A 143,533-nucleotide genomic window follows, 5' to 3' on the forward strand; every position below is an offset into this window, starting at 1 on the left:
GTACACACGTAAAACGGTTTTGGGGCCAAGATTGTCCTAATACAGGCATAATGTATCGGCACTCAAACATATGGATTTTTGTGCTTTCCTACTTTCTAGAGCATAGTGTATGATCAATAAGTAGTATGTATGTATATATTTGAAATATATTTAATAAGTTATATCTAAGCACAGTAGACAGATAACATATGACAACAGGCATAAAACATATGTTTCTATTAAAAGAGTAATAGTGCAAAAATGTATTATGAATATAACATAAAATAAGTCATCACATATATTCAGGTCAATTTCACCACAGTTTTAACTTGTAAGTTTTGTGTTACTTACTAGATATTTCCCTGTATTTGTTCTAGGCCAGCTTTCATAAAGAAATTCATTTACCTTCCAGGTAGTACCACATTAATCCACTGGGTGGCCTGCATAGTGTGGGTTGATGACGTCACACCAAACACTTTCCAATTCTGTGCAATGATGAAACATCAACTTCCACTGCATTGACTCACCTAGCAGAAATAATCAATATTTCAACATATGAAGTAATGTGAATGTGTTGTTTATTTGAAATACTTGTATTCTTTGGACAGTACTGGTGGTTAAGATTGGGGTTATGGGTTTTATTTAGTTTAAACATTGTGGTCGGCTACCTGTATTATACCTTCAAGAGGTTTTTTCATTTACAGGTAACTATTCAGGAGACAACCGGACTACGTACTGCAGGGTAGGGGGAGAGGAAACGCACTTGTTGATTATCCGTTACACAAAACATGGCGGCGAAATTCAATGTATGTAGGGCCGCTTTTTATGTAGATAGAAATAGTTTATTCTAAGGTAATAAAAACATAACGGTTCATTGCGTAAGGTCTTTATACACCTATGAAGACATCGTTTTCCATATTGTATTGCATTTCTGTCAATAGATCATCAAAAAATCCCATACTGCTACTTTAAATTGTGATACGAGTATCAAGTCCACGCTATAGCTGTCCATCAGTTGCACGCGAGTGGCTACAATGCTCAACGCTGCAATTAGAAACCAGCTCTTCAGAAAGAGCTTTAACACAATAAGCACAGGACCGTTTAAAAGCAGCTTCGTATCAGCTGAGGTGTCAATCTCTGATTGAGATTTTAGATTTCAAGTAGTATCCTGCTGCACAACCGCAGTTTGACTCTAGTGCTTTATACCGACTGTATATCAGCACCAGCAAGTTCAGGAACTTTCCACCTAGTACCACATTCACATTGATGACATCATACCAGCTGCTTTCTAATTCCGTGCAATGAGGCGTCAACTCAAACTGAACTGACTAACCTAAAAGAAAACCTTTTTATTACTAAGAACAGTGTTTCATTGTTTGCATGAAAGAAGAAGTCTCACGATCTTCTTTGTTCACAAAATTGTTATTTCAACCTTGTTATTTATCATAAAGATTTTAAATGATATTTATTGTGACAGTGAATTAAACTAAGGATAACATCTAATTTGTAATCTATTTTTTAATTAATCAGACATTGCCTTTTATGAAAACATAAGAAAGTTTATAAACTTTCCATGTAGTACCACATTTCTCCACCGTGAGGCATCAACTTTGAACTGACTCACCAAGCAGAAAGAGAAACGTTTTAATTTTTCTTGTAAGACACAATCTTTTTGCTATTAAAACTAGCAAATTTTTTAAATAAAAAACTTGCTATTTATCACTCATCCTATTTGTGATCCTGGGTCCAGGGTCACCCACCAGATGACCACTTCGAACGTGCTGAAGTGTTTCCAGAAAGACCGGCAACAGTTTCTAGCCAATTGGACATCCCCACCCAGGACCATCTCAATCATGTGACAGGGCCTAGGAGTTAGAAGTTATTTTTGAATTTCCTGACCTCTTTATTCCCCAAACTTTGCATGTTGTTCCTTTTTACCTACAGATATGTGCTGTGGAGGTACATTATTGTTATCATTATCTTCCACGTGTCCACGTAAATCTTATGCTGGTGCAGTGAGGGCCCTCCCGGTGCATGATAATACCCGAGCTTATGTGCCCAGAGTCTCTATGCTGTTTCTGGATGATGAAGGCATTGATGACATTGACTGGCCCCTCACGTTCCCCAGACCTAAATCCCCTTGAGAACCTCTGGGATCTCATGTATACAAAGCCATTAAAGCACCTTAGACTGCCCAGGAGCTCACTTATGCTCTGATCCAGGTCTGACCATGTGCCATCTCATCAGGAGTACGCCCAGACATTTCGGGGAGTTCATACGGGCACGTAGGGCCATGCACATTACTGACTAACATTATGAGTTACTGTGGTAAAACTTTAAAAGTTGAATGAGCCAATATTTTCTTTTAGTGATTATACTGTAATTCCTGCCCTGAATGAGTTTATATTTTTGGCTTTCATTGACCGTTGTCACATTATTTTGTTTTCAAGTTCTGCAAAGTATGTAAGTGAAGAGAATTAACCTGGATATTTTGTTCATTGAGAAATACAACTCAAGTCAATGCCCTCTATTAATGACCTGCAGTTCATATATTTTGTCACTAGATGACAGAATTGTGCTTCATGATAGAATACGAGTTCTGTCCAATGACAAATACATGAGCTTTAATAGCTAATTTTGGTTAGATAGTATATATTGCTATCTAAATATATATTGAAAAGATTGTCTGTGTTTTTTTTGTTCTTTTAAGATAGCACATGTGCCATTTTTACCTGACGCGTCCTTGCCTGGATTTTGGGGGCATGGTCCGGTGGTCGCATTTGTCCACAGCATACCGTTAAATTCTGATATTTTTATATCATATAGGCAGTGGTTGAATTGTAGAAAAAATCAAGGGGGATGGTGTGGTAAAATACATATACAATTTATGTCTACATATGTGGATGTAAATAATCTTATGTTTTTATTTACCATGAACCACATGCTTAGTTAATGAAATGGGGCCAAATGCTTACACAAGTACACGGTGGCACATTTATGCTCTATGTGGAATATGACATTTTTCAAGAAAAACATTTGTCCGGAATGAATTAGATTGGGAATATTAATGTTAACATAATCTGTCAAAATTCAGACAATCATGAACACAATGCCTAAAATGACCATAAATAAAATTGGACAGGTGAAGCTTTTACAATAAAACCAGTAAAGTCAATGGAATAAATCTGATTTCGTATTGACTTTAGATATGGATCCTTCAAATAAATATTCAGATTAAAAAGATGATGTGTATTATGTGTATAGGTGCAGCATGACACTACCAAGTACCAATGCCAAAGGTCATGAGTTCAATCCCAGTCAGGTCACACGAACTGATCAAATGTAGTTTCAATACAATGCCTGGCAAATGCATGATTGTAAATGTAATAGTTCAGCACAGCAACATTTTCCCACAAACCAACTTTTTCTGAGAATACCAAAAATCCATTTCCCTGAAAATAGTCCAAACCCCACAGCTCAGGATCTGACAGATCAGTGGCGGCCCTCCTAACACCCTTAATTATTCCAATATGTAGCCGATGGAAAACGCCTGTGCTGGACAGAAAAACTAGCTACATGCATACTTTATTCATTCATCATAGTGTAGGCTGACACCGGATTGCATAACAATCCACTTTTCTGCCATGAGACAGTCTCAATCCTTAGTGCCGTTTTTTTCCTTTTCTTTTATTGTGAAGGCAGGTCTCTTGATACAAGTCTGGAATTGTGTAACAGTAAAACAATTGAAACCAGACATCAAGCTTTTTGTCCAATACAGTCTCTTTAAAGTAGATTTGAAGAGGAATATTTATCGTTTGTAAACACGGTTATTGATTTGCATCTATTTGCATTAAAACTGTGATACACTGTATGTTTTTGCTTCTGGGTACGGAATGTACGGTGGAAAATTGGACCCAGGTGGCAACCAAACAAAGCACTAACTATTAAATTCTTACAATCAAACACAGTTTTTTATTTACATTACAATAAACTGCATTTATTAACCCATCAAATATATTATTCAAAATTCTATGAATGCAGGTGTGTGACTGCAGACACTGTAGATGAAGCTTTACTAACCTCAATGCCATGGGGAATTCTTTTGACATCTGATCTTCTGCATCAGCTATCATATGGTCGAGAAGAGAGCCAGCGCTGGCCCACAATGACGGATGAGGTTCAGAGTATTCAACCCAGAAAGAAATACATTGTGGATCTTTAGTAAGTCGCTTTGGATAAAAACGTCTGCTAAACGACTAACTGTAAATGTTTAGTGACTACATTAAAAAACATTCGAAGATGCAGCAGGCATTTATTGCAACTTTCCGACGTCCTAGTGACCTTTGTTGACAAAAGTGATTCTATATTTGAAGCGTAAGCATCACAAATCTCCTTCCGATTTCAATCTTTTACAAACATCTCAGTTCCTTTTTAGGCAGGATAATACAATTAGCCATTAGACATTTATATATTTTGCTATGGCATTAATCCCACAGATCAAATGTTTTTCCATGGTCTGTGAGTTGAGAAGGGAAAAGCTGATCTCAGGTAAGGAGTGAAGGGGATTAATGAAAGCCCCTATTTCCATGTCCTGCAACAAGGTAAATCCTCCCCCACCCACCCTCTTATCAGAAGCTATAGCGCAGGATTACAAGGTTTAATCCCAGTGGTACACACAATTATGCTGTTTAGAATAATAGAAATTGGACAAGATCGGGCCAGGATGTTGCTGAACTGCCGCTAAATAGATGTACATTGAAGGGAAAATCTGAGCCATATCTAGAGCTCAAAGTATTACAAAAAGTCAAGGCTTTTGAGGGCTCTTCTGACTGAGCACATAGGTACTGTAACTGCAGAAAAAAATAAGAGACCATTTCAAATGTATTTTCAGTTTTTCTGAATGTACTATTTATAGGTGTGTTTAGGTAAACTGATCATTCTGTGTACTAACAGTCTTTCACATTGCTGTTGGATGACTTTGTCACTCTTAAGGTTTGATTTTGTTGAAATTTAGCAGACATTGGACTGGAATGACCACAATACATCTAGAAATGCTGATGTGAATTGAAAATCTGGAATGGTTTCTTCCAGCGGCTGTACAACCACTTAGTGACACGATATAGACATCACTATTTGGCAAACCAACTGCCAGCAAAGCCTAAAAAACCATCCAGAACAGCCACCAAATATCTAGAAATATTATGGAAAGAATCACCCAAACCGTAGGCCCTAAAACTGTACGTTTATAGCAATACCCTAGTAACTATACCTTCCAAGCTTAAGCGTACAAACTGCTTAAAGTGTGTATATGTTCACTAAAAGAAAAAGAAGTCCAACTATTGGATGAACTGATGGGGATGAGTTTGATGAAAACAAGGGTACTTCTCAAATATAAAGATATGGTAATCCATCATCTGTTGATAGCAAAGTCTGTGTTGTTTGTACAATTGCTGTTCATGATTATTTTAGACTTATAAATAACATATACAAAATATTTTTTTAATTCTGGCTTTAAATATTAATGTGCACAACTACGGTAAAAACATGCTTCACTTTGCCTGAACTGTACATGTGATGTGTGTGTGTCGCCCGTGAGGGGGCTGCCGGCTGTCTATTTAAGTTTTTATGTATGAATTAAAAGTTGTTTTATGTTCACCGGTTCCCGCCTCCTTCCTTCCTCTCATTGAATTGTGTTACATCACATATTAGAATTTTGAGGATAAATGATTTTCAGAGACTTTAAGCAGTTAAGCCCGGCAGATAGGATGTGGAGAGATATTTAGTGAGCATTATCTCTGCCGTGCTGATTTTGGACACAAAAAAGCTCTCTGGAACATTGGACGGGAGATGATCCAAGACCATTATCTCACTGTGTGTGCGTTTGTGAATCATTTGTCATCCAAAATCAGGACATGCACTGTCGGATGCCCGCAGTTCTCCAAGATTGAGGCAATAAAAACTTCAGCGAGGTGGAAACCATAAAGTGAGGACAGGAAGGGAGTGTTTCAAAATCATATGAGGACGAAAGGAGTATTGTGATGATCACCTGGAAACCACACTTCCTGATACATGTTCAACATCCCTTCTTCTGAAAAGTCTGAGATGTTTTAACTATCCTGCTGGTCAAGCTGAGCATAACTAAACTGCTGACCTCCAGTACCTACACATGTCCAGTGTTTTTGCATTCGTCATTTTTTCCGATCTTCTCCTGAACCCTTGTATGCCCGGCAAAAACAATAGCCGCCTGCCACAGCTGTGTTTACAACTCTGGCCCCGTTTCCACCTTTCAAGGCGGACAGCTTTTAACAAGCCTTTTCAAAAACAGACAGAGCCCAAACACACACAGAGACATTCACCAGGGAAGCTAATAGACTTTTATCAGCACAAACGACTAATAATGAAGTGCTGCATTCCCATAACAAAGCCATTAGCATTGCATTATGCTACTTTCCAGCAGCAGACACAGTGCTGACGCTGAATAAGCGAAAAGGAAACTCGGTCGTTCTCCACCATGTGAGGTCATCTGATGTTTTTCTTCTGTAGGCCATGTCGTGAGATTGTTTGTTTTGCTGGTCACTTGGCTGGCAGGAGCGATAGACACCATTCTGGTTTCTGAGGCCCACATGAGGTTACCAGACTGTTTGTGTTGATGAGAGGACGAGATTTCAGCTAAAGTGCTCACTGTTGAAATGAAAGTGATGAAATAAAAAGCATTTCAATTTATTTGCATATAAATGGAAAGGTATAGTGAAAATTGTTTTGTGCAGAACACAAAAGAAGCTATTATGAATAACATTGGTCACCAAAAAACACTGGCCCCATTGACTTCCATTGTATGAACACAAAACCACTTAGACTTTCCCCAAAATAGATTATTTTGTGACTCATATATGTACTTTTTTTAAACGAACCAAACACAGTCTAGTTTCTTACGTCTTTTGTTTGTTTTTGAAGCGGTGTATGACCCAGACAGTTCTAGACAGAGATTGTCCCAAACAGATGTTATTCACTGGAAATGTTCCTAAACTTTGTTCCACAATACAGAGAAATACCCTAGAGAGTAATTTTAGGACATTTTGGGAGTGAGTAAACTTGTTTAGGCTACGGTATACACATATAACTTGACTGTAAACAAACTCTCAAAACAGAAGCGTCCCGGTGGTGTGTTCATTGTGACATGGTGTGATGCTTATTTTCTACGAGCTGTTGTGGACTTTCTTTTTATCACTTTGGATTTGGAAAGAAAGGCAGAGAAAGATATATATACACACACACACACACACACACACAGAGAGAGAGAGGGAGAGAAAAACTGTGGGAATGAGGTTCTCTCTGGTTGAGGTTCTTCCTGAAAGTCCCGCCCTCTCCTCTCCTCCCCTGTTGTTTTTCCTGGCCAGCTGTACTTTCTGTTCCCAGCGTGTGTGTGTGCATATGTATGTGAGTTTGAAAAGTTGCACCCCATCCACTCCCTTTCCCTCAAGCTCGCACACACACACACACACACACACACACACACACACACACATGCTCATAATGAAAATATCTGTCTGCGTGGCTGCACACTGTTGGAATGTAACTACACACTATGAGTTCTCTAAAGTGGTAAACAAATTTGGATTATGATGGGAATGAAAGTCCACATCAGCAATGAAATGAAGGTCGCTGCCATGTTGGAGCCCATCCTGTTTGCATCATTTGTATCTTCCCCTCCAAGGACTCAACCTAGCACCTGCAATATGAGTCTGAAAATAGATTTTATGTTGATGTTGTCTGTAGATGTGGACTTAGCTCTTTCTTCCCTGCGGAACACAAAAAAATCTCTGTGCAGTAGCATCGTGCCAGATATTATGGTAACACTTGTCTATTCATGTTAGCTCCTTGTGCATTAACCCATGTTTACAGATACAACTTTTGATTTAAAATGTATTGGTAAATGGTGAAATTAATATGAACTACGATTAATGAATAAATTAAAAAACTATTAAAGGGATAGATCACACAAAAATAAAGATTCTGTCATAATTTACTCACCCTCTTGTCATTTCAAACCCATGTGACTTTCTTTCTGTAAACAGAATACAAAAGAAGATATTTTGAAGAAACTGGCCCCTATTCACTTGCATTGGTTTTGTGTACAATAGAAGTGGGGCCCAGTGCTGTTCGGTTACCAACTTTCTTCAAAATATTACTGAAGAAAGTCGTGAAGATTTGAAATGAAGAGGGTAAGTAAATGATGACAGAATTGTCATTTTTGGGTGAACTGTCACTTGAAATAATTGTTAACAAATACAACCTTATTGTAAAGGGCTGCCAATGGTTCTTTTACTTATTAAATAGAAAAATTACAGATTACAGATTTTTACAATTTCTTAATACTGTTCAATGTCAGTTGTTTCTACCCTCTCTTCCTACAGAGACAGATTTTAAGACATGTGGACACCATAGTTACGTTTTAAGTTCAAATGTTTTGGGATTTTTTTAAACTGTTTTAGCATTTGACAACACAACCAAAGTTGATCAAATAAATGTGAAGACTTACATTTAAAAACATTTAAAAAGTCTGTTTTTAAACAAAGTGACATACGTCGCACATGATTTTCACTGATACTGGATGGTGTCCTATTAGTCATCATTCTTGCACCTCATTCATTATTTATTATTTCACACTTCACAATCCAAGATTTTTACTGGAAACTACCAAAATATAGGGACGGTTTCAGAATTGTGCTCATTGGAAAAGTCTTTCAGTGATCCAGACATGAATAGCTCACCTTCATGAGTGTGTGCATGTGACACTGAGGGTCTTAGCACTTCCCGCTGTGACGTCCCTGTGGATAAAGGGGCAGCTAGAGGGGTTACGGAAGTATTCAATCGCACATAGAGGGCACCGTGTTTGAAGGTCAATGCACCAGGGGGCTGAATCACATTCTTACTGGAAAGCAATGACTCACTCCCAACCCCCTTTTTTATGCTTACCATTGTCGATCCAACAGATGTTACTGCACTCTTCCTTAATGGCCAGGTTTCATTCTCATTGTCACATGGAATTTCCCTTCGGTGAATGTTTAGCATTTTTTGCTTATTGTTGTGATTGTGTGATAGCTAGCGTATTTTTACAGTGAATAGGCCTACAACATATTCTAAAATTATTGAATAATTCTTGCAGAATATTGTGTGTGTGATTTATGTGTTAAAATAGATTTGGAGCCACTGTAGCATTCAGCCAAATGAAGCCGCAAAAAATATTTTACAAAAGTCACTGCGGTCGCATGTCTTACAGAAAGAAAACTGCAAAAGGAAACTTTCTAATGAAGTGTGTGCTGACGTAGAATCAGTTATGTAACTACAGTACTTTCGCAGTTCGCCAGAGATATAAAGATTGGAGTTCCCAAAGGGTTCTGATCTGTTGGTTGAGCTTCTGTGGGTGTGAGCCGAAGTTATGTGTTTGTGATAATGCCGCTCTTCTGTGGCACTCAATCATTAAAGGAGCCACGGGGTTTAAAGCTTTGGCACCGTGGGTGGAATCCAACACAGGTTTAAACACTATTACCGAGCTCAAGTCAAACCGGAAGCCCTCAGCATCCAGGTGCCTCATTGATGTGGGCGAAGCACGTTGTTCAATAAAGGCCTTGCAGAGGTGAACTTTTCTTAGAGAAGCTGTGTTGTTGAGTGGAGCTGGAGAGGTTTGGGCTCGAAATAAAATCCACCTACGGACTAATTGAGACATGCCTCCCTCTGCATTGATGTAATTCAACATTTATATAACACAAACTCCCACTTAAGAATACTTATATCAACCACACCAACGTTCACATTAAAAGCATGCTGTTTTAGAAAGAGTGGGAAGTGTTTTCTACCATGGGAATACTGCAAAGTCCAGCTATAAATGTAAATTCTTTCATTATTTTCTTTTCTGTGAAACAGGAAAGTATAATGTTTGCATTATGCGTTTACATGTTTATTCAAAGTGACTTGCAGTGCATTTGTTGTTTTGATGTCATTCATGCGTTTTCTTACCAATGCCTTTGCATCACCAGTGCCATGCTGTCCAGGAACTGTCCATCTGTATTTTAAAATAATATCTTTCTGTGTATAAACATGCTATCATATCTTTAGAAGCAAATACTTAGGGTGTTTGCAGACCGTCCTGGCAAACGTGCATGTTGAAAATAAACAACCCACTCTTGACACCCACTTATGTTAGTGTCGTTTGTGCTCGTCCAGCACTTGATGGACATCGATCTGCCCAATAAGATCGCTCGGAAATTTCAATTTGTTGCTTCCTGTATCTGATTGGTCAAACCCGTCCGTGTGGGCGAAACCGCATTTTCCGGTTTTCCTTCTTTGATGCTTTTAGTGTTGGACGGAGTGGAAATCAGCATCTGTTATTTACGACCCGGATTACAACACAAACAATGGATGGTATCAATCTTTACAAAGTATCAGTTCATGCCACGCTCAATAGAAATTGAGTTTTTATCACGCGCGCAATAGAAAACCACAGACAAGAAGACTCGCGGCGTTCTTTCATTGTAAAAAGGCAACTTGATCTGGGGTGTGCACGCGCTGGCTGGGTTGAAGGCTTTTGTTGGACTTCCTTGGATGTTTATTTCTAACTTTCTCTTAATTTTGTGGTAAGTTTACACGATTCGGTCTTTCAAATAACTTTTTTAATGGCCGTGTCATATTGCCATTGATGCGTAAATCTCACCTATAACGTTACTTAATACGTAGCTGTCATTGCTTTAAGCCTGAAAACGATGAGTGCGCTTTAATAGCGTAACCTTACAATGTTTTTCCACATTTATTTCTCTTCAATGATCGTACAGGTGGAGAGGATTTTTCGTCTTCTTACGGGCACAGATTGACTGTATAAACGTGTTTGCGTTTCACTTGTGCGGCTCATACATGTGTAAGAGTGATATCACATAGTTGATCTGTGATTTTCGGTCTTATGAGTCAGTGATAGTTACTGGTGGTTAGTGAAGGGCAGGACGGGACTGGCTGCACCTAATGCCTACTAAGATCTTTTCCTCCTGTTTCGATCTGCTTGTTTTTCCCAGTTGCACAATGAGTCTTTCATTTGTGATGCAAACGCCTAAATTGTTTCCTTTCTTAATATCTCCGGGAAGTTCGCAGTTTAGTTGTTAGCTCAGGTTTTAGGGAAGTCTCACCTTTAGTGATTGATGAATAAAGAACGAGGACACCGCGAGACTTCGTTCGCACGTAACGTTAAATCAGCGCTCGTCGTGGTTGTCATGGACACCGTTGCCAGTCAAATGATGTTGTTTTTGGAACGTTTGGAATCTTTTTAAACAGTTTGTTCTTAGAAAATGTTTTGCTGGAACAGAATTTAGCATTTATGTCAGTGGTGCCAATTTCAGTCTCCATTAACGAAGAAAAGTGTTTTTTTAATAATTAGTAAACATTTGAAGGTTAATAAATGATTTATAAGCATTGTTTTTTGTTTACTCGTCTACAATTCAATATCAACAAATTCGACTAATGTAGTGTTTTACTGAACACTTTATCTTATTAATAAAGAAATTGAGTAGTAAAAAGGCCTTTCATACATGATGTTGTACATTTTGAACTCTGTAAAGGAGATCAGTGGTTCGAGAAATAACCAGCTTGACCACAGGACATTACCTTAATCCTTTAACATTGTTAGAGATGAGAGTATAGTATGCAGGAGCTGTCTGTATGCTATGCAACTTTCCTTACGGATGTTTTTGTCCACAGAACCAACATGCCACAGACAACGCCATATTCAGGCAAATTCAGCCCTAGTTCTTACGACAGCGGTCATAATCATCGACAGCCGGTGGAGGAAAACTATGGAGGTTTACACTACCGGGATAATAAGCTTGTGTCAGGGTCTCTAGAAGCCCTGGTCCAATTGCTCGTCCCTACTGTGGACTATAGTCCTGATGTAAGTATTCAACCTATATGCTTCCTATAATGCCATACATGCATAAAACTGGATAGTGTCTTATAAACCCGTGGTTGCCATTGACAGCAAATGCCTTATGTTGACTGACGTTTCAAACTTCGTCATTTTCCAGAGATCTTACATCTTCACCTTCCTGCTAAGTTCACGCCTCTTCCTTCATCCGTTCGAACTCATGTCGCGTGTTTGCTACCTTTGTGTGGACCATTACAGAGTGGGAGACCCACAGACAGATAAGGTGCATGTTGTATTGGTAGAGTGAGCACTATGACATTGTGGTATATGTGTGCATTCTTATTAAAAAATATAGCTATTTGTCTTTATAAACTCCTGTTATTATTACACTGCTGTATTTAAAAAATGACAAAAGTTATACAGTTAAGTAAATATTTTTTTTCCATATAAACATGAATTAGTTTTGTATTCATTGATTTGGAAACCAAAACAAATGCATGCAAATACAGCCGCCTCACATTCTATAAAACATATCGAGACTCTTAACAGTGATATACATTATAAATTAGGTTTATTAATATATAGAGCCAGATTTCAAGCCATTGTGTTTAAACTAGAATACACGTGATGCAAATCAGTCAGTTTGTTATCAAAATGTAAATGTCATCATTTACTCACCCTCTTGTCATTTCGAACCTGTATGACACATAAGAAAATATTTTGAAGAATGTTCTTTACTGGGGACCAGTGCTGTTCGGTTACAAAAACAACTTAATAAGAAATATGATTAAGTGCAAATAAATTTCAGACTTCACTAAGTGTAACTGATTCATAAGGATGGGCCTTTTTGCTGAATTATCCATGTCTACTTAACAGAAACGAATACGGGAAATAGCGCCAAAAATCGTGCAGCTGCTCACGGAATGGACGGAGACCTTTCCGTACGACTTCAGGGACGAGCGAATGATGCGCAGCCTGAAAGAGATGACCCACCGTCTTGCCTTTGGAGATGAGGTCAGCAGCCTTTGAAATCAGATGGACCTGGTGATGTCATCCGTACAGTACTGATGATGCAATACAAACATCATGAGTACTGTGCATGATGCATCACATGTCTGCGTCATAGAACATAGGCATAAAGAATAAGCATGACTGCATTGTAAACAGCCTTTGTATGAATAATTTTATAATCTGACCACGTGTTGTTACAGTATGTCAATGTGTTGGACAATAACACGTCAAGCAGCCAAATGGGTTAGTGCGTCATAACTGATTTGCACGTTTGCCCTGTTGGCTGCAAGCCCTCAGTGATGCCTTTCCTTTTAAAATGAGCTGTAATATCAACAGGATTGCTTACAGTCAATATTTAGTTGCCAAATGTTTTGATTGGCTATATACGCAAATGGCAATGTTCTAATGTTCTGTTTTTGTCTAGCTGTCACGGAGGGCCATGCAGAGACTCATTCAGCGGCTCTTACGCAAACTGACCTCCCTCGGGCAGTACGAAGAGTCGCTGGCAACAATAAGCGCAGCCGCCGCTATGGACAGACCCGTTGCCTTGAAGTCCAAGCAGCAGTTGGTACGCAGAGATGACTGCGTTTTGAATCTCTGTGACGACCCTTTCGTCTTCGCCCAGCAACTTACACACATTGAGATGGTGAGTGATGACACGCCTCTGTGTGTTTGGGAATTTTTTTAAAGGGACAGATCAATCGCATTTGACATTATTGACTTTTTTGGAAATTTTTGCAAAATCTGTATGCACCACCGTTGTTCGGAAAGCATAAAAACTGAAATGATAATAAAGTTCTGTGGAAATTCAAAAAAGTTAAGAATGGAATAACATGAATGTGAGCAAATAATCAATGAATTTGAGTAAATGCTGTAAACGGGTTCACTGTTCTGTGCCTTAAAGCCATTTTTTTATCACTGTTTATTTTAACAAATGTACTGTTTTCTAGGAGAGGCTCAGTTATATTGGCCCTGAAGAATTTGTGGGATCGTTTGTTCAGAAGAGACCCTCAGACAACCATAAGGTAAGCAGGCCAAACATCTGTGTCTAAAGTTTATGTATAACACCGTGAAACACTATTTTGGGTTTCAAATCGTTTTTAATTATATCACACAATATCTGGCAGAGATTTGTGAATTAGTATCCATATACTCCGCTTCAATGGATTAACCAAGAGCACTTTTGTTTTAGAGCTTCTTCAGCAAAAGAAAGTCAAGTAACTTGGAGGCTTACGTTGAATGGTTCAACAGAATAAGCTACCTTGTAGCCACAGAAATTTGCATGGTAAGAAATAACTATTTTAGGAACAAGTCCTTTCAGCCCTAGCATTTATGTATGTTATGTAAATCTATTGAAAATAGCTTTAATAGGCAACAAGTGTCCTCTCTAAGAAGTCGTATTTGTTTTGCTATTATTGACATTATACTGCCCTCTGCTGGTGTTTAGCCTGTGAAGAAGAAACACAGAGCCAGAGTTTTAGAGTTCTTCATCGATGTGGCACAGGAATGCTTCAACATTGGTAACTTCAACTCCCTGATGGCCATTATAAGTGAGTACATGTTAATCAGAGTTATTAGGCATTCTTTCTCAAAAAAAGGTCATGTTAATAAATACTATTTTTACAAGGACTTTGTCAACCTATGGTTAATGCTGTACAATTTAGGCTTTAAAGTGCTGTGAGAGTTTCGGTCATTTTGGCAGCTTCTGGTTCATAGCTTCCTAAATCCTTTAACGGCACACTCTGCCCCCAAAATCATGAAACCAGACCTGAAATGATTGACAGGGAATCTTGAGATTCTGAATTGGTGATTCTCACGAAATCTTGGTGCAAAGATGTCAAACATGATTTTCAAAAAAAAATTAAAAACGTGCATCAACACAACAATGAATGACGTGTTTAATGTCATTCATTTAAAAACTTTTACTGACAGTTAAACACAATTTTTTATTTATTTGGCAAGATATACAGTGGTATGCAAAAGTTTGGGCACCCATTAGGAAAATCACTGATTCAGTTTGTCACTTGCTGAGCTTTTGAAGCCGCAACTTCATTTTAACATATGTTATACCTTATGGAAACTGAAATTATTTTTATTGGTCCAACAGAAACGTTTCTATGTGCATTTAAACAAAAATAAGCATGTGCATAAATTTAGGCACCCCAAAGAAATAATTCTATTAATATTTAGTAGAGCCTCCTTTTGCTGCAATAACAGGCTGTAGACGCCTCCTATAGCCACAGTCAAGTCCCTGAAGACTGGCAGGTGGTATTTTTCGCCCATTACTCCATACAAAACGCCTCCAGTTCAGTCAGGTTTCTTGGCTTCTGTGCATAGACAGCCTGCTTCCATTCAATCGTACATTTTCAATTAAGTAAGTTCTGGGGACTGGGATGGCCATTCCAGAACATTGTACTTGTTCTTCTGCATGAATTCCTTGGTGGATTTTGAACAGTGCTTAGGATCATTGTCCTGCTGAAAAATCCAACCCCGACGTAGCTTCGATTTCGTGACCGAATCTTGAAAATTCTTGTCAAGAATCTGCTGATACTGAGAGGAATTCATGTGGCCCTCAACTTTCCAGAACCTGTGCTAGCCATGCAGCCCAATAACATGATGGACCCTCCACCAGATTTCACAGTAGGCAAGAAGTTCTTCTCATGGAATTCAGTGTGTCTGTAGTCATCTGACCACAGTATCTTTTTCCAAAATGGTTCTGACTTGTCCAGATGTGCTTTTGTCGAATGGCTTTTTGCGCATCACCCTTCCAATGAGCTTCTCCTGGTGCAAAGTACGCTGGATTGTGGAACAATGAACAACTACACCATCAGCAGCCAGATGTTCTTGTGGTTCTTTGGAGGTGGTCTGTGGCTTGTCCATTCTAACCATCCTTCCCCTGTGCCTTTCCTATATTTTTTTCGGCCTACCACATCTTTCCTTCACAAGGACTGTTCTTGTGGCCTTCCATTTCTGCACTACATTTCTGACTGTGGAGACGGACAGTCCAAATCTTCCCGATAATGTCTTGTACCCTTCTCCTAATTCATAATAATGAATGATCTTAGCTTTTAGGTCAGTGGAGATTTGTTTAGAGGCCCCCATGTTGCCACACGCTAAGAAAGAACCGAGGACAAGCACAGCCACCAATTACCTGTTAAACAGCCTTTTTCATGATTGTTCCTCCTGTCTTTGTAATTGTCTCACGAGCTTATCAAAGCAATTTGCTGTGATCTTCTCTCATAAATGTAGAGTAAATAATCATGAAATGCCCAAACTTTTGCATACCACTGTAAATTTGAATAGTAAATCATACATGTAACTTTTTTTAAAACAGAAATCCTGTATCGGTAATTAGAGTGAAATTGACGTGTATACAGCGTAACAAGAGAGTTAGCTTCAAGCTTTTAAATTAAGCTTTAAAAAATAAAATGTATAAAGTAACCGGTTTAAAAAATACTGGCAGATGTGTTTCTTCAAATAAAACCCAACTTAATGTGTATACAGTCCTTTAAAAATGTTGAGGATGAGAATATTGTTCATGGACACTTTTTTCTCCACTGTTTCTTCAATTCTTTTATACATGAATATTTTTGACCTTTTTTGCCATTTGAGAACATCTAGAAGATCGCCCAATTCTTTTTTTCAAAATGTTTAAAATTCGTTACGGTAATGAGAATTTCAGCAGAAAAAGCAGTTCATACATAATGAATTCCCATGTTAAAATGATGGTTTGTGCAAGGTAGAGAACACAATTATCTTTTATGAAATGAATACTGTCATGATGTTTTAGTGGTTTCATGAGAATGACCCGGCTATGTTTTCTAGAGCCACTCCCCAGGATACTCTTTTTCTTTTATCTAACTATTATTTCAGGTATTTCAGAAATACCTATAAACCGTAAAGACAACCAGAATGATAAGATCTGGACTGTATGCCAAAATCATTAACAAATATATTTTGTACTTTGCAGCGGGGATGAACATGAACCCTGTGTCCCGGCTAAAGAAGACCTGGAACAAAGTCAACACAGACAAATTTGACATCCTTGTGGTAAGCCATGCAAGCTCTATTGGAGTACGTGTTTACAATACAAAACTCCATGCTTGTACACATTACATTTTATTGTTTTGGTACCATAGCACCAAATGGACCCATCCAGCAACTTCTACAGCTACCGCACTGCACTACGTGGAGCGACTCAGAGATCAAGCACAGCACACACAAGCCAGGAAATGGTAATATAATGCTACAGTTTTTAAATATAATTTTTTTTACAAAATGTGAACATATTTTTTACCTTCTTTCTGTCTTTCCATCAGATTGTTATCCCATTCTTCAGCTTATTCATCAAAGACATCTACTTCCTGAATGAAGGATGTGTCAATAGATTACCTAATGGCCGCATCAATTTTGAGGTATGTTTTTTCTTTCATTGGTTATCACATTAATTATATAGCTGTAGCGGTTTTAGCTGCATGTTAAAATAATGATGAGATTAGTTCTCCACCAGATCTAGAAAGATCAAATCCATGAACTGAGTGATTTAAAACATCAGTTCCAGTTAAGGAATTAGTTTAGCTCAGAGTAAAATACGGATAATAACCGTGATTAAATATACATATTTACAGTCTCTGATTAGTAATGTACAGTATAACAATATTGGTATTCATTCGTCCAATGAATGCATCAATGATTAATACACTTTACGTTATCTCATGGCCATAAGTAACGTGAGTTTACCAAACAGAATTTAGAGCAAAGGCAGCAAAAATCTAACATGGTTTAAAGGACTTTGCATTGTGAGCATTGAGCCAAAAAATCCCATCACAAATTAATACATGGTTGTTTATTAAACTACTCTACATGGTACACATTACGATCGCAACACACAGACATTACGCAACATGAAACACAAAACAAAACATAGAAAGAGGTAGAGAGAAAGAGATGGATTGTGAGAAAGCATTAAAGCGATTCCTGAACACCAATAAAATAATCTTTAACAAAGAGGCACTAACTTAAAGGCAGCTATTCTATAAATATGAACGGGTACTTGCGAGCTCTGTGCTAGAACCGTATGCACTTGGAGAGATGGAAAGGCTCAATTGGTTTCAGGATACAGTCTTGCTGGAAAGGTTCCGGCCGCAGTCCATTGTTCCTTATTTCCCCCCCAGTGGGGGTAAAGGCGGTCTTGGAAGAGACGCCACAAACTGGTTTCTGCTCGAGGCAGGTATGTAGAAATGGTCGGAGAGGAAGAGTGAGGAAGAGAAGAGAAGCAAGAGACTGTGGTCTCTTAAGCTGTAAAGATGTCACATGTCACGCCCTAAAGATGTGACTCCCTCCAAAGGTGCCATTGTCCGATTGGGTCAAAGGAAAGCTGATTGGATGTTCAGAAAGAAAACTTCTAAGAGTTTAATAAATCTAATATGAAAAGAGTTACCAAACACAACTAACATTAAGGAAATCACAAATGCAGCTCATAGACCCCAAACATGATCTACATATCATCTTGGTTAAATTAGTTACTGCATATCTAATAACTCCTGTAGTTATACACATTCATTCAAACAACCTCGGGTTAATGTTTAAGACCGACATATTAACAAGAACATCAATACATGGATCTATGTACATTACTATATAAATGTATATAGGACGGTATGTTTGTCCCCAAAGTGAATAAAGAGAGCACATCTCCCTACTTTTCATTGAGTCGTAAAATAGTCTTATCTTGATGGTTTGGTGTGAGTTGCTATGGTCACCAGAGATCTGGTTCTGCTGTTTTAGTTGCAGAGGGGGTAGATCACCTGGTCACTAGCTTGCTGGCGTGAGGGGTGAAGTTGTTATAATTCAGAAATCAAACTAGTTATTGCATGTCTGACCTGCCTCAGACACTACATAGCATATTTTTCCATAGTGTGTGACAATGCTTTTTCAGATTTTACGAGTAAGGTACAGTTGTATGACTAAATTACAATTTTCTTTCCTACTCTTACAGAAATTTTGGGAGTTGGCCAAGCAGGTGAGCGAGTTCCTGTCGTGGAGGCAGGTGATATGTCCCTTCGAGAGAGACAGGAAGTTGCTACAGTATCTCATCAGCGTGCCAGTATTTAGCGAGGATGGTGAGTTCTCTCTCCTGTTCTTCTTGCTAACGTGAACCACAGACCCCGACACAAAAACTCACCCATGATTCTGCATGTATTTATGTCCCAGAGCTCCAGCTCGCTTCATATGAAAGCGAAGGTCCAGAAAACAACTTGGAGAGGGATACTCGGCGTTCGCTCAGGTCTGAACCCTGAAGTTCTATTTTGAAACTGCTTTAATCTGGCACTGCTGAATAGACATGTTCAATGCAGTATTTGTCTTTTATTTCTTGTAGGTCATCTCTTAGCAGAATGTAAACAGCAGCTGTGGGATTGTGTCCTGACAAAGGACTGTTGCCACTAAAGACTCTGAAGGACGTAATCAAGGAGTTTGTTTGTTAGCGTTTATAATTGAATTTGAGGCTGGATTCTCATTACGACAGTAAAACTATGCTTAAAAAATATATTCATCTCATGCACCTCAAGCACCGTAATGAAATGCTATAAAATCTGGGTGAATAAAGAGCATGTCGCTGGCTGACCTGTTCTTTTACACGTTTTTGCGATTATTTTTGCTCTTGGTAAAAGGTATTACGTTTTTGCGTACTGAACATATTTGTTACAATATGAAAATATATTTTTGTGTATAGTAGTTGTATGTTGTATCAGTGTACATGTTTCCCTGTAAAGAAATCTCTGAATGAAGTTGACTTTGAGTGTTTGTGGTTTGCATGTATACGAAGGAGAAATTCTGAACTGTGTATTATTATTATAGTAGTACTACCCTTTAAGTTAAATATGCTTATTTGTCATGACAAGGCGCAATTTTTGTAGGCAAACCCGGAAGTAAGCGCAGCGATGGTTCCATCGACCGAAAGCCTATACTTTTGTGCCATAGACTTTTGGACGATCGCAAAAAATCAAATCTGTGATTAAAGGTCTGTGATGTTTACACGTTTTGTCGGTCAAGATAATCTTTACAAATTTACACCACATTTGTTACTTTCGACGCTGAAATACAATTGCATAAAGTTAACACGATGCTGTAAACAGACTACACTTAAAGTCGCTCAATATCAATGTCGTCATGACCACCAAACCTCCGACAACTCTTTCAAACTTTATTGATAATTTGTTTTCCGATAGCCCTGTGGTAGTGCCAGTGCACTTGCGGCCCGACCCAAGTTCGATTACTATATATATAAAAAGACGTGTTCCCTGGTGAGTAATTACTCAGTTGATTAGTCCGCATACGTTTTAAGAGATTTGTGCCCATGTTGCATTATTTGTCAGCATCGTATACGCGATGATGTCTAATGTCCCCGCCAAAGAAAGTAGTCGCTTTCAGAACTTGTTAGCAACCGCTGTTTTACGACACAATAATAAGGCTTTAAAAAAATCACAAGCGGGTTATAATTGGTGTCTTATGTCATTGAGTAAACATGAAAATATTTAGAGGTTTTGTTTACCACAGACCTTATTTTTTCGGGCGATTTACCAAAAACAATAAAAGAAACACCATAGGCTTCAGAGCGATGGAACCGGAAGACCTAAAATGCTAACTCGCTTCAGGTGTTTGCATACAAAAATCACAATCTCTGAGGTTCCCTGTTCTTATCCCCGGCAAAAGCATTTGTTCTTTTAACAGAAGCTATAGTCTTTATTGTAATTAAGGTTTAATAGAAATTTGGTTTTCTTAAACTGTTTCCTTATTTGTCACCTTTACCAGTTAATAAGGGCTCATTCTTTGAACAGCAGCTGTGTTTAATACAAGTGGCTTAATAGAAATTGTGGTTTCCCTGGTTATTGTTTAGGTATGTTAAACCTTGCTAAGCACTTACAATACTTGCATTTTCGCCCTTCAACTTTTGCTACACAATAAAACAAATTTGAGCGATTTGAACAACCATAAACAACCCCAAAAAACATAGGCATTATAATATATGAGTCTGTGACAGTAAATTCCTCTGCAGAAAGGGACTGACTGCTCTCCGGCGCGCAGTGATGATGTGACGTCTCATGCAAGCAACCTATTCTCAGGGGCGGGGCTCTCGTGAGGCACTTACTAAAATGTGATCTAAAGTTACGCTTGGGAAACAAAAGTTATGGTACAGTTCATGTCGGGTTTAATTATTGATTGGAAATATTGAATTGGGATTTTTGCCAAAATAAATATCCGCCTTACCCCATTCAAGTAGGTTGGACTGTAGTCATGTTATGGCTGAATTAGCTGCACAGAGCCATTGCATGCTTGAACGACGACTCATGCAAACGGACGTGACATTTAGCGAAAATTACTTTCAGTAACTTCTATTCTGTGCTGTTTAAACCCGTCAAAAGACAGTTTGGAATAATTAAAAGCTTCACGAATCACGTGACTAGCTGGCGGCGAGATTAAAGTGTGTCGCAACTCTGCTCTGCAAAAATTTTGTAGCAAGAAAATATACGTTTCCAAACGGAAAGTGCACGCCACTCCAGTTAAAGAGAAGATGAGTTTTCCCTCTAGACATTACACATCAAGAGCTTTACTCTTCGAAGGGAGTAGGGCATAGGGAAGATTGCTTTGGAATGGAACGCAGGGACAGATCGAGGACAGGAAGCGATTTTGTACACAAACTCAATTATGCCCATGTTTTGCGCAGTTTATGGATGCTCGAACCGTTCAAACCGAGAAGCCACAAGGAGCTTTTATCGTGTACCAAAAGTTGTTGTTCACAGAGGGGAAAAAAGCAAGCAATTGACTGAAAAACGCAGGAGAAAGTGGCTTGAAAACCTGCGTCTGCTGTCGAAAGGAGCCGAGTCTAACAACGCTTGTGTGTGCAGCGACCACTTTGTTAACGGTAAATTAATACAAACATCTGCCATGTTTATGTAACGTCAACTGTTTTTGTTTGTGTTTGTACCTCTTTAACTGGTCAAAACACGAAGCGACTACAAAGTTTTTCCAGGGTGCAGATTTATTGCCACAGTGTTGTTCTCTTTAGGCCGCCCCAGTGATGTAAATGATTCTGAGTCTGTAGACTGGGCTCCTACGGTTCACCTCGGTTATCAGAAAGGCAAGCCAGTGTCAGAAGTACCTCGTAAACGAGAGAAGATGATGATGGCCATGGACGACCAGCACCAGGATGGTGCGCGAGCCTTGTTGGATCACCACTGGACAAATAAGAACATAAAGCAAGACGACACGGATATGCTACATGGTCGACAAGGTAATATTTGTATTAATAAGTGTTATTTGTAATCAGATTCTCTATTGATTCATTCACATGAGACGTGTAGTGTATAGTAAGAATGTTGACTACTAAGAAGTTATTTGAAGTAGCGAGTGATGATGATGATGATGATGATGATGTCCACAGACGATTAGCACCCTGATGGTGCACGAGCCTTGTTGGATCTCCACTGGTCAAATGAGAACATAAAGCAAGAGGGCGACACGGATATGTTACATGGTCGACAAGGTAAAATTTGTATGAAAAAGTGTTGCCAGTATTATAGCTCGGGATTCTGACAACAAATAAATCATGGAAACTTCTAATTGGACCTAGACAATATATAGTCATGTTCTCTATTGATTGATTCACCTTAAACGTGAAATCCCTCTCCCTGCTGTTATACATTGTTTGCAGATGCAGGATGCAAGACGGACCTAACCATGGATGACATAGAGAGGATGAAAGATGCTCTGCTGCAAACCACAGGAGGGCTGGCTCAACTCGGGACTAAAGCAGTGGACACACAGTTTGGCCAAGAGGCTTGTCAGAAGAACGAAGAGTTTTACATTGGACTTCCTGTCGTTTTAGTAATAAAGCAGGAAATTTGAACAGTTCATTTGACTTTTGATGAGGTTGAGACTAAAACTTCCTTTGAAAGGTTTGGCATTCAAGTTCAACGTCTCTTACTCCGTTGTTAAGTTTTGCTCGAGTTAGTTTTCAAACCACAAAGCCAATGGCATTGAGGAAAGCATTTGGATGTAGAGTTGTTGTGATCCAAGAATGTTTTGAAGTATTTACTGAAACACCTTATTCCCTGAGTGACTGCAAGAAGTGCTCTGGAATTATTATTTTTAAAGGAAGACTTGTTGTCTGAGTTTGCATGAGGTTGTTGAACAATCTTGACGTCACAAGGTTGCGTGGAAACACTTTTCCCATAAGCCTCTAGTTGCAAATCCTGGCTGTCTGGGTCTGCTGTTTGGTTCCCATGGCATTGTGTCAGACCATACTGAGAATTTCTGGCCCTAAGATTGTGAATGTTTATTCACTCCATTAATACAAAACCTTTTCAGTAATACCTTTTCATCTCCATCAGTGTAAAAAGGAAAAAGTTCCCCGCCATCAGTCTCATCTTTTTCTCTTATAAGTGAGCGTCTTCTTTTGGTGCTTACTGTTTTTGTACCTGCTGGTTTTTCATGCGATTCTCCAGCTCTCTTGCAGAATTGTGTAAGGTTTGTTTTTCAGACCGTGAGCTTCTGTGTTAGTGAGTTGCTTTCTGTTGCAGAGGCTTGTAGGTTTCTCTGCGGAGAGCAATCTCTTAATTTGCCAGCAGAGGGAATACAAAAGGAACAACCAAAACCTGAAACACAAAACAGAATAATTTTCTTTCTTACTAAACATTTTATAATCAACATGTGTATTCAAATAGTATGTGTAAAGCAGAAAATACATTTCTCATTTTCTTTTTATAAAAGATGTGATTTAATTACCATTTCTGGTTTCTAGATCATTTTGTACATTTAGCCTACTTTTGTGTAATTTCATAGTTTTGCTTCCAAATTAGAAAAAATCATTTTGTGTAATTAATATATTTATATTTTGTAACTGTAAATAAATCATGCATAAAAATATAAAGGATAAGTACTAGTGCTCTCAAGACCTATTTTTATAAACACGTGTCGTGCCTGAACTGAACATTTAATGCACACATTTTTATGAAATTAAATTCTGAACCAAGATATGTAATACATTTTAAATACAGACATGTTACATTTTAGTTTTTTCAACAAAATTTTAACAAAGTTTCCCATGCATTGTGACCACAAGCCTCTATGGGGTATATAGTCAAAGTACTTGAAACAAATATGTCTATCAAAAATCTTGATTCAACCTGAACCCTCCAAGAAAACAATACAAATAAAATCAATTCCTAAAGAAAAATGGTTTCCTAAATCCCTGCAGAAGTATTTCCAGTCTTTGTTTATTCTGTGTTCAGATCTGAGCGCAAGCCCTTCTAGGCCCGGGTCGCGCATGCGCGTTGTATGATTAGTTCATGCGCAATGTAAACCATCGCTCCGATCACAAACTTTCACGGAATGAAATGACTGTCAAGTGGAAGAGATTATTCTTTCGGAAAAGCAAGAAGTGCACTTCTAAGCCACTGTAGCGGGAGTGAACGGATTTATTTGGGGTTAGATGGTGCGCGCGTTGTCATGCGGGAATAAAACACGGTGCGCTCCGTACACGCGCGTCCTCCGGATTACTTGTACGAATTTCATGCGTTTCTATGATAAAGAAGCGAATAAATGACAGGAATGAGAGGAGGCAGCGGTCATGCGGTCAGAACGAGATGGACAACTCTTCAACTTTTCTGCATTATTGCTTCTCTGACTTTATTTGGGAATGGAGAAGATTGCCACGGCGCCTTTGATTTATATTTTGTTTTGGATCGGTGAGTTTGACAGTATGTAAAGGAGTTATATACATCTGTGTTTTATAGGGTATATCAATTATATGAAATGCTCACGCGCATTCTCCCGTTATCTCTATGCTCCGTTTCTATTCGTCTGTATATTATATTTATAATAATATAAAAAATAACTCCACATAAATGAGACCAAATACATTATCATCTCTGGTATTTTAGATGCCTTTTCCCCCTAGGCGTCTTACAGCTCACAAGATCCCTTATATGGCACTGTTTATCTTCTAAAAACTCCAAACCTTCATCATCATTCTAGGTCAGGCAGTGTGTCTGACAACTGGCTGGAGATATATGGATTTGTGGAACAACTGACCAATCGCTTTGTAAGGTAAGACACGTTAAATTGTCCTTTCTATAAAGAACCAAGACAAATTATGTTATTGAATGGGTTATAGAGCTTCCGCACCACCACAACCATATCCTCCTTCTTCCTATAAACCACTTGCTTGAATTCCAACCCCTTGAACATGTGCTGAACTAAATTTACACTTAATTGTAGATGACTATGTTTAACTTCAGCCTGTGTGTGATGTGTGTTTGGATTAGTGCGTGTTATGGTGACCTAGTTCATGCAGGTTTGGACATGATGGCAAAATATTGAACCACAAATTGTATTACAGTAGTAATTTTCACCAAATACTGCCCTACTAAATCAAATCGTTTCAGCGTATACACTATTAGAAACATGTCATTTTGCTTACCAACGCGGAGGGTAAATTTGATATCACTGTGCTGTTGTTCTTCTCTTAATGCATTGGTTTTTCTGTTTGCTTAGCCCCAAGATGAGAGTATCGTTCATAGTCTTTTCTTCAAATGCAGAAGTAATCCTGCCCCTCACTGGAGTAAGGTGTGATTTCATTTTGTCTATTGTAAATATGTTATAATATGTTATAACATGTTTACTGTGCCACAGACACAATGCATAGCACTTAAAAATGACTGCTCTGGCTTGTTTAGGGCAGCTATAGATAATGGTCTTCAAAGGTTGAGCAAGATCAGACCTGCTGGTGACACCTACATGCACGAGGGTTTGAAAAAGGTAAATGTAATGCCGACAACTTTTGTATTTTCAGTATTGCAGTGCTGGTATTGTGCTTTTTAAAATGGTCCATGATCACATCTCACCCCACTAATGCTTCTGTGTCTAAATGGAAGCAAATCAACCCATGTGCCATCTAATGGAAAGCCATCCCAGAAGAGCGGATGATGTTGTAGCTACAAAGCGAGGACCAGCTCCCTATGCCCTGATTTCGAAATAAAATACTCAACAACCATAAAATCCCCCGATTTAAAACTGCTGACTGCATTACGTAGCCTATTTATCACTTTATTTACTTTATTTGATAAAAAACCCTACTACGCACATTGAAAAAACAAGTGCATTTTATAACTTCTAAGGGCGTTGTGGGGCGACTGCTTCTTTGGGGCTTATTGCTTTAGTAAATGAAGTTGAACTCTGTTTTAGGCATCGGAACAAATGACCTCTCAGCGCACAAGATCGTCCAGCATCATTATTGCACTGACTGATGGGAAGCTGGAAATTTATCCTCATGATCTCGCTGTGCAAGAGGTAAAATAACCTATCATCATTGTCGGGTGGAAACGTCATCTCCACAAATCATTACTGTAGCCATTTATGTTTAGTCAATACAGTTTATATAAAATAAAAAAATGCTTTTTTGTTTGATGAAATTATGTTCTTTCCGACATCAACCATATGTTTCAGTCGTGGGACACTTCACATAGCACATGGAGATGTTTTATTTTTCACAAGCAAAACCATCCTCTCAGCCATCCTCTTCTTGTAGTTTCCTTACATAGTATATGCAAATTATTAGCCCGGTTTCATAGACAAGGCCAGGACTATGCCTTAGTTACTATAGGCTATTTAAGTCACTTTAATTAAAATGCCTTAGAAAAAAAACATTACTGAAGTGCATCTTGAGACAAAACAATGGCACTGACAGAAGGCTCAAAATTCATTTTAGTCTGGGACTAGTCTTAAACCTTGTCTGTGAAACCGGGGCGTTAAGTATTTAATATATTCATTTCCTTTGCTCACTCAGGCTGATCAGGTCAGACATTATGGTGGACGGGTGTACTGTGTCGGCGTGAAGGACTTTGATGCAAACCAGGTAAGATTTTTCTAGATCTTGTTTACACTGTAGACGGTTTCATCGGACGCACATGCCGGGCCGAAGTTAACTTCTGGTCTGTGTTTTATATATAAATGATTTTATTGTAAATGAATTGTATGAATTTAAATTAAAACTTCTCAATAGTTATAGATTCTAAGCTGAGGTCTACCGTAAGGCCACATAACGTTGGGTTATGTCTAGCCGCTGAAAGTAGTGTTTATTAAGGCAAGCATTACTGCTAGTATCTATTTTACATTAGGGATTTGAACAAAACCTCCTGTAAATATAAGTCGTTATAGACGACAGTGATATCTCATGAGCTTTTACTTTATCTCCTAGAAACAATAAAATATCATATACACTATATTAAAGTAGGAACTCAAGCCATAAATATGTTGAGACCAGTAGCAACCCTCTAACAATCTCCCAGCAATGCCAGAGCAACCCACCCCAGCACCCTAGCAACCACATAGCAACACAGTAAAAGACACTTGGAAAATCTTGACAGGCTGTTAATGTGTAGTTTATTATGGCTGTCATGGGAATATTGTTTTCATGATGATGTTTCTCTGCATTAGTAACAGTGAAACAGAGATGTCTTTATATTGGCTTGTCTGAGCGGGATGATGAAGTAATTGGATTTTGCAGAGCTCACATCCTGTTCATGTTACATTAGCATGAGATCAATTCTGGCCTTGGAAATGTTAGTGAGGTTGCTAAACATTAATGGCTACAAACGCTGTTCGAAATAACATGATAGCTGATCATAAGTTGTTGCAAGAACATCAGCAATCCTCATACCAGCTGTAGTATATTTGCTATTCTATGAATATTAATAATTATGAATTTTGTTTCTCTGTAAATGTTACATATGTTTACGATCAGCTCATAGATATTGCAGACAGCAAAGATCAAGTGTTCCCAGTTGTGGATGGATTCCAAGCACTCAAAACCATCGTAAATTCGGTGAGGCTGGGCATAAGTAAACAAAAATGACATTTATAGCATGCAGAATACTGGTTTGCTGTCTTTAACTGACTTGAATTTATGTTAACAGATTCTACAGAAATCATGTATAGAGATTTTTAACCTTGAGCCCTCCAGCATTTGTGCGAATGGTAAACCATAAACATGTTAGATTCATGTCATTCTTTTAAAACCGTGTTTATGTCTCACTTACTCTGTGTCTAAAAATTGTGTTTTAGAAACGTTCAACATTGTCCTGAGAGGAAGGGGCTTCACACAGGGCAGAACCTCGGAGGGCGTGGTCTGTACGATATCTGCCAATCAACAGGAGCCCTATAGTAAGACATTCCATACATTGCATTTAAATCCTGTAGCACACATGGTGACAATATGAATAAATGAGACACCAGATCAAGACAGATGGACTCCAAAACAAGACATGTGATTGACCGTTGTCAGTTTGGCAATGCAGGCACATTCTTAAAGGCACAGTTCTCACAAAGGTGTGTCCGAAACAAAGACAAAATGAGTTGCACAGATTACATAAATGTCACATTATAAGAACCAACTGATGTTACGTGTCTCGTCACCAAAACATCATTGGCATCCATGGCGACATATGACATTTAAGACTTATTTTCAGATAAAAATCTACCAAAAGCTATCATATATCTTCACATGACTTGGTAGTATGTAGAACAGGTTGAATGTGTTACTTTGATTAAGCTTTATAGGCCTTTTTCATAAGTCCCCATTCACTTTCATTACATGGAAAAGAGCAGCCAGTACATTCTTAAAAATATCTCACAATCTTCAACAAAAGAAAGTCATTTTGGTTGGGAACATCACAAAGGTCAGTAAGTGATGGCGGAATGCGTTTTTGTCTGCATTTGGTATTTTACAACAGTCTCACACCGCTCTCTCTTCCTTCTAGATGAGAGGCCGAGTATAGTGAGGGATGATTATTTGCTGTGTCCAGCTCCAGTATTGACCGATGTCGGCCAGTAAGTGGCATTCCTCCAGCTTGTTTCTGAGAACAGTAGCTCTCCATTCACGGAGCCACAGCTGTTATAAGCCGGCATGCAAAGAGAATGAGAGTTCGCCATCTTTTTCCCGGGGGTTTCTATCTGGGTTTCTGTTTATAGCTCAGTTAATAGTCAACTAGATAAGGGGTAGTCACAGGGGAGGGCAGTGTGGTAGAAACAAGGAACACTTTTGTTTCCCATAGTGCACAGTCTTTCAATACAACCCAAGGTTTTTTCATTTGCTTTTTCTTTGTTGCCAAGCCTTTGGACAACCAGATACAATTAAAACGCTGTTTATCTTGTTCTACATCTTCTCTCTCTCAACAGTTCACTCGACGTGCTCATCAGTCTGAATAATGGACAGTCTTTCATTTCAAGTCCAATCACGATATATGCCACCACATGTGTAAGTATACAATAATAACTTTTGAGCCAACAGGGTGTTTATTTAGGCTTTTAAGTAAACCCCCCACTTAATATTCTGTTTACCGGTATTCTTTTTTTATACACGCACATCATAGAAATAAAGCAAAAATTGAAGGTTATGGTTTGTAATATTCACAGTCTGATGGGCTGGTGGTGGCCATTGTTATTCTGGTACTGCTGGTGCTGTTGGGTCTAGTTATGCTCTGGTGGTTCTGGCCTCTCTGTTGTACTGTGGTGAGTGCTGGAAATACACACATGTGGATGAACGGTGTTTTCATAATATAGTAATATTTATGTTTTGTTTCACCTATGACAGGTGATCAGGGATCGGCCCCCATCACGCCCTCCACCCCCACGGCCAATACCTGTAGGTGTTTTACACCATATATTACATATACATCAGATATGCTTATGCGTTCTTGAAACACTTGGTATGTTTGTTTTAAAGGAACCTGAGGTGGATCCGATGCCAAAGAAGAAATGGCCTACAGTAGATGCATCTTATTATGGTGGCAGAGGCCCCGGTGGTATTACACGCATGGAGGTACATCTGAGAATATGTACAACGTTAACGCGTCAACACGTAATTAAATATATATGTTTAATGTGAGGTTGTTTAAAAACAGCTAACACATTAAATTATTAAATGCATCATGGCATAAGTGCATAATATCTCAAGTTTGTACATTCGTACGGAACTGTATGCTTTTTGTTATGTGAATATTTATTTGTTTCAAAATCTAAAAACATCAACGCACTTTTTTTTACTTAACTACACAATGGTTGATGGTGGAATTGTTCCGTGAGTTACCTGATGTCAAAAGATATTATTCTGTATGCTGAAGCTTGAAATCTCCATAGGTTCGGTGGGGTGATAAGGGCTCTACAGAAGAAGGGTCACGGTTAGAGAAAGCAAAAAACGCTGTGGTCAAAATGCCAGAGGAGGAATTTGAGGAGGCCGTAATAAGAACACCCGGACCACCTCCAATATACCAACCCCAAGCCCCGGACAAGTGGTACACTCCTATTAAAGTATGCGTTTTTTAACACATCGTCTTTATTCTGTTGGCTGACTCTGAGTGTTTAATGTTATAATGTGATCATTTACATTTGTGAAATGTTGTTGTTTATTTAGGGCCGGTTTGATGCTGTATTAGCATTGCTGCGTCGACAATATCACAGAGTTGCTATAATGAGACCTACAGCAAATGATAAGGTATGGCTGTCCTGTTAAACATATGGATAGATATTATGAAAGACATTTTAACCGAACAGCGGCGGCACCCATTTTCTAAATATCGTCTTTTGTGTCATACGGAAGAAAGTCATACAGGTTTGAAATGAAAAGAGGGTGAATAAATGATGACAGAATCTTTATTTTTGGGTGAACTGTCACTTTAAACACACGCAAAAAGAGTAGTTTTCTGTCATCGATGTGACCTGACACTTCACTACAGAGAGTGACCTCTTACTGGTATCAATGTCACAATAGTTTAAGTTTAACTGGATGTTTTTCTAGGGTACAATGTTCTTACTGTTGCAGTGCTTGACTGTGGACAGTAGTTAGATATCTGCTTAAATGGCCTTCCTTGTCAAATACATTTATTTAATGATAGTGAGATTCCTCAATGACTTCATCATTTCTCTTCTCAGTATCCTTTCACTTTTTTACTTTAGATATAATTCGTCCTGCACCGTTTTGCGCAGGTCAAATCGCTTGGCTTGTTACGGAGAGACGGGAACTGTTCTAAACAATAATAAATACAGCTTTTACTATTTGGGTTTAAAAAAAAAAATCTTAGATTGTAATCTAAAGATATAGATCCAACTCGGTCAGGTCAACCACATCTCTCACAAACTTCAAAAAACTACTTAAAACCCATCTGTTCTGTGAATACATGACAGACAAATGAGGAAAGATATATATAATTCACTAACCCTCTTTCTCTCAACAGGTAGTGGTCTATCTTTTGTTGAAACTAGTAACTTTGTTTTAGCACCTAATGTACTATTGCTCTTATATGACATATCGCTTGTTGCTCCATGAAGTCTCTTTGGATAAAAGCGTCTGCTAAATGACTAAATGTAAATGTGTCCTTATGTGGCATTATGTTTTTGCTCCAGGCAAGCACAGCTCAGATATTCAGAGGAAAACGTCAAAAATCTAGTTTTAAAACTTTATTAAGATTTAACATTCTGACTCGGTGTAAATAGGCCAGTCCTTGGGCACAGGTCTCTTTTATGTACTCATCGTGTGTTTTCTGTGTTTTAGGGGCGCTGCATCAAATTCACCCGGGTTCAAAGCACCTGATTGACCGATCCAATGTGTCACACTTCAGGAGGTTCTGACCAGTTTTTAATATCCAATTGCGGTTGGACTTGGGTGGACTTTCAGATATGTGTGCACTACTAATACATGGCTGTATTGTTATGTTGGTGGATTGGGGAATATAGACACACCCTATTCAATTTATGGCCACGGTACAAAAGCTGTCATTTTAATGTCAACATCATTTGTTTTCAAAATAAGAGTTTACACTTTTATTTGTTACATGTATACATGTATCCTGCTGAACTTTGTCTGCATGCTCTTAAAAACACAGATTTTACAACAGAGAAACAAATCAAAACTGTGCCTTATGAAAATAATATATGAAAATATTATGAAAATAATGAGACAGTGAAGTACATTCAAGTCAATTTGATAGATATGTTCTTTTCTCTTCCGGTAACTAGTTGAGGTTTCTATTCAAAGCTTTTTGTGTATTTATGAAACTTGTATTAATCAATAGATTAAATGTGTACGTTAATTGTAAACGACAGAACTGTAAATAAAAAGCGCTGAAATACATTAAACTGTATTATAATATAAGTGTGATTTATGATGTAGTTAATAACTGTTAACCAATAAAACACACATCTTTTTTGTAATGCTGTCTATCACTCTTCAGATTTTCCAACATCAGGATTTAATGAACATTACGTTTCTCGGCAATTCATGTAAACATATAAAAGATTATTATTATGTAAATGCGCCCATACAGACGGAAGGAATTAAAAAAATTGTTAAAACAAAACTAAATTTAGTAAAAACATCTATTGTAATGTATATTTATTTACATATGCAATATATCTTATCATCGACTCTTTTGTATTTAATTTAAATAAATAAATAAAGACAGGCGTCATTAAAACAGGACTGATCAGCGCTCGCGTGCTCTGTCGCAGGATTTCCTGTCTCTCATTCATTCAGCTGCTTTAGCTTTTAGCCGAACGGCTAACCGCTAGCCGTCAACGCGAGACCCGTATTTTGTTGTTAACCTGTACATCTGAATGGACAACACGACTGATCTTGACCTTCAGGTGAGATGATCGATGTATTTACAGATAGTGATCATGGATTTAAACGCTGATCTGGTGACTGCAGTAAAGCGCAGATGTGCAGACAGACTGCAGCAGGCGAGCTCCCCCACAACAACAACAACAACAGTGGCGTAGTAGAAACATTTGCATGAACAGTGTGTGTTCTCTAAACGTCAATGTGACTCAGATTTATTCATAAAAACATTTGAGTAAATGATCCTCTAAAAAAGTTCACTTCTCCAGACCCAGTGAGTCTTAAACAGATTACTGACTGTTATCAGGGACACAAACTGACTTCAAAACACTTTCTTTCACGTTTCTGCAGCCAGTTAAACCAAGATGCCTCAGAGTATTCTCAAAAGCACTCATTACATTGAGTTGGGCAGCTATCAGTACTGGCCCGTGCTTGTGCCAAGAGGGATCAGACTGTACACCTATGAGCAGATCCCAGTGTTTCTGAAGGATAATCCGTACATCACAGATGGATACCGAGCGCACCTGCCGTCAAAGCTGTGCCTTAAAAGGTGAGTAGATCTTGGATGTTTTGTGTGTTTGTGCAGGTTTGTAGCCAGTACACTGACAGTTTTTGCACAGCATATTCGTGTTGTCCAATGAGACCGTGAACATCTGGAGTCATCTGATCGGGTTCCTCCTGTTCTTCTTGCTGGGCGTGAACGACATGGCAACGGTTCTTCCGTCCGCAGGGGCGTCACGAGAGGACTATGTGATTTATTCAATAGGACTCTTTTGCTTTCAGGTAATATACACAAAGAAAGTGAAGGACATGAGTCAAAATGTATACCTGACACTTTGGGTAAAAGTGTCTAGAATGTATTACAATTGTGTTGTTATAAAATGAAACAATCTGTCAATTTGATGACATTTTATGTTTTGTAACTAGGTGTGCATGTTGTGCTCCGTGGGCTACCACTTGTTTTGTTGCCACCGCTCGGAGAAAACGTGTCGCCGCTGGCTTGCGCTGGATTATGCTGGAATATCTGTGGGGATTTTGGGATGTTATGTGCCTGGAGTCTTCTATGCCTTCTACTGCAACAGTGTATGATTTGTCTCCATTAAGTGGGATTTAGTGGATGGGGGGGTTCTGTTTTAAAATAAGTTCACCCAAAAATAAAAATTTCAATTATTCACACTCATTTCACAGGTGAAATAATACCCCAAAAACAGCATAAAATAGCAGATTATAAAGAATAATTTTAATAGAAATCTTTTATCTATTACCCACAAAATAAAATGTCAAGTCCCCATTCACAAACACGTCACGGTTATACAATAATTGTATTTTATTTTTTAATGTATGTCTACGTGAGCCTCGCTTATAAACTTACAGGACTGAGACAAAAGTTTATGTGAATAACTGCATATGCTGATCGAAGATTATTAATACAAATATTGTTTTGTTCCATTTAATTTAATCTTTTAACATTTCCATTGTCATTTTTACATTTAGTCATGTCAGTTATTCATACAATATGTAGAGCCTAGGTACCCTACATTTACACTAACACGTAAAATGTTTTATTGATGTGAATTGATTTTATACATGAAACCTTACAAATGTATTGGACAAAAAGACTGCTTTCCCACCCTGTGACCACGAGATGGCGCTAGTGTGCACCGTTTTCAAAAGCTTCGATTGAGGGGAATGCCTTCATTTCACCATCACTACAGAATAGTCATATAAAGGTTTTGAATGACATGAGGGTGAATAAAAGGATGATAGAATTTTTATTTTTAGGCGAACTATCTTTAAACGCATTTCCATCTAATAAAGATCTCAAAGAAAGAAACCCAACTTCTATTTTGATTGAACTTGGAACTAAAATTTGATTTAAGAATTTCATGTGAAATGCCTTGAATATTCCATGTTTTCACAACTAGCACGAATTTGAATTTCATTTGTCTTAGTTTTGGAGGCAGGTGTATTTGCTGACAGTGCTGGCTCTGATCCTGGCTGTGTTTGCTGCTCAAATTCATCCGCACTACCTCACGCAGAAGTGGAAGAAACTGCGATCTGCTATGTTCTGCTCGGTGGCCGGCTACGGGATAATCCCGTCCTGCCATTGGGTCTGGCTCAATGGAGGATTTAACGCAGAGATCGTACAGGTGATGTTTTTTATCGTTGTCTCATGTAATGTATTAATGCATAGTTCTACCAGTGAATATACTTGAACATGCTGTTTTGTTATCTGTACAGGTCACGTTCACGTGTCTTTCTCTGTGTTTGCAGGTGTTTTTTCCTCGAGTCCTGATCATGTATCTGATTGCTGCCTCGGCGTTCCTGTTCTACGTCAGTAAAATCCCAGAACGCTACTTTCCAGGTGTTGTTCTATTTACAAATTATACAATCGATATACTATACAATACATTCTAAATTCTATACATATTTATAGTCTATTGTGCACTTTATATCCATTTATTGTTTTTCCAACACATCTGAAATATGTTACTCATCAAGAACATTCACAACATTGATTATAGAATTGAATCATTCCTTATTATTGCTGTATTTCACATCCAAAATGCAGTTGTTGGATTGTATGTTTTAGTGTAAAGTTATCTGTTTTTTATTTTTGTGAATCACACCAAAATAACCAATGAGAATAATCTTTAAGATTGTATGATGCATTACATAATTTAGTAAAGACCTGGTTTAATTTAGCAGAAAAAAATGGACATATTTATTTGTTCTCCATCCTTACAGGCCAGCTGAACTATCTTGGTGCCAGTCATCAGTTCTGGCACGTGCTGGTGGTGGTCATGTTCTACTGGTGGCACCAGACTGCCATCTACATCATGAACTACAGACACAATCACCCCTGCACAGACTTCACCAGAACCGGTTAACATACAAGTCACATAAGCATGATTACGGTCTTGCACATATCATGCTTACATCATCCGAGCCTTGTGTTTGCATTTGCTTTTGGTGGGCATTTTTTTACATTGTGGGTACGCTTGAGTCGCACACTGAAACTTTACCTCTCATTTGCCTTGGAACACCATTCCGCAAGGTCAAGTGCAATCTATTTTATTTGTTAATCCTCTGCCTGAACAAGCATTAGTTATCTCTGCTGGACATACGGTGCCCTTATCTGTTACTTTATGTACTTTTTGTAATAAGCCTTTTACATGTGGTGTTATTGGGGGTCTGAAACTGTACTGTATATGCTGTTACATCACCTCACCTCAATTTCCTGGAATGTTTCTTATTTAAATGATTTTCACTATCATTGTTTTGTGGTTGATGCAATTTAATTTTTTCATTTTTTTATAAAATTAAAAAAAGGTTTGTTTTGACTACATTGATTTTAAGTAAAATCAATGTAGTTTTAAGATTCATATAATGTGAAAGCAAGCAACGCTGACTGTCAATACTGGGACACATGAACTTAGTATTCAGACCTCTAGAAACTTATATAAACTTATTAAAATATGAATGATGGAATCAAATTTTTTATGGGGTTTTTATACAACAACAGGAAACTTTGATCAACAATTGAGATGTCATTTAGGACCAGCAGTGTTTCAATCTTGTTCATTTTAAGTTTTTGTGATGCTTAGATCCAAATTCTTGACATTTTTATACTGATCCCTAGAACAATGGAGACCATTGTAACACTTTTCGTCATAAAAAACGTTTACAGGATATTAAACAAATATAAAAATTCACTTTTTTCAAAATAACCCAGATTCAAATTCGTTTCAACCCTTAAATTTTAGTCCACTGCCACCTGCTGGATCAATAGTATACTACACAGTGGAGACAAAGTATTTTACACATGATAGATATCAAGATCGGTGTTTATTATTGAGTTACTGTAATCTATTAATTTTCACAATGTAAACACATACAACTGTTTATTTCTGACAAAGCAAAATGCTTTATCGTCCTACAAATATGATTAAAGGGTAAAGGTTATAAAAACCCAGTTATATAAACTATGATTGTACAAAAATCCTGTTAGATTAAGAATAAAGTTTGTAAGGGTCTTCTGATATATTTATTTGCATAGATTTAAACATTCACCGACACCTTCACATAGTTGGAATAGTTTTGAATATGTATGTTTGGCTCAGGCTTTGCCATCTTCACCGCAGATCCTCAGCAGTGTTTGGCGATAATCTCCTGATGTTTCAGACTAAATCAAGAGACACACACAAAATTATAGAAGATTAATATGAATTCTGACATGAAGACAGACAAAGGGAAAACAAAACAAAACGGGTCTATGTTTAATACAGCAGATTTGTTCCTAAAATGGTATTTGTCACAGTGTGTTTGATGGTCTTACAGAGGGTGTAATGCACAAAAACACACTAGCAGGTAAAATCTTGTAGAATAAACCTCATCATGGTCACACATGGGTGAGCAACGATGTTATACACTTACTAACATTTACTCCAATATGTCTCCTGTTGAATTCTGACCAAGATGCTTTAGCCATGTGCTCTCATACGACTTTAGGTAAGAATATAATTATAATTATTTTATATTCGCTACATTTGAAAAGAAATGATGAGTCATGGAGCAGCATTAACAGCATTATAACTCTTCACGTTTATTGATTCTCACCTCAATGGTAGAGTATAAAGAGCAGCCGAACAGTTTCTTATATTCTGCCTTGATGTCCTGCATGTCGATTTCCGATCGGCTCACTATGATCCTAGTTAGGGTGGATTCAGTGGTACCAGCACCCTGAAAAAAACACAAGTAAATCAGTCAAAATGTCCGCTTAATTCTTGTGGAGTGTTTATTATACTGTTATACTTAATTTAGTCATTTCCTTAAATTCTTAAAACGTGCCAAAAAATAGAGAGAAATAAGAAAAAGATCCAACCTTCATGCTTTTATAGAGCCGCTCTGCAAGGTATGCTGGGACACTTTTCACACACTTAACTATAGAATAGAAAAGTATTAAATTGAATAAATCCAATGTACTAAATACATAGGATTTGTTCAAATGTCTAACCCTGAGCAGTAATAGTGATACTTTCTGAAAATGTTGTGTTACTTCGTATGTTACCTATAGCCACAAGAATATCCTCCAGTCTTCCAGTCATCTCCCTCTCAATGCTTTCCTGAAGGGTCTTTCCACTCAACGCTTTATATTCAACCATAGCTAACATACAGCACAAAATAATAAGAACTGATTTTTTAAATATCATGCACTCATTTGATCACATTCTTACATTATTTACAGATAATAATGTGTATTATGAGGAAAACACCTAATGTAGCTGGTCATACTTTGTCTGAGCTGAGGAACGCTCCTGCGGCCGAGGATGTCGATGAACTTGCTCTCGTCGGTGCCCCACTTCTTCTCCCCCGCTTCATATAAGATCTGTAGAATATTAAAAGGAGCGTTTGAGTGAGAATTTGGTCAGTTACTCGTTTTTGTGTCTTTGTTTTTCATCTGTGAAACACAAAAATGAGAAATGTGCAGCAGACTGTCCACGCTGCTCTTTCCATACGAAAAAAACGAATAGTGACCACAGATGTCCAAGCAAGATTTACAGTAAATAACAACTTTTGAGTTGACAAATAAAGCTTAGTATAGCGTTTAATAATGCTTAATGCTTTTATGGGATGTGATAAGGTAAGATAATCATTTTTGTTTCTACAATGTTAAACTAACATCAAAAGAAATGTTGCTCCCAAAATTTCAAATACGAATGTTGTTTCTATGCGCATTTCTTTGCAGAAAATGAAAAGTGGAGAAACATACTGCAGAAAACTGCTCTGTATTTTTTCAGACCTCAAATACTGCAAAGAAAATAAGTTTATATTCACTTGTAAGCAATACAACAGGAATACTCAGGAACAGGAAGTTTTATGCGATAACGGCGATTTTTATTAGAGTTTTGTCATGCTGTCAGTCTTTCAACATTGCTGTCGTATGACTTTATGTAACTCCTGAGTTTTGTCTAGTTGAAATTCTGGACTTTTTCTGCGGCTATAAATACAAGATGAACTCATTTAGCTGAGATACAGGGACGGGGGTCTTGACCTCACCTTGGCATCTTCTTTAGCTTTTGCTGCATCCACATTCGTACTCTCGTCTCTCTTTCCCTGTTGGTCGGACAGGAAAACAAATAGTAAGGCAGTGCACCTTATTTGAATGAATGTAAATATGATGCAGGACTGTTGATCTGACTGAACCTCAGCGAGCAGCACCAGCGTGGTTTCAAAGTCCCCCGACACTTCAGATTGAAGGTCATGAATTACGGATCTTCCCGTTTCTGTAAAACAGATCAAAAGTAACATTATACGTTTACACAACCTTTTCTTCTGCGTTCTTGATCAAATAAGTGAAGTTAAAACACCCTGATGAAATACAAACCTGCCAAATATGCGTCAGACAAAGCCTTGATCTGATGGTTGGAGCGGGATGCAAACAGTTCTATCAAAACGCTTTCGTTTGTACCAGCTCCCTATGTTGACAGCACAGTATATCAGTGTCCTGTATATATTGCATCATTGTGATTAAAGCTACCTAAAGATTTATTTTGTAACTAAAGAAATTAGATTACTTTTATCGCCCGTATATATTCTTGGCAGTCGAATTTAGCAGGTGGAATTAAAAGAGCCACCAAAATATCTTCAAACAATCCATGAGTGTCCCCTTCCAAGTCATCACTTAGAGTCTAAAATACAAAAACATGAGAGTTTTATTCAAAAGGCAAACAATCTATACTGTATGCGTCAGATTACATTGAGCCTTTACCCTTCCTGTAGCCTCTTGGTACGCTTTACAGATCAGCTGACGCTGGGCGTTGCTTCTTTGAGTTAGAATGTCAATAATAGTCTTCTCTGTGGTCCCTGAAGAATTACAAACACAAACACACAGTTACAGAACAACGATCAGACGCGCCTGTGTACACAGTTATATCTTCAGGAGTATAAAACCGCACCTTTGAGTGTTAACTTAATGACTTACCAATCCCCTCAATAGCTTTCCTTAAAGCTGCAGCATCCTCGCTTGGGTTAAAGCCAGGCTTTTCTTTGATGGAGCCACGTGCTGTCGACTACATGGGTGAAACTGACAATTACATTTTCATGATCCAATACATCAGGAAGATATCGGCACGTTTGACTTAAAATCACGTATTCAGCCTGGTGTTGTTTGAAACTTTGATTACGAATTGTTTCTTCAGCAGAACACAAAAGAAGAGATATCCAGAAACGTCTCGGTGGTTTTGTGTCCATACAATAGAAGTCAATGGGGTGTTTTTTTATTTGGTTATCAACGTTTCTCAAAATACGTTTGTTTGTGATCCGCAGAAGAAAAGCAGGTTTGGAATGCAGGAATAAATGATGAAAGAATTGTATTTTTGGAGAACCATGGTTATAAAAAGAGGAAGCAGATTGGCAACCTTACAGTGACAGTTAGAGAGGAGGGGGAGTCCAGGAGGAGGTCCAAATCATCCTACAAATACACACTCGGATTAAAAACGTATATTAATTTTATTCAAATAATACATCATATTTCCCAAATAGACTACATAACCAATACACGTCATCTTATTAGACATGAGATTGATAAAGAAATAAAAGTGGCTGTATTACCCATACAGACGACATTGCAGATGTTTGCGGGGTTTATTCCTGTAATACAATAAACATATTCTTGCTATCGTTTACACGTTTAAAGAAAAACATTAAAGTATTCTCCCTGAGGAAAACGTTACCCCGATGACACTCGCATACCAGAGATGTTTATACAATGTTACAAGTTCAAAACATGATCCGCTACACATTTCATCGTAGGATGTGACGCAACAAAACGTTTCCCGTCTTGTTTACAAACGCATATTTGGCACACATTATCAAAACCAATTCTATAACGTTGACAGCTATACACGACTGCGAGAAATAATCGTTTGAATTCGCCACAAAGCGCACGGTTTACCTTCACAACTCGTTTCTCCGTCCAGCGCAAGCCACTTTCCCAACTCTCCGTGCGCCGTGACTACGCCCAAACTCATTCAGAGGACATGAGATCAAAGTGAGATCTGGACTCTTGCCCAGAACAGGACTTTTACTTTATACACGAGTAACATCTTGCTTCCTAAAGTCAAATATACAGATTGGAAAGTCGCAAGTAATATCTTTCAGAAATGTAAATAAGGAAAATAGACCTTGTAGTTATACAAAAATGCATTTGTACAAAAACAGTACATACACCCCCCACCAGATTGACGTAATAAACGCCCCCTCCAAATAACGTGTGCTTCACATTGCAAATGTTAAAATACACTGCTCAAAAAAATAAAAGGGAACACCTAAATCAAACTACATTAGATCTCAATGAACTTACATACTTTGCATAACTTGCAAGAACAATGTGACAATGGTCAACGAAAGCCAATACTATAAACACTTTCAATGCAGGAATTACAGTAAAATCACTGTAAAAAAATTAATATTGGCTCATTCAAAATTTTACTACAGTAACTCATAATGTTAGTCAGTAATGTGCATGGCCCTGTGTGCCCGTATGAACCCGCAATGTCTGGGCGTACTCCTGATGAGATGGCACATGGTCAGACCTGGATCAGAGCATAAGTGAGCTCCTGGGCAGTCTAAGGTGCTTTAATGGCTTTGTATACATGAGATCCCAGAGGTTCTCAAGGGGATTTAGGTCTGGGGAACGTGAGGGGCCAGTCAATGTCATCAATGCCTTCATCATCCAGAAACAGCCTAGAGACTCTGGGCACATAAGCTCGGGTATTATCATGCACCGGGTGGGCTCTGCACTGCACCAGCATAAGATTTAGAGTTGAGGATTTCATCCCAGTACTTCATAGCACGTGGAGGTATGTAAGACCCTCTGAGAATGGTCCTCCCCAGACCACCCTCTCCAGTGAACCTGTTCTCACTTTAATTTGCACCAAAACAAGTGGAAATGGTTCACAATCACTTATGCTTACTCGCCGGGTTGATTGATAGTCCTGAGGGTTAACTGACTTGGTGTTGACTTGTGATGATCAGGTGTTCCCTTTATTTTTTTGAGCAGCGTATATATGACAATAAATAAAATACGTTAAACAAAACCAAATATTCAAACTACATTTACAGAAAGTTTTTCTGACAAAATCAAACGATCATTTCAAAACCTTTTTATCTGTGCTCAAAATCAAAGTTTTCATATCATATACACAGCTAATATAAACACTAAAGAACATTCATTAGAGACTATCAAAAGATGGAGAACACACAGACACACACGCTTGTTAGATCTGTTAGATACGCACACACACACACACCCAGGGCGCAATCCATACCCAGACCTGACAAATGCTGGGATGATAGAGCTGGACGAAGGATGTGGCGACTCCTCAAAATTTCAGCCGCAATTAGATTATTGATGATAATCTTAAATCTAACTCTTTTTTTTTGCCTTGTTGTGCTGCACAGCTTGTGCAGAGGCTGCAGCTTTTGCCAGAGGGGAACTGGAATCCCCTGGTTAGGCCTGGTTTCCCTCTGAGGTTTTATTTCTCCTCCAATGGAGTTTTGCATACTGTTTTGCATTGTTTGCCTGGCCGGGGGGGCTGCTAGAATTTTGTTTTTTTTGTTATACACTCACACACACACACACAGACACACACACAGGTTAGATTTGTTATACACTCACACACATGCTTGTTAGATTTGTTAGACACACACACACACACACACACACAGACACAGACACAGACACAGGTTAGATTTGTTATACAGTCACACACATGCTTGTTATATTTGTTATACACACACACACACACACAGACACACACACACAGGTTAGATTTGTTATACAGTCACACACATGCTTGTTAGATTTGTTACACACACACACACACACACACACACACACACACACACACACACACACACACACACACACACACACACACACACACACACACACACACACACACACACACAGGTTAGATTTGTTATACACTCTCACACATGCTTGTTAGATTTGTTAGACACACACACACAGGTTAGATTTGTTATACACTCACACACATGCTTGTTAGATTTGTTAGACACACACACACAGGTTAGATTTGTTATACACTCACACACATGCTTGTTAGATTTGTTAGACACACACACACACACACACACACTAACAGAGCTGGACCCTCTGCCTAGCATCCCTAAAATTCAAACCATGGTTGACAACATGATCAACCAAAGTGGCCCGGATCTCATTTGTAATTGTTCTACTCTGTCCTCTCTGTCCTGAGTTTTTCGCCCACATCGGCCGGGAGTGCTGCTTGTGGTTTGGTCTGTCGACTGGGAGCTGTGCGTTTATGCATAAGTGTCTGAATTCGTATTTATAATACGTTCGTCTGAACGGCCAAAGCTTTACCAAACGTTAGCGGCCCACCGGTACGCCAGATGGCCAGCCCGCCCCTGCCACTTGCCTTCGTTGTGCTTCTCTTCCTCTTTGTACTCTTCCTTGTCCCCCTCTTCCTTTATCTCTCTCGCCACAATTGCCCTCCATTGTTGTCCAACCAAGAAAGGCATCCTAAAGCCTATATACTGTATAGTGCTGAAGCGCTAATTTCTAAGTGTTTTCACATGTAAGAACTTGATCAGTACATAAGTGAGTAATTTTGAATGGCAGTGTTTCCCACTGCCAAAAAATGTTTCAAATATAAGAAACTGTGTTTAGAGTTTAGAAACAATGTAGTTTTACAATAGCAAACTGAGTTTAAAGCACGTGATGTCCTTGTAGTTTTGCTGACTTTGTCTAAAGATTTGTCTAAAGTGGGCCTGAAAAACTGTGATACAATTTCAAGTGTTTTATAAATGTTAAAGAAACACAACATTTTAATCTGTGCAATTTTAAAATAGGTTTTTGTATGATTGTTTATCATAGGACGATTATAATTAATATGCGTAACATAGGAAGAGCAATAACACACGTTACTGTAAGAACAGACTACTAGCCTACTCGTGTGATATAATTCAGACTCAAAACTCTTCTAAAACAGTAATAGTAAATAATATAGAACAATAATGGAAATCAAATCAAAAAGTTAATCAAAAGTAAAAAAATAAATAAAAAGTTACCAGTGAAATATTTGTCACAATGACAAATAGGTGCAGACTGTTTGTTTGGGATCCTTTCAGTTGTCTCCCTCTGCTGGTCATTTGAGCAAATTACAAAATTGGTTTCATTTTCAAAAGCCCCAATCATGAAGAAGATTTATAAGATCAAGGAGTGAAAAAAGTATGAGAACCAGAGAGCTTGATGAAAGTCTAGTTTCTTTGATTCAGCTCTCATTTTTCAAGGGCTGTTGAGGAATACAACCTCACCAAATCACCCGTTCTCTACACAACTGGTGCTGATACATTAATATTTCAATTTCATGAGCACCCAGCAGAGTGTGTGTAAAACACTAGTCCTCTTTATCTATATTCTAATATGCAATGCAGCACCCTTGAGGAAATTGTTAGTTGAAAGACAGCAGAGGCCGATCCTGGCCGGAACAACGTTTTGAGTGCAGATTGTGCCAGAACTGTGGTACAGTCCTTCCCATGAGATCATGTGCTCGGAGAAAATTGCAAAGCTGCTACATACATGTCTAGTTAAATCCAGATTTTTGAGTCAATTACTTACATATATGAAATGTAATATTGAAATCCTCCCCATGGATGAATGAGAACAATGGAACATTTGGGATAAAAGATAAATCTGGTACAGAACATTAAACATCATTACTCACATCAGTTAGAATTACGTTTTTCAATGGTTTGTCCTTTTTTCATTGTATTGCTTTTTTATCGATACGAAGGAAAGACACTATAGGGAAATTCCTTCTTTTAGATATTGGGTTAATTTCTTTATAACATTACAAAGATGTTTACAAAAGATGCTTATATGTTTGTGTGAAAAAGCATAACAGATTTGCTTCTTCGCTCAGCTGTGTTATGAAGGAAATGACATAGGCTAGTTTCAGATTTATTTCACAATTTAGGTCAACTTGCCAAAAGTTGTATTCTCATAAATGACTTCCAACAATATGTCTGTAATAAATGAAAGCCTAAAGGAAGTTTTGGCTCTCTGGATATTACTTTGCATTGTGACTTGAAAGCTGTGGCATACATGTTTCAAGATCCAACTCCTTTATTGTCATTTGTACCTGCATTTCGTTCTTCTCAAAGATAGAACAGCAAAAGATACAATAAATTACAAACACAGCAGCGACAATGCACGTCAACAGACAATTCAAGTCAGTAGTATTGATGGGGACAAACAACACGTAATAACAACAGAAAAGTCTCACAAAAACAGAGTAATAATGTAATTGACATATTGGGAAAAGTGAATAATTATTGTTCTTTCTGTTGCCACACGATGGCGTCCCATCCAGTCCTCGAATTGAATCAAAGTCTTATGGGGGGTCCCCACCATAACTTTTTTTGTGGTGGTGGGGGTTCGTGTCGAAAATATAAAATGTATACAAAATACACAATATATTTGATCATAATATGCATAACTATATTTATTCAATACAGGCTTTTACTGTATTTTTGATCAAATCATTACAGGCTTGGTGAACAGAAATGACATTTAATGGTTGTTTGGCGTTTCAAATTTAAAGTGACATTACAACTAGCCCATAAACAAACTTAATATAAATTATTGTACATAATTCACAAAATGTATCAAATCCTTTGCATGAACTTAATCACATTTGTCAATATCATTATAATTTTTACTTATAAAAATATCTGAGGGACCCCCTAAGTCTATGGGGATGCCTAATGGGGGTCCCGGAACGCCCCAGCCCCCTTCAATTCGAGCCCTGGTCCCATCTAAATGGCATGGCTGGTAAAAAGCTCGTTTCCAAAACACACATATAATAACGAAGCTTTTTTTGCAGCCATAAAGCATAAACTAGACTAAACCACAGCTAAACCAGACGATGCGAGATCGATTTGTGATTTGTGACTTTAACCATCCAGGGACCACAGGAGTAACAGCCAAACTAAAAATTTCCATTGGTCTTTATTTTGGCATCACGCGTGAGAGGTAAACAAGGATTATGTTCAGGTCTCGGTGTGAAACACAAAGCACATGCTCCCCACACATGCATTCTTCTGTTCTTTCCTCAATTTCCTGCATATGACCAGTAAGAAAAATGAGATGCAGTGAGACCATTCGTTTAGAAAATGGTGCCAAAGCCTCAAGCGACATGAAGTTCTCCTCTCACTCAAAACGTCCCGTTACCTCCTGATCAACAGACCCAATGTCCGTCCTCCGCCTCCAACGACGGTTAAACCCATCAAACGCTACACGCGGTCCCCGACACCGGGCCGTATCATTACGCAGCGCACGTGGAAAAGGATTTGAATCATCGTGCAATTAATATTCCTCGAGGCATCAGGAACCAATTATTCAATAACAAGACCACACAACCCCCAATTCTTTAACGTAACCGAGGGGACATATATATGTGCTGTGCTGGCGCGCTCTGGTCAACGGCAGGTTCGGTCCGGTATCGTTTGGTTGCGCGCAATCCTCGAGCGTTGCGCGGCGGTAATTGAGATCAGATGCGAGAGGGTCCCGCGCGGAGGGTAACCTGGAAGCATTTATTTTATGGAAAAGATGTTTAGTTAAGTGCAGCGCTGTGGTCTAATGAGGCTGGACTGGGTTCTGTGATGAATATGATCGGTGAAAGCTCTGAAGGCTGGTTCCTGACTCTTTCCTTCCTTTCGCATCGGGTTACAGATTAGTAGACTTCCTGTCCATTCGGTGCATTTACCCTCTACAAGACAATCCGTTTTAATGAAGGTTATCGTGTATTAGGCTGGGGTGCAGTCGTTCTCTCTCTTTATGACCTCATGTTTGACAAGAGGAGCTCTGTAACGTATCACGGCGAGCCGCAATGATGTTCGTCGGATGACATTGAACTCTGGGGGGATGTTTGACTCATTAGCATATATGCTACACATTTTGCACAATTGACTGACAAGTGTACTTGGCTGTGTTCTTAAAACACCTGTGGACGAATAGTTACACTTTTTGCAATAAGGTTAGGGTTGGATTTGTTAACTAATGTTATTAGCTAACATAAAACGTTAACTTGAATAATTATAAATGTTTATTATTCTTTGTAAGTCGCTTTGGATAAAAGCGTCTGCTAAATGACTAGATGTAAATGTATATGCATTCATGTTAACAAATAGCCTTCACTGTAGTAATGCAGTTGCCAGTAACTATAGATTCATATTTATCTAATTTATTGGCAACAGTTTTTTCAAAGACAAATTAATATTAAACATTAACAAGTCTTTATCTTCACAGGAGAAAACGATAAAATCACAGCCTCGTGCAAAGCATTCTGGGAACCAGACATGGGCCTAAACCTTTTTCAGAATGCTTTGCACGAGGCTTTTATTGTATGTTTTTTTTTCTGTAAGGATAAATACTTGTTATTGTTTAACACGTCTTATGATCATTAATAGCACATTAGTGATGCTGATGCATAAAACCGTGGAAGGTAAACATGCAACAGGTTTTTTATGGTATATCCTATATGCATTTGGTCTAATTATTATTTCAGACAAAGTGTGTTAGCTGTCCTTGCGGTAGTCATGTGCATCTACTTTTGAGACTAAGTATTTTGACTTCCCAAAAGTTCCCAATCTTTAATTCTGGTCATAACTAGAGTACACGTTCATTCCATTTGCCAATTTAGAGGCTGGTGTCAGTTTTGATCGTGGACTTAATAGACCACTCTCACCCTAGTCGTGTGTCCTTCTTAGTAACCTGCATGGCAGGTGCCTCCTTTCAAATAGCTGAGTAAAATCGTCTTAATAACGTGCGCATAAATGCAGTGACCCCCACCCGCTCAGCCGATGCTCGTGGCGCGTATATCCGCGTCCGCGCTTTGAGTCGCTGATTACGGTCTTCCCGAGGGGATATCGCTGAGATGGGGATATCTGACGCTCCAGTCACTTAGGATCAAGACAGGAGCAGGAAATCGCCACGGACTTAAAGCTAAATATATAATTCCTCCCGTGCCGGTAATCACAAGGTCCAGACGATTTGAAATGACAGTTTAACCACTTCAAACTCAAAGACGTTCTGTTCAATAGGACTCATCTAATGAGCGCACCCTGCGCGCGCCTGGAATTGCGCATACATCGCAGGTTTGGGTCGTTCAGGTTGGATGGAGGGCAACCGGAAGGAAACGATTTCCACAGCATAAATTCCCTACAAATGAAGTTTTAATTTAGCATAAAAACTCGCATTTCCAAAATGAAACCGGCAGCAAAAACAGGCGCAAAGACACAATTAAATCAAAATGAGAATTTTGGGGCATCAATGTCTGTTAAATGCTACATAGGCTAGCCAACACAAAGTAAAAAATGACACAGATATAAACTTAAAAAAAGGTAACAGTATTACACAAAATATTCTCAAGTACGTAGTAAAGCATTTTAAAAGTAATATTCCACGAATAAATCAAGTCAAATTTCCTAAATTATTTAAGCACATATGTCATATGATAAACTTTTAAAAATCAAGAAGAAACACTAATTTAAGCATTGGAGTTAACTTCTTGATCTCTTTTAACTTTAGTTTAGCATGTGTCATTGTTTACAACATATATGATGTACAAGTAAGAAGAGAGCCTTCTCAGTACTCTCCCATAAGCTAAGCAACACTCTTGCGAACGATGGTAACCACGCAAATCAAAAATATAATCAGAATCTCTTTTAAATCCTAAAGAAAACCGAACGATAGACACTATCAAGACTTTCATTTTATTCTAAAGCACACAAAACAGCACTTTTTAGTCAAAATGACTCTCCTAATGCTGTCGCATTGGAACTCTAAATTCACTGCTTAGTTACACAAAATAATGAAGTAAAGATGCTTTATACAAGTTTATGTGCGTTGCACATGATACAATAAAGTCGAATTCACTCAATAATTCGTGCATTTAGAATTCCGAGATATTTCTATATTTACAATAATTTTAACTTACATTTTGGTTAAGAAAACTAAAGCACGATTGTATTAAGTAAAGTTTACTCAATTAAATTAATGAAATCTACCACGGCACATACTCAGTTTTTACAGTGCATTCCCAACATATACTGTAGGCCAAGTGTACTACTAAAAGTTGACAAAAGTAGCATAAACGCTTTATACTCTATGGGTCTCCAACCTTTTTGTAAGCGAGGGGTACCAAAATATCAAAAATCCTCTAGAGGGCTACTTGTTGATAACATACTTTCAAGACACGTGATGCCTTATTTTTACGCTCACAGAACCAAATTCAGTTTTCTTATATTAAAGAATAGATTAAAGCTTATAACACTTGCTTATAATAAACTTTCATGACGATGTAGCACTTGGCTGATCGGTATAGTCACAGATTTATAATCGATGAGCCCTGTGTTTAGCGGGCACCTTACAGAGTTCGTGCGGGCTAGCAGGTGCCCACGGGCACCACGTTGGAGACCCCTGCTCTATAAACTCATGTTGAGCCCATAGGTAAAATGAACTATAGTAGCTAATTTAATTCTAGTAGGCTAAGTGTAGTAATGTTTTTGCCACATCGATTACTATTGTTTACTATTGATTACTTTGCTGCGCAATGCCACCTGTTGAGCTCCAGAAAACGCATAGTTGAATCACAGTTAATCCCCCCCACCCCCAAAAAATAAAAGTTTGTCATTTTGATGCTAAATAGAACACGCTCGATGTCCAATTCAATTCGTTACATAAGCATGCGGTGGTAAAACCCAACCGGGCCATTCACGAAGGCTATCATCATGTCCACATTTCCAAACCGCGCCGCGCATTAAATTGCGTAATTCTTTAAAAATCGCACAGATTGACCTCGGATCAAGAATGAATAATGCATTCGCGACACATGCATTCGTTCTGAGCTCCCCTGATGTATGCATGACTATCAGGCCAGAGAATCCGCGCTAATTTCCCTGCCACTTTGCATATGCAGCGATCGCGCCCTTACGCCACCGACATCCCGACGGAAAATCTCTTTTCATCTCCGCCGAAGTGCTTCTCGCGCTTAAACTGATTGGATTCTTGATGAGGCGGTCGGGGTGGCTCGCGCACTTCTGGCGAGGACGCGTCGAGCGCGCGAGAGCCAATTCGGTGCCACTGAAGTGATTAAACGCGCTCTCGAGGCCGCGGTAACGATCTGCGCGTACGGATGCGTGCACGGACCGTAATCAGCGCACGAGGACGGGGAAAGTATAATAGCACTGCTCCGCTCTCTCGCCGGAGACCCCGCGTTGTCTGTAAAGTGCTTATATATTCCCACCTAACCAGCATATCAGTGTTCTGGCATTGTAACAGGACTAAGAGGATGAATAATGCAGTTCAGATCATTTGCATGTAAACTAGGAAAGGAACGGGTTCGAATTTCATTGCAAGACTTGAATCATATTGGCTGCGTTGTTGTGATCTGGGCATCTGACACGGGTTAAAAGGTTAAGGTGCATATGCAGCATATATGTTCCTGTAAGGCACGTTTACCAAGTGAAGAGTTTACGGAGCCAATTTACATGTATATGTTTTCAGCAACACAGAAGGAAACACATTGGGCCTCCCCGCCGCCGTTGCAATCCTCTCCATCATTAGTGATAAACAGAGAAACACACGGTAATCCACTTGATAAATGTCAAGTGAAATGAAGCTATCAGCTGAAAGCAATTTTCAGGGGCCGTGCGCCGAGCCAGCGACTCTGGATTTTCACCCCTCCATCGATCATGCGCCTCTCTCTCAGGCCAAGGTACACAATGCCCCCAAATTGCTGACATATGGACCGGGGTAACCTGCCCATTTCCTGTGCCTGCGAACTACCTCCTTTAAACTTTTGTTTATTTAGTGACCCCGTGTTTTTCTCTATTAGAGACAATGCTTTTCAGAGCCGGCAGCAGAATCTGAATATATAACAACGGACCAATTAGTTGTTGAAAATTAATGCACATCTTGAGGTGGTAATGTGCAATCCATTTTGGAAATGCAACGGTCTTTGTTTTCTCTTTTGTTTACAACTACAAGCCAGTAGTACTAGTTCAGTATATTTTTTCTGTGGCAAGACTTTATGGCTCTTTGAAGTGAGTTTTCAGTGCTTTAGTCATTTAGGAGGAAGGTAGGGGAACACATTTAAAACTTCAATGCAGTCGACATGGAATTACTTCATAGCTGTGCAGTTAGTGGAAAAAGTATCAACACATATATCAACCAATCAGAATCAAGAAAACCCCAATGTATCCTAAACTTTAAAAGGGAAATTCCATGCAAATGTCAACCTAACCATAAAAAATGTGCTTTTATTAAAGGTTTTCACCATGCTGATAGCACCGATGTCAACATTAAGTGGTTTTAATACCCATGTGAGCGCTCAACATTTTTTACTTTTAAAGCATGCTTTTCCACAGTCAGATAAGTGCTTCTTTCAGAATTGTCACATCCATGACGGTACATATTCCTCATTAATGGACAGATATTTTATTAAGAGCCATTCCTTCTCCATTTGTTGGGAATTTTTGCTATCATCTCTTTTTTTGTCACATCGATAACACGTTTATTTCCCGTTTTTTTTAAAACAGAAGACTCATGCACAGATTTTTTTCCTGATGTTTAGACCCTATCAACAGGCAGATGGTAAATACATTCTGAGATTTGATGTCATGTCCATAACGCTGGAATCGCCCCGAACCTTCACTTGGTGGAATTATTTTATAGAAGATTTGCAAAGTAATACGTTTATTTAAAAAGCTCTTACAACCCTGAACTGAAGAGTTTCTATGGCAACATATACAATATCATAATGGTCATCAATATGTGCATGTTTGTTTATGATGAAAGTAAATACACATTAATTGAATCACCTTCATCCATGATGGGACTTTTCTTCACTAGAACAGTAAAAATAATGGTATAATGCGCAAAATGACGTATACTTGGTGGCAAAATCTCACATGGACTTAATCTGTGGTAATGTAACGCTATGGACTCTTGTAAACCCCCTGAGGATATGGATTACAGTAAAGGCTGTGGTAAATCATGTTCTGTTTCTTGCACAAATCCCATCATTTTGCTTCATAAGACTTCGAGATATCTGCAGGACCCACGTGTATTCATTTTGTGTTGCCTGTTTGCTTTTTGCCTTTCAGGGTATGGGTACTGTACCTGTGGACTTGCATTTTATGAATCTCAAAGCTCAGCTTCAGCCAAAATCTTCCTTAAACTACGACTAAGGGAAAAGGATACCCACATCGTAGATGGCCTGAGGATGAGTGATTTTTATCATCAGTATGAACTGTACCTTTAAGAACAAGCCACACCAAGTAACACCTACTATAATAAAATGGCCGATGATCAAAAACTGTAAAGTTGGAGCTTTATTAAAATGTAGAGATTCCAACATTTGTATGAGCTTGAACTAGTATTGTGATAATTCCAACATAAGATTTTTTTACATAACCACTATTACGAAATTTTCATAAAAAATACACATAGACAACTGTGTGAGCTATGGCGCCAATTCACCACTGGTGCGTTTTATTTAAAGCAAATACAAAAGAAATGTTGTTGTGTGCACTCTATCCCCACCCTGTGACTTTCACCATCCTTTAAAGACCACAGTTTACATTCAGTGCAGTGAGTTTTACATAAACACCGTGTTTGTGGCATCACTTTGATTAGAAGGAGTTACCCAAATCACATTAAAACTTCATTTGTCCTCCGTTTGTTTGTTTGAAGATGTGAACGCAAGAACTGGTGTATACCCCTGCCGTGCCACGATAACATTAGTTTACGCACGAGAAAAACACACAAACATCACTTCAGCACTTGTGCTTCCATCGCTGCCGTCATTAAGTGTTCCTTTTTTGTTTGTGATTCCAGAGCTTTTGTTTCAATCAGAATATAATAGGTGACGTCCTTTTTGTTGTCAGCCAAGTAACTCCTTGGTTTTAGTTGCAAGCTGTTTGTCGATGTCTGTCACGTAACTATCTGCCATTTGTTGAACCTGAGAGAAGACATAAAGCAGGACGTGATGTATATAAATATTGGACACACACTTGAACATAATGAAGTGAAAAGGAGCAAAAGCTAAAGAACAATACACTATTTTGGGTGACCTATTCTTTTAAATCTGTTTAAAAAAGTGACATATGACTATATTTAGCGTAAAGATAGACCTGGACCAAAAGCTTTAAAACCGGATTCACTTCAAATATATCACCTGTTTTTCTATCAAGCGAATAGTGTCTTCGGAGACGCCCTCTTTGGACTTCTTCACATGATTGACAGCATTGGAGCGTACTCTCCTCAGCGAGTCCTTGGCCTTGTTGCTGAACTGCTTTGCCAGTTTCGCCAGATTCTCCCGGTGTTCTCGAGTCACCCTGAGAGTCAAATATACGGTTTGACTAGCTTATTACATGACTCATTTCAGTTCATAATAACTACTAAAAACAGACTTTTGACTTTAGAGTACATGTCCAGACTACATAATTGAAATGAAAATTCTGTCATCATTTACTCACCCTCAGGTTGTGTCAAACCTGTATACATTTCTTTGTTCTGATGAACACAAGGAAATATATTTGCAAGAATGTCAGTAACCACACTGATCTCATCCCCCTCTTATAGTAGGAAAATAAATACTATGGGAGTCAATAGGGGTTGAGATCTGTTTGGTTACTGACATTCTTCCAAATATCTTCCATCCTGTTAAGCGGAACAAAAAATGAATTTGGGGTGAGAAAATAATGACAGAACTTTCATTTTTGGGTGAACTATCCCTTTAAACGTCTATACTATGAAGCTGACGGATCTGTTTATGACCCGGCCATAAACAGCTCTGAGCTCGAAAAAACGAATCGGAAAGTTTGACAATCAACAAACGGTTGTTCTCTTTTAATTTCCGAAAGGTGTAGAAGTTTCCCCGTCTTATACTTGTCATTTTGCTGCGAGCCGTTCGCAAACAGTCCAAGAGTAGTATCTGTTTACTACAAACAATGTTCATAATTACTGATTCGGAGCCAATCAAGCCTCCTGCTCTTTTTAGAAATGCAAATGCATGCGAGGAGGCCGCGCTGATTACGGGCGAGACGTTCGGCCTCTCTGCTCGAGCTGCCAGACAAGCACCTGCTGCTGGAGCTGTCGTGCAGATTCATAATCAAAGAGGTTTGTGATTCGCAGAATGAAGGCTGCGCGGCAAGACTATTTGGCTTGGCAGGAGAAGAGAGCGGCGGTCAGATTTTCAAAACCACTGTGGAATGAGAGTAAACCGAGTGTAGAATGGATTGCGCAAAACTGCGATACGAAGCTTTAACATATCCGACAACAGTCCAGCTGTGAAAGAACAGGACAAAGAAAAGACGGACAGAATTTTCATGGAAAGCAACTTAAGGGGTAGTTTTGAAGGGGTAGCTCACTCAAAAATAAAAATTCTATCATCATTTATTCACTCTCATGTCATTAGAAAACCTGTATATGACCCTTTTTCTCTGTTTAAGACATGAGAAGATATTTTGAGAAATGTCTCAGTAGTTTTGTGTCTGTAGAACGGAAGTCAACGAGGGCTGATGTTAACAACATTCTTCAAAATATCTTCTTTTGTGTTTTGCAGAAGAAAGTAAGTCAGACAGGTTTGGACTTTTGGATTTATTTCAAATATCTTTTATATTTTCTAATTAGATATTTTTTATTACTAAGTCAAAGAAGTCTACATGTTTCAATCATATTCTGGTCCCTTCTGTAGTTGAAATGTATAGGGATTTTCAATTGTCCAGTAACTTATAAAACAATATTCCTTTCTTCAACAACCTACATGTTTTAATATATCACATGTCTGAAATGTCTGGGAATTATGAATGTACTTTAAAACTTTGGTTTAGGGTTTCTGAACTCCCTAATTTGAAGTTCTAGCATAAGTTATATTGATGCTTGTCTCGGTACACATTCACAACACAGACATTTAACAGACATCAGCACTGCGCAGACAAACAGGAAGGGAAACAGCCAGGCATGGTGTGAGCTGGAAAGACAGGAACCCTGGAGAAAATAAACAGAGCCGTGTAGAAAGTGACGTTAAAAGGAAAGGTGAGAGTGGTCATGAGGACTCAGGCCCTGGGCGGTAAAACACTCACTTGGGAATAGGCACCCTGATGATGGTGCCCTCAACCTCCGGATTGAGTCCCATGCTGCTCTCTTGTATAGCGCGGGTGACGGCTGCCGTGGCCTGAGGACACACACACACACACACACACACACATAAAATAATGATAGCCAGCTGGGCTTGCGGTACCTGCCGCAACCCCTCGAACACCCTTTGCATCTCCACAACCCTCATATCTCACCAGACCACCCCCTCCCGGATCAGTGGAGTACCCCGTCACCAAACCCTTTGATCCAGAAGGAGCTGGCCAGTATCTCCCAATGATGGAGCTCCAGAGAGAAAGGCGGCGAGGTGGGTGAAGTGCGTGGTGTAGGAAGCGCCGCGGGCCACTGTCAGCACCGGGTCCCTGGGGATGGAGCAGAGAGGTTGCAGTGTGGGGCGTTGACCCACCATGACCCTGCGTCGGGGGTTTCTGCCTGTTCACCTCATAACCGATTACAACTCCTGTGGCCATATTAGCCTTAGAATACACTCTGAACTTGTGTGCGGGCACTGTAGTGTGTATACATCATGGAGGTTTAGGTTTCAGCGATAAAGATGTTGTTGGGAATGGAACACTAGTGCACCAATTATACTGCCTATTATTTATATTCTTTTGTAGTGTGCTTTATTTGTACTTTAAACAGGGTGCTACATTAAATTGCATGTATAATACAGCATGTGACATCATGTCGTAAACATTTAGCGTTTTTAAATTGCGTGAATATGTGCAAACTGATCAGAAAAATATGTTCGCTGTCGATATGACTTACGGTTTCTTCGTCATACTGGAAATGGAACATCAATGTGCATTGCTTTGTGGGATTTTAGATCTTTTCCAAGCGGATGTAGGAAAATAATCTGCAATATTTGTTTGTCGCATTTACGTTCATACATGCAGTAGTATGACTGGGGGTCTATGGTTGGAGACATAAATGCAGAAATCTGACAATAAATAAAAGTTAAATAGTGTTTGAAAGCCTAAATGGAAAATCTTTGCATTGTGAAGTGGAACTCCGTCCCGCCTTGAAATTCACTCTCTGGCCATTTCAACTCATTTTATGGCATGAAGAATTTGTTGTCACAGGAAAAAAGCTCAAAGATGAGTTTTAAGTTATAAATTGTCAACTGCAGTGGGACTTTAACACCACTTTTAAAAAATAAAGGTCCTTCACAGCGATGCAATAGAACCATTTTTGGTTCCACAAAGAACCATTTAGTCAAAGGTTCTTTAAATCTTAAAAAGGTAAGAGATGGTTCTTTAAAGAACCTTTGACTAAATGGTTTTTGTGGAAGCAAAAAAAAATTTCTGTGGCATTGCTGTGAAGAACCGTTTTAGCGCCTTTATTTTTAAGAGTGTAGATGGTTTGCTAAGATGTTTAAGACAAGCATAAAAACACTCAACATAGTAATATTTTTATCTCCAAATGTATGTGATACTAAAAAAAAGGTAAACAAAAACAATGGTGTGAACTGAACCACTGGTGTGACCATTTTCTGATAATTTGACAAAACTTTGGGAAGAAAAAGAACACCCAAGAATACAAATTCTGCCCCTTTTTTATTTTCATGTCATTCCTGTACGTGTCTCTTTCTGTGAAAGATATTTTGGAAGTCAATTGGGGCCAATATACATTCCTAAAGACATCTTTTGTCTTCTGCAGAAGAAAGTCATACAGGTTAGAAATGACATGAGGATGAATAAACAATGAAAGATTTTTCATAAAATATCCTTTTAAAATGTCTTGAGATGCAAGCATCATTTATGCTGTGAACCAACGGTGCATTCATTTGCCCTTGTGGCACAAACACAATGCTCTAGCATCTGAACTACAAGAACACTGGAAAATGTATATTTATAAACTCCTTTAAACATTCTTAAATGCATCTCCGGGAGGTCCGTGCTCCATTTCCTCAAGCAGCTCAAGTCAGTAACTCACGCACCCATTGCTTTACATTTACATTTATGCATTTGGCAGATGCTTTTATCCAAAGCGACTTACATTGTACTATAAATTATGTTTCTGACTATGTGCGATTTCTTGGTCTCGAACCCATGACCTTGGCGTTGCTAGCATCGTGTGCTAACCACTGAGCCTTACTGGTGGTTCAGTTTTACGGTCAAACTCTGCTCTGCCCTAATATGTTTATCAAAAAACGCGCTTGTGATTAGAACGCTAAGGTTCAAAGTCGGCTTAAAAAAACACTTTTATAATGACGGCGGATCCCACACAGGCACACGGGGAGGGAGAGCTAATGACTGCTGTCTGCGCCCAACACACAACAGCCACTGGGGTTTCTCAAGCAACCTGGACCTTCTCTGGCCCTTTAATAAATGACTGAAAAACAACGGCCTCTTCCCTAAAAGCGTGTAATGGATTAGAATAATCACCAAGCTGTTTGCTTTCCAGCCGGGCCGGTCACCTCTGTGTTGTGTTTTGCGGGCCTGTTAGGTAATGGCCGGTTTTTCCTGACACCCCGAACAGACGTGTTTGGCATTCTGGTCATCAGAGTATGAAAACCGACCCTTTAATACAGTAAAAGGTCTTGTTTTGATATGAAGTTAATAAAGAGGTGATGAATTGAGAGGAAAACCCATTTGTAATTGGGTAATTGTTATATCAATAATCTAAAGTCAATACCTCACCTCAACCGCTATTAACCAGTATTAGGGTTAAATTAAAGAAACAGTTTGCACAAAAATGCGAAGATATGACACTATGTTTCAACTTTTCCACAGTAAAAAAGCATTTGGGTTTGAAATGGCGTGAGGGTGAATAAATGATGACTTGATGACGCTGGATGTAGGTGCTCAAAGGATGGATGAAGAAAATAGATATCCTCGAGGAAACCAGAGCCTTCGGGTTTAAGTAGATATAGGCCAGGAGGACAGTGCATTAATCTCATTAGGTTTATCTGACCATATATCGGAGTGTGAGCGTGGTGAAGGGAGAGGTACGAGAGGAAAAACAGAAAGACATAAAGTAAGAGAGAGAGATATCACACATTAACCCAGGTCTGAGTTCCAGGGGGCACTCCGCGGTCATTTCCTGGCCTCTGACAGCTAACCACAGACTCTTGGCCTACATTTCAATCGTTCTCCAAGAACAAAGGGCTTCCCCCTACAATCAATCAATTTCTCTGAAATTCTCAGGCTGGAAAGAGTCCATCACACTCGGGTTTCAGCAGCAGAAAGTGTTTTTGCTGTGTGTGCGCTTGACTTTGCGTGCAACGGTATCAATAGAGATGGTTCGGTGTCGGTACCTCTGGGAAGCCGGTCACGTTGACCACAAGGAGCTGTGGAGACTTCATGGATATCTGACCCAGCTGGTTGAGGGGAAACTTGCCATCCTTCGTGGTGACTGTAATGTGGTCCAGTGCACCTGAACACATAGGAACACAATCCTTTGTTAATACCACAGAGGTTACGGCAAAATTAATTTTTGGGTCTGAAACACTATAGTTCAAGAAATGAATAAAAAATGTATATTAAAGACTTAACAACTTATGAAAAACGTTGTTTTTAATTAAACCGCATTGTTGTTGCGGTATAATATCTCTGAGTATAACCTTCAAACAGAAAGAACTCATTACATTGATCACTACATGTCAGTGAGACGGTTCTTTGGGTTTAAGTGGGCGGATCTTGGCTAGTTTCAGCAACACCAGACTTTTAGCTGCAGGTCTGGGTACATGAGACTACATTAACACAACCACTTCTGTCAATATATCATCCGTCGTCATTTATCAACTTTGTTTTTCTGGGTAAAATGTTACTCTAGCCGCATCTGGTACTACACGCAGTGTGTCTAACAGACCACACAAGAGTAAGCAGCACCGAATGAGCAAGAAGCCAGTCACATGGCATACATTTTCTTTGCAAATTATGTGATGTGGACGCCAAAAGAGTTTATTCATATTTAGAGAGTTCATTTGCAGAAACAGATAACTCTATTTTAAATAAAATTCACTAATAAAGTTTCTTTTTATTTTGCATTCCAAGTAATATCAATCAAAATCAAGCGTATAGCGTTAGTTCTGGCCGGTCACTTGAGTCAAGCTTGCATCAGCTGATCCTCCTCTACCTATAGAAGCAAATGACCAACGTCCATCAACCAATGGATGTGTAGGGAGTTTTGCCCAGAACAGAACCACACCACCAATCTAAACTGTATGCTGATTGTCAATCAATTTTGAATGTAGTGAACCTGGCAGAACTGCAATTGGGTTGTTTTGATTAAGCGATACAACTAACACAAACAAGACATGACAACATAATAAAAAACGTTATTTTGCCATTAAACTATTTATATTGAGCTTTAGTTTTCATGTTAATTTTAGTTTAAAAAAATGAATTTTGTTGCGTGCTTATGTCTTTTTTTATTATTTATTTGTAAATTTTGTATATTTCTGTATAAGATTATTTTCTATTTCAGTTTCTATTTATGTATTTTCAGTTCATAATTTTTGTGTCTCTACTTTTGCTTATTTCAATTTATTGCTGAGGCAATATTTAGTCTTTTGTTTAGTTTATCAAGTTTGAAAAAACTTTCTATTTTACGTAACAGAAATGTTTTAAGAGTTTTAGTAAACCATAATAACTAGAGATGCACCGAAGGAAAATTGCTCCACCAATACTCGATTATTCAGATTAATATCTGCCGATACCGATTCTGAAGATTAAAGTAATATTTCTTGGATTTTTTTATGTTATTAATTCATATAATGACTTATAATGTTGAACATCAAACTGGTGATGTTTCTTTACATTTTGTATATACAAGGCACAAATTCATTGCATTTTCCCCATACTCCTAATTGACAAGATATATCGGTCCTCATCATCGGCTGTTTTTAAAATATCAACCGATACCGTTTAATGGCCGATATATCGGTACATCTCTAATAATAACCTTGTGCCAAAGTTTGAAACGTTGCATATGGACGCAGACCAACAATATAATCAATACCACAACAAAAGTTGACCAACAACAACAACAACAACAAGATTGTAGAACAGAATAAAACAAAGGAATCGGTTAGTGGGAAAATTCAGCCAAACACATATCATAATTTATTCACCCTCATGTCATTCAAACCTGACTCTTTCTTCTGTTGAACACAAAGGAGATACTTTGAGAAATGTCTCAGTGGTTTCTTGTCCACACAATGAAAAACAAAATACAGAAGTCCTCTCTGACTCATTTGCATGCAATCTGTATTTTCCCAACCCATCTCTAAACATGATATGTTGCAAAGGAAGAAGCAGCTGCCTTTACCTGCTCTCCTTAAAGAATAAAAGCAGCTCACCTCCTCTGTCCCTACACAAAGAGATTCATAAGGTATCGCCAGCATGTCTCTTTCCTTCATCTGCCTCATTTAGCAATGTTCCTGTCTCCTTGGCATCCTCTGTTCTGTCCTTCCTTACATTACAGCACACATATGAAAGAGTGAAGAGCAGCTAAAACGCACCGAATGCCACTATCTGTTTTTCTGCACTTTGATCTTTCGAGATACGAGAACCTTCATGTGCCTTTTGTTTAGAAAAACACTCAACAGTATAAAATTCTTCACATATGGTGGCACCAACATGTATTTGGACACTTGAATACGGTTACTATAGATAACAAAATATCAAAGCAAGCAAGGAAAACAGACACTTTCAAGCAAAACGTTTGACAAAAAGATAATATTGCATATTCAGAGGCAGAATCGACTCTCCAAAATAGAAGATGGTGGTTTTGCATCCATTTGAAATCACAATTCACGTGTATTAACCAAGTTACGCATTCAAAGAATCTGACTTGGTGCTTTGTTCCAATAAACATGCCAAACCAAGTTTTCAAGATGTAAAATTTCAACACAACATACAATTTCTAACTGAACCATTATGTCATAAGGAAAAGTTTAGTGTTCGGCAGGAATATGAAAAGCTTTGGCCCTGGAATCCATTTCAGCTGGTTTCCGTGCACGCCCGTGTGTTACCTGGAAGCGGTCACATCTGCTAACGCTTCAATGAAACATATTGCTGTTTCCTCCACTAACAAAACCTTCAACAGGGAAGCTATTAGCCAAATGGGCTCTTCCTGGTCATGGTACTACCTGTTGCCCTCTCCAATTCAAGTACCCAAAGGGTTATTCACTATTCAGATGTAAAACCATCCTAAAGCTTAAATCATCTTCATGCAGAAGAACAGTCTGATGACGGCGGTTTGAAATCTGTTGGAAACACATTTGAGGAATTATCCAAGAAAAGCCAAAGCCTCATCCTAAAATGAGATGTTTTCAAAAATACAAACGGGCCCGTGAAGAGATGTTCTCTGATGGCAGATTCATCTGCAACAGGAGAAAGTATGTTTGCCGAGATCCAAGTAAAAATATGTTATCCCGCAGCTGATAGACGGACAGGTTTAATCCCTGTGCGGTGTGCCCAGACACCGGGTCACCACATTAATCCCTTTCTGCATAACCTCTTTCCCTTGGCCAAGGTGAATATCCCGTCCTTTATAATAACCGTTTAATGAAACCCAGATGATTTAATCAATTGCGTCATTTCATTTCCGCCATCTTACTGACCTGGGTTGTTTTATGGACCGAGTCGTGTCCAAACAAGACCCTCTGTTTATAATACCTGGGAAAAGCCATCCATTTGCTTTTCTAATCATATAAACAACACAGTTTGTTTTTCTGGCGAAAGATCCCATGGATTTAGATTGGGACCATCTATGGAAAAAGAATGGTTTTGGATTCAGATGGTGTATTGCATCTATCGGTATAGGGTGTAATAAAGCCGTCCTGACCTCTGACTATTATCAGACGTTCTCGAGGTCCTTGTGTAGACCCAAACGGTCTACCGACGTTGTCTTCAGAGACTGAGTTGCAGTAAGCAGAGTTAACCTGGATGTACTTGAGGAAGCAGGATCACAAACAGGGTGACCCCACCTTGTGGAACAATGGTCATGTGCAGAACATGTGCAAAGGTGGATCCCTGTCCGTTAATCCTCATGGGAGGATGAGAAAATGCTTCACAATACTCCTGAAGACTCACATAGTATCAGTGACATTCACAATATAGCTCCGCTTAAACAACTACAAATAACCTGGTACGTGTTAAATCTTGTTTGACGTTTCGTAACATGTCAAGTTTGAATAAACAAAAAAGCAAACACACATGGCACATGAAAACTGTGATAAAAATCCAGGTTATCACATAAAGAAATGCATTTCTGAACTTTTGTACAAATATTACTGTTGTATTGCATAGAAGTGAATATTAACTTGTTCACTTTGCAGTATTCGAGGTCTAAGAAAATACAGAGCATCTTTTCTGTTATTTGACCTATTTCTCCAGTTTTTATTTTCTGCAAAGAAATGCAAATAAAAACAATATTTGAAATTTGGGAGAAATATCGTTAGTAGTTCACAGAATGGAACAAAAATGATCATTTGACCTAAACACATACCTAAATATAGTCAATTCAGAAAAACTGAAAATATTTTGAATTGGTCTTTTAATTGTATCCGTGTCTGTGTATTCAACAGTTCATTGGCTAATATAATATTAAACCCATAAAGATGTTTTGATAGTATCTGATTTAAACATTAGCACCAGAAATGACATTGAGGTTGGAAAGTTGTTAAATGTATTGGAAAATATTCTTGAAAACTTGGAAAATCTTTAATTATACTTTTACTGTATTTTATTCTTGCACTAAACAATTTGGACACGATTGGTAACAACTCCTGTCAAAATCAGGGTTTCTTTGTTGTAAAAATATCAAATCTAGGTATTTTTGTTTTTAAAAATGATATTAAATTATTAAATATTAAATGCTATTAATTGAATTAATGAAAGAATATGATTTTTATTAACATAATATTATTAAATATAATGAAAAGGCTGAACAATAATAAGATGAGAAAAGCAACAAGGTAAGATTTAAAACAATACAAGGGTGGGTAAAGGATGACAAATTTGAATTTCTGTTTAAAGGGAACTACTCCTTTAAAGGGATTGTTCACCCAAAACTCATCATTTATGTCCTCATTTACCCTAAAGTTGTTGAACACCCGTATAAATGTCATTGTTCTGCTGAACACACAAAAATGTGTCCAAGACATCTGTAAGATATCTATAGTTTTGTAATCAAACAGTTCTGGGGCAAAAAGTCTACTATTGTGGTCAATGGTGCCCCAGAACTGTGTTGTTTCCCACATTCTTTAAAATATCTTCTTTTGTGTTAAACAGATCAAAGAAATTTTAACAGGTTTGAAACAACTTGAGGCTGAGTAAATGATGATAGAATTTTCATTTTCGGCTTTTTCTTTAAGTCACAGAGCTGCTGGTATATCTGTCAAAAGTTCCTGACCTGGTGAGGTGCGGATGCTGAGATTACGGCTGAACTCGTCTTTCAGGGTCGCCAAGACGGTGGCCATGTCTTCCTTCACCTCATCCAGACTGATAATGTCCTCCACCAACGCCGCATTGATGTTCACTTTGGCTGTCTGTGCTTTTGCCTTCGCTAACATCAAAAAAGTAACAAGAAAGAAGAAACATTAATGTCTTCATCGCATCAAAAGGAAAGGGATGCAGATGGAAATGAAAGACTGTGACCAGCATGCTGGCTGATTGTTTTAGCAATTACAAATGAAAGCAGGATTTGGAGGTAAGACGGGAATTTCTTTCCCTTTATATGGGCTCAGAGCTCACTTGAGCGATCCTAAACAAGCACTGCTATAGAAAACAGATACAATATCTACTCCCACCCCTATGATAAAAGTTCTTTGTTGTGGCTCTGTGAGAGATAAGTAGCTGTTGCGCTTGCCTTTACTCTTCTTTGTGGCATAATGGCGAACATAATTCAGCCGAACCACGGCACAGCTCACAGGGGGCGGTGAGGGGACTCCTGAGGTACCCACCAGCGGGGTTCTCGTGGCGGTGGGCAGAAGTCTGCACAACACGGGACGAAGAATTCTTAGATAACTTAATGCCATGTTTGTGTAGCTTTCTGAAAAATAGAGAAAAAACAATTTAACAAGTTTAGAAAAAACAATGAATGAGTGGAAGAATCAAAGAAAATAACCACAGACAAAGTACGGAAAAGTGAACCTGCTGTTGCTCAATGTTACCACTAGGGGGTGACTAAAATCTAAAATAAAGCAATGAGATTAAATGGATAAAAAAAAATTGAAAAAGAGACTTCATAGTTTTCATATTTTTCTCCTTTAGTGTTATAAAAGTATGATATCTCTTGACAATGTAAAACTGTGCTCAGATATGCCAAGACACTAAAGTCTGAAATTCATTGTCAAAGATTAAGATATGAACTGATTTCTTATCAAATTGCATTTAATTAAAGTTATAAAAGAGCAAACTCTCGAATACAACATGGAAGAGCACCAATTATACCAATACAGTCCAAATGACTGCACAATTATATATATTCTTATATATATAGTCTGGAGTGTGTCATTGCCTACTAACACCTGAAATGGGATGTCCATTTAGTACATCCATTCATCTTAATATGAACAAAAACAAAATTACGTCTGATTGCTTAGAGAAGTATCACAACACCATATCTAAGAAAAGGGTTTTTTATTGTGTCCAATTGGCTGCAAACATGTAACCTGTCTTGCATTTCTTTATATTGTTTTTTTAGTTGTGTTCTATCTTTCAAAACTTTGAGTTGGCAAACAGACTTGTAACATCAAATTAATTTTATAAATAATATTAATGTTTTAGAAATAAATCTGTTATTTGAAATTGGCTCTTTTACAGACGCAGTGTGTGAAAGCGCGGCTTAAAGTCCCCGTGAACTGAAAGTTGCGATCGTTTTACTTTCCGAGTGAAATGGAATTTTGAATGAGAAACAGTGGGCGTGGCTTTTGTCTTTCTCTGCGATTTGATTGGATGTATAAAAACGGCTGTTGCATTTTGAAATGGAACTCGCAGCAGACTTACAGTTGAAGGGGAGGAGTTAACGGATGCTGCTCCGCCCAAGCCATCTAACATCATCTAAGATAGATAGTCATTCCAGTACGAAAGTGCATTTTCAGATTATTAAAAGAGAATGAACCACATTGATAAACTATTTACAATAAACGCTGCAATATTTCATGAAAAATAGGCATTGTCATTTTCTATTTCACAGGGACTTTTGTCATTTCTTTTGTACATAATATCATCCTTCATCGTAAAGAACATTATGTAAATATAACATTGATACTGTTAATATTGACTGAGTAAAGCAATGTCAAAAATTTAAATAATCAAATTAAACTGATAATTATTATCTAAGAATTAAGATTTTGCCCAGAAAAATGGGCAGGAAAAAGGACATCTATAGCTCAAGAGCAATAGTTAAAGGTGATGCTTGCATTGAATAAATAAGCATGAAGTTGTCGGCAGGTGCTATCAGACACCCTACAGTAGCTCACAGGCTTTTCGCTCCCCTGTCATTGCTTCTTTGTTACGTCTAGGTGTGAGGTATCCCTCTAGTCAAAATACAGACTTGTTTTTTGTTCCCCAGACGACAGCCTATGAAACAAGTTTGGCCTTTATGTTTTTACAGTTGCTGTTCTCTGCCTTGATAGAGATAACCATACGGCACGGGTCTGCTAGCAGCCTCTGCAGATTTTCCCCAAACACGCACAAGCTGCGATTTTTATCTCTCGATGATGCGTGCTGCAGGTTCAACGGAGGCTGCAGCCGCTACGGTTAAAAGCAGATAAAACATTAAGCTTGACTCTTCTTGATGTTCTTGGGAGACGTCAGTTGTCTGACGCAGGCATTTTTGTCCACGGGTGTGGATGGAGGGGAGGTGAAGGCAGGTTTTTGTGGAGAAGTCAAGCAGAAAAACTGTTGCACAGGTGGTCTGCGGTTTGATTTATACGGTTAGGAATGAGAGTGGTTGGCATACCCTCAATGAGTCAGCTCATCTCTTGAATGATATGTTTACAGTGAAATTCAAAAGTCCTTACTGTAAAAACTGACAAGAGTGTTGCACATCTGCACTGTTTGCAGTATAATGTAAACCAACCTGTGGTTTGACTTTATGATGCATAGGGCACTGCAACGTTTGAAAAAAACACAAACGTTTTCTTTTTGCCATTTACCTAATAAATACATTTCTCTAATATAATGTCAGTCTTTTCCTGTGTATAACTCCAATAACTCCACAGTTATACATGACACTTATATTCTGAGACTGTCAGGTGAGAGAGAGAGAGAGAGAGAGAGAGAGAGAGAGAGAGAGAGAGAGAGAGACTGAAAGAGAGAGAGAGAGAGAGAGAGAGAGAGAGAGAGAGAGAGAGAGAGAGAGAGAAAGAGAGACAGAAAGAGAGAGAGAGACTGAAAGAGAGAGAGACAGAGAGAGACTGAAAGAGAGAGAGAGACTGAAAGAGAGAGAGAGACTGAAAGAGAGAGAGAGACTGAAAGAGAGAGAGACAGAGAGAGACTGAAGGAGAGAGAGAGAGAGAGAGAGAGAGAGAGAGAGAGAGAGAGAGAGAGAGAGAGTGAAAGACTGAAAGAGAGAGAGAGACTGAAAGAGAGAGAGACAGAGAGAGACTGAAGGAGAGAGAGAGAGAGCGAGAGAGAGAGAGAGAGACAGGGAGCGAGAGAGACAGACAGAGACAGGGAGCGAGAGAGACAGAGAGAGAGAGACAGGGAGCGAGAGAGAGACAGAGAGAGACAGGGAGCGAGAGAGACTGAAGGAGAGAGAGAGAGAGAGAGAGAGACAGGGAGCGAGAGAGAGAGAGAGACAGGGAGCGAGAGAGACAGAGAGAGACAGGGAGCGAGAGAGACAGAGAGAGACAGGGAGCGAGAGAGACAGAGAGAGACAGGGAGTGAGAGAGACAGAGAGAGACAGGGAGCGAGAGAGACAGAGAGAGACAGGGAGCGAGAGAGACAGAGACAGGGAGCGAGAGAGACAGAGAGCGAGAGAGACAGGGAGCGAGCGAGAGAGAGAGACAGGGAGCGAGAGAGACAGAGAGAGACAGGGAGCGAGAGAGACAGAGAGAGACAGGGAGCGAGAGAGACAGAGAGAGACAGGGAGTGAGAGAGACAGAGAGAGACAGGGAGCGAGAGAGACAGAGAGAGACAGGGAGCGAGAGAGACAGAGACAGGGAGCGAGAGAGACAGAGAGCGAGAGAGACAGGGAGCGAGCGAGAGAGAGAGACAGGGAGCGAGAGAGAGAGAGAGACAGGGAGTGAGAGAGACATAGAGAGACAGGGAGCGAGAGAGACAGAGAGAGACAGGGAGCGAGAGAGACAGAGAGAGAGACAGGGAGCGAGAGAGACAGAGAGAGAGACAGGGAGCGAGAGAGACAGAGAGAGACAGGGAGCGAGAGAGAGACAGGGAGTGAGAGAGAGAGAGACAGGGAGCGAGAGAGACAGAGACAGGGAGCGAGAGAGACAGAGACAGACAGGGAGCGAGAGAGAGAGACAGGGAGCGAGAGAGACAGAGAGAGACAGGGAGCGAGAGAGACAGAGAGCGAGAGAGACAGGGAGCGAGCGAGAGAGAGAGACAGGGAGCGAGAGAGAGAGAGAGAGAGACAGGGAGCGAGAGAGAGAGAGAGAGAGACAGGGAGCGAGAGAGACAGAGAGCGAGAGAGACAGGGAGCGAGCGAGAGAGAGAGACAGGGAGCGAGAGAGAGAGAGAGACAGGGAGTGAGAGAGACATAGAGAGACAGGGAGCGAGAGAGACAGAGAGAGACAGGGAGCGAGAGAGACAGAGAGAGAGACAGGGAGCGAGAGAGACAGAGAGAGAGACAGGGAGCGAGAGAGACAGAGAGAGACAGGGAGCGAGAGAGAGACAGGGAGTGAGAGAGAGAGAGACAGGGAGCGAGAGAGACAGAGACAGGGAGCGAGAGAGACAGAGACAGACAGGGAGCGAGAGAGAGAGACAGGGAGCGAGAGAGACAGAGAGAGACAGGGAGCGAGAGAGACAGAGAGCGAGAGAGACAGGGAGCGAGAGAGACAGGGAGCGAGAGAGACAGAGACAGAGAGAGAGACAGGGAGCGAGAGAGACAGAGACAGACAGGGAGCGAGAGAGAGAGACAGGGAGTGAGAGAGACAGAGAGAGACAGGGAGCGAGAGAGACAGAGAGAGACAGAGAGCGAGAGAGATAGGAGCGAGAGAGACAGGGAGCGAGAGAGACAGAGATAGAGAGACAGACAGGGAATTTGCACAGTACTTCTGTCCAATGCTTCTGCTAAGCTAAACATGACATAGGCTAAGCTTGAAACCCGCCAACACAATAACCACGCACTGACAATACAGTAAACACAAATTCATGAATAAAACCCTCTAATACAACAGAGTACACATGTACAACCACAAACTTACTTTAGTCATGTAGAGAATGAGTTGTTGCATGTGTTGCAGTGCAGTTCCATTGACAAACCCGCAGCCCAAGGGCACATGTCATCACAATGTTGCGTGTTGCGTCATCAGAACAGACTGTGAACGTCACTCGACGGCGACTTTGTTGATATTATGAATGCTAAGCTAGCTACATGTGAGTTTCGTCTGTGAGGTTCATTCGTGTGGCAAATATAAGAGATGAAGTTTAAATTCTGAGACATTGCCGATTATCTCGTTTTGTGTGTCGCGTGTTGGGTTTCGAGAACAAAGGAAAGGATTACGAAAGAAGGGTGAGTGTTCTGAGACTGAAATGACTGTGTTAGCATCGCTTGCTAACAGCAAATGGTATGACAATTATGATCTCGGCTCATATTTTCTGTTATTTAGTACAGTCAGTAGACTAGAAAGTTGAAGTCAAATATTTTCAAAATCATATACACGTTATCTTTGTGTGCTAATGTTAACATTTCATTGTAATGATTTAATTTCCTTATTTCTGTACTGTTTAATCAAAGTTCACTACTGTAAAAAAATATTTTCGCCAAACCTGCTTTGCAACCACGCAGAACTGTGAAAAGCAATATAGGAATAAAACCGAATTAAATATTCATGTTTTTCCATCACTAGCATTTGTTATGAATTCACCAATATGGTTTGTTTATTTCTCTCAGGAGCCTCATGCAGTCGGCTGCAGAGACTGTAGAAAACGCCTCCATCCTCTCTGATGGATCGGCACAGGACGGTCATCGACTCTGGATTGGCAACATTGACCCCAAAATCACAGAGTGAGTGTTTTCCTCTAGAAATCCTGGGCTGGGCTCTAACTGCACTGCCTTCCAGGCAGACCTGTGGACCTGCCCGAATGATGGATTAGCTGTATGTGTCTTCGTGCTGGAGAATGAGCAGATGACGACAAGGCGTGTTAAAGAGAGCCACTCGGCCATGGAGACCTGTTTTGCTGAAGGGCTGCCATCATTCCTCATTCACCTGGCGTGTTTACTCTGTGAACCTGTAGCGGCTGCTCAAGGTGGAGAGGGGGGCGGGTGGGTGACAGAGAAGGGTAGCTAGAGAGAAACAGCACACGTTGCGAGAGCACCCCTGGAAAATGTACGGCTTGCCTGGGCTGGCGTCTAGACAGGCGTTTCCTTCCCACTCGCTCCTCTGTTTTTCTTTAAATAACCTGCTTGAATGAAAACAGCCGCGATGCCCATAGGCTGTTGATTGGGAAGATTAATTAGTTCAAATGCTGGGAGTATTTGTAGTAGCGAGTTCCACTTCAGGGTACTGCAGATCTTGCGCACACAGTCCTGCTCCGTGAGGTCAAAGTCACCCAAAGGCAGTTTTTTTCTTAGGGTTTTTTTAGTAAGTGTATAATTGAGATTAGTAAATAAGTTTGGGGGGCTCCAGGGTTTGCACTGTTGATGTGTGGTGATCATCAAGGATTTATAAAGTTTTAGAACGGATAAAGTAGAGGGTTTGAGTATTGTAAACTTGATTACAATTAGTCACATGGTCTACATAACTGACACTTGAGATCTCAGGAGCTTCTCCATGTTTTTACATGCTCATCGTTCGCTGAATTGAATCCTTAGTTAAGTCTGTGTGCATGCTAAAAGTAGAATCCGCATTTTCTAATACACATTATTTTGCCGCTCTTTGTTTCATTAGAGATGCATTATTATGTGTCAGTTTATTAATTTTGTGTTTTTATATTTGATCAATTCCTAATTAAAGCATGTTAAAAAATGTTAAAGCATTTTTTGAACAATAATTCATGATTTTTGCAAAGATAATTCGCTTGATTACAAAAAGCCATATGCAATGTGAATGTTTTTATTACTTTATAATACATAAATACATTTTTTTATTATAAAGCAGTGTAGATAAATATGATATCACTTTCCGTTTAAAAATACGCCATTTTAAACGAGGCTGAGAATGCAAGTGGCTAGCAGTCATGATAATAAAAAATATATAAATGTAACAAAATCGAATGGTTTTGAAATGAGGCTTTTTAGGCAGAATATTGTTTTTTTAAAGAAAAAGTGTGAGCAGTCTGCTATGAATGACCAGGATTTTGAATCCGGTCACTGGAGAGGAAGAGCCGCAGTTCTTAAAGACGCAATTTGAATTTCTTACCCAAACAAAGATATTGTTCCTCTTAAGAAGGGGCGCAGTACAGCAAGCAAGTTGTACGGACTTCTTTCTCATACTTATGTTTTAAGATGAGAGGGGACAGGAAGCGAAGTGGATTATAGAAAAGTGGGGTCGGGAAACTACCACGAGCTGGGATTCAAACTCAGCTCGCCCGGAGCACAACCCTACTCTTTCTCATACTTTTATTGTGCTTTTGTATTCCTTGAAGGAATATTAAGCGGTGAGGATGTAAATTGCAACCTATACGGCTCACTGCACCCCTCCCGTTTGAAGCTCTACAGAACTAATAACCCATTTACGAAACACGCTCTGTAGAGTAGTTTAGGGCTGCTGTAGTAACAAATAATGAAGTAAATAATGACAAGATCTTAGAGGATTGGTGTTTCACTATTACATTTTTGCAGAAAGTCAGACTTACTAACATTATTTCTTGCATTAAACACTCTCTCTTTGTAGTAATCATTTATCCAACTTAATGACTGTAGTCTCAGCATCACCATAATCACATTTATCACATGCTGCTAGCCCGATCCAAAAACAAATCTTGACACATTTGTGCAGTCATCTAAATTACGTGTACTTTGAGAGCTGGTGGAAATGTGGGCCACTGACTTGTGCTGGTCAGTGCTTGGGCACCATGACAAGTCACGTTTCTGAAATTGCACAAACCTTTCCACCTGACTAGTGATTCATTCCTGCCCTGTCACTTCAAAATAACCAATTGCTGCTACAGTCAGCTGTGCTTTGTCAAAAAATGACAAAAACGTTTTGACTTGATTTACGCTGAAAGGGTTTACATTGTGATGGTGATGATGATTTTTGTTTTATTGAAGTGGCCCTATACCTGAAATGGTTTGAGGACATGCACGTCCTGCTGTTTGCCAGGTGTTAAAGAGAGACCTGATGTCTGATAAGAATATCTGTTGATATTTAAAGTAAGACAAAAGCTCCTCCTGGCATGATGCACGATTCCTTTGACACAAACACGCAACTCTTTTCAGGGCTGGTTTCCCACAGTAAACGTGGCCAGACTGGACTGTTCGCACAAAGTAAGGGCTGCTGTCGTAATAACATGACATATTGACCTGTCCGTGGTCCGCTGGGGCCCATTTAGGGCCGGTGATGGATCTACCATGTGCCGCAGGTTGTTTGTGATTTCTGCTGTTGGAGCTCTGCTTCGTATTGTCTGTAATGCGGTGGGCAGTGACAACAGAGAGCTGCATCCTACTGGACGGCCAAGGTGGAAAAAGAGCCACATGCTCTGAAATAGACACGTGTCTGTTGGAATTTCTCGGTGACCTCCAAATCCCTGCTCAAAGTCTGCGATTGAACTTTATCCAGCAGCAGTATAGAAATAATAGATTTAGGTAGGCGGGAGGTAGACCAGATAAATAGATACAGCTAAAAATGCATGTAGATAATATTTGTATATCGCTGCTGTCCTTCGGAAACCTTGTATTTTTGAAAACTTTATTTGCCATTAGTCATTAGTTATTAGACGGCTCATTTGAATGCTTGATTCTCGCGACATTCCAAGGGTTGTTATTTTCAAATAACATCCGCTCAAAACTAATAACACCTTGTAACCCGGATGCTGCAAATCATTTTGAGAGGCGCAGCTTAATATTACACAAAATTAATTATGAATATTACTTTTAATAACATATATGATATTATATTTACAAGTGATTAAACCAATCTGCCTGTTCGTGACGTTTGAACGTCGTTTCTTACTTTAAAACCGAAACTAAATGTCTTTTCCTCGTGGAAGGTCTGCATTTGGTAAAAATGAGCTAATAAAACATTTCAAATTCACATTTTATGTGTAATTTTTTCTCTCATGTGGCAAGTAGCCATGTAATAAGCGGGATAATGTACAAGCAGCTGGCTGTTATATAAAATATGTAAAAGTATTTCATAATTTAAAAAGTACAGTGGTTAGAAGGACAGCGACAATATTCATTTGATACTTTATTAGTCCACAGACTAAATAGAACTAAATAGACCCCAGTAGGTTTTCTCTTTGGATCTTAGGACCCCTGGTTACAACCCCTGGCTTTTTTTAAACACTCCAGAAATCAAACCTGAAAAGTTGAATTCAGTAAAACTGTGTTCTTTTTATGGTAGTGCACATTAATCGTTTCATTTTAGTTTCTTCATAGGTTTTGATATGGAGAATAATCTTGGCCAAATCAGCTGTCATGACATGTTTGGGTCACGACTACGCTTTTGCAGTATATTCCTAGCCAAAGACTTTGCTCGCTCCCTGGAAGGACCCTTTTTTCCTCCCCACGGCCCATTTTATGGCCCTCTGGGACATTGCATTGTGGTCTGAAAAAATCTACAGGTTGTCCATTCGAATCAGGCCACTATCGATTCCTTAATCTGCAGCAAGCCAGGAAGATGCCGAGGCTCGAGTCTGAGAGGGTGGAGCCTGGGAAAGTGCGAAATTCTGCTAGGAGCAAAGCTCTTGGGAGAGGAGGGGAAAACATTAGCCAGGACCCCAGTTCTGTTCGTGCTCCTACCTTTCCAAGTTTTAAAAATAACCAACAGCTCAAACAATATAGAAACTCAGTTCATCTCCCAGCATGCTCTGCATATAAAACAATAATACAAAAAACGCACCGCAAGTGTGATGTTGTTTGTTTAACTTGTGATGTCATCATCAGGTATTGACACTTTTTTAGTTTTCAGTCCATTTCCCAGATAAAGGAAATGCAAGCTTGGATACCTTCCTGACAAGGAGGTATACAATACCTATAGGAAGTTTACCATAGCATTCCCATGGTAAAGAACGCCTTTGAACGTGTGCTTTGAAACCTAGACATTTTTGCCATTTGAGCCAATACTCTAGAGACAGGTAATGATATGACGTGATTGGATAATGGCGCCACAAGAACAGTCCAATGCCCTTCATAAGCGACTATCCTTCTTTAGGTCGTTTTCAGCAAGAGTGCTGAACAACAGAAAGATTAATGCAACTTTGTTCAGAGAGCTTTTGCAGTCATGCTGAGTCGAGTCACATGAAATGACTTGGATGATGTACTGGTGAACATGCAGAAGCAGGGATATTTGGCGTATCGAGAGAACGCTCTCACTTACGTGTACAGACTGTATGCTAGACTGCCTTCGAATACGGTGGACACGGATGTTTGAAGAATCCTGTTTTTACAGCTCTTTGGACTCTTTGGTTGTCTGGACAGATTCCAAGTGAGCGGGAGGTGCTCCTGTTCTCTGGAAAAGCAAATCGTCGCTGTCCTTCCAAAACCTTGGATGTCCAAATTTGTCCAAAACACTGTACTTGTTAAATGATTGAATACTTTATCAAAATCGATAAGCACCTTTTAACACTTTATTTTTGTTAGATATTTGCAAAACCCAGTGACAAACATAAATGGTGACTAGTAATAATGAATTTATGGCAAAAAATCTGGAGATACGAGGTCAAACGGTGGCCTGCTAGCTGAATTTCTCCATTATTGTGCAGAGAGTGTCTACATTTTATGATGCAATCAATTCCAGTTGGATAAAATAATTATGTTTTACATTCTGAAATACATCACATTATGACAATTCAGTTGAAAGAAGAGTGAATTTTTGAATATGCTGAAGGTGGTCCACAGTGCATTCCCGGTCTCCTATTGGCTAGCAGGGCATTCGGTAGTAATTGTTTGTCTTAAATTAAACTCTTGTGGGACTTCATGCTTCCGCTGTTTAATATCCTGATTGTCCCCCTGCTGTATCCTTTGTATTGTGTTAATAAAAGATTTACAACAGCTAAAAAGGTGTAAAGAGGCCTGTCATTCTGATCAAGCCCTGTTTGCAAAGAATTATGATAACATGTCACGCATTAATCCCTTGTGACTTTAATAACGGTTGTTAATCATTCTTGCTCCGCTTGCTAAGGGAAGAATTGCTATTGCTTAGGATTAGAGATTTGAACAAGCCACTCTCCTTTGTGAGTGATAACATGCTTCATAGAAATTAGATTTGCAATGTTCACCTGTCGGGAACACACTAAAAGAAGTTAAAGAAATTCCATAACAATACATTAAGGACACCTGAGCCAAACATTTTCAGCTATTATAACATGTCTATCTATCTTCCTGCAGGTACCACTTAGTAAAGCTCATAGAGAAGTTTGGTAAAGTGAAGCAGTTTGACTTTCTGTTCCACAAGTCGGGTCCTCTGGAAGGTCAGCCAAGAGGATACTGCTTCGTCAATTTCCAGACAAAAGAGGTTCGGTGCTTTCTTCTCATCAACATCAACTAAGAATTCACACTCCAAAACAGACAAATCAATGAGTATTTTAAGTTTACCCAAATGATGATATGCAGGTCCATAAAACAGCTGATTGAGAGGCAGTACCAATGAGAAAATGTATGCTTTTACAGATGTCAATCATATGCAATATGAGCACTTGGAAAGCTAGTGGGCATCGTTGGCTATTATTGTCATCTATCATTGTGCCTTACTACCAGTAAAATACTAAAGCACTAAGTAAAAACATATTCAAACAGGTAAATAGTGTGTTTAAAATGCTACAGATTAATTCAAGTGAAGAAAAGTCTATTATGTTTTTGATATTGCAATGATACTTATCACATTAGTGTTTGTTTGCATGTGCTGTTGGTGTCGTTTGGGTTTATCCTGAAATACTGGGAACGGTTCAGTGAATATGCTTTTAGTGTCCAATTCTCTGGGAGAAAGTATAGTGAGAAATGCATATAGACTTATGTAACATTGTAAGTTCCTAAAGTCTAATTTTGATGTTGGCAATGAGTGTTGTTTATTGTCCATCACAGGAGGCTGAACGGGCCATTCAGTGTCTGAATGGGAAGCTGGCGCTTTCTAAGAAGCTAGTGGTACGCTGGGCTCATGCACAGGTAAAGGTGGGTATCGCATAATATCTGCCTGTTTTATGTCCTTAATGCTTTGGTTGAAGCTTCATGGGATATTTGAGTTTGGGTGCAACCTCGCAGTCAGGGACTTTCACATAGACAGTTATGTTGGATAATGGGAGCGATTTAGCTTTGATGTGTCCAGTGTATCAACAGCGTGACTGGAGGTTTTTTAAGGTCGCCAAGCAAAGGTGCAACTTGCCACATGTATGTGTGATCGAACAAATTTTGCACTGATAGGCATTATGTAAACATGACACTTTTGTATCGGTGCCAGACATTTACAATAAGGTTGTATTAGTTAACCTTAGCAAACAGATTAGCTAACATGAACGGACAGTATAGTTTAGCATTTATTATTAGTTGTTAATGTTAGTAAATGCCAATACACCTGTTCCTGTTAGTTCACGATGAATTAACTAATGTTAACCGAACCAACTTTTGGCTTTAAATGCTGAAATGAATATGAACTAAGATGCGTAAATGCAGAAGAAATATTGTTAAATCATGTTAGCAAATGCAGTAAACTAAATCAGTATTATTAATGAATAATCACAGATTTTTTTGAGTTGAATCCATTGAATAGATTTACATGAAGTCATTATAATAGTTGACAGATAGTTGAAAAATAGATTTAACATTGTTATAATGTTTACATTTATTTAATGTTGTATACATTTATAATATTGTTAAATAAATCAAATATTTAGGAAAGGAATCAATGATCACAATACACCATTAAATACGTACCAGTGATAATGGCTCAGTATCGCAGTTGGTGCGACTGGACCGTTCACGCAGCCCTGGTGTTTAATAATAGGCAGCTGCCGCTGAGAGTGAGGAAATCCTGTTTGGTTGAGAATCACGCCCCTCCTGTGCACCCTCCGCCCCTCCCCATATGAAGGGAAAGGGACATCAGGCAGGGGTCAAGGTCAACAGTGCAGACTTGTTGACAACAAGTAGCAGCACACAGGTTTGGTTCCAGGTCCCCTTGACCACCCTCCACCCAACATTGTGCACAATTGTGTGTGAGGTTGGTGAGAATGTGATCGTCTCCTTGACAACAGCCTGCAGATACACTTTGGGTATCAGTGTATTCTTCAGTGATATGTTAATGTCAGTCATTTGCTTTGTATTTAAAAAATGGTTTGCACTTTGTGCATTACCGTATAGTTGTCTGGGTGGAGTGTAGCAATGTAAAGGAAAATAAACACAAGGAAAATGTTGAACTCAGTGTAGCCTAATGTAATGTAGAAGATGAGTGACGGGTTGTTGGAATGGTTTTCTGTATTCGAAGGAAGAAAACAACAGATACGGTTTCACAAGCGAGTCTAAAGTTGACAAAATCTAAATCCAATTTTCTTCTCTCGGAAATGTTTTTTTTGTAATTGTGTTTGAGTCATTGGTGCCTGTGATTTTAAAGAAATGTGTTTTTCATACTTTACATCAAAATGTAATAACTTTCTTTCCCTGGAAGAAAATAATGCTTATGTTCCCATAATATTAACCAACAATGTCATAGCCAAGGGTTTACATTATTTAGTATTCCTTTTAAAATGGCTGTTAAACTGATGAAAAGTTTGAAATTTAAATATGTTATATTAATATAAATGTAATAAGTAATGCCTCATGCGTTTGTATTTAAACGTAATTAAATGTAATTCAGGCTTATAGATGGAACGTAAACACAAAATAAATAATTCACAAAATCTGATCTAGCGCCTTTTTTGGGGAAAAAATAAATGAATGAATCTGCAGTACAGCTGTTTCATTTTTTTCATATTCCCCTCTTTGTCATTACAATTTAATTCCTATTCTTTCTGTGGGACGTTCCAATTATTGAATTGAAAGGGGGCGTGTCCTTAAATTATAATGTTTCCTAACCCATGTTTATCGCCCAAATCCTTATAAATAGATACACTCTTTGACTTATTTCCGGTTCCGAGTAACAATATAAGTTCCAGATTTCGTTTATTTATTGTTCATTTACCTTTTCAACTATTTTAAGTACTAAGTATGTGCATTCATTTCAAAGCATTTTATAATCATTCTTTGTTTTTATTTCCCACAGAATCTCACAAAACACTTGGCTGTCACTGTGCTGAAGGTCGTAAGGATTGTTTGGTTGGCACTTTTGAGTAGAATGAATGTGCATGCCATTGCTGTGCAATCCAGCTTTTCCCACAATGCTCTAGGGCGAGCATGTGAGCAGAAGCGGTGGAAGAAACGTTGTTTCACTTATGCATTGCGATCGTTCCTTAATCGGTTCTCCAATGACCCACAAAACCTCAATCAGAATTTTACTTAGATCTTTTCATTAGTAAGTTTATTTTGTAGCCTGCGCACTACAAAAGGTGATTTTTATTGTTGGTGTGTGAACTAGCAAAGTCTTCCTTGAAGTTAAACACCAAAAGACAAAAAGGCAGAGCTTAAACCAATCCATTTAAGCAGTCAACCGGTGTTCTTGTGATCATGAGCTCTATATTTTATGAGAGAACACAATTTTGCTGTTGTATTATCTGCACAACAGATGTTTTTTTGCAGCACTGTTAAACAGAACAAAGATTTCAGATTTTCAGCTTTGTGAGAGGAAAATGACAGCTCATTATCCGTAAACAATTCATTTTTTTTGCATGTGACCTCTCAAAAAACCTGTGTTGTGTTGACGAAGCCTATCATATTGCTACTTGCTAGACTTTCCGTTCTAGGAAGGGGGACGTTCTCATTCTAAAAGCATTTGATCAGACAAAAAAATGTGTAGTGCAAAAAAAAGCCACAAAATTCTTGATAAATGTGTATCTCACTTGTATTTCTTTTTGTCTATTTTGGTCTGCTTGTTTGCTCTCTTTCAGAGGTTTGAACCCTTTAAAGGAGACAAGAATCTGCCTGCCAGTTTAGAGCCTTCATCGAGTGAAGCAGAGGATCTGCCAACCACACTGAGGTTTGGGACATTACAGCTCTGAGCTACAACACATCAACTTGATTTTCTTTCATTGTTTCAGTTTTTCCCCCTTCCCTCTCTTCTTTTCGGTCTACTAATACAAGGCTCATTTTCACAGTTGCCATTTGTTTTCCCACAAGGAATGCTAATGTCAATTTTTGCTTTTTGTTATCAAATGTATTGTTAAAAAAGAATATTACTTTGATTTATTTAATCATGCAAAATTACATTTGTCTCGAGGTTATGTGAAAGCACAATCAGTTTATAATTTAAAGAGTTGCAAAAAAAAAACACTGGCCCCCATTGACTTCCCTTGTTTTGACACCAAACCACAGTGACATTTCTCAAAATATCTTCTTTTGCGTTCCACATAATAAAGTCATGCATGTTAGAGATGCACAGTGCAACACATTAACAAACAGACGCATTATTTTTCTATTAGTGTTTATTTAGTGACAGTAACATGCCATTATTTATAAACCTTATAAAATAGTTAATGATTCTCATGAACAAAAGTAGGTGGTTAATACTTTATTCTTTTCTCTCTGTTGTCTTTGCACTATTCGAAGTGTTAACGCAAAGATACGCGCCATTGAAGCCAAGCTGCAGATGATGGAAGATAACCCAGAAGATCATTCAGGACCCTCAGCATATCTCTACAACAAACCCCCTGAAAAGAGAGACAAGAGGTCTCAACCGTACTACAAACAGCACCGCAAATTCAGGAGATGATCTCTCCAAAAGAGACCGGTTGTCCTCGCACTGAATGGACGAACACTGGTGTGCACATTGTGGACAGAGTTGTATGGAGATGAGCTGTTCCAATCTCTCGCCCAGTGTTAGACTGTAATGTATTATGAAAAAGTGTAACACCGTTTGTAGTGTTGTGCTGTTTCCAGGCCAGTGGAATGGTACTGTTACCGTGACCGACATTTGACTCGTGTAAGTAGGATCTAGCAACAAACATTCTGATGACATTTTATCTTTTATAAATATTGATGTTAGTCATTTCAGTTCTTCATGGGGTGATAACTTCAAACCTTTGGATCTTTTTGGATTTTCCAACACGTTTCACACACTTCTCTTGATATTCTCCAGAACGCAGCTCCTGTTGTTTGTGTTGATTGTTTTTGTATTCAACTGCCCCATGTGGTTTCATGCTGTGCTGCTTGTGGAAATGTTGTTGTGTGTAGTGTGCGAGTAAAACAAACTTCTAATTAAATTTCATCATTCTACGCGAAGACGTTTACCTTTGTTACCCTGAGTTATAAAAATATATAAGGGAAGCACACGATTCCGCTCAATACAATACATTTAGCTGTACTGTTCTTTGGCTATTAATATCTTACCTTAATTTGCCTTTTTATTTCTAAATGAAAAGGGCTTGTCGGGTCTGCACAAGGCGACACAAAAGTTTGAAAGAAGTGTAAATATTCAGGTATTTTGATAGATTTTGTTCATGCCATGCTATGAAATAAATCATATAAGGTGTTCAAACTGCATCTTGTCTTGAATTTAAAACAGTCTGCAGTTTTATGTGCATGGATTGAACGGAGTATAAACGCACAGATGAGCTTTAATAGTGGATCCACCCTGAGTTTATCATTTTCATATAAATTGTATTTTCATACTGTGAATTTTAGTACGTTTTGGGCTGCATTTTTATATTCCAGTATGCGTTGAAGCTTTAACTAACGTAACATATAAGACTCTCTATATTTCTATTTTAAATTCGGATATTTGAGTTTTCCCTGCTCAACGAACCCGCCTGTCTTGTAACATGTCCTTAAAATGCTTTCATTCATTTTTACGCGTTATTATTCCTATTAATATGAGCATAACGGTTTGATTATGGAACTAATCCTATATCATGACGAGAGAAATAAAGAAAATCCTGCTTGTCAATAGGATTGATATGCTAACAGACCGTCAATTTCAAACCACTTTCATGTGATTTTTAATAAAACACCGGAATTTCAAATAGAAAAAAAAGAATAGTAGTTACATGATATAAATGTTCTTCCTATCAGAACATTTCCTGTATAATCTTCTCCTTTACACCACACGTCATTTTATTCTATTCTTAGACTAATATATGCACGCATTAATATAAAGGCCTACCGTCACACACTAGTAAATATATTTATAACCAACTTTACGCAACAGTATCACAGGCATATAACATAAAGTCTCTTACTTTACCTGAATATTTAAGGTAGCCTAACCTTCTCTTCCTCAACGTTTCTCCATATAGCATTCTGCACTCAGATTTGCTGAAGAATTGTCGGTCGAAGAGCATCGTTTGTTACCGAATTAAATTGTCTTTACAAATCTTTACAAATAAATCATAAAAATGAACATTTACATTTTGCATTACGGAGTAAAAAGCAAATTGCGTCTCGCAAGAGACATGATCCCGTCGATGAATCATATACATTTTTCATATATAATAAATGTATAATAAACAACGCAAACCGAGGTCGTTCTTATCCTTTCTGAATCATGTAGCCGTAATATAAAACGTAACAATTCACAAACAAACGTATTATCCAAGAGGCGATCGTGAATGTGCGGGAGAAATAAACTAATAGCCCATGACCTTTCAACTTGGAGATAATGTTTGTTACATATTTTATCTTTCAGTATTGCGCGTGTCATATCTCTATATGTTTAAATAAGTTATGAAATACAATACTTTGAAACGCATTACGTTTGCACTATTACGCTCCTTTAGTGACTTGAATTGAATAGTAATTCATAAACCTAAAATTTATTTTAGCTTTGGTCCAAATTAAAAAGCATGATGAAGTTGAATGATGCAAGATCACAATTTCGATACACACACAGACCATTCTCACAAACTCCCCTATGCAGATCTCTTCCCTCCCCTCTGATCTGCAAACTTTCAGAAGGTTGGCTGCGCTCTGACTGCCTATGAGGAGAGCAGGAGCAAAACCTGCCAGCCCCTTAATTTTCTCCACTTCCTGTACTCAAACAACTGCATCCCAAAAGAGGGGAAAAGTCGTAGGAAATATCCGGCAAACAGTTCTAAATAAGGCGTCCCGACGAGCTGCTTGCGCTCGACCGCTTCTGATCCGCTTTGCTCATTTTACGAATGTGAAGGCTTTTTTAAAATTCACAGAGATTTCTAATAAGCACTGACGTTATTGATTTTATCGACTAGTTGAAAAGAAACGGCGAACGTGGTCGATATTAGACCGAAATTGACCGCGCATCAGGGGCCAGGGCGCATGGGATAAAAAGACAGCTTGGTTGCAGCCTGAGGATACGTGAAGAGAAGTTCACCTTTTAAAAGTGACTTTGTTTTGGGACTTTTTCATGTATTGGAAAAATGAGACTTTGGCCCCTCTATCAGAGGGAAATCAATTTCTATCCGAAGGAATTCCCACAAAACAGGTAAGACTTTTTTGTTTCAAATGTGCATTGCATGTTTGGTGCGTTTATTTCGATGAAAAGAAATCAAACTGGTTACAGAAATGAAAGGATTTTCCTCCAATGGCTTTGTGACAATGCCAACATGTTGCTCAGTGTGAAATCTCGTTGCCAACGTCCTCTCTTTATCATCTCCCAGAGCCTGCAACATCTTCACCTTAAAGTGATGTCATGAGAATCAGGATCTATTATGAATAGTGCGATTTGCGGTCCATCCTCTTCACGCGCCAAGTCTGCAGAGGAAAAATTAGATTTTAATTACTGCCATTAAAAATCAAATTTGCAATTCTTTGGGTGGCCCGTTGCTTTCTCTGATTGGCAGTTGAAATTGACACTCTGGGGTCCTCTTATCGCGAGCATTTCAAGCTATTTGTAATTGCAGGTAGTTTATTTTTTTCAGCTCCCTGGATTGCGTGGAAATACGATTATGGAAAGAGGCACGGGTTAAGTGTGAGGAAAAATCAATCCAAATTGAAATCGCTTCATTAAAACAGGGTGTTTTTGTTGCAAGGCTCTCAATGCACAGTTAAAAGCGCTTTTTATTGTTTTTGGGCACATATATAGAGCAGGCGGCGACGTCTCGGAGAGATGAGATGCCAGAGATGGAGACCCGTGGGTTGACTGTGACTTCTGTTTTGTAGGTGATCTCGCCAGATTCACAGAGCACACCGGGAGCATCACGCTGCGTGGACAACCAACACGGACACGCTATGGTGAGTGTGTGAAGCTTCATTTGTGCGTCTCTACTATTTAGCTTTACCAAAATATGCCTTAAACACGCAGCATTCGTTTTTACTAAGGCTGTATGATGCATTATAATATGTTCCATTAGCACAAATTAACTTGGATTTGTAAGAGTGATGCAGATTAAAGAAACAGATTTAAATGAACACATTTGACAACCTTTAGGACGAAGCAATCTTTTTTTTAAAGGACAGCGCACAAACTCTGTTATTTTAACGCGTTATTTATTGAATGTCATCGTTGTAGTCACACTCTGACGGAGAATCGCACAGATCTAATATGGAGAAAGACGACACGCGCTCTTCGCCCAGTCCGCCTTCAACCCCGTCCATCTGCTCGCCCACCTCCACCGCCTCTTCCGTGCCGTCCACCGGGAAGAACGTGTGCGCGAGCTGTGGCCTCGAGATATTGGACAGATATCTACTGAAGGTATGAAGGCGTGTGTGTGTGTGTGTGTTTGTGTCGTCTCATGTGACCAGTCTTTTTTGACGAGTGTTATAGTGATTTGACCAAGAGCCCGACTTTCTTAAAGTTTTGCAAGCAACATTATGCTGTAAAGTGATTTAGTAGTATTTAGTAGTTTAAACGAATTGATTAAAAACCTCGTGTTTTGTTTGGGGTGCCAATTGCAGTGCTATAGTTTGAAGAAAAATACTGAACATTATGATTTATTTATTAATATTCACATCGAATACATTTCCTAATTTATAAGACTTGGGAATAAACGCCATTTTATCTTTATTTGTCTGACATTAAAATTGAAATGGATTTCCTGTTTTTGTTTTTAAAACCAGGTATAAAATATGGATAATTTCCTGACTGACGTAAAAATACACTTCTGCCAGGTGTAGTCTTATTATTGTGTTTTTTCATTATTGGAAAGAAAAATGTAATGTCTTTAAAAAATTTAGCAGTTTAACGTATGGATATAATCTCGTTAGATTAAACCGACATATTAAAAAATAACAGGTTTATTAGTCATTTAATGCGTGGCCACATCATAGGTTTGTTCCGACCGAAAAACATAAAAAAGCATAATCTTTCACCAAATCATGATAATAATTGCAAATTAAAATGAATAAATATATTTGTCAGTTTTTCGATGAATCATGCATTTAGGCCACATTTCGTTTCTTCTCAAATTATTGAGACAGTACCACTGTCCTCCTGCACGCGTGTGTTCGCGTGCTGCTTAGTTTATCAGGAAGTGCGTGTTAGGATCAGCAGCTCGCGACCCGTCTCTGTTTTGCTTTTATGCGGAAACTAATAAAACCATGCGTGTCAATTTAGACCCTTTTACAATTCAGCAAGAAACAACAATGAAGATTTTCCTTCTCCCGTGCAACGCCTTTCATTTCTAGCTCAGGCAGTCTGGCAAAGTATTAAAAAATAAATAAAAAATAATGCTTGCTTATAAGATGTGCTTTTTCTAAACTCACCGTTTGCTCGTTTATTATAATATCAAAGAAAAAATATAACGTGCTTTTTTAGACACAAACATTATTAGATTATGGATTCATTAATTGAATTCCTGAAACATCAATATTTTCGCTTAAAAAGAACCTCTGGTTTAATTTAAAATGTATCTAAATTAAAGTTCTAAGTATTTCTCGGTATAACTTTATTATATATTATATAACACAATAAAATATATCGAGGTCTTAAAAAGCTTTCTACAATATGTTCACCTAAAAACGACTAATTTTACGAAATGTGCCTACATTTGTATACGCTAAAGATAATTATAAGCAACGTTATAAGCAAAAGTATTATTATTATTATTATTTGTTGTTGTTATTATTATTAAAATCCCTGTTCTGTTTATTACAGGTTAATAATCTGATTTGGCACGTGAGATGTCTGGAGTGTTCAGTTTGCAGAACCTCATTACGTCAACACAGCAGCTGCTATATTAAAAACAAGGAAATCTTCTGTAAAATGGATTATTTCAGGTAGGGTAAGTTTTTCACTTCCTGTCCTCAGAAACAATATATATATATATATATATATATATATATATATATATATATATTAACGAAATATTACGTCATTATTTGCTTATGATTGCTAGTGCGTATTGAGGTGTGTGAGGACAGTGATGGGTCTGTACAGAAATGTAATTATTTGGATGTTGAATATATTTGTGCAACTTAAATGCACGCGCGAATAATTTTTTTTGCAATATTTTACATACATTTCCCATCGGTGTAAAAATGAAGATGTCATAGTTTGGCGGTTTACGGATATCCTGCGCTTAAAATAATAGGAAATTGTCGCTTATTTAAATCGAACACATTAAAATAGCTCATGTAATAAAATGTCTCTTTTAGGCTTCTACACAAAATTAAGATTTGAATGAGGTCTTAATATAGGAGCTTTGATCGTTTAACATACCGAGCCACTATTCTCTCGCCTGCTGTCGCATTAACAGTACAAAACAAGTTAATTCGATCTACGAAGTATTAACCTCTGGTTAAGACCCGGTAACATACTCATAGGGAGGCACTGAGTGAGTGAGATCCAACCAGGAAAAGCTGTGAAATTGCATTGAGTGTACAAGGATTGAGATATGCCATGATTGCAGAGCACTCAGCAGCCTGAATGAATGGTATGATATTGGCCAGCCTTCCCTGCTTATTGCCTGTCAATGTGAATGACTGGCCCCTTTAAAGTCAATGTTGTGTTGCAAGAGAGCGTTTGTTCTAAATTAAGACCAATAATCTGAAGATATGCTCCACAAGATGGTACATCAATACCCTGATCTTCATGAGCAATACTGCTGAGGTTAAGATCTGTCAGTGGTTGATGCCTTTTTATGTCTGAGAAATGATAACAGGCAACTGTGAAGTAAAATGCCTTAAGGAATTATTGGGGGTTTCATTTATTGGTTATTTTATATATCGAATTGCAGAGAGAACCACATTCTCAAGATGGTCAGCTGCTATTTGATTGTGTACCAAGTAGACTGTATAATTCTGCAATGATTGAATGAATGCGTCTGCACTGAGAAACCTTTATTAGTGCCAGTTAAATATTTTTTTATTTTCTGTTGAACGGATAATATTTTGGTCAAATGTGTATTATTATTATTATTATTATCGTTGTTATTACAGTACTCGTTTTTATTTGATTTGACCTTAAAGCTGCTGTCGCCCTTATGTGATTTGTATGTTTAGTTTTGAATTATTCACGGGAGTTTCGGTTCTAAAAGTGTAAAGTTAAAAATCTTATTTTGCATCTAGCGAAAACAGAATGGAAAGCCTTGCCCTTAAGGAGTATTTTGTTTCATATCACGTTCCTCTTATGCTTTGTGTTTAAAAAAGCAACCGCAGGGATTTATGATAGTTTTCTCATTATTGTGTACGATGTTATTTGGTATTTTTGTTTATTTAAGTGCAATCACAAGAACAGCAGCAGAATTGTTAATAACAAGAATATCATATGTTCTCGTTGACTCTTTAAAAGATGCAGTAATAGCTCCAAGCCTGTGGAGTTTAGTTGAATGATCATGTGAACGTGTGTTTTCTTCTATGGCGGCACTGAAATATCTCTCTTGTAAAAGTCCTCTGCATACTGTAGAGTGTGTCATTGAAACACCGAAGCCAAGAAATAACTTTCCATGAGGGCAGAAAGAGGACGATGAGGGTTTTTGAAAGGGACTGTGCAGTGATCTGCAGTTATGATGATAGGGTGATAGGACCGTATGGGACCTGTCTTTCTGACTATTTTTGTGAGCTCAGTTTTTCACTTGAGAATAATTATTAGTATTCACTTTCGTAGAGAAGATGGTTTTGACTGTGGCTGACTCTTAGAGGCTTAGCCTAACCACTAAGGTGGCCATCTAAAACATTCATGTTCACGTTTTTGTGTTGTAATTTTATGAGTTCAGATGTAGGATACACCAACTGAAAGAAAACATTCAGATAAGAAAAGAAAACAGCTGGAATATGTTTTTTTAAACAAATTATTTTTATATTTTTAAGCCACGTAAAAATGGCAACATAGAGTATGCTTAAACTAAAGAAGTGTAAATGTTTTAAATTAATTCCTACGTTGAAAGATTTATGTAAAGACAAACAAACAAATATGATTTCATTCTAAAAAAATATGATGGGGCATGAATTACAGGAAAGATTCAGGTATATGTAGCTTTGTATTATCGTACTATTGCTCTTTTATGACATATTGCTTACTGCTCCCTGAACTCTAAGTCGCTTTGGATAAAAGCGTCTGCTAAATGACTGAATGTAAATATGTTGAGTTTGTGTCTGCGTGTCAATAGCACAGACTGATGAGATTCTTCCCGGACTGTTTTGCTGCCATTACAGACGAGTCATCATATATGCCGGAAAAGGATTTCCATTAATTTCTTGCGAAAGAAAAAACACAAGGAGATATGTTTCATTTATGCTAGCTTCTCATCTAGGCCAGAGTGACAGCTTCTCTAATAGACTGTAATTGCAGGAAATCAAAGTGGGCTTAGCCTGTGTGTGAGGGGTGGGGGCGAGGAATGGCCGGAGATCTGGCGGTAAGGGTCAAAGCGGAGACTGTACCTACACAAAAAAGGAGCGTGAGCATCAGGCCACACAGGACGTCAGAGGCTGTTAATCAGAGGAAGCAAAAGACAGGGTGATGGAGTAAAGCAGTAACCCTGGTGGGTTCGTGTGGAGCTGAGATTGCTAGATTCGGAGGAGGTGACGTACTTTTGTGAAGAGTATTTGGGAATTTGGGAGTGCGTGATAATGACAGCGATATTTTTTCTGGACCGTTTCATTTCAGGAATTCTGTTCTGGTTATTAAAACTCTGTATGATAAATTCAATACCAAATTCTATTACATTTCCACGTGGTTGCTAGGGTGCTCTGGGTGGTTACTAAGGAATTCTGCCTAATTTAAATCTATCGTCCCCCAGTCTGATTGTAACAGCACACGTGCCTTTGAGAAATCATGTGATTTAGAATTTAATTTGTGTCCTTAAATTCTACAGTGCTGGATGAATTTGATACGTAGATTTGACAAAATCCTTTAGGTATTCAGTTCAACACATTGTCAAGTTTCAGCACATTGTCTTTAATAGCTCTCCCCCGAAGAGAGAAAGCGTTACTCGGATTCCAACACTCCACGAGTACATCAAATTTAATCTATAGAAACGGTAGCTCTACAAGCCAAAGGTGAATTTCTTGTTTCTGAGGACGACGCTTTGCGGCTACACGTGCAGGACAGAAATAAATCCAGAATAAGGAGAATGACGCACAATCTGACATGGTGCAGATCTGAACAACACAGCAAAAATCCCCCTTAAGATTTGTATGGCTTTTCTGAAATGTTTTGCGGTAGACGAAGTGCCATGAGAGATTTCAGCTCTGTTCCACAATGTTTCTCTTCTAAAATGCATCATTACTCAAACATTGTGTTCTTTGTCTGGAATTATGCTGTCAGAATATAGTGTGCAATGTACACAGAAAGGCCTTTGAATACTTGCTGCAGGCATCAACACACGAGACGTGCTTTGTGACTTATATCTTGTGCATAAGAGGAAAGTAAATATTTCTTAAGGTGTTTGATTCGTGTTTGGTTTTGTTTCTCGGCTGTCTTATCCTTTTTAAGTGGTGGCAAGTTTTACAAACATACATACACAGAATTGCAAATCAGATTACTTTAAGCAACACGTTATCTGTTACATGTATAGCGTAATGTCTGTAATGTTTTCTATTTAGATTATTTATTGACAAATACAATAAAACCCAATTGTTGCGAAATATAAATTGGGTTGTGTCATTTTATTAAAAACTTAAAAATAATGTGAATAAATGAAAAAGTGCTTATGTTGGCAGTATTTGTAACAAAACAGTCTACTATTCGGACACATGTTGGGAAAAAGTGATAATGTGTTACTTTTAAATGCAATGTTCTCTAACAATGCTGATCAAAGAGGCAAATATAAGAATCATGTTGATTTTTTCCCTGAGCCCCATCGTGTTTCCTGGCATGCTATGATGTCATTTGCATTGGATGGCCGCAGGGGCCCCGCTGCAGGGATTTCAGCGCTCCGGGTCAGTGTCATCATTCTTCAGTAGTGTAGACGGGTGAAACATGGCCAAACTGACTTGATATCTTGGTATCCCATGTTTCTTTGCAGTCGGAGGGGGTTGTGTACGACACTTTGTTTACACAAGAGCTCCCAGTGACAGAGGCGTGGTGGAGGGGGGTGCATGGGGGGGCTCAGAGTGAGGACAAAAAAGGGGCCAAGACTGGCCATCTGCAGAGCATTAGTCTGAGTCTGTGTCAGAGCCATGTCGGTCTGCTCAACAGTGGAGCGCAGTTGTGGTCACCTAAATGTGATGTCTGGGTCAAAGAGCAGCCCTGACCAGTCAAACAGCTGATCCTTGTGTGTTGGTTTGTTTCACCGTAGTATTGTTTATTAAGTCATCTTGGGCCCAAAAGAACAAAGGAGGTGCTATAAACTATACTTTACTGCGTGATCAGGATCCTGAAAATGCAGGGCTCATGTACAGATCACAGTTTGAGGAGATAATAACAATCAAACAAGCCTTCCAACTCTACATGCTACCGTATATATACCGTATGTAGACAATTATCGATATTGTGTTAATAGTATGATGCATGTGATAATATTACGAATAATTCAATCCAAGTTTAAAGTTTGCCTTTAGTGCAACAATGGTTACAAACTCTCTCTCTCTCTTTCTCTCTCTGCCTCCCCACACTCATATTTTGAAGTATTATTTTAATTCATATTTAAATCTTTGGTCAAAATAAACAAAACTGAAGATGAATTTCACTAGCATTACTTACTTCAATAAATACATTTAAATAAATATCACAATATTATGGTCATCGTGAATTATTTTGGCCATGATAATGACATGATTTGGCAAAAACAAAATTCTTCATGCAAAATTACAGTGACAACATTGCGGTGGTTAACATTATGGTAATGTATTCAAATTGTACTATTTATATTTTGTCTTCGTATACATTTAAACATTTTCTTTCTTCATAAACTTTAATGTTTATAAATGTGATATTGAGTATATAATTTTAATTCCAAATATTTTGATTTGGTTAAGCGAATATATAACATTTGAAATGGTTAAAAATAGAACTCCGCGAGGTACGTGGCTAGGTTTGTGGATCTTGTAAGTTTATTTCCTCCAAACCTACTGCTCATAGAATTACTAGTAGTTTGTTTGTGCTAAATGTTTTACAACCATGTCGAATAAGTTTAGTGGCTGGTCAGGGTTCAGTCTATCTCTATTCTATCTTTAGCCAGTGAGAGCTTTCCGTGAAAGAGAAAGATATATAAATGTACATTACAGTGCAACACTGAACGAATACAGAAATTAATAGCTCTATACAGTACCTTACATCTTATTGTTGAGCTCTGTAATAACATTTTAGGTCATAAGCTTAAGTAACAACAGCAAATACAAAATGACCCTATATAAATGTTGTATTGTTCACTACAGTTTAACAGTAACATTGATGCACAAGCCTTTCTCTGTCTCACAGTAGGTTTGGTACAAAGTGTGCCCGCTGTGGCCGCCAGATCTATGCCAGCGACTGGGTGCGGCGAGCCAGGGGCAACGCCTACCATCTGGCCTGCTTCGCATGTTTCTCCTGCAAACGTCAGCTTTCAACAGGCGAAGAGTTTGGACTGGTGGAAGAGAAAGTTCTTTGTCGGATCCATTATGACACCATGGTGGAGAACCTGAAACGGGCCGCTGAGACTGGTACGTGTGCGAAGATACGTCACACCGGAAGAACTGCTCTCTTTTTTGTAGATTTAGAAACTCTAATATCATTATTTTGCTTTGCCTGGTTTTTGCACAGGAAGTGGACTTACTCTTGAAGGGGCAGTGCCCTCGGAACAAGACAGTCAACCAAAACCAGCCAAACGGGCACGGACATCATTTACTGCGGAACAACTACAGGTAATATTATTAAACTGTTAGGGCGGCAAATAGGTGAATATATAAATCGTGGCATTCTTTACATTTGCGAAACAAGTATCAAATTTGTATTAAGTATACTTAACACAATTTGTTACGGTACATCGTACTGAAACATAATCTGCTGATGTCAATGGTGGTCGATGTCATTTCGAATTCTTCACAAATGCTTTGAAGTCATATTCCATGACATACATTTGATTTCTGTACTGTTGATTATTTTCTCATACGAAATGCCCCTGATACATGCATATTTTGCGGAGGCCTTTACAGTATATAGTTTTTTTGCACTTATGCTTTAATATCTAAATTGTTAGAAATTTATAGTTTCATTATGTTGCATGTGCAGGTAATGCAGGCACAGTTTGCACAGGACAACAATCCTGATGCCCAGACCCTACAGAAGCTGGCAGACATGACCGGATTGAGTAGACGAGTCATACAGGTAAAGAAACATCATCTTGCTCTCTCTGTTGGTTATTTAAAGAATAACATTCAGTAAAAAGAGCTTCATCATTTTGTGTTCTTTTTTATAGGTTTGGTTTCAAAACTGCAGAGCGAGGCATAAAAAGCATACTCCACAGCACAGCGGCCCACCTCAAGCTCACCCGCAGGCCCGCATGCCACCATCACTGCCAGATGAACTGCATTATTCTCCTTTCGGCAGTCCTGAGAGAGCGCGCATGGTGGCTCTGCACGGCTACATCGAAAGTGAGTGTTTCCTAAAACATGGCCACTTGAGTTATACAACAATTGTTTTGTTATCATTTACTTAGTGATATGCACAAAACCATTGTTTACACTGTATACACCTACAAATGCGTTAGATTTGTCTCCGCATTTTAAAGGAGGAAATAAACATTCTCGTGTCTTTCAAGCCTGTTAGACTTTATTCCATGGAACACAAAAGAAGATATAAAAAATGTCTTGTGGTGGTTTTGTGTCCATATAATGGTAGTCAATAGGGGACAAAATATCTTCTTTTATGTTTTGCAGAATAAAGTCAAAGGGTGAAAAATGATACAAAAAGTGGCATTTTAAGCTGAGATACAGAGACTTTTTATTGAACATTGAAAATGTAAGAAACGATTCATCAGCAGGACAGACTAACGTTGTTCGTTTTGGTTTCGCAGGTCATCCATTTTCAATGCTTACAGCCCAGAACCTTCCTCATCAAGCCATGACGTTACCCCAGCTCCCTCTCAGCCGCTAATGCCCCACCCCACTGTGACCCCTCACCCTGACCTCATGCTCCATTTTCCAGCCACTCCACCACGGACCTTCGAGGTCGGATCAGGCTCAAGGAGAGGGTCACAGTACCACTTGCTCTTGACCTTTGAACTCCCAAGGGGAGAGACCGTTTCCTCTTGGACAGGATTTTACTCCTGCATCACGTTCATTTACGGAAAATACATATTTGTGACCTGTGAATTTAAGACTTGTTGCCGAAACTCTGGACTTGTGGACAAAAACACTGTAAAAGAAGTGCTCTTGGTTGATCCCTCTCTCATCTCAGCTCTTGTTTGGAGATGACTTTGAAAGCAAACAAAAGGAATGTACAGTTACCTGCATCAGTGTTAAAGAAATAGGTTGAAAAGGGGAAAAGCACAAGAGCAAAGGGATCAGAAAAACAAGGTGGTAAGACATATTTTATCCCTTTTCCTTGCTGAAACATGCAAAACATGTCTTGCCCAGTGACATGAGTGAACATGCATGTTGTACCAAGAGTAATGGATTTAAATTGATTCATTTCTTACCTTCTTTTTCCTAACTTCCAAATTTAACAAAGTTCACATAGCATGAAATGCAATGCATACGTCTGTGCAGGGGAGTAAAAAGATGGCAAGTTTTATTGATCCAAAACAGAGACCCTGTAAAATAATGATGTAACTTTATTTCCATTATTTAATTGATTTAATATGTTTCATTGGTTTTTGAGGGAAAAGTTTAGAAAATAACCCTAAATTGTGATTAAAATTGGCATTCTGTTTTGAAAGCATAATGTTTGTAAAAGATATAAGTAATGATTCATATTTTTGGTTTTATTTGAAAAGCTTAAAAGAAATTGCAGCTTTTCCTATCATCATTATTATTATTTTCGAAAGTTCATCACAATTACTGTTGCCATACCGATTCTTTGGTTTAGAGTAATAATAAACCAAATAGCACTGATTTTATGAGATTATTTCAAACCATGCTCCAAATGCTTTTATAAAACAGAGAAAGACAATATCGACCATATGATTATCAAGAAGGGACGATCAATGACAAACAACATTTGGTGCAAAAAAGAAAGTGAGAAAAAGAAAAAAGTTTTCTTGTTTAAGAAGATGAAAAAGCACTTGGGAAAAATGTAAAGATAGCTACATGTAAAGAAAATGTACATGTATTTTTTACACGTGTCCGTGTTTCATTGTTTTAACCATACATGTGTGCCGTATATGCCTCAGCCGTGACCAGAAAGCGAGAGTGATGTATACTTGCTGCAGACACGTTGTATACTAACAGATCAGAGCTATGTACAGGTCTGAGACCAGGGGAAAAGTCTAAAATTGTAACTTAAATCTGAGAAATACCCTCTTGTGTTCTGAATGGAGGGCCTTTACATTCTTGTATTTATTAAGACAGGTAACCTGTAAGCACTTTTCCCCACTTCCACATGTCTGTTTTGTAAAAAATTTAAATAAAAAATAAATTAAAAAAGGAAATAAAACAAATAACAATTTATTTGACTGTGCATTGTAAAGAATTTTGTATAGTTTGCAATATATTTCCTGGGCTGAAAAACCTGTATAGAGAATACGTATGTGCTATTGAAATTGAATCACATTTCATTCTCTCAGTCTTTCTTTTTTTAGTTTTAAATGATTTAAGATGCTAATTTAAAAAATAGTAACAATCATTTCTTTGTGTTTGACGTGTCCAACATTTCGCTTCAATAACACCATGCACTCGAGATGGAAAGTGCTAAAGATTTGTAAATGCTCCAAAAAGAATTGTCACAGATTTTTATCATTTTAAATATCTATATTTTCTATAATTGTGTAACGTTTTACAACACTGAACGTACATATCTGTCTAAAAGAGACATATGTACTGCATGGGCCAGTATTGGGTCTGTGTGTGTGTGTGTGCGTGTGTGCACTCTAAACGTGTAGCAGGAAGCAATCACGGGCTTGATGGAGGAGTTTGGCAGACCCAGCACGGGTCAGTGTGTGCAGTAATCACTCCATCACTGATTCCATCGGCATCAGGAATTCCCTGTCAGGCCACATCACAGGATTTATCCTGTCTCCCGTGTTCTGTTTCAAAGGACCCACTAGGACATAATCTTTTCCTATAGCCCACACTCGCAAAAGCACAGGTTTTTTTAAAGCCAAAGTCTTTGCATGTCATTTTGTGAACCGAGCAATAATCTGGCTCATTCTCTTCAATGGAAAATTGTGTTGTATTCAGCGTTAGTGCATTATCTGCATAGACAGACATTGCATGATGTAACACTATTTTCAATCCCGTTTCATGAGTTTACCCAAACACCAATACAAACGTGAGAAGTTGATTTTGTTGATGATCTTCCGATTTGTTTCATTAGCGGTTTATAACACGATGGTATTTTTTCTGGTTTCATTTCGCAAATGAACCACAGGTGATTTACAAAACAGCACCTCAAAAACTATCACAGTTGTTCAAACATTTAAAACCGCATCTGCATGACATGCTTAAGTATTGCATCATAGAAATAACCTTTATTTTGACGTTGATTTTGTATTTATAAATGTTTCCTTCAAAAGCCAACACAGATATCTAATTCACATCACACACATTCACAATGGCCTTCTTGTGTGCGAGTATTCTCACTTGTCTTCCAGTGCGCTGTTTCTTGGATAACCGCCAGTGAACTCATCCCAGCCCTTCCTGCAGGTCCCCACGATCCACTCGTGCTCTTGGTCATCTAGAGGTTGGGATTACACACATTTTCACTTATTTTGATTATTCACATATAGGCCTGTTTGTTTGCATTATAGTGGCATTCAACGCAGCACGCCTTCGCGCGTTTTGAACGCAAAAGTCAAATTTTTCCTTCTCGCGATCGTTCGGTCAAAAATCGGCACGTGTCAAACTCATTCATATGCGCTTAGAGGCAATTTACATTTTGTACGTGCGGGATTAAGACAACAATTATGAAAATTCGCTACTTCACGCGACAATCAATCGCTCCCTTTTTTCTTTTCCTTCCCAGAGATGATTCCGCGACTAAAAACAGTGGATAATATACTGCTTTTTTAAACGGTTAAAACTGAAAGGAGTTGCTAATTGCGGAGCGAGAGGTAGTTCTGCGGCTGGTGCTGAATGTGAGCGCGCAGCTGCACGCACTTGAGCGCTCACCCCCGTGAACGTGGCGAACCGGGCCCATTGTTGAGAACAGGTCTTAAGCTCTCCTCTGATTGTCGGTAATTGCACGCGATGGCCCTAAACGGCCTCTCCACGCGCCTCCCGCCACTTCTACCTGGCTCCCGCGCGCGGCAATTGAGACTTTTCCAGCACGCGAAGGTCCATTCTGCGGCAGCTGCACGCTAAAGTCTCACTTCATCCCGCTTCTCCCACGTCGCGCTCTCCGCGCGGAGGTCACGCTCGAGTGGAACATTTCATCACTATTTTAAACCAATTAATACCTTCGTGGGCGCGTCGACCAATGGCTGACGGACAGGGTCGGTCTACAATTACGTTTCTATAAACGGCGGCGAGAAATGGATAGAATTCGCACGTTTATATTTGCGCGAAATTACCACCTCAATGCTTATTGTTTCCTTGGCATTCATGCACTTGCCAAATTCATAGGCTAATACGATCCTATTTCAGAGCACACGTGTCACGCGCGTCAAACCTTCTGCAAATAGATACTCGGTGTCGGTTGTCGAGGGCTCAAAGGGCTCACAAATGCGATTTGCATGACAATGCAGCCTAAAATATCATTCAGGTAAATCTGCAAATCCGCTGAGGAGGTAAAGCTTACAAAGTAAAAAGTAGTCTACTTCAAAATGTGATTTATTATGAGGAGCTTTGGTTATGCTTGACTGTAAAATATTCCATGAGATATACATGGGTCTTTGTATCATTGTAAAAACTAAAGGCATGCACAATAGTAAAATCACATTAAAGTCCAGTTAGCAATATATTAGAATTACTCTTTTTGGTTTTTCTTTTATGAATAGTTATATTTGATTTCTCTGAAATTTGGCTCCAACGTGTGCCTGTACATTACAACAAAACGTGCTAAAATGGTTCTTTGCAGCGATGCCATATAAGAACCGTTTTTTTCCACAGAACCGTACAGCTCAAGAAAGAACCTTCCAGGAACCATTATCTTTACTGTTTGTGCATTTTACTAGTAATACGTTCTGTTTTGCACATCCTATATTGCCTCTAATTTTATTTCCTTTACCAGTTTCAAGTTAAGCCCTCAGTCAGGTGGTGCAATAAATCTGTCAACCACATCAAAGCCTAGAATTCAGAAGGAAAACCGTAATAGCACTTAGTTACGAGGTGTTTATCTTAATCGCTAAAATACAATCAAAAGGAGAAGTGTTTCCTTCCAAACAGAGCTCCACTTTCCATTAATGTCTTGGGGATCTCTGCTTATTGTTTGAATGCATTTCAATGGCGCAGAAAGTACCGTTGAGATGTGGGCGTCCTCAACAGGTTGTAGATCATCTCTTGAAAAGGTCGGATATTATCTCAAAATAGAAACTCTGTGTTTAGGCCCGGGCTATTTTCATAGGCACCGGGATTTTTCAATGTGATCCTTGAGCTAGTTTCAAAGCGCCATTATTACAGAAGGAAACCACTGCAGTAACAGCAACAACAGTATCGCATTATGTTCCCAAGGAATGTAGATTCATTTGTTGTATTGTTTAGTATCACAGTGTAACAAATTTTTGTTTCGCCCGACCTTATTTTAGTTTAGAGATTAAATGTAGACGATTAAATGAAGTTTTGGATGATTTATTTTTAGTAACTGTTATGTTAAACTAATATTTTGAGCTCAGTGTTATGCCAGTATTGTAATGTCTGCGTACGTGTAATAATACCTAAATGTGTGGAAAATATTTGTTATAATACCGTTGATGGTAAAAAAATGTTTTCGTATTTATTATGATAATAATCATAATGAAACAATCAAAATTTAAGAGAAACACAACTTAAAAAAAGTTGTCACATTGTGTAATATAATCAAACTCAGATCGAAAATACTATGAATTTAACTTTTGTTGTTTTATATTTTTTGTTTTATTTTAAAACCCTTAATTTTACTCTGCACATAAATCCAATTTTAGTGAATTTTAAATAGAATTAATAAATTGGACAGTTCATGCACCGTCTTTATGTTACGTTAGTTTTGGTTGGAGAGCATAAAAGGCATATATCCAACCTCCCTAGGTCATTTTTTAACTGTTGAAGCTGGTTGTAAACAGGATTTCCAGTCTAACTGAGAAAAGAATCCATGCATCCCACTACCTTCTTGACTCCAGGTAGTTTACTAGAGCATACAGGAACACCTTATTTTCCCTAAAGCCTCTAATCCAGCAATCTCTGCAGGGCTCATTACAAACGCTCTGAGTAATGACATGCTTTGGAAATGCTTCCGCTCAAAATTCAAAGCATTTCCAGTTTCCAGGAAGGAACTAGGAGAATCATCCCATGTTCTGGCATTAAGCAAACATTGTCCTCCCCTGCTCTCCAGGAATGTCTTTAAATGAGACTGGTGTAACTGTGGCAGTAGATGTCTAGTTGTGGTGGGATAATTGAAGATTTTAAAGATTTCGCAAGAAACCGAGGGATGGCTTGCTGTGCAAACAGTTTCTATAATTTTAGATTGTTGTGAATGGATGCCAAGTCAAAGGACCCACTCCCAAATAGCTGATAGGTGCTAATGACTGGAGGAACGTTTTTGTAGACCTTCAGCTATTGGCGTAGGTGCCTGTTTTTTGGTATGTTTGCACCACACACTCTTAAAAAAAGGGTGCTTCAAAATGTTCTTCGATGCCATAGAAAAACCTTTTGTTTCCATAAGGAACCTTTAACATCTGAAGAACCTTTCTGTTTTACAAAAGGTTCTTCAGATTATAAAAAAAATCATTTAAAGATCCTTTGACTTTAGTTCTTTGCGGTACCAAAAGTTCTTCAATGTCATCGCTGCGAAGAACCTTTTAAGCACTTTTATTTTTAAGAATGCAGGAACTGAAAACTATTTTATTTCAAGAACATTAGTAGGGTCTTACCCAGCACTATGGGAACTATCAGCCATGCAGGTGTACGTTGACTGCCTTCACTGGAAGGGAACAGTATTCTAAAGTGTTACCAGACATCAACAAATAGAAAGCTAACATTATGATAGTTATGTCTACGTTACATCTCCGTTATCATGAAACCCGACACAGACAAAACAAAAATACAGCTCCGATTATGTCGTCTTCCAGTCATTTAAATTTTTTTTAAACCATGCTGTCGGCCCGTATATGACATCACGTCCTGTAACTTGAAGTATCATGTTTGAATGTAGCACAGGAAGAAAATGCTGATTCTTGGTATGTACACTCAGTCTTTGTTGTGCTAGCCGACAAAGGGTACTGCTTATGGTATGTGAAGAAGACTTGTGCCCATCCCATACTTTGGCACGCCATCAACTGCTTCTTGTAATAACCCACCCTCCCCGGCTTCAAATGACCAACGTGAAGAGATTCCTCAGGGCTTCCTCCCATCTGCTTTTCTAGTGCTCTCCAACCAACTCCAGAGTTGGCCCACGGCCTGGGTATTTCCGCATGCCTTCCTGTCCAGCCCGGGCTGCTGCCGCGTGGGTTTGCCACCCCCTGTCATCCACGTCTCCTGGATCCTACTGTTTTTCTGCCCCACAGCTGTAGTTGGACTTGTCTCTCTTTCCTCTTCTTCCAAAAACATCCTCCTGCAGGGAAGTGGTTCCTCTTCGTTTGCTTCTTCAGCGTCTGTGCACCCTGTGATCCCCCATCCTGAAGGGAAGCTGGTGGCAATAAATTCTATCTTCACACCCATTTTGACAAATGTGCCGTCACCTTTAAGCGATAAAAATAAATCTATAGGATGCACCACATTCCATTAAAATACATCTCGACGTTAAAGTTGCTTCTGATTTGAAGGCCAGATGTATTTCCACAGCAACATTATCCTTGCACTATGGGGCGTTGTCCAAGGAGGTCCTCATAATATATTTAAATCGAGCTCAAAACTATTGTTTGGCTGGGTAGCGGGACATCTCGGGAGTATGCAGTTCTGCTTTTTTCTGCATTGGAGAACTGAATTTGTTGTTATTGGTCAGCAAAAAAGCAAGAGAAATATGAAAACAAATAAAGTCTGGGATGTGGATTTGTGTATAGGATGTGGTTTGATTTGACAGGTCTGTGCTCTCGAATAAATCTCTGTCTGATGTTTTCTCTATGGTCCCATGCAGTACAAATGTGATGCCAGAAGCTGGAAATGATCTGACGTACACCACACCGTGACAGAGTATTTGCTGACGTTGAATAGAGCTATAAAGTGACTGACACGTAAAAATATTATCAAATGTATGTATTGTTCAAATAGAGGGCCACTCAGAGATATTTAGAGACACAAAACTCCTATTCTTAATAACTAAACAAACACATAATTGATGACAAGGGATATTATATCCTAGGTTTTTTGCAAAGGGCTACCAGCAGAGATTCTGTGTGGGTCTGAAGCATAAAAAAAGCCCCATGACAAATGTTATTAGATTGCAACTACTTAACCAGACAACAACTCTGCCCCTTTATAATATCAATTCAACTCAGCTTCTCTACAAAAAAGGCAGCAGACACTCTTACTCCATGTTCAGTCGTCTGACATCTGTTCAGGATATAGCTGTCTTCCTCTGTTATAGTGACTATAGATGAATGTAATGATATGAAATAGATGAATGATGGTATGGATGACGTACATGCTCGAAATCAGACTGTGACGAAAATGGGCCTGCATATCGTGTTGCATGTAGTTGGGAATCATGCATCTTGCAAACTGGAAAATGCAGCAAGGTGCCAAGTCAAAAGTAACTTTCCAAATACACATATAGACTTCATGAGCAGGTATACTGAGCCTCATGTATTTATTTTACTGGATAGAGAATATCTAAGCACGTAAAATAAAGAAAACCTGTTGATTTACAGTATGTGTAAGTTATAATGCACAACGGTTCATGTATACTGTGAAATTCATAATTATTGTAGTCTGTCAGATTATATAATAAATTATAAAAACATTATTTATTCATCACAAAGGATCAAATATTTCTGCTAAAAATTAGTGCTGTCAAAATAATTAATTGTTTCCAAAATAATTGTTTGCGTTTAGAAAATATGTGTGTGTTCTTCGATATTTAAATATCTGGAATCTGAGGGTGCCAAAAAATCATCTTTAATGTTGTCTATCAGAGGCACTTTAGCAGGCCGTTGCTAAGAAGTAACAGGTTTGTTTTAATGCTCTCTGTTGGCTTACTGCTGTAATGACATTGTAATGACACTCAATACCAAACTCGAGGGGGTTTTTCCCAAACACCGGGCAGCAGCGAGTGATGTTTGTAGGCATGTTTCCAGCCATTTTTGTTCACGGTTTTGCTGCATCCACTCACAAAAATAAAGTTTTTATATTTACGGGAGGAAATTTACAAAGTATCTTCATGGAACATGATCTTTACTTAATATCCTAATAGTTTTTGCCATAAATGAACAATATATAGTTTTGACACTTACAAAGTTTTTTTGGCTATTGCTACAAGACTTGGCAACTTATGACTGGTTTTGTGGTCCAGGGTCACATATATTATATAAACTCAGACAATTATTTTGAAATCGGTTAATCGCAATTTGACAACAGTGCATCTGTTTTATCAAATCCAGCATCCTAAGATCAAAACTGTTTATTTGTGATACACTGACATGGAAAGCAGTATTATCAAACCACTGTTGCTCTGTGTGGTTGTGTGTGTCTATGGGGGGATTAGGGTAGTTATTTGTCATATAACACCAGAACCATCTCTAGATTACTCTAGGGTACCCTACATCCCAATTCAAACCTTGACAAAGCACTGTAAGTATTAATACCACAATCTTTTCTAATTAATGACATTGGACAGTATTGTAATGATAGGTGAAACGGGCATGGGAACTGGAATTCCCATCCATACAGACTGACACACAGAATTCACCTCAAATCACAGATACTACATCGGGCACTGGAAAATGTGTTTTACATTTTCTTTGAAAACAATTCAAGTGACTACAGCACAGAGGCATGTCTGGCTGAGAGAAAAGACCTACAGAATAGTTATCTTACGATCTCACTGCTCAATCTTCAGTCTCTACACTATCTACACGCATTTAGCTAATCCATTTATGCCACTCTAATGCTCTTGTGTTCTTATATGTTCCAGGTGGCAGGACTGAGGGCAAAATCGTAGGGAAAATGCATTGCACATCATGGACTGGGAGAAGGACTGGATTAGGAAATACATTGTGATTTCATGGAAATTATTGTGTGGGAAATTGACGATGTAAGAAATGAGTTGGGGTTAGGTGGGTTTTTGTGAGACTTACTCAGCCAAACCTTTGACTAAATGTCGTAGTGTCTGGTCTAAAATGTGGCATATTCTAGACAAGAATTGCCCACTTTAAAGACTGTAGACCATTGAACACATCATGGAAGGAAACCCGATGTTTTAAGTGTTATTTAGGGATGGGTTTATCTGAAATAGATTTAGCAAATAGACCAGCTCAAAATTTAAAAACCTTTTTTTATGCCAAAGGTGTAGGCTAAGCACTGTGAGACTTTACACACATAAATCAGAAAACAAAACAGAAAATAAATGTTTTTTGTTGTACAGTAAAAGTATTGCTAAATGCATTCTCTTACCTGTGTTCCTGAGAAAATTGCCCTCATAGTCCTTGACAACTCTGGTGTTAGGATCATAAAAGCCATTACCGCTGTCATAGCAACCCTCAGGGATGACCCGCGGGGGGTCACGATCAGTTAACTGGGATTCGCCTTTAAAAAAGCATTTCTTTTTGTCCATTCAAGCTATACTTGACCAGAAACCAATAATTTCTGTAAGAAACCATACCTGCCGGTTTCAGGCCATTACACCTCTCAGAGTAGAACCGTCTATCTTTGCCATCACAGTAATCCCAGTCACTCGCTTCATACTCCAGACCGTCTGAAAATGTGTACTTACCCTACATGCACCAGAAACATTCAATTTACATGTCATGTTCATTTTGTATGTACAAAGTACCTTTCAAAAGTTTGATATGAAGTTGCTGTTGTATATGTGTGCTATATCACGATCTGCTGTAAAAGGGTGTTAAAGACCTGTTTGGATATTCCTTTCTCCCAAACCCCTTGATATTTGCTTCCATTGGGAAAATGTAGAACTCCTTTTCCATGAAAGATGCCGTCTTTCATCTCTCCAACATATCTAGTCTGAGTGGGAAATGTATACTCTCCCATCCCCTCCATCCTGAGAAGAAAACAACATGAGATGGGAATTCATAAGCTTCTCACTTAGCTTCCCAATAAAAACTGAACGAAGAAATGTTCCTGTCTGCACAATGGAGAGCTCCGATTTTAAATGAGAGGGAAAAAAGCATAAAGTCTTAATCATTACAGTGTCAATATGTCACTGTAGTTAAACTAGAGGAAGCCCACAAAGATGCCAAAGCTGTTTATTCGAGTGAACACATGTTTGCCGCACTGTATGCTGTGTTTGTCACATGACTGATGCAATCCCACACCGCAAATGCACAGTCAAAATAAATAATGCATAAACACACAACATAATTCATTAATACAATACATTTGTTAATACATTTTTAATAATTATGCATATTTATTTCTAACTTATGTCTTTATACTAAGTTCAATATTCCATCTAAAGGCAGCCATCACATTTTCTGAGCTATAACCACACAATAACAATAAAAAATGATTTTATTTATTATATTGTATGTATTGGTGTTTTATTGCTTGTGTTTCTTTTGTAAGGTGTCCTTGAGTGTCCTGAAAGGCGCCATTAAATAAAATGTATTTTTATTATTGTAACAACAAACCAATTCATCCAATAATGGTGCGTATAAGAATGATTTATTAACCTCCTTTTCTTCATTTTAAATGATTTGTTATTTCATTTCATTTAAAAATACTTTTTGTCATTTATTCCCGATCCTATTAGGGATCTCCATTCAAAGGACGTCCCCGTTAAATTCCGAAACTACCAACCAACATATATGACATGTATAAAATACTAACGTTACATGTTTAGATATTCAGATTCAAAAGCTTGGACATTGACATGCTATCAATTTCATTTACCTGCCATTTTTGTAATCTCCTTTATAAGTGCTACCCATAAACTCCATGTTTGTTGAACAACCGCACGACAACGTTGCCATGGAAACATAAATTTATTATGAAATATCCTCAAAGAGCGATACATTCACACGGGACTCGTTAATATGCTAATAAATAATTTTAAACCATTTTGGAGCTCTATACCCGTTTAACCGAACACAATTAGAGAGAACGCCTGTTTAATAACCTCTTATTTTTTTCTTATGAGCCAAGATGGCGGTTGAGTTCCCCGGTTTCTGTGTGGATGACGCCATCGACGTGCGCCCGCAAGTCTCCGCGCATGCGCAGGTAACTGACCTTCTTCGTGCGGCCTCGTCTCGCTGCAGACGGGGACCTTGAGGTGTGTTGTGAACTGTCAAATTAATTTCGGCTAGTTTTGGTGCGGTGAAAGTCACACCATGTCTGGTGTGGTTGAGATTCCGACGTTGCAGGACCTTAACGTCGATGAGGTGAGTCGAAATAATGGAAAAATGCAACCAGAGGGCTGCCTAAAGCTGCTGACTGCTGCTTGAGTGCTATAGCTAACGTCAACTAGTAATGTTTATTGAAATGTGATAAACTTGTGCACTATGTAGGACCAAGGAAAGTGAAAATAGTGTTAATCTTTTAAGCAGCGCAATTCGTTCTTTTTCAATATTATTTGTATATAAAGTTATATACATTTATTTCGTGATAAATGCTATATAACGGGTAACACATTAAACTGACACCCACACTGTTTGTTTAGCAAACTTATTAAAAATACACAATAGAGTAATTTGGCCTGCCTTGTAACCAATATGCTTTGCGCAGTATCCATTACAATAATATAAATAAACTACAGATCACACGTTTTGCTTATGTAGAAAGGGCTTTTAAAAGTCATGCATGTAGTCCTTTTGGGGATGCCCTCAGTCAAAGCTTATTTTTATATGTCTTGTTGTATCTTCACATTGGAGTATTTAGAAGCGGATTCAGCGTTGTTATTCTGCACAGGTTAATGTGTCATCAGCTGTATTGAAGGCGGCTGCCCATCACTATGGCTCTCAGTGTGACAAGCCTAATAAGGCATTCATGCTATGTCGCTGGGAAGAGAAGGACCCCAGAAAGTGTCTGAATGAAGGGAGGAAAGTCAATGAATGTGCAATAAACTTCTTCAGGTAACCAAATTGTATTTGTCACGGTGTTCGTCTCACTTGTTACACACTTTTTAACACCGTGTTTCAAGCAGAAAATGAAAATTCTCTCATAATTTACTTTTCCTCACGTCATCCCAGATGATAATGAAAACGATGTCCTTTCGTAAGACGAAAACAAACTATATATCTGTCACTCTATATTCATATAAAGTTCCCAGCTTGTTGAAACTCAAAACGGCACATGCTTACATCAACAAGTAATCCAAATAACAACAATGGAGAATGACTTGAGAAATTTCTCAAATATGTGGGATGGCTGGAGTAAATTATGAAAAAACAATTGCTTCTTGGAGATCTTGAGCACATAGCTTGCTTTGCAACATTTTGATATTATCATGCGTCTGAACTATGACAAGTGTCTGTCATAAACTAGACAGCTCAGTGGTTAGATCATGGCACCAGCAACGCCAAGGTCATGGGTTCGATCCTAGGGATTGCACATGCTCGGATACAAATGTATAGTATAAAGCAATAAATTGCTTTGGATGAAAGCGTCTGCCAAATGCGTAAATGTAATGTCTGTATTTTTTTAAAGAGCTGAAATTGTTCATAGGGAAAGTTTATTTTACCCACAATGTAAATATGTTTTCTCGACTAGAATGACAAGCAGTAGGTATAGTTCCTCCAAAAATGAGATAATTTTTTCAAACTGAACTAACGTGCTGTTGTTTCCGCAGGCAGATAAAGGGAAACTGTGCTGAGTCTTTCACAGAGTATTGGACCTGTCTGGATTACTCAAACCTGGCTGAGCTGCGTCACTGTCGTAAACAGCAGAAGGAGTTTGATAACTGTGTGCTGGATAAACTGGGCTGGGAGAGGCCTGAATTAGGAGACCTGTCCAAAGTGAGTCTACATATTTATCATCTCTCTGTTTCCACTAGGGTGGCTCAAATCCAAAGCAAATTTACTGCATGGTAAATAAAACACGCTCATATTAATTTTTACAACAAAAATACTAATGTTTCTACCTACATTTTCATGGACGAATATATGATGTAATAAGCCAGATTTGTTTGACAACTTTCGTTCGTTTTTGCATTATCTCAGTTTTTCGACGTCAAGTTTTATTTCTGCTCAAATTCAACACGACTGGAATTGACACAATACTTGCAGAAATGCAAATTCAAGACAAACCTGGAGTGGTCTCTTAAATTTTTCGCAGCTTTATAACAGACAATACACACAGACTAGGTGTTTCTAGAATGGTTCATTTACTTAAAATAATTATTTGTTCTACCATGTTCACTGTATTTTGGCCCTTTTAAGCTATACAAGTTTAATGTCCAGGTTCAGTTGGAATGCAAAGAGAATGGGTTTCTTTTGTCTCAGTTTACTTTGGGATCCACTAAAAGAGTTTTGTAAATACCCATAAATGTAAAGTTTTTTTCTTGTGCTAGCAGAGCACTGCCAGACATGCCTTTTTACATACCTGTAGTTTGACTTGAGATCTGCAATTCAATTTCATACTTAAAAAAATATTATTTTCAGTGCAACACATATTTCTTGCCTCAAACTGTTCCTCTGTCCTGAAGGTGACCAAGGTGGCAACATCTCGGCCTCTGCCTGAAAACCCCTACCATTCAAGACCAAGACCTGAGCCCAACCCTCCTATTGAGGCCGAGCTACAGCCATCCAAACACGGCAGCCGTATGTTTTTCTGGAACTGGTGAAATGGGCCAACTGCTGTCCTCTAAAGATCATCATGTCCATCAACTCCATTCTTCTGGCCAGAACCAGACCCCACTTGACAGTACAAGATACAGCAGTCCAGTGGCAGTGCTGTTATCCTAAATTAATGTGTAGAAATGTCAATAAATTTTGTTCACTTACATGTTATGGAATTAAAACGATTTAATTTAAAATTGACTACATGTTGCTTTGTCTTTGTGCATAGTTGGATGGTGCGTGTTTGTTAGTTTTGAATTGTACTACGCACAATACTGTTTAAACAAAATACATTGTATAGGGTTTAAATGCAAAAATGTTAATGTTTAAAACCCGGTTAAGAAAAATGGTGTGGTGTTGCATGTTTTTTTTTTGTAGTTTGATCACGTTCACCTATCAGCTTGTTATAATAGAGCTTTCATGCATTTGGTCTGCTGTGCTGGCCAGCCATCACCTCTTGTCTTAATTTGGTGTTTTAAAACCAGATTTCGGCTGTGTAGTGTTGTGAACCTCAGGGGCTTCAGACAGTCCCCTCGGGTAAAAGCCAATTTCCCCCAGAACTTCCTTACCCAGCCGCTGGAGCAGAGCTGTAGGAAAAACACTACACAAGTTCAAAGAGTCAGGCCTGCACGGCCCCAGAGCACCGCAGGTCAATTGGCCCTACAGGCAACAGCACTGCTGCCCTGTGTAAATAAACCACTGTGCACAACTCTCTTTGCAACGTTTTTTAAAACAGGTTTCCAAATGTTAACCTCCTGAAAAAAATCCCTTGTGTCTCAGTGAAAAGTCATATCCGATTTTTGCCATTCAAAATGTGGAACATATTTCTGGGAGGTCCCACACGTGAAATTTAATCAAACTGGAACTAAATTCTTTTTTTTTCTTGCTTGTGCAAATTTAGCCCAAGAGTTGCTCTTGCCTCATACAAGTCAAAACGTCATTCTGGATGAAATTCATAGTCTTTGAAGAACCAAAGCAAGCTGCTGTCATGTTGCAGTCTGAGAGGCACTGTTGAATTCGTTCTGACGTTTTCTTGGCCGGAGTGAAACCGAATAGAGCGGGCCAGCTTTGCGCCAGTAACAGAGGAGTTATGGCATGGGATTGCTGAGAGACAGAGGGAAATATGACACACACTACAAGCAACAGATAACATGGGACAAAACAATGACTGAATCAATAAGAATGTTTTAATTTAATAAAGTGAGATGTTTTGGGACTGTTGGATTAGATAAATTGATAAGTCTGTCACAATAGGACATGCATTACAGTCATTTTTACCATGGTTAAGGGATGTTAAGGGAAAATCTGAAATGGCTACATAAACATGAATATGTCACATTTGTTAATGATTATTAGTGGAATAAGAATTAATCTTCACAGTAAAATTAAAGCAGTAATATTGCAAAATTTTAAATTGAGAGTAAACCACAGGGCTAACTGCTTAGACAATGTTTATTCCATACAAGGCAAGATTTCATAAAATAAATATACAGCAATACAAATATAATAAAGTTTGAGGAAACACATGATGGTGACTCCGTAATATTTACTTAAGGCTAAAATACACTAAAACACTTTTGCCCAGTCTGGACGTGTTACCGAAAGTCTTTTCCAGTCTGCAGATTTGATCAGTTAGTGTGTTTCAATCTGAATCTTTCGAAAAGTCTGCAAGTGAATTATCAAGTTAAAAAAAACTTGTAGTGTATTCCAGCCATTAGTGGGAAATATTTTTTGTTATTCTTGAGAATTAACTTATTTTTGTGATGGGTAAAAATGCAGCATGCCATTTTAAACAATCAAATACCCATTATATCTTTCATAGTCAGTGCATGCCTTTTACATGACCCTTTTTATGCATACACAATTACATCATTGCATGTCAGGCATTCGTTTAGTTTTCTAAGAGAAGCATCACTAAACTGTTGTTTGTGTAAGGGACTTTTGGATTATAAGCATTTTGCTTGGTGAATGATAAAGCTGGTTTAAAAAAATAGAAAGGTTTTGGGGTGTTTAACACCTTAGCAACCACTTAGCAACACCCTGGCATCTATCCATCAAACCTAAGCACTTGCACAGACAAGCTCATGTTCTTGTAAAAATATATATTGCTTATAAATATTGTAGCTATTAATATAAATAGCTACAATAAAACTAAATTATAACTCTAGATTTAATGTTCTCTAAAGAGTATGCTCTGTACAGTACATCTATTTTTAATGCTGTTTACTTAAAGACCTGCAAGTCAAACACCATTGTTGTCATGCTGCCAAATATGTCTAACTGAAAAATTCCCCCTTGATACTCAAAGGTGCGGTCCGATCCACAGACTCCCTCAGGAAACGTCGACAGCGGTGACGGTGACCCGACCCCCTTCACAGGTCCGTGTGGGGAGGCCGGAGTCTGGAGGCAGGGCCCGAGGGCTCGTGGCAGCGCTAGTTTAGACCCTAACAAAGGAAATGGGGGTCAGTGTTGGTCGACTCAACCCCGGCGCAGGAAGCTCTCTCTGGCAGGGAAAAGAAATACAATACTGGACTTTCACAAAGCGTCGGCCCGCACGGGAGTCCGCGGTGCTAAAACACTCAAACAAACTAGCTCATTCTCGTTCTTATACTGTCAATATTCCTATTGTTCGCTGTCTAATTTGACAGGATTATATAAATATTTGAGATGTGCACACACTGCTTGTTACCAGGCAATGTCACCGGGTCACATGTATGCGAGCCAAAGGACACAATGTTATGAAGTGAGCAATTACCTGTTTGGTGCAACCCCAGAACAAGACCCATCTATGTTGACACAATCATTGACACACAGGACACCAAAAAAACACACAACCTATTAAATGATGGTTCGACATTACATAGAAGACACATATGAGTGTCATAGGGTCAATAATGGCATATCAACGCCATGTTTACATACATTAACACTTGAACGTGATGTCACTGCTTGTGGGTGGGGCAAAAGATTTGCAGCCATCACTCAACTGGACCCAACTTTCGTCTTGGTGTGTGCAGCAAAATATCAAAAAAACAGCAAATAGTTTTGAGTCTTTGTTGTGTCTGTGTTGTCCATAAGATGACATGCTATATATGTTTACTTGTACGTTTTCTCCTCTTCTCTGATCTGGCGTGTTGAGAGGTGCTTTCATGTCTCCACTTAAAATGGCCTCTCACTAGAGTGGCTTTGAACTCACATGCAGGTCTAAGTAAAATACACAGTCTGCCACGGGCTGCGGACTCGCCATCCAGATGTCTGCGCAACAATACATGCACATTTCAGGATAACGCACAACTTGATCTGTACCATAAGTATAATGGGCCTTGCATTTTAATGGGATTAATGTCATGTGTTTGACAGGAGAGACTGATTTTACTCATACACACACATGTGCAACACACAGATCTCATAGCAGTAGGCAGAATACATGAAACACACTGACATTTTCCTGAAAAAAAATGGAGATATAAGATCTGATAGAAACCGGATGCACCGTTAGACAAAAAAGCGGTTCTATGAGTTAAACATTTCTCAGTGACAATAAAACAGATCTTTATTAACCTGTAAATGTATTTTGACATTACATAATGATATTTTTCAACTAAAATATATCAAACACTGACATTACAACATTGATATATACCATGTATACATGACAACATTTATGACAATGTTTATTCTATAGACAACACCGAAATGACTGGAAAATGTGTTAACTACGTAAGTTTCTCTCTATTCAGAACCAGATGAAGAAATGGCAACCTGATCTCACGGGAATATGTCACTTTTTTACAAGGTAGTAATTTTAAGTGAATCGTCCAAAAACATATGATTAGTAAAAAAATAAACAATAATTAAGCCCTACCCCTAACACCGCCCTTAAATTTAACTCAGTGGTGCTGATCTTTCCAAAACATGCGAATTAGATTGTAATAATTCGCACCATTAAGTAACCTCATAAAGTAGTGCCATGAGATTGAAATGCATATTTCTAAATCTTCATTCCGAAATCAAAGCAGGAAATAAAGTTGTGGCAGGTGAATTTGTTGGTAAACATAAACGGAGACCAATAATGACATTAACTTTGCAAACTTAGTCAACTATTATTTATCTTCTCGGCAGTCATTAAAGCATGCTAAATGTGGTCAGTCAAAATTTGTGTTTTCGACCTTAAATTTTAATAATGATTTATAATGAAAGATTTTACAGGACATTTCAGTAAAGCTGTGTTTGCTATGTTTCCCACAGAGGCGGGAATATCCATGTTGAAATAGCCCACTTCTGCCCTCAATGCACTCGAGTCTTATGTTATGTTCGCATGTTCACAATGACGTTCATGGGCCAGTTTGACCAAAATGTGCAAGTTTGTTTTCACGTTTCGTATAATCTCGGAATCTCATAATCTCCATTTTGGAATTGCAACGTTATTTGTGTGCAGCTCACATTCTATATCACTTCATAACCATACGAAAATACTAAAGATTTGCATAACTGTAATAAGTTTTGTTTATTTCCCCAAATACACGATTAAGTATTCATTTTTGTCACTACCAAAACAATTTCTGTCACTACTGAAACAACGATATACCCAGTGATACGTTTCGGTCGTGACTATTTTGGTATTGACAATTTTTGAATACTTTTGAGCCTAGCTCCAAGCACAGATCTGAACAGAAAACTAAATGTTATGGAATAACGCCCAAAAGGTTCGCTCAATTGAAGAAAGAAAGATGTTTGGTAGTGACGTTCCTCGAAGTTACAAACAGATTTTCAGACTTTTGAACACATTTCATTCAAAATGACAAGATCGATCTACTCACGATGGAGCCGATTGAGAGAGGGACACAGTAATGATTGTTGATTCAAATTTGTAGGGGTGTGGCTGAAATCAGTCCCAGCCAATGGACTAAGACATACACTGTGTCGGTAGTGACAAATCCGGGACACATTTTCTTTACAGTTTAATCATTTAAAAAGAAAACTGATATATTTTAGAACTTCATTTTTTTAAAACCTCAAGACAATAAAAACAACAATGGAAAAAATGCAAAAATAATTAAGTGGACCCCCATCTCCCAATTGAAAGTAACCAATAAAGAAAGATTTTAAATATATTAAGCTAACTAATGTTATAAATATATCAACAGATTGCGTTTCATTATTGCTGCATCTATTCCTTAGAATGCCGGTGTACACTGTTGACAAATCAGCTCCTCACAGCTTTCACCTGCTGACACATTTATGTTTAGACACTATTGTGGACGTCGTGTGTTGATTTAGCATGTAAATTTCCAGTATCACGCCTCTGTAAAGAGACTCTCTCAGACATCTGTTAACTGACAGCCACTACAGCGATTGCTGTTTGCATTCCTTACAGCGTGTGAAGTACCTTTTTCTGTTTTGAAAAGGCTTGTGACAGCTTTGTCTCAGCTACCCATTCAGCAACTCTCTTTCAGAAGCCAAAATAAGACGTTAGAAATGAGAACAAGACTGCACAAGTATGATGTCCTGATCACAGCTTCATGGTAATGGTTGAAAATATTTTTTTAGCAAAATTTAGCAAAATAAACAAACGTGACCTGCGAACCGCCGCGTTAACCGTTATGTTGATGCGAAACAAATGAAAGCTGAAATCAAGGTGCCAGGGTATGGACAATTGTCTTTTTCCACCCAAAGCTGGATTGCCTGCATAATGCAGTAGGAAAAAATCTGTTAACATTTTTTAAACGTGTCAATGTTTCACACATCAATTGCAGCCGATACTAAAGAGCGCGATGACACGCAACATCTAAACGCGTCACAAGCTGAAGGTGTTGTCATGTTGTTTTTCCAAAGTTTAATGGCAAAGCTGAATCTATGCCACAATGTAGTCATTGGACATGGCCGTTACCCTGCGTACGGAGGGGGTGACCCAAAAATGAGTCACAGACAGCAGGGAAAACAATGTTAAATGCAAATAATTGTAAATAAATACTATCATTGAGAAGCTGGTAGGATACCAAAAAAAAACAGGTTTGAAAACAATGTCCTATTAGTTAGTCTATTGGATTGGTTATCTCTTACCCAACGTAGAGAGAAAAACAAACCACCCTGATCATTTCAAATGCAAATTCACTTGCAAGAAAAATAAACAGGCTTTGTATTTTGTGCAGTGACTTATTGGATGTCTGAAGCATGAAATCATGAACATTTAAGATACGTTGGAGCCAGTAATGAACCCTTGTATGGTGTTTATATATCTGTTACTCAGCCAATGTTTGCAGGGCTAGTGGGCCCAAAGCAATTTTTCATTTGCTTACGGGGAATATTTGTGATTTAGCTCTTTTAATTGACATTCATGCAAGAGTTTGCAATTTTTTTGTTTTTGTAAAAAACATACCAACAAAGAATCCAAGAAATGGGTTGACAAACATTTTTTTTGGAACACTAAACATTGAAAACGGGTCACCGCTGGAAGTTGAATGTAAAAATTGGATCCTGAAGCAAAATCTCTCGAGAACCCTTGCAGTAGGCCGTGCGCATGCTTAGAAGGACACAGACGCCGCCGGAGGCTCGACACTTGACTTCATACTGTATATAGATAGATAAACAAATAGAGAAGTGATTGATTGCTCATTATAAGAGGTTCCAGTGAATGACAGACCCAGCTGTTGACAGCTGCGGGGGGATATGGAGGAGGGCAGCAGATGGCGGAGGGCACGACAGGGCTCGGGTTTTGAAAAGGAGGAAAACGGCCCAGCGGTGCAGATCCTCTCGGGCCAGCCCTGTGTTTGTGTTGGCTCGTGACCAGCCTTCCATTACTCCTCTTGAGATACAGCTTTCAGGACTATTTACAGCCCTGGCCGCAGTGTTCGTGCGAGCTCCAAATCCTTTTCTCTTCTTCCCCCCTCCCTCCTTACCCTCATTCGTTGTCAAAGAGGCACTTTTATAAACTACATTGTTTGTTGAAACTTCAACCTCGATTCATTAATTTCACTCAATGAAGGAGAATTATCACATCGCCTCGACCAATAGCGAGATGTTCAGCTGAACAAGCCCCAGTCTCATTCACACACTGTTTCGAATACAAGTGATCCGCCTCTGGTCAGCATTTTTAAGCAACCTAGGTGCACGCCTGACACGGAGGCTGTTCCAAAACATGGGCGGTAGACAGCAGAATTATGTCCCACTGGGAAAATAAATCTTTATTGTTTGCAGCGTTTGGCAGACACTTATCCAAAGCGATTTACAGTCCATTTTTTATGCTGTACATTACATTTTATTTGTTATGTGCATTTTCGGAGATGCAATAAATTATAGAGTTTTAACTCATTGTTCATGGGTGTTACTGAGCTCAGTAAAAAATTGATGGAAGATAAAGAGAGATATGTTGATCACAAACAAACAAACATATATCATTCAATACTAAATGTGTATGAGTAAAAATACTTACAGTATAATTTATAATATATGTTGCGTAATAATTGTGTGTGCTGTGTGTACTGATCAAATTAACATGACTCTAGTGAAAGTCCCACCTTCCAATAAAAAGAGCCAATTCCATAAATGGTAGTTGAGTCATTTTAAAATGCATTATGAAGCGGTTATAACTGCATGAATAAAAAGAGGGATTCTAACGAAATACCTGCCAAATAGTGAGCCATGTTTAACTCACGTTATAAATGCTTAATAAATGTATTTGTTCATCATTTACTTGACTCGAAATCAGATTCATTATTATCTTGATATCGTTTGCAATATAGGCTATCAGACTGGACACTGTAGGGTGTCATGTTGTTTTTCTTATAGCTGCTCACTTTTTGGCAGGTATTTCGTTTGAATCCCCTTTTTATTCATGCAGTTATAACTGCTTTATAACGCATTTGTAAATTACTCATTAATCATTAATGAACACATTTATTAATGCTTTATAAAGTATACCTAATGTAAAGTGTTACCAATTACTCCACTATATCTCATAGTTTAATGGCCTAATCGAACCTGAGGGGGCATTACAAATATACCCCTCGGACATCTTGTTTGTCCACTACTGTATGTCTTGTTATTGTGACTTTAGTGAGCAATTTTAAAATATCCTCCTCCGTTCAAGTCAGATAAAGTATGGCTGCCAAGTGGGAAGAGTTTCATTAAACAGACATTGGCTATTTGTCAATTCTTTAGCAATCTGGCATCGGTGTGTTCTGGTTCCAATACTCGAGAACACAAGTACATAGAATGCATCAACAAAGTACTGGATGTGATCTTGATATCAAGGATGCACTGAATGCAGACTTGCGTGTACCGAATTCGTTTGTTATGTTGCTGCCTGTACAAAAAGAAATACGATGTTATATTTTGGATAAGAGGCAGCTCACTTGTTTTTGGAACGGATCCATTGCCTCTTCTTGACTCTCCTCATATTCACTCCTTTCATTTTTCTGTTTCTCTCCGAGGTGAACTAACATTATACACTCTCCAGCCAACTCATGCAGTCATCAAGCAAGCCCTTACATTTGTTGCATTCAAATTATTTGTTGTATTTTTTTCCATACTCTCAAGGTCCTCTAGGGCTTTTCCTTGATTTCTCCAAACATCCTGGCACCGACATTAAGGCGGTTGGCCTATATTTGTTGCTCCCAAGCAAACGTATACAGTGAGATCTCATGTCAACTCCTTGGTTGGCATTCAGCTTAATGCTCCTGTAGGGCACTTGCTCATTTCCCATGCGTATCTGCCTGCATGTCATTGTAAAGCATTTGAGTATGCGGTTTTTAGGCCTCTTGGAGAGAGCAGTAAGGGGAGGAGGTGCAGGACGGAGAAATTCCTCCTCTGTGAATCAATCTAAACAGATTGAGTTAAAAGCCGTGCTGAGCGGCACGGCAGAGCTCCTTTGGTGGTACATATATCTGACTCAACTCGGAGCTAGGTTTCAGTTTCCTATGCATGTCAAGGTGTGTTAAGCTTTGGCGCAACTCGAGTTTCTTGGGCCGTGGTGGGCTATCAGTCAGTGTAGACCACCTCCCTCTCCATCCCTGAATCTAATCTACACACTGTCGGGCTGTAGAAGCCAAAACCCTTCACATCTCTCATCCATTTCAAGATGTTTTTCAAGATGTGCAAATCTTGAAGCCTTTCAATAACTGACCAATATTTTGCTTTACCGACTACCTAACCAGAGTCAGAATGGATGGAATGTATGATCTAATCAGGAAAATAAAACCAAAATAGTTTACAGTTAAAAGAAGGAAAGTTTTAACGTCTAGTTCTTATTTTAAACCATCTGGATGTGCTGGAGCATTAACAAAATCACTAAATTAATTAAAAGTACCTTCAATGGACATAAAATGCCACAGAGAAACATTACAAAACCTTATTTTTAACCTCTCTCTTTGCCACAATATTTAAGGTTCATGTAGTTTTTTCAGCTGTTTGGCACTGCAACCTCAATTGTGGTTCTTTCATTCAACAAACTTCTGTTCTTCTGCCCGGTACCCAGACGTCCACAATCCAAGCCACAAGTCAGAGCACTTACAGTATACGAGGAGGTGTGTTTGTTTCAGGTAACCACAGAATAGTGTGGGTTAGGAAGAATCCTGTTTACCACAGAAAGCCAAACTGGTGCAGCTGCTTGCTGGAAGCAACTGTCCAAGCAGCAAATCCAGGGAAGTCGAGAGCTTAGTCACTTGTTGGACAACACAATAGTCTTGGCGCTCGGCATGAGAATGCAGAAGGATCTGGATTCTCCAGCGCATTGTCAAGAGAGACCTTTGCGCACCGTAATGCAATCTGAATTCCTCTGTTTATGATGGATTCAGTCAGCCATCCTGAAAATCAAAAGAAGGATGTGAGGATCAGTTCATGTGTGTCGTTGTGTTAAAGGTTTCCGATTATATTTACACTGCAGACCTCATTCAGTGACAGGAAAGCTGGAAGTGTTTAGCCGGTAGAAGGATCCTGAATCCAATTCAGTTTTGTCACTCATTGTAAAGGTCAGTGCTTTTGACATGATTACAACCATATTCATCAGGTCTCATGACATCATTCTTGTTTACCGTGGTCTTTCTGCCCTTTCCACTTCCACCGGCTATTTAGATTAACTGTGAATGACAACGGAGCTTACAGCGTAACAACTACCAGAACGTGACTTTGTGGTTGTCAGTAGTTTAAAGGCTGACTATTAAACAAATATGTGCTCTACAAAATATATTCTTAAAAGAAAGTATTTCATTATTTAATCCCAAAATGTACAATAGGTCATTATGAATGTGAGTGCCGTTTGTGTCCATCATATTTATATATTCTGTATTGAACGTCTTAAGTTAGCTGATAGATATTTAAAAAAAATCATAAAATGTCAACAAAAATCTAGCTTCAGCTTCTTGGTGTATAAGCAAACACGCACATTTTGTGAAAGATGTGCGTGAATGAAAGATAGCCTTTTCATGCATAGATTTTAGTTGAAAATGTTAAAAATACAATTTCGCAAGTTATTCTTCAACCCTGTTACCATCATATTTTTTGCTTTTTGCATTTCATGAACACAAATGGAAACATTATCATCAAAACGTTCTTTGAATTGGATTTTTTGAATAATTTTTAATAAACCCTGTTCCCATTAAGTTTATTACCATCAACCCCGTTACCTTCTGAAAGCTATTTGATCAGATTACAACTCTTTCCAAATCTCATAATCTATTGTTAAAACCCAACCAATCGGCGGAATCCATGTGACCTCATTCAGTAGCTCATACAACGCCTATACGATTCGTCATTGAACACTTCCGAAGCAAAATTAGTTAACCCACATGAATGGATGTGAACGTTTAAGGAGACCGAAGTTGAACCTCTCCTCAAAACTCAAAAGTCCCTGCTCATGCCAGGAAGCTGTAGGGTTGGGTGTTAGGTGTGAACATTAATGTGATATGATGTGACCACGACATGAGCGATGGAGTCCAGTCCACTCGTCCGACCTCCTGTACACAAATAAGCTCCTAACTTCCACGTTTGCCTTGCCTGTTAGTGTCCATCTGTACACAAGCCAATTACAAGCACCATGGCTTTAATTGTGTATGCGGTGAGTTTGCACATAGAAAGTAAAATAACTTTTTGCAAAGAAAAATAAACGACGGGGGATTTTTCCTGGGAGGAAACCTTTCGTTTACTATATGACATGTTTCTTAATAGTGCTAAAGTGTTCTGTGTTCTTTAAATAAACAATGGCCAGTTTTGCATAGAGGGGCATGAAAGAATGTGGGACTTCACCGCTCCTCGCACACATGTCAGCAATTTGGCTGCCTTGTGTATTTTGGATGTTAAAAAAGCAGCATTTCAAAGTAAACGAAAGAGGGAGAGTCTTATCCGTCTGGCAGCTGCGCTCGGTACGAAATTGCTTTCAGCTGATACTCTGCAGCTCAAACTTGCTTGGGTAATGTCAAGTGATGCATTGCAATACTGAGAAAACAACACGGACAAAAATAAATAAGGGGAGAGAAAATGGTGGAACGTTTCTATGCTTATCCTTCACCTTTAAGATGCACATTGTCCAGCTGAGCTCAAGAATGCAAGCAGAGGAAAAGCCAACCCGAGATCGGCCAGGAATACACACACGCTGAGTAAATGATGATGAGTTTTCATATTTGGGTGAACTAGCCCTTTAAATTCAGGGGGCTATTATTGAAAAGTCTCATAACTTCGTGTTCAAGGGATTTGCCATTGAACAGATGGTCAATAATAAAGATGTTTATGCACAGAAACTTCACATTTATCCAGGAACAATCCCTCTGGAACAATCTGGGGTTATAAGTGCTTTGCTCAAGAGCACTGATGACTGCTCATAAAATGTCGGGTCCTGAACATATACACCTGTTGCTTATTTTATCGTATATAAGAGTGCTCTATTTTACATTTCATAAACATTTTTATTATTTAAAAAAGTCACACCGTATAAAATGTAAAGTGTATAAAAATCCCCTTTTGTTAATACTGAATCATATTTTAGGATTTTCTAAATCATGCTTTGGGGTTTTGTATAGAATGCATGTATTAACAAAAAATATGTCAAAGTAAAAAGAAAAAATATAAATATACGTCTCTTTTTAATGTTTAAGGTTTTACTGTATTGCGATGTCCTTTTACGACGTCTTGATTTTGTTTTTAATGTGCACTAGTATAGGTTTTCATGCTTACTTGTTAAAAACATAATTCTTTACATATTTTATAATATTGTAGCACATATCTTCTGAGTCTCTCTGTAATGCTCTGTTTCATATGAAGCCCATTTTCTGAAATGCTCTCACTGGAAAAAGTATATCATGACTCCTTTAAGATTATTTTTGATGTTACAAATAAACAGACAACAAATAAATAAAGGTCTGCTCCAACAGGAGAATCAATAAGGAGTTATATATTTCAATGTACACTGAACAGTTTTCATTGCCTCTGTTCCAATACAGAGCACCACAGCGATGTCAGGCTTAGTTCGGCACTAATATAAAATAATCCTGGAGAACTAGAATGCCAGACAAAAGCTGTTCATTTAGCATACATTTAATATACACTGTAATAGCCAGCAGGCGATCACTACCACAGTCTTTTTGCCTAATTATAAAGTAAACCTTTCCCTCAGCTGTGATCTCTTCATATTGTTCGAGTTCCTGGATTGCCACCCACAAAACCTTCAAATGTATCTCTAAGACTAAAGCCACCCACCGTGCAAGCTGTTTTTGGAAAATCATTGAATCATTTTTATTTCTCCCTTGATACAGGCAAGCAGTTGTAAGAGATTTCTCCAAACGGATTCGACGCCATTGTTCTACTAAACTGTATTCTGACACTGTGTCTAGTCTGAATAGTTCACACTGACCCAATTTGTTCCCAGCGTGCTGTTGTTTACATTGTCAGAGCTGAAGGATCTGGAAGCATTTGGTGGCTTTGCTCACTGGGAGCTATCCTCTTAAACTATTTTGATATCAGCTCTGTGGAGAGTTGACTTAAGGACTGTGCATGAGAAACAATCCCCTCCGGGCTCTGGCTGCACTGCAAGAATAAACACAAAGGCCAGGATGAGACCAGAGCCGTCCGAAACCTTTCATAGCAGGAAAACGTCACCAGGCTGTCTGGAAGTCAACATACTTCTGCATTTGCCGAGATTAAATAGGGTTAATGTTAATTTCCCTTTTGAAAAAACAGCATAGGCTGGTTAGGTAGGTTTTGAAGCATGGGTAGCTGGTTTGTGCTGGTTTAAGCTGGTCATGTGCTGGTTTAAATTGGTCCGAAACCAGCTCAGGACCATCTTAAACCAACTCAAGGCCAGCTTAAACCAGCACATGACCAGTTTAGGACCGGCTCATGGCCAGCTTAAACCAGCTCATGACCATCTTAAACCAGCAAATGACAAACACGAGTCAGCTACCATGCTTCAAAACCTACCTAACCAGCACATGCAGTTTTTTTTAACAGGGTTGACCAACATCTACTAGTTAAGTTAAGAATTGAGAAATATAATATAGTCCGGCTAAAGATGGTTGACCAAGAAAGTTGTTTAGGCTAATAACGGTAGCATCACATGCAGGATATTAGCATCTGACATATGCTTGTAGTCTTTTCAGTCGGGAATAAAGGTCAGCCGTAATCAGGATATTGGAAGACCCTCCTCCTGAGGCAATTACAACGGCTTAAATTCGAACTCCGCCACACGCCTAGACACGTAACAGTTCCAAAATGACAAGCACCTCCGCAACAAGTCCGTTCCCTGTGACCTATTACCCAAATGTGTTTGTTCTGGGAGCTGCCATTACCCTGGCTATGATCCCACTTTGGAGCTAATGGCTGAATTCCCTGCATACGTTTTTGCGAAATAATTGATCACATGTGAGCGCGCCGGTGCGCGTTTCCTCCGTTTTGGAGGTGATATCATACGGTCAGAGCTTTCCTGTGATACTGTGATTGCTTCCCTCCACCACATCCAGGGCATTACACCATCGGACTAGGCGCTCTCATCAAAGTGTGCCGTTATCACAAACAGCCCTGGACCCCGGCCACACGGATTCGGCAGCTACATGTCATGACGTGGCAGGAAAATTTGACTACAATTAAACCTGAAGGCCTACAAGATGTTTCAAGACAAAAATCAAGGGGAAATGGTTGACTAGGTGTTCGAGGTTTGTCGAGGGACGCCCAGCTGTTGCATTCGTGCACATGTCGGGGCTTTTTGATAGCATGGCAAATGAACACAATCCTGCTTTATTTGAGAGTACATTTTCTTGCAAACTTCGTGCCAAAGAAATCATAATTTGATAAATATCTATGTAAAGTTCAAATGCAACATGCTTCAGAAAGGATTACTTATTTGATAGAAAGGGAAAGTCAAGTTCCTGGCTTTTGTTTACGCCCACTTTATTCACTCAGTGCTCTGTCCAAACAGTTATTGGAATCACAATGAATTTTCACCCCTCTTCATATGTTCATCTTGAGAGGAATGTTTTGTATACATCTTGTAAAACCATAGAGTACTACAACACAATTTTGACTCTTCTCCAACACAGACTGAAAGACCTTCTGCATTAATCTAACTGCTTTATTTTTCGCATATTGACAAATTTGTGTTTCCAGGAAGCAGCTGAGGTCAGCGCAGCATCTGTTGCTACTTATGTCCAAGATACATGCGTTGCTTTGTGTTGGTTGTCAGGGCAACCAAGCCTTTGCAATCACCACTGAATGGTCACATCTTCAATGGCATCATAAAAAACAACAATTCTCAAGAAACAGTAATACAGGATATGTGACTGTCCCATTTTTCCTGGTTATTTACTGTTAAATTTACACTGATGCTGCAAACAAAGGGCAAAGACTGTAGAATTAGCAATTATTTTAATATATTATGACAATAATCATAAAAAAAGTCTTGACCACGAATTTCTCTTTACCAAAAGAAACCAATCCAAAAAGCCAGCCAACTCATGCCCATATTGAATATACTTGTACAAAGTGTTATAAACCATTTTTTGGAAAATATTAAACTCATGTAAGAAATTTTAATAGAATTACAAAGAAAAATTATCAAGAAAATGGTGCTGCAAATAATGGTCCAACCAACAGTAAAAACTTGCATCATACATTCACTCTCATGTCATTCCAAAACTGTATGATTTTCTTTCATTTGCAGTACATAGAAGAAGATATTTTGAAGAATGTTGGTAACAACATTGGTTCCATTGACCTCCATTGCATGAGCAGAAACCACTGAGACATTTCTTAAAATAGCTTCTTTTTTGTTCCTGTTAAGAAAGAAACAACATCATGGTAAGTAAATGAAGGCAGATTTTTTTGTTTTCCCCCTTTAACTTGTTTGTGCAACAGCTATATATCTTGGTTGTATGAACTCTTTTCACAGTATCACAGTCTAATTTCATCTGAAGGAAAGAGCGGATTCATAGAGGATCATTTAAACAAATGGCTCCATCGACAGGCTAATGAAAGATCTGTGCTTGACAACACTGGATGCCTCAGTTAGCTTATTAATTTACTCTTTCGTTCCATTTGCTGTGCTTTCGTCTTTCCACTCTTCAACTGAAATGTACGCACTTGCACACAGGAAACCCTTCTGGGCTCTGCCAACCTCTCCACCAAGGGAACAGTTTTGGCAGCTACGTCCGTCTCGAGGATGTACATCTGTGTTCTCCGATTGGCACAACTTCTGTGGACTGATTCCATCCATTAATAAACTGTAGCTCATTCGTCTTTTCTGGACCAATCAAGACAATCTGACCTGAGCTGGACTGTTTCATATTTAAGATAAAACATTTTAACATATTAATTGTTTTAATGGCAATGAAATTAAACGATCAAATTGAGACTTTTTTCTCAGAGCTTCAACTGCACACGTGTCTCAAATAAACTTCAAAAGAGACCTCAACAGTGTCTCAAACTGTGCTTGGATTTGACAAAATGTCAATATAAAGCGCATCCAAATCAATCTCACACCACTCGTATCTGTTTTATGAGGTGGCTAATTTGTTTTACTTTGTACAGTACATTATGCTTTCGCGCAAGTGTTAGGTTTAGGGGTGGGGCCTCAGCTTTTTAAAAATAATCAGATTCATATGAATAAGCCATCTCATAAAATAACCTTGTGTTCCTGCGAGATCAGGCTGGCTCTTAAAGCTACAGTTTGCAAAAACCGCACCTATAGGGTGCGCGATCAAAACGACACTATGGCGTAGCTTGATGGCGCTGTGGAGGAGCCGGGAATGACGGCATGATGGGATCTGTTGTCTTCAACTCCACCGCTGCTGACCATCAATCAGACGGGAACGAGAAATCATGTAAGCGGATGAGGTAAAGTAATATAGTTTTGTAAATGTTGCGTATTGTGGCCATAAATAAGAGACCACTCGAAACAAGCTAGTGGCTAGACACTACTTCCGCATTTGTCTACGACACTGTTGTCAAGTGGTTTCTACGCCAGTAAAGGCGGTAACAAAGGGTTACGTGGATATGACGTAATTGATAGGCAACTGCACAGCCCTGTGTCATTGTTAAGAATGGCGATTTTCTCATGATTTACAAGTAGTTGGAAACATTTGAGATATTGTAAGTACTCATTTGAGAAAATATATTTAACACTGGCATATTGGTTTTTGGATATTTTACTGCAAAATTGTTACTGTGGTGAGGAAGGCGGGACGAGAGCCGTGACGCGGGGCCGGTGGCGTGAGTGATAAGTGCAATCAGCTGTGCGCGCACCGGTCCCGCATCTTATCACGGAGGAGATTGGGAGCTTAAATGGATGTTCGGCAGGACTGTTGACGAGAGAGGACCGGGCCCGAAACTGTGTTTAGTTTGTGTATGTTTTATGGCCGGCAGTCTACCGCGAGGTGGCTGCCGGATTGTTCAGTGTTTATTGTTTATTTAATTAAAGTTTTATTTGAATGTTCGCCGGTTCCCGCCTCCTTCCTTCCCTTCTTACGAACTTTATTACAGTTACAAACTCTACCTTTAACTCTTAAAAAAGTGCTACAAAAGTCCAAGAGATATTTAGAAGAATGTTAGCATCTAACAGTTCTGGGTTACTATTAACTTCTATAGAAGAGAAAAAATACTATGGTGGTCAATGGTGCCCCAGAACTGTAATGGTGACCATGTTCCTCTTTTGTGATCAACAGAACAACAACAACAAATAATTTCCAAGTTTTAGAAAACTTGAGGGTGTGTAAATGATGAGAGAATGTTCATTTTTGGGTGAACTATATCACTTTAAAGGTTCTTTTAGGAACCAAGCCAAACATGGTTCTTCTATGGCATTGTTTTTGTAAGAGTTTAGCTTTATACTTTGAGAATGAATTGTCGCATTTGTGTCTAATTTGAGTCCTCTTAAAAAATGACCTGAGACTGAATTAAACAACTGAGCACTTTCCCAAACTCTCCTGACATTTTCCTCCGGGGTAAGGTTTGAATATTGGGGCCGGACAGACTTTTAGCAACGTGTTGTGCTAACAGGGCATTCTCCTTGTTGTGAGAGGACCACCCCTACACTAGTTTCCCCCAAAACTCAACCAGATGTGTAATGAGCTCCGCCGTGCTAGTAGCAGTAATTATTTTCACCTGTCCTGTGACAGTTTGCCGTGTAGATGCCAATGTGTGCAGTCCCACCGCGGCCCTCTCCTTCTCCTCCGAGACCGCGTGAACCTCGCAAACTTCACCCTCATTTCCGTATGGTCATTGGCCTAGAGCTTCGCCTTCTCTTCAGACAAGCTGTGCAAAGTCAGTCACCAACATGAGCTCAGTCCCTCCAAGCGCACGTATCACATTCATACTTCTTCATTTTTTTCTTCGTAAAATCCATTTTTTTTATCTCAAGTGCTATTTTCCATCTCCATTCTGCAACATGAGGATTTAATTTTTCCTTCCCCTCTACGCCCCCATCGTACTCATTCTTACCTTACAGCTGTTGTTTTGGATTAGCAAAATAGCTGCTGTCAAATAAGACAATCTTTCTCCAGCGCCACCCACCGAGCCGCTGGAATTGACAGGAAAGTGTCAAGGTGTGTTAAGAGCGGATGCAGTGACCGTGGACGACAGCGTACCATTCATTGCCAGCTAGCGAATCGGAGCTGGCGTGCTGTTCACACCTTTCTGTGGTTTGTTACAGGTTGTGAGGAATGTTGTAAAATCCGTGTTCTCTTCCTCACCTCTTGTCTCTATGCGCACACACTTTGTTTTCCTGTACAAGAGTGTGTCTTACAACCTAGTTTTGACAGCTTGAACTCTTTTGTGAACACCGGTTAAAAAAGACTGCTGGCCTTTTGCATGCACTTAAACATCCAAAATGTATGCACACTATTGTACATTAAAGGGAATAATTCACTCCAAAATTATTATTCTGGCATAATTTACTCACCCTCAGATTGTTACAAACCTGTAAAAAAAAAATCTGCCGAACACACAGGAAGATTTCTGGAAGATTGTCAAATCTCAACCAGCATTGACTCCCAAAGTATTTATTTTCCTACTATGGCAGTGAATGGTGGCTGAGATCTGACATTCTTCCAAATGTCTTCCAGTGAGCTCAGCAAAAAAAGAACTTCCTGTACAATCCTACAGGTTTTATCTAAAGTTACATTTAATTACGTTTCACTATAAACAAAGTTTACTTTCGCTATTAATCAAAAAAGAGAACATTGGGTTCTTCTCTGATGTTCTTATCTCAAATATAGTTAGAACTGAATAGTCACACTGTATATATTTATATATATAACAACAGCATATTGTGACCAAGGGCTGTCAATCACTAAAAAACATCATTTAAGTCTTCTGAAGACATTGACCTCTTTTGGTGACCGTTGTCACAATATTTTTCAGGAGAACTGTTTTTTACCGTGCTTTTGTTATCGCAGTGTGCAAACGTAAGAAGCTGCTGTTGCTCATATAAACATCTGCCCATCTTCCCTCCTGTCTGCTGTCTTATGTTGCCCCTGTGCCCCTGCGCAGGACCGAAGACGTAGCCAGACCTCACTTGTGCGCAGGTTTCCTCCGAGAGACAATAGGGGGGCAGTGCGGGGACGTTCCAGGGCCAAGGGGGCAGATTTATTGCTGAGGAAACAGAGCCGGGTGTCAAAGTGGACAATAGGGGATTCACACAGCGGCGGTGTCCATCGGACACACACTTACTTCTAACCAGGACTCTTTCCCCTACAGTCAGAAACTCCCTTTCCTGCAGACCTGTAGAAAGACTAGCTGTCCTCGCCAAAGAGAGCAGGGGGAACCCGGAGAAAGAGAGAGATCAACAGTTGACAGGAGGTCCGCCACAGGCCTTTCAGCACACGCCTGTAGGTCATCACATACTGATATATAGGTTTTCCAGCCCCCACGTGAAGATTTTGGAGTTCCTGTATAAACTGGCCTGCCGCCCATCTCTTGATATTGAGATCCATCTCGAACGCTCCAAACATAAGCATTTATCGGGCTGGAAGAAATCAAGAGCGCCCCTACTGTCAGATATTAGAACAAACTTTGTGAGGCTCACAGATTCAATACTTAAACAGATTATTGTGTTAGATAAGAACATATTAAACCAAGCAGCGGGTTTTTTAAAGATAGACTTCACACGAGATATAGGTGAACTGTTTAAAATGAAAACAAAACGTTTTTAACCAGTGGGATCAGTGAGCTAAAAAATGTTCAGAAAAGAAAGAAATCACTTTTCTTCGCAGAATAATGGCCACATTTTGTAAACTAATGCAATTAAATACATCTCAATAACATACAATTTCAAATCTGCCAGCTTCAATGTGCACGTAAGAGACCCATTTAGTTTTTTGCTTAAATGTTTATTTCAGTTCAGGTTATTGATGTATGAAGCACATCAGGTATTGAACCAGACTGCTGAAATAAAAGCAATACAAACTAAATTAAAACAACTTAAAAGACAAAATAAAGCGATTAAGCAAACAGAATACAACAATACAGTTTTTAAAGAGAATAAACATTGAAACAGAAGCGTTGACACATTAAGGTTATGACACATTTGACAAATGAATACATTCTGAAAAGATATTCTGCTTTTCATTTGTGAACCTGAACTTGTTTTTTTATTGATGTGGAAGGACAGAGAAAGTCAAACTATTTGACTGTCACTGAACTGTGGCCTGAATAATTTACAATATATAATATAATAGCAAAATTTACTGAAAATAATAAAAAATACCACTATCAATCAAATTCACCTTTCGCTTTGTTTGTTTATTTATGTGGCAATAAATCATATTAAAAACTGAGGATATGACTGTGAGGCAGAGAGAGATTGTAGAAAAGCATCACTATATACGGTGGCTTTGAATAAAACCAAAGTGATTTCTTTCAACCCTTACAATCACTTATTTCCTTGGGAAAGTGGAAATCTAAAGTTGATTTCAAAAGCCTACTTCCAAAATGCACGCTAAGCTGGTATTGATAGTTCTTACACCTCTTTCTATAAATCGTGATTTGCCGTGGTTCGTGTTCGGGGAGATGAGGGGGATCCCAAGAAACCAGTGAAAAACACACAAGTCCACCCTTCTCGTGAGCTGCAGGAATAACCACAGCCAAAGCATATTCGTGTTATAGCTTTCAATCTGACATTTTTCATATTCCCATTATGGTGGCCGGGTAATTGTTGCTCTCCGCGCGAGACAAGCGCCTTCTAACGAGCACGCGCCCAGGGAAAAGGTGATGTAAATGCATAAGATTATGTTGTTTCATTAAGTTCGTCTCCCTTCTCTTTCGCGATGCCTTAACAGGCATTCGGAGCATAAAGCGGTATAAATATAGTGTTTAGTGTTGTTGGCCGGTAATTGAAACTTTTTTTATTCCGCTTTTGTTATGTCGCGTGTCTGCGGGGGTGATTGGCAGACTCGAGTGCGCGCGGATGAAACGGCTGCCGTGTTAATGAATAGCGCGCTGATTGCAGGATCCCGAGCGGTAAATTAGCGGTGCCGCCACGCTGACGTGCAATTACCGGACCCCCTTCATGCATATTCATCAGGCTGCTTTGCATATTGATCAACAACTTCAGCGCTCCCGGTACCAGCCAGAAAGGACTTTAAAAAATCTTTGGTCGGAAGTCGAAGGTGTTTCTCCTGGGGTTCATAATTGGCTGTAACAAGACTTTTTGCCTCCCACAAAGCCCGTTTCGTGCCACGTTTAAGCTCTTTCCCTATATACGCATGAGCACTTTGAAGGTCACTATATAGGAGTCTTGATGATCCACAATAAAGGTCTGATTTGCATTACAATATGCATGAACGTTTAAATACAAAAATATTTTATTCGTAATGAACAGTCTATGATCTAAGATGATCACTATCACATTTCATTAGAATCAGGCTTCGTGTACCTTTCACAGCATTGTAGTCAATTGTTTTCTTTGCTGATAGATTGATGACTAAATGTGACTTAAAAAAGATGTTAGAATCAGATATTATAACATTGATAAAACACAAATTAAATCAAAATGCACACATGCAATAAAAAGACATCATCTGATAGAAACATTGATAAGAGGATTTATTTTTAAGATGAAAACAGGATAATTAATACGTTAAATAACTGACATCATTGATAATAATACCGCCGGTAATGCTGTATTTTACTTAATCATTATCGTTTGCTAGAAATGAACAAGCAAAACATATTATCATTCCAGCGACTGATATTTTTGAAATAACCCACCATTATTTATTTTTACAGGGAAAAATGTAATAAATACATATATTTTAAATAAATAAACATACATGTTGTACGGATAGAAAGTAAAAGGATACTTGATTCTCAATGGATCAAGAAATCAAGAAAAACTGCACATCTCCATTAATTGGTGGCTGTGCTGTCAACACCAAAGATCGGTCACTTTCTGTAGACAAGCCTTGAACTGCAGCCTACATTCAATAACAAAAGAATGGAAAGAATATGACCAGGAAACAAAAAAGTCAAACTCGGCCAACAAGCAATACTGTGAAATCAAGAGGGAAAGTCGAAGCTGGCTTCTGTATTGACATAGGGCTTTAAAACAATAAGTGTTTGGTTATAATTACAGTTATATCACAAGCATGTAATGAGATATTTCTGCACTCCGTCATTATCTCACCCAGCTTTAAAGTATCTTTAAAGAAAATCAAACTTGTCTCTCTGTGTTTATACAGTACGTTAGTCCTGGGTAAGATGTGAAGATATTTCAACAATATTTCCATACATGCTGTAAAATGCCATAATGGCAAACTTAGGCAGAAGATATTTTACTCTTCAGTTTTGCAGTAGAGGATAAACAGGAACATTGTTCACTGTGATCTTAGTGTGGTATGTTTTAATGTTGCATTCGATTAAAACCAGACTAGATTTGTTTCCCATAACAAATGGACAATACACAGTTGTTTACTCCGAATGCTATATTCAAGTTTAATTTCGAATGTTGAAATCCAAATGCTCTGGGGAGGTTTGCGTTGTAGCTCAAACTTGAAACAAAAGCTATGTGTTTATGCCATGTTTCACAAATATCATCTCCGAAAATCAAAGACAAGATCACTATCTAAAGATAATGGCATTGCCATTCTAAATCCTTGACGGGATTTTGGATTGTATATAACTCTGCGTAATATTTCCCCAGCAGACAACGTCGATAAAAACTCAAAACGAACACGAATCTTATGACGTTTGACTTCAGACACCTAAATTCAAATCAGCTCCGTTTCATGTAATCCAATTGGCACATGATGTAAATAAAAATGAAAAACGAATACGATTCTGATGACCTTTGACCTCAGACACCTTAATTCAAATCAGCTCCGTTTCACGTCATCCGACTATTAACCAAAGCCTCATATTTTATGCGACTCCAAATTGCTCCTTTTTTTGTTGCCATATTTCTCCCCTTGATTATCTCACCCGGCCTCCCAACAATTTTCCTTCGTGTTTTTTTCATACGCAGGGTTCACATCGCTCAAAGGATGGAAAATTATATTAAAAGCAGTGGTCTTAAAAGCCGCTGTAAGCTGGCCAGCGGTTAAAGTGTTCACACAAGTCCCCCTCTGGAGTCACTGATAGTGATCTCCTCCCCAGACATGTCCATTCACATTTTGACTGCCTCTGTTGCCTCTTTTGAAGCACGAAAACAACCTGTGCTTTGGAAGAGGAAACACAAACTCGTATGAAAAGAAAAAAGAATAATGAGTGAAAGGCAAACGCAGGTGCTGACCCCCGGTGTAATGCTCATCTGTTCGTATCTGTTTGCAATTTCACCACTATAGTGATCTTTATCACTGATTCAATTGAGCTATGAACTGCAGTTTCTGGCCAAGCCTTCCTGGCCGAGCGCACTGGCAGCCATTCAAAGCTGCGTTTTGAGACGGTAAAAAAGTTTCCACTTCCCTCTAGATGGGCTTTGGATATCAGCGGACTAATTCTGCTAAGTGGTCACTCGGTGCGTTTCGGAACACAAACAGTAAACACCCTGGCAGCGTCTGTGAGGGTAAACACGGGGACAGGCTGCCCGCTGCAGTCGCGGTCGTCAGACAGGAAAGAATAACTTAAGATAAAACGAGGGATGAGATAAGAAAGAACACTTTACGACAGTTTGACAGTGAGAAAGTGAGAGGGGTCCAAACGTCTGAGGCCACTTTTCAGTGCACTTCAACCAAAAATAGAAATTCTGTCATTATTTATTCACCCTCATGTCATTCAAAATCTGTACATCTGTCCTTCGTCTGAAAAACTGAAAAAAGATATTTTGAGAAATGCGGTTTAATGTCCATACAATGGAAGTCAATGTGGGTCAATGCTATTTGGTTAATGTTTTAAAAAAATTTGTGTTCTGAAAAACGTCATTCAGATTTCGAAAGACACGAGAGTGATGAAATCATTTTTATTTTTAGGTGAACTATGTCTTGAACACAGTCTTGATATCTAGTCTTGAACTAGACTTCACAACACCTGATGATCCATATTTGTCTAAGTCAACTCTGATCTAAGTTAACATCCTCAATGTCACAAATGTGTATATTTTTGTTTATTAGTTCAGTGCTACAATCTTAGATCTCAAATTCGTTTCAAACAAATTCACATCTGTTTTACAATTTTCTATACGAATGTGTCCAGGTTTAAATGATGAGTGTAATAAAAAAGATTTTGGTCAAAAGGTGATGAACATTTACATTTTTTGTGTCCACTGTGTTTTGCGTTTTGACTTGAAGTAAATAACTGTTCTCGGCCTGGGGTGAGTGTTATTGGAAAGTGAGAGGGTTCGGGAAGTGGACTACAGGGGTGTGTCCAGACTAATCAAGTGTGACAGAGGTCATCCGAGGTCAAGTGGGGTCAGGGGCAGCATCCTGACTTTGCACTCGATGATCAGCACTATTATTGATTTAGTTGATTTTAGTAACCTCACACTGATGCACTTTTTATTCAAAGTTTATTTGACAAAACCGACCAAAGACCTCTTCTTAGAACTATAACTTCATTTTTTTCAACAGTTTGACGTGGTGTCAAGGTGATGTTTAGGGATGTGTGAAGTTCCACACGAGTTCACACAGGGGTCCTAGTGGAGTAACCACTGGTTAAGATTATTACATTCACTTAAGATACGCTCCAGTAACATTTGACTGTCAATAACATATACAAACTTGTTGGCAAAACTCACGCTTGCTTTTATATTTCGGTTTGTTACTAAATGTTAACAAATGCTAGTAGGCCTAGTTTAATCGAAATGCAAATATCTCTATTAAACAAACAGCATGGCAGAAAGTGAAGACAGATTCAAGAGATCTTTTATTCAAAACATGTTTTCATGAATTCAGTCTCGGCGGATAAGATTAATGTTGGTCAGTTGGTAACATCTCCCTTATGTGTATGTTAAGGACCAGCAGTAATAAAGCTCACTACTGCCACCTTCTGTCACTTCTTACGGACTTTATCTTTCTTTGGCCACCAGCAGTTCACAAGTCACACAGGTTTAGAATTCCATTAGGGTGAATGAATGATTAAAGACCTTTTATTTTGGGCTGAAGTAAAAGCTAGTTATAATAGTCTATAATAATGTTATTTTTCCCTTTAATATTTTTATTTTCAAAAATGTCACATAGATTGTATATGTGGATAAAATATAGTCTATTTATAAAACAATACATTTCTCTAAACTTCCACAAGGTGGTGATACTGTCATGAGAATCACAGATGTAAGGATTATAAGGATTTTTTGTTGACCTGTCTTTATTATCTAAACATATTATTTTACAGAAATGATCAAATTCGTACTTTTTAAGATATGATTTAGTACACTTTAAAAATAGGGTTGTTTAAAATATGCAATAGTAACATGGACAATCCGGTTTAAATGAACCCTTTCAAACCAAATTATGGGGCAAGTATTTCAATATTAACGCTAGATATTTAACATCGGTTACCAATGCACAGCTAAATTTACCATTTGTTCCCATTTAAGTCTATAAAACATGTTGAACACTTTGCCAACAGCTCACCACATCATTTGTGTTTTCCTCTCATGATAAACATGTAAATGTGTGGTGTAAAGGGACGGTTTCTAACTCTGCCCTTTAGCCAAATAGACCTCAGCAAAGAATCGGGAAAACACGTGTATTTTTTCACAGAAATGTGAAATGTGTGCCTAAAATGTGAGGCAAATATAGCATACACGTGTCTGAGAAGATGGTGCTGATGCACAGAGCTGTTTTCTTTGCATTTTTGTGTGCTTAAGCATAGGGACTCTTCATGGCATGTATGTGCTTAGGTTGAGTCTGTTTTATCTTGTCTTTCTGCATGTTTGTCTTACACCTGTCCCTTATAAACCCTATCCCATTTCTCGTCAGGATTTTTGTCTTGCACTTTTATCATAGCATGCCGTGAAATACAAAAAATTAGGCTTTTGAAGATTCTTCATGCTGTTTAGTGCCCATATTGCATGTTGAGTTCCAAAAATGACAAAAAGCTTCATAAATGTAGTCGAGTAAAGCTATTTATAAAGTCTTTTAAAGTCATTGTGTGGAAAACAGAGTGAAGTTGGAGTCTTCAGTCACTATAATCTTCTCCTCCGGTGAGCTGTAAAATGACAGATCATTGAGATTCTGAAGTGAACGAATCATTCAGTCATTGACATCTGAGCTGCATTTTTTTCTATTGATCAAAATCTATGTGAACAAATTGGTTATGAGTCATACTGATTCATTTACAAATTGGAGGTCGACTCGGTTATTCTGACTGCAACGGACCTTAAACTTAAAACCTAAAACAAAATGCTGGAAAAAATGTCAATGAATTATTACTTCAATTTGGAAATGTTCAACGGAACAAAAACGAATGTTTTAGGTGAGCAAACAGTTTACAGTTTACAGTTTACAGATTTGTCAGTTTGGGGTGAAATGCTCCTTTAAAGGCTTTAACAGGCCAAATCTCAGTTCTGAAAAAGCTCTAAAGTATGTTTTAGGGGGGACACGTGACAAACAATTCCCACCTCCTCATGCTATACTGTTAAACAAACACATTTAGAGTCTCAGAAAAACAGTATATGAAGTAACACAAGCAGGGCAGATCTGCATTCTCAACACAATCTCATAGCAGTTTGTTACTATTACTATTGAAATAGTTATGAATAGTTATAAGATCATCTTGGCAATCTTCATGCACTTATGCCCAAGACTGAATGTATGCTAATTTATAGATATAAATTTGAAATAAATGTATATATTATAAACAAACACAGACCGGAAGCTCGGGCCAGCACATGCATCCGATGAACCCGTCTATTTTTTATTATACTATAAGCTACTGTATTATAAATATTTTTATGTCATATATAATTATGAGTATTTTATCATATTATTGTAATATATTATTTATTCCTTCATATTCATATTTGCCCTAGATATCTGCACATTTTACTTACCCTTGCACGTGTAGCAGTATATTGAGCATATTGTGTTGTTGGACTTAAACTTAAATTGTATGATATGATATGATATGATATGATATGATATGATATGATATGATATGATATGATATGATATGATATGATATGATATGATATACCATACCATACCATACCATACCATACCATACCATACGATACGATATGAAAATCGAAATGTTTTTGACTCTTGATATCGGGCTAAATATTTCCTTCAGCTATCGATGGAGCTCAGCAATATATCATGCCAAAGGAGAGACGACAACCAAAACAGTTCTTTTCATATGGTTTCTCATTGCAGTCCGTCTGGACGTCAGTGTAAAAATATGTTTAGAAATGCTGATGTGGGTAAGTTGCGCTCAGAACCTCGTGTTTTAAAGACACGTACAGAAACTGGAGCAAACACCGACACAAGTCTGTAACCTGAGTGTGAATCCACTCAATCCCAACAGTGCCGTGAAGTTTGGCAGCAGCCTGAGACTCCAGCTTTGTGCGATCTGGATATGTCATTGTGTTTACAGAGACTTCAGTGACACAATAAACCTCTTGTAGTCTTGTTACTAAACTCCTGTTCCCATGACACAGTTTACAGTAAGTGAAGGATTAGCTCTGTGCACTTCTGAAGATTTAAATGCTGTTAACATTGTCTCTTAATCTGACTTGGCTATCACGTAAAGAATCACTTTTGGTAATACGACTGTTTAAACTAGTTTTAAGTCATGTTTTTTTATAGAACAGACTTGTGTGTAGATTGACTAGTCCTCGTCGTGAATATATATATATATATACTGTATATACCAGGGGTATTCAATTTAAACAACCAAAATAGTCAAAAGTTTTGGCGGGCCGGATGGAACGAAGCAAAGGTCCGGATCCGGACCACGGTCCGCCTATTGAGAATGACTGGTATATACAGAATATCGCTTTACTGTGGCTTAGTGGTTGGAGCATGGCGCTTGCAACCCCAAGGTCACAGATTCTATCCCAGGGGATCGCACATAGTCAGAAACACATGTGTAGTACAATGCAATGTAGGTCGCTTTGGATAAAAACCAAATTCATTCCTCAGATGCTGAAATGGCGTTAAGAATGAAACAATCAATGAGTCATGTTGTTTGCTGAAAATGTGCAGGTAGGTGGTCGAGATGAACTTGATGGGTGTTGTGATTGGTTGCCAGGACGTTTGCTACAGTATGTAGTTTCTTTATTGGCCCACATCACAAATCCCACCCAAAGGATATTCTTGTTTAGATGGTTTAAAAAAATACCCTAGTTTAACCTGACCACTGCCCTAAACCAGTATAAAACCAGCAATTTACCTTCAAATGTATTAAACTGACTATTTCTTTAGCAACGTATGGCTTGCTCCAATTTTGCGGATTTCTGGATTTTTCTTCAGGTATTTCATCATCTGCCATGTGAAAACCATGAGTTTCTTTGAGCAGTAGCACCTCCCTCCCAAAACAGCATCACACTTTCAGAACTATTCATTTATGTCCTTAGCACAAAAAGTGACAGACACATTAACCAAATTGAAAAAGTGAGCTTGTTTAAAGCAAACCCCAAACATATAGTTCGAGTACCAGTATAAGTGATGCTTGCCTTAGAGAAAGTACTACGCAAATGTCAAAAACAGGCCACATTACTTTGATGCACCCATCTGAACGCTTTTGTTTAGTAAAGCACAGTTTGTAATCAATGAGAATATGCTGAAAAGTCTTCTAGTTCAGGGAGAAGAGAAGGAGATAAGTAACGGATTGTAAACACTGTTCCGGCTTCCTGGGTTTAATCATAGATCTTCTTGTGCAGGCACATAGAGCCGGCTTTGTGTCTTCATTCTCTTTGTTCACGATACGGCAGAAACCTGATGAATATTTCATGCCACGGTCTCTGCTGTCTTGAGTTACACCTTCTTTTTTCGATGTGAAAAAGTCCAGTTGCGGAGAGAGCGAGGAGATAGGCTCCTCCCACAGGTGTTCAGGTAGTGGAGGCCACGCCCTCTTCCCTGAGCCCTATATGAAGGCACCGTTAGGTACTGAACACAGCTTAACGCCCTCTTCTCCACACACATCCGAAGCGGTCGTCCCCTGCAAAGACAACAGGTATGAATACTTTTGACTGCTTTTGATGCATTGACCATATATGTTGATCAACAATGTACATATCTTGTCATTCAATAAGCGTTTGTGCTTTGCGTGATGCACTTAACACAGAACTGAAAAGAAAACATAAACAGGTTAAAGGTTAAATAAACCTTCCACCGGTCAACCTTGAATAATAAATTAGCTTTATTGGGAAACCTATGAAAATAAATCGAATTTAAAAGATGTTTCTTCTTATTATATACTCTGAATATCTCTATATAAATTGAAATACTTTACTCCTCTAGAGATTAGTCATATGTCTGGTCCCAGATCAGCACAAAAGCTTCATTCAGAGTATATAAGTGTACAGTAGCAGTGCTGTCAGACGGTTATCACTTTATGACAGGATATGAATTGATAAGGAAGGTGTGAACTGACTCTCTTAAACAGCCCAGAGTAAAGAAGTCACTTCATGCACAGGTCGGGCATTTACTTTCAGCTGTGAAATTCAACATGGAAAAACAGCTTCTGATGAAAAGTCTGAGTGTTTTAACCTCTTGAGCCTTTATGTGTAATGTTTTATCCCATTGTTTCCCAACATGTTTTGTCTTATTCACCACCACTGTCCTATCAGCAAAGCAAAAATCCTCCATCTACACAAAACTTTGCCGTTAACTTTGATATGACAAAATGACCATTATTTCAGTGATCTACGTTTAATTTAACAGACTGACAGCTCAATCCGCTATAAAAGAGAAACGTTTGAGATGAATGAGGAAACTGGTGTAAAAAATCTTCCTTTATATGTTATTATAAGAATGGAATCTAAACATGTTATCAAACCCAAAAGATTTTCCCAAATAAGATGTAAATGCAGTGAGGCATAAAACCATTTGCTTCCTTGTGAATTATCATGTTCATCTTGGCACACTAGATCATTCTAAATTAATATTTAATCGAATCATTTTATGTTGTCATTTCTGTTCAAATATAATATTTTCAAGCATTCACTGAATTCAGTTTGAGAGCCTGTTACAAAGCAACAACATAAACAAATGTTATAGCGCATGCACGCTTTTGTCCGAGAATAGAGATTATTTCTAATAACAAGCAAAAGAAATAACAATAACAAGTTAAAAGTATGTCCAGCCAGTATTATTTCGGATAACCAGTAGAGGAACAGTTACTTGGCTAAATCTAAATGCGACAAAGGTTAACAACCCATTCAACAAATCTATTTTATAAAATTATAATACAACAAATACTCAACAATTTCTTTGTTTAATAGATTTATTATACAATAAAATAAAAATATAAAGTAATATTAATATAAATGAAATGAAATATGAATAGTTATATTATAGCTACTAGACAGACGTTAACTTTGGACCAGGCACATAAAACGTATATAAATAATTTGTATTTCACCATGTATATATACATATATTAAAAAAAACATTACATTGCAATAGTAGGCTACTACACATGCTTACTTCACATACAGTATGCCTATACATCCATGCATATATTTTTAGCATTGTAAATCCTAGGTTTTAAGTATTTTTAAAACTTTATATTTTTGGTTATGATCATTCTCCTACATTTCTAAGTGAGTCCATGTGAAATTCTGAACAACATCTGTCATTGCCGTTTACAGAGACCATGTCATCCAGTCTGTCCGTACGGAGCTTGTCCATGGGCCGCCAGCCCTCTTTCTCCAGCATGTCTCTGAGGGACAGCGGACGCGCTCGTTCCAAAGCTGCCGTCTCATTTAATGCCACCAAGCCCCTGTCCCGCTCCTCCTCCCTGAGCATGTCAGATCTGAACGGCCTGAGCGGCCTGTCTCTCAACGGTCTCCACGGTAACAGCACCAATGAGAAAGAAGCCATGCAGAGCCTCAACAGCCGCCTGGCCAACTACCTGGACAAGGTCCGATCCCTGGAGAACTCCAACGCTGACCTGGAGCTGAAGATCAAGCAGCTGATGCTGGACCGTGTACCCAAAGGGCACGACATCGAATCCATGTTGGCCCAAGCGCACGCCCTTGAGCAGGAAGTATGTGGCTGCAGTCGTTATTTTTATTTTTAAGTATTATTCAGCTGGTGTCAATTCAGATCACGCACTACACATCACACTTACTGATTAACCAAACGATAAATATGTACTATATTATCAATCGCATACCATAACACAGTGTAATGCCCTCAAACTTTGTTCATAGACTTATATATTGAATATTACAAATTATTGAGATGTGCTGACAATATAAAAATGACAATAATGTTGAAAATTTATTTAGATTTACCCAATAGGTATGTTCACTTTAATACATGTAGCAAACAATTTAACTCATCATTTCAAAAGAATCCTTTTTATAGCGTTTTTCCACTAAACATTTTGAATGCTGTATCCATATCACGCTTTTTAATATTAGGGACAAAAAACACCTTTTTATTATTAATTCTAGAGAAAAAGCTTATATTCAGATGTGTATAGAGTGGTGTTTCTCAACCGGGGGGCTGGGGCCCACTAGGGAGGCTTCAGCATTATTCCAATGTAATTAAATCAAAAACATAAAATAAGCATACAAATTATCTATACAATAAAAAATTATGATATTTCTTTATTTCTAAAAGACATTGTTTATTTCTAAACAAAAACACACATTTCTCAGCCCTAGTGGCTCATGGTATGTACAATCCAGGAAGTACGTATGATGTGAAATTCAGCACAGCAAAATGATCATTAGCCCGGTGAGTACCTGTTAAATAATTACCTCCCCTTGGTTATTTTTTAACAAAGAAAGGAAAGTAATATCTAAAAGAAACAGTCTGGGAGAAGCTTAAAAAAGCGCTCATGAAATGATCATCCATGCTGGTCCAAGTCAGTTTATACTGTACTGGTCCTGTCCAGTCTTTCAGTGAGTCTGCTGGAAAAACAATTCTACAGAGAGCTTTAGTCTATTCACTGGTCAATTGTCAAGTTTTCCTGTAACCCCTGTGCCAAAGAGAAAGGTAACATAATCCCAGTTTGCCCCATGGGTACTGTCCCTTCAAGTGTGTCACTCTCACTGATTATTTGATTTGTGGTTTCATCAGTTACTTCATCTCTTGTGTATCGCAGGTGAGGAAGAAAACTCTGGAGAACGCTCGCGTCATGTTGGAGATTGATAACGCCAAGCTGGCTGCAGATGATTTCAGAATCAAGTGAGTACTGACTTCCCAAAAAAAACCATTTTAAAACATTGCATGTCGACATGAGGCATACTGTAGACTGTGTGTTTTTGCACCCTAGATGGGAGACGGAGAGTGTCATGTGTCAGTCGGTGGAGCGGGACTGCATGGCTCTGAAGAAAGCCAAGTCGGATCATGACCAGATCATCGCCACGCTCCGCGGTGACCTGGACAGCCTGAAAGAGGAACTCTACTTCCTGAAGAAAAACCACGAGGAGGTCAGAGCTTCGTGCCTTCAAGACACAATAACTATTCCTGTACCTTCCATTGACATACAATCCCCTCATTCCGACATTCCTTGAGTTTACAAGGTTGGGAAAATATACACGTACAGTAAGGATTGAACTTTAGTAACATGTAAGTCTTTTAAATTCCCCACCATTTGTGATAGAACGCACATTTGTATCAACACACGCAGGTTCTCTTTTTATACATGTGCACAGAGGATTGAATAGTGTAGCTGTGTGATTGGCTGTAAAGCCCTTGAAGAGCCATGACCTTCATTGTCTTTGCTAGACAAGGGCTACGCTCTGAGCCGCTCCTAACTCATTCCCTGCGGCTCTTTTGTGAAACCCGATCTAAGATTTGCGGCACAGCTACAGGTTTGGCACAGAATCAAGTGTTTGTTGATTGTCATTTTTAGGTGAAAATGCAGACATGCATGTTTGGCCAACATGTTACGCTACACTGTTCCACAAACTTGACATGCGTTCTGGTGTTACTGTTGTGGAAACAAACCTCCAAAGAGGCGATTGAGTTACCCTTCAATTGTCAGTGCCAAATATTAATTCAGCCGTGTTGTTATTCTGGAATCTAACAATAAACATGTTGATATTTGTAAAATGATAGTTCACCCAAAAACGAAAATTCTCATGTCATTTATAGCATCACGAGTGGAACATACTGTATGTTGAGGTTTTGTCCCAGCGGATTTTGTGACCATACGATGGAAGCCAATGATGGCAATGTTGTTTGGTTACCCACTTTCTTCAATTGAAGAATGGTATTCTTTTGGGTTCTGCAGAAAAATGAATGATATTGAATGACATTTTCACAAGAATTAAAATTTTTGGGTGAACTTAGCATGCTTTGCTGGATTGTCCTTGAACTTCTTTTGCGCTAAAAAGTAATAGTAGCCATAAAAGTAGATAGTTTAGTTTAGATATATTGTAGTATACAACCGTTTACGATATTATGCTCTTGACTAACTACACCATTTGTGGCAACACTAAGAACACAATAGTAATAGTTGCTATGCGATGCAACAAGGAGTTAAATTGGGTCTAGAAGCGATTGCATTTACATAATAAATTGCACCTAGAACATTTTCAAAGCCTCAATTGTCTCTCGACACGCCACAAGATATTATTCTGACTCAGAGGTGACTGCAGCATTCATTTTCCAAGTAAGATAAGAAAACGTCTTCGTTAATACTTATGCATGCATACTCTGGTTATATTTGGGAAGGAGGGTGCGGTCCAGCCATTATATAACATATTCAAATATATCAGGAGTGTTTATTTTTACGAGTGGTACATTGCAGGAGTGCTTTCATGAGCAACGTGAGATCAACGCTATGAAATATTCATTGAGAAGAACTTAATATTGAAGTAACTTCCACCTACCTTGTGCCACCACGTGGTATCAGATTCCCAACATTCACTCCATACGATCTGAAACCTGACACACAAACCACACCTATTGTTCAAACACACAAAACACGCACACTTAACTTACTCAAACATGTCAATTCATTATCTCATTAAACGGACATGTTTTGTTCGTTTCACAGCCATGTTTGTTTACAAATTGTACGCTATCAGTGTCTTTCTGTCACTACAGGAAATAGACAGTATGCGGGCTCGGGTCGCTCAGGAGGAAGTCAATGTAGAGGTGGATGTTGCTAACGGGCCAGAGCTGGGCACGGTTTTGTTTGAGCTCAGGTCTCAGTACGAGGGCATTGTGAAGAAGAACAAGGAGGAGGCTGAAAACTGGTATCGTAAGAAGGTCGGTTTTGGCTGGGGAACAGAACCAGTACCATGACAATACATGGTTTACATTTCTCTTACACTTTAAAGCACCATGGTATTGCCATGCTTTTTGGATGTTATCATGGTGGTGCATTTTTGTTTTGGACATTAACTGAAAACAATATATTTAGATGTAACCTCAAAGCACTACAGAATTACAAATGTTTTGCCAAATTTACGGAGCCGCGGAAGGAACATTGGCAAAAATAAAAATAGAAACTACGGCGTGCGCAAGAGAAACTTTCACGTGCCTGCTGATTTAAATTTTTGCCAATGTCCCTTACACGGCTCCATAAAAATTGGACATGGGACCATGATGGGTTTATGGGCACGTACTGTAATATCACAATATTTTGATATATGTTAGCTACTTATGGAACTGTACCATTCCACCCAAGTGTTTTTTCTGAGTGAAACAATGTTATTTTTTAAATATGCAATGACAATATCATGGTACACTGTTAGAAATGGTGCTTCTAAAGGTTCTGTGAATTTATAGAAGAACATTTTGGTTCCTTAAAGAACCTTTAACATCTGAATGAATCAGATGAAAGTGACTGAATGGATCTTTGTATTTTTGTGAAGAACCTTTTAAGCACTGTTATTTTAGTTGTCGCAGTATTGTACTACCATTTAAAAAATAAACGTTTTGCTGTGGTATACAGTCTATCAAATGCCATCCCTGCTGTCAGGGATTGTTCTCAGAATTTAAACAGTTCTCCAAGTTGTGAAAAAGGTTCTTGAAGTAACATTAAAAGAGCATTTCTTCCACATTATGTCATTGGTAAATGATTACCACTCTATAAACGGTATAAACCATTTTTCATTGTAAGTGGAACATTCATCAAATCACATCTTCATAATGTAATGAAAATGTTTTTCAGTCTTAGTACGTATTGTTGTTAGCTGGGATAGCATTACTACTGTGCCATAGTACTACCAGAATGTCGTTTTTGTCGTTTTTTATGTTGTCTTTTTAAAGGAACAGTTCACCCAAAAATTACTTAAGCAAATATTTACTCACCATCACGACGTTCCAAACTTTAGTAGATTATATTTCTCTGCTGAACACAAAGGAAGATGTTTGTAGGAATGTCAGTAACCAAACAGATCTCATCCCCCAGTTACTGTCATAAAGAAAATAAATACTATGGGAGTCAATGGGGGATGAGATCTTCTTGGTGACTGACATTCTTCCAAATATCTTCCTTTGCGTAAAGCAGAAGAAAATATCTACAAAGGTTTGGAACAACTTAAGGTTGAGTAAATAATGATAGAAATTTCATTTTTGGGTGAAATATCCCTTCAAGATGTTTTACAAGAATTAGTGTTGCATTGAACGCACACAGCTCTACAGGATGTTCTGGCATTATGCTTTCTTTTGTTGTGTGATAGTCTTTCATGCAGGTCACTTTAGTAACCCATCCACTTAATGCGTGCGTGTCTGTTTGTGTATAGCTGGAAACGGTGCAGACGCAGGTGCGAGAGAGCAACGAAGCCCTGAGAGGAGCTCAAAGCGAGCTCACAGAGAGACAACGCTTTATGCAGACCCTGGAAGTGGAATTGGATAGCCTGCACAAACAGGTCAGTACCAGGGCAGGGAACCTTTTAAAGACCATTGCTGTGGCCTGAACTTTAAGAGCTGGCCAATGCTGATAGGGTTACATCATAACACTGCAATGTAATACCCCGCCCTTTACATGTTGGTGCACTTATGCCCCGTCTTATGCCTTTACCTACTTCCATTATGTCAAATGTTAGTGGACACATGGGCATTGTTTGTTTTTAAATAAGAGTTCATTGTCTGCAAAATGGCATCTAAAAAGGGTCAGTACCGAACTAGAAAAAACCAACCTGCTTTAGTTATGATTTAGGATGACATCCTTGGTGTTCCACAAAAATAAAATGAAATAAAATAAAATAAAATAAAATAAAATAAAATAAAATAAAATAAAATAAAATGAAATGAAATGAAATGAAATGAAATGAAATGAAATGAAATGAAATGAAATGAAATGAAAATGAAAATTCTGTCATCATTTACTCACCCTTACGTCATTTCAAACCTGTACGACTTTCTTTCTCCCACAGAACACAAATGAACATATTTTAAGGAATGTTTTTAACCAGAATCCATTTGCATTGGTGCCATTGTGAATGGCTGCTGTTTGGTTACCAGCTTTCTTCAGAATATCTTCTTTTGTGTTCTGCGGAAGAAAGAAAGTAATTTGGGTTCAAGAGGAGCCAGGTTTATCTCGACCCACAGTTCAACCTTATCACTTACAGGTGGTTGGAGTTCAAACACAATTACGTGTAAAGTAAATACGATAGACTTACTGACATGGAATGGCTACAATTTTAAACACATGCACATACCCACATTCACATATATTTAGGGATGTAACACTGTACCACATGCATGGAAATGGTTTGACCAGACTGAAACTATCAGCACCAAAGTTCCATGTCGATGTACACATGCTAACCGCTCTCCAAACCTCTCCCGCAGGTGGCGGCACTGGAGGGTAACCTGGGTGAGACTGGGCAGAAATACAGCCTGGAGATGGAACGACTGCAGGCTACCCTGGCCCAGCTGGAGGAAAATCTGTCTCAGCTGCGTCTCGACATGCAGCGCAACAAAACCGACTACGAGCAGCTCCTGCGCATCAAGCAGAACCTGGAGATGGAGATCGCAACATACAGGAGACTGCTGGAGGGAGAGGAGGCGTGAGTGCCAGGATACTAATATTTGTGTGTGAGATCTGTATGCCACGTACATGAAATCACTGTGGCCAAATAAGTGTTTTAAAATGACATCATGTTATTTGTTTCCGTAGAGTTAAAGAGAAGCCTCCACCACCCAAGAGTGAGTACTTCACTCACAGGCTACCTTCAATAAACACCAGAGCAAATTTGCACAAAGTAATATTACTTGTAAATTCTGCAAGTATTTGATACACACAACTCGTGCTAAAAAAGTTAATAAGAAATAATGACACCCATCCTAGTCCACTGTCCTCGAAAATTGGAACCGGGTGCAATACTCTGACTAAGGTTTCGGCATATATTCCTAATTAAAAAAAAACAGGAAGATCTTCATTTCAATATCAACGTCCTTGTAAACTTAATTTGACTGAGTAATCTATGATAAACTCAGTTCAGTAATTTCATTGGACGTATGGCTTTCCAACATTACTGATATCTCATACCCCTGCAGAGAAAAGCAACAGAAAGCCAACAGAAACCATCACAGAAGGTTTCTATTAAAATACCAGTACGAACCATTCGCCTTTTCCATTAAAACCATTACAAATTCATTTTTGTAGTGCGTTTGGAACATTATTCTTATAGGACTTAATGGTGTTCTATTGTAATTTGAAGGGCTCTCGTGTGCCAACATCCAACCAATAGAATCCGTCGCATACCAGTAGACACCATTCAAGTTTCCAATGCGATGAGCATTATAACCATTAAACCCATTACATTTTCTATTGTGTTTTGGCCAGGATTCTGACAGCACTGGAATTTTTCATTTGCGTCTGTTTGCCAGATAAAATTCAAAAACTTGATCCGGCTTTTGAAGAACTAGCTTTAAAAGTGCTAATCTAAAATACTCCAAAAATGAAAGTAATCTAAAACTGGATATTATTCCATATTATTA

At 38.6% G+C, this 143,533-nt stretch overlaps 11 protein-coding genes across 20 annotated transcripts in view; 8 read left to right on the forward strand and 3 right to left on the reverse strand.

Annotated features, from left to right (window-relative positions):
- Positions 1-10,125: 10,125 nt before the first annotated feature.
- Positions 10,126-20,763, forward strand: rasgef1bb (RasGEF domain family, member 1Bb). Its single transcript, XM_079449304.1, has 14 exons — positions 10,126-10,613; positions 11,722-11,911; positions 12,045-12,167; positions 12,761-12,898; positions 13,320-13,541; positions 13,846-13,920; positions 14,088-14,180; positions 14,343-14,445; positions 16,866-16,945; positions 17,035-17,130; positions 17,215-17,310; positions 18,894-19,017; positions 19,109-19,181; positions 19,275-20,763. The coding sequence occupies exons 2-14, from the start codon at positions 11,729-11,731 to the stop codon at positions 19,294-19,296; spliced, it is 1,428 nt and encodes a 475-aa protein (XP_079305430.1). The 5' UTR covers positions 10,126-10,613; positions 11,722-11,728; the 3' UTR covers positions 19,297-20,763.
- Positions 20,764-20,947: 184 nt separating this feature from the next.
- Positions 20,948-24,122, forward strand: LOC306889915 (uncharacterized protein). The gene is made up of 4 exons (XM_079449305.1): positions 20,948-21,818; positions 21,963-22,187; positions 22,338-22,439; positions 22,608-24,122. The coding sequence occupies exons 1-3, from the start codon at positions 21,602-21,604 to the stop codon at positions 22,343-22,345; spliced, it is 450 nt and encodes a 149-aa protein (XP_079305431.1). The 5' UTR covers positions 20,948-21,601; the 3' UTR covers positions 22,346-22,439; positions 22,608-24,122.
- A 95-nt stretch (positions 24,123-24,217) lies between these two features.
- antxr2b (ANTXR cell adhesion molecule 2b) lies at positions 24,218-32,160 on the forward strand. The gene is made up of 17 exons (XM_079448437.1): positions 24,218-24,642; positions 24,932-25,003; positions 25,451-25,522; positions 25,633-25,714; positions 26,141-26,245; positions 26,742-26,810; positions 27,699-27,779; positions 27,871-27,931; positions 28,019-28,117; positions 28,714-28,783; positions 29,132-29,210; positions 29,369-29,464; positions 29,547-29,597; positions 29,679-29,774; positions 30,092-30,262; positions 30,366-30,446; positions 31,503-32,160. The coding sequence occupies exons 1-17, from the start codon at positions 24,497-24,499 to the stop codon at positions 31,539-31,541; spliced, it is 1,470 nt and encodes a 489-aa protein (XP_079304563.1). The 5' UTR covers positions 24,218-24,496; the 3' UTR covers positions 31,542-32,160.
- Positions 32,161-32,425: 265 nt separating this feature from the next.
- Positions 32,426-36,604, forward strand: paqr3b (progestin and adipoQ receptor family member IIIb). Its single transcript, XM_079449109.1, has 7 exons — positions 32,426-32,593; positions 32,919-33,117; positions 33,188-33,350; positions 33,495-33,650; positions 34,520-34,717; positions 34,842-34,932; positions 35,316-36,604. Exons 2-7 carry the CDS (start codon positions 32,933-32,935, stop codon positions 35,456-35,458), a joined length of 936 nt encoding a protein of 311 aa, XP_079305235.1. The 5' UTR covers positions 32,426-32,593; positions 32,919-32,932; the 3' UTR covers positions 35,459-36,604.
- Positions 35,885-40,812, reverse strand: anxa3b (annexin A3b). Of its 2 annotated transcripts, none has more exons than XM_079449107.1 (14): positions 40,525-40,812; positions 40,182-40,220; positions 39,994-40,041; positions 39,553-39,640; positions 39,340-39,434; positions 39,146-39,259; positions 38,956-39,046; positions 38,775-38,854; positions 38,628-38,684; positions 37,863-37,956; positions 37,639-37,734; positions 37,453-37,511; positions 37,188-37,310; positions 35,885-36,753 (listed from the first exon to the last, which is right to left on the reverse strand). In XM_079449107.1, the coding sequence occupies exons 2-14, from the start codon at positions 40,194-40,196 to the stop codon at positions 36,688-36,690; spliced, it is 1,026 nt and encodes a 341-aa protein (XP_079305233.1). In that variant the 5' UTR covers positions 40,197-40,220; positions 40,525-40,812; the 3' UTR covers positions 35,885-36,687. The 2 variants fall into 2 exon arrangements, with proteins under 2 accessions (XP_079305233.1, XP_079305234.1); XM_079449108.1 differs by having other exon boundaries at positions 40,323-40,528.
- An 11,183-nt stretch (positions 40,813-51,995) lies between these two features.
- mrrf (mitochondrial ribosome recycling factor) lies at positions 51,996-68,280 on the reverse strand. Of its 3 annotated transcripts, none has more exons than XM_079448704.1 (8): positions 68,123-68,280; positions 63,601-63,783; positions 63,145-63,297; positions 58,040-58,158; positions 54,978-55,142; positions 54,768-54,859; positions 52,859-53,018; positions 51,997-52,642 (listed from the first exon to the last, which is right to left on the reverse strand). In XM_079448704.1, the coding sequence occupies exons 2-8, from the start codon at positions 63,767-63,769 to the stop codon at positions 52,565-52,567; spliced, it is 936 nt and encodes a 311-aa protein (XP_079304830.1). In that variant the 5' UTR covers positions 63,770-63,783; positions 68,123-68,280; the 3' UTR covers positions 51,997-52,564. The 3 variants fall into 3 exon arrangements, 2 of the variants coding, with proteins under 2 accessions (XP_079304831.1, XP_079304830.1); XR_013786210.1 differs by having other exon boundaries at positions 52,142-52,642; positions 52,859-54,672; positions 68,123-68,234; XM_079448705.1 differs by lacking the exon at positions 54,978-55,142 and having other exon boundaries at positions 51,996-52,642; positions 68,123-68,247.
- Positions 68,165-79,942, forward strand: rbm18 (RNA binding motif protein 18). Of its 5 annotated transcripts, none has more exons than XR_013786211.1 (7): positions 68,245-68,430; positions 68,812-68,925; positions 74,410-74,536; positions 75,103-75,183; positions 77,270-77,518; positions 78,051-78,139; positions 78,709-79,640. XR_013786211.1 is itself a non-coding variant. In XM_079448706.1 (7 exons), the coding sequence occupies exons 2-7, from the start codon at positions 68,819-68,821 to the stop codon at positions 78,869-78,871; spliced, it is 606 nt and encodes a 201-aa protein (XP_079304832.1). In that variant the 5' UTR covers positions 68,245-68,430; positions 68,812-68,818; the 3' UTR covers positions 78,872-79,639. The 5 variants fall into 5 exon arrangements, 3 of the variants coding, with proteins under 3 accessions (XP_079304834.1, XP_079304832.1, XP_079304833.1); XM_079448706.1 differs by having other exon boundaries at positions 77,270-77,308; positions 78,709-79,639; XM_079448708.1 differs by lacking the exon at positions 77,270-77,518 and having other exon boundaries at positions 68,165-68,430; positions 78,709-79,942.
- Positions 79,943-81,118: 1,176 nt separating this feature from the next.
- On the forward strand, positions 81,119-92,981 carry lhx6a (LIM homeobox 6a). Its single transcript, XM_079448070.1, has 9 exons — positions 81,119-81,556; positions 82,234-82,305; positions 82,583-82,765; positions 84,167-84,288; positions 89,870-90,090; positions 90,191-90,291; positions 90,659-90,754; positions 90,846-91,020; positions 91,443-92,981. The coding sequence occupies exons 1-9, from the start codon at positions 81,479-81,481 to the stop codon at positions 91,520-91,522; spliced, it is 1,128 nt and encodes a 375-aa protein (XP_079304196.1). The 5' UTR covers positions 81,119-81,478; the 3' UTR covers positions 91,523-92,981.
- A 1,182-nt stretch (positions 92,982-94,163) lies between these two features.
- morn5 (MORN repeat containing 5) lies at positions 94,164-102,767 on the reverse strand (the record flags this gene model as incomplete). The annotated part of the gene is made up of 5 exons (XM_079449187.1): positions 94,164-94,261; positions 101,266-101,397; positions 101,474-101,585; positions 101,722-101,869; positions 102,721-102,767. 5 exons carry the CDS (start codon positions 102,765-102,767, stop codon positions 94,164-94,166), a joined length of 537 nt encoding a protein of 178 aa, XP_079305313.1.
- A 228-nt stretch (positions 102,768-102,995) lies between these two features.
- On the forward strand, positions 102,996-105,803 carry ndufa8 (NADH:ubiquinone oxidoreductase subunit A8). Its single transcript, XM_079449335.1, has 4 exons — positions 102,996-103,208; positions 103,735-103,898; positions 104,615-104,780; positions 105,470-105,803. The coding sequence occupies exons 1-4, from the start codon at positions 103,158-103,160 to the stop codon at positions 105,605-105,607; spliced, it is 519 nt and encodes a 172-aa protein (XP_079305461.1). The 5' UTR covers positions 102,996-103,157; the 3' UTR covers positions 105,608-105,803.
- A 28,765-nt stretch (positions 105,804-134,568) lies between these two features.
- The window catches only part of LOC306889466 (keratin, type I cytoskeletal 18), a 10,187-nt gene continuing 1,222 nt past the window's right edge, over positions 134,569-143,533 (forward strand). Inside the window, exons 1-8 of one of the 3 annotated variants that reach the window (XM_079448446.1) lie at positions 134,569-134,627; positions 136,267-136,664; positions 137,733-137,815; positions 137,904-138,060; positions 139,685-139,849; positions 141,331-141,456; positions 142,382-142,599; positions 142,710-142,738. In XM_079448446.1, coding sequence (XP_079304572.1) covers positions 136,272-136,664; positions 137,733-137,815; positions 137,904-138,060; positions 139,685-139,849; positions 141,331-141,456; positions 142,382-142,599; positions 142,710-142,738 — 1,171 coding nt within the window. In that variant the 5' untranslated portion in view covers positions 134,569-134,627; positions 136,267-136,271. Of the gene's footprint in view, positions 134,628-136,266; positions 136,665-137,732; positions 137,816-137,903; positions 138,061-139,684; positions 139,850-141,330; positions 141,457-142,381; positions 142,628-142,709; positions 142,739-143,533 lie in introns of all 3 variants that reach the window. The other 2 variants (XR_013786204.1, XM_079448447.1) reach the window with 2 other exon arrangements.

This window comes from Barbatula barbatula (assembly GCF_947034865.1).
Source record: "Barbatula barbatula genome assembly, chromosome: 24".
Lineage (NCBI taxonomy): Eukaryota > Metazoa > Chordata > Actinopteri > Cypriniformes > Nemacheilidae > Barbatula > Barbatula barbatula.

Bases quoted from the DNA above. Each gene is read 5' to 3' on its own strand.
- rasgef1bb (XM_079449304.1), top strand. From the start codon at position 11,729: ATGCCACAGACAACGCCATATTCAGGCAAATTCAGCCCTAGTTCTTAC. The intron at 12,899-13,319 runs GTCAGCAGCCTT...GTTTTTGTCTAG, and splicing joins GTCTTGCCTTTGGAGATGAG to CTGTCACGGAGGGCCATGCA. The intron at 17,131-17,214 runs GTAATATAATGC...TCTTTCCATCAG, and splicing joins CACACACAAGCCAGGAAATG to ATTGTTATCCCATTCTTCAG.
- LOC306889915 (XM_079449305.1), top strand. From the start codon at position 21,602: ATGCCCATGTTTTGCGCAGTTTATGGATGCTCGAACCGTTCAAACCGA. The intron at 21,819-21,962 runs GTAAATTAATAC...TGTTCTCTTTAG, and splicing joins CAGCGACCACTTTGTTAACG to GCCGCCCCAGTGATGTAAAT.
- antxr2b (XM_079448437.1), top strand. From the start codon at position 24,497: ATGACAGGAATGAGAGGAGGCAGCGGTCATGCGGTCAGAACGAGATGG. The intron at 25,004-25,450 runs GTAAGACACGTT...CTGTTTGCTTAG, and splicing joins CTGACCAATCGCTTTGTAAG to CCCCAAGATGAGAGTATCGT. The intron at 28,784-29,131 runs GTAAGTGGCATT...CTCTCTCAACAG, and splicing joins GTATTGACCGATGTCGGCCA to TTCACTCGACGTGCTCATCA.
- paqr3b (XM_079449109.1), top strand. From the start codon at position 32,933: ATGCCTCAGAGTATTCTCAAAAGCACTCATTACATTGAGTTGGGCAGC. The intron at 33,651-34,519 runs GTATGATTTGTC...CATTTGTCTTAG, and splicing joins ATGCCTTCTACTGCAACAGT to TTTTGGAGGCAGGTGTATTT. The intron at 34,933-35,315 runs GTGTTGTTCTAT...CCATCCTTACAG, and splicing joins CCCAGAACGCTACTTTCCAG to GCCAGCTGAACTATCTTGGT.
- anxa3b (XM_079449107.1), bottom strand. The intron at 39,047-39,145 runs GTAATCTAATTT...CTGTCAACATAG, and splicing joins AATATATACGGGCGATAAAA to GGAGCTGGTACAAACGAAAG. The intron at 37,735-37,862 runs GTATGACCAGCT...GCTGTATGTTAG, and splicing joins CGTTCCTCAGCTCAGACAAA to CTATGGTTGAATATAAAGCG.
- mrrf (XM_079448704.1), bottom strand. From the start codon at position 63,769: ATGGCATTAAGTTATCTAAGAATTCTTCGTCCCGTGTTGTGCAGACTT. The intron at 58,159-63,144 runs GTCAGGAACTTT...CTATGTGTTCAG, and splicing joins CAGCATCCGCACCTCACCAG to GTGCACTGGACCACATTACA. The intron at 53,019-54,767 runs GTGAGTGTTTTA...TTTGACTCTCAG, and splicing joins ATCAGGGTGCCTATTCCCAA to GGTGACTCGAGAACACCGGG.
- rbm18 (XM_079448706.1), top strand. From the start codon at position 68,819: ATGCAGTCGGCTGCAGAGACTGTAGAAAACGCCTCCATCCTCTCTGAT. The intron at 75,184-77,269 runs GTAAAGGTGGGT...TATTTCCCACAG, and splicing joins TACGCTGGGCTCATGCACAG to AATCTCACAAAACACTTGGC. The intron at 77,309-78,050 runs GTAAGGATTGTT...GCTCTCTTTCAG, and splicing joins CTGTCACTGTGCTGAAGGTC to AGGTTTGAACCCTTTAAAGG.
- lhx6a (XM_079448070.1), top strand. From the start codon at position 81,479: ATGTATTGGAAAAATGAGACTTTGGCCCCTCTATCAGAGGGAAATCAA. The intron at 84,289-89,869 runs GTAGGGTAAGTT...TCTGTCTCACAG, and splicing joins TGTAAAATGGATTATTTCAG to TAGGTTTGGTACAAAGTGTG. The intron at 90,755-90,845 runs GTAAAGAAACAT...TCTTTTTTATAG, and splicing joins TGAGTAGACGAGTCATACAG to GTTTGGTTTCAAAACTGCAG.
- ndufa8 (XM_079449335.1), top strand. From the start codon at position 103,158: ATGTCTGGTGTGGTTGAGATTCCGACGTTGCAGGACCTTAACGTCGAT. The intron at 103,209-103,734 runs GTGAGTCGAAAT...TATTCTGCACAG, and splicing joins AGGACCTTAACGTCGATGAG to GTTAATGTGTCATCAGCTGT. The intron at 104,781-105,469 runs GTGAGTCTACAT...TCTGTCCTGAAG, and splicing joins AATTAGGAGACCTGTCCAAA to GTGACCAAGGTGGCAACATC.